Here is a 144,179-nt window from a genome sequence, read left to right on the forward strand (position 1 = left end):
CTGTACATGTATCTATACAGTGGTGCCTGTGTTGAAAGACGAATGCCATTTGGACCAGCCATGAATGATGGAACATTGTACGCGGGGTATCTTGACAGGCACGTTTTAGAAGAAATAATAATGAAAGTGACAATAAAAGGTGTTTCTTCCAAGCTAGGTGCGTGTCCGCAATCTGCATGACAAAATATAGCTCTAAATGTATCTACATCGCTCGATCTTTTCTCTTACGTATTTTGTGTGTGTGTGTGTGTGTGTTTGTGTGTGTGTGTGTTTTATGTGTGTGTGTGTGTGTGTGTGTGTGTGTGTGTGTGTGTGTGTGTGTGTCTGTGTGTCTGTGTGTCTGTGTGTGTGTGTGTGTAAGCACGCGCGCGTGCTGCGTCCGTTTCAGTGAGTGATTTCTCAAAAAAGTTTTATATTAATGAGCACACACAAAACTTGCCCCCCTCCCCCCCAAAAAAAAAAAAAAAACATTATAAAAAAAAAAAGCATATTTTACAAACTGAACAGAAAAAGCGCGCATGATTCATAAAAAAATTATAGCATTGGCGGGGGTCGAACCAGCGACTTCAGGAACTGCAACGCAGCGACATACCACTGACCTATGCGGATATCTGACGAAAAAGAAACATTCAGGAATGCCTATTTTGTGAGATGTAAAACACACGGCAAAGCTCACTGTGCAACCCGACTCAGTGAAATCCCTGTTGGCAGACTGTGTCGTGTGAATTAGGTCAGTTTGACCGTCCCTTACCCCGCCCCTTTGCACGAAAAGTTGGATGATATCTGCACGGTCTTCCTACCGCCGGCTCAGTTGTTTTTTGGGTTTTTTTTGTGCTGCAGTCACGTAGGCCATGTCCAGGTATAAATACGCTTTTGAACAAACCGTTATCATATGGCCCTTCGTGGTCGGCTGGGCGTTAAGCAAAAACAAACAAACACTAAAAATAGAATTAAACGAATTCGAATGCACCAGAGAAGAAACTGGAGTTTTATAATAAATAAAATAAATAAAATAGACACTATAATCCTATTCAGGAGGGTTAAAGGCACAGTAAGCCTCCCGTAAACAATCACAGATACTGTCAAGCTTTTACACACAGTACAAACACCCTTTCATTTAAACACTCACCGCTTGAGAACATCCAAGGTGCCCTCCCTAAAGAACGAGCAATTTTCAAAGAATTTATTTTTGCGTGGTTTATCTTACCCCTGAGCAATCGTGAACCCGTGTGATCCAGTTTCCCTTTTTCATAATGTTGTCGTCAGTTAGTAATTTGAATGCGACTCTATGTGAGCTTTTCTGCAATAGCACGTTATTATGTACCTCTGACTATGCACGAAACAAACGGCTGTGGTTCACAAGAACTCTAGCGATGGCTTTTGACTGTTCAGAGGAACTGGCGATAGGCATAAACCGTCGTCTGCTACGAGAACCACGACCTTGCGTGACCCTGCTTCCGGGCTTTTCTTTTTTCAAACTTTCAAAACTTCGAATTGTACTGATCTTGTGTTGATGAAAAAAGAACTCTTTTATGATTTAAGAATGTTCGGTGTAACAAGCTGTCACCTTAATATTTAGATTTTAAAAGGTAGGTCCAGCGCCAAAACGCACCACGGTCCGATTGTCTGAGAGACAATCCGCAAAATTAGTTCTTTACAAATTGCTCACTCTTTACGTAGGGCACCAAGGATGTTCCCGTTCGGTGAGTGTTTAAATGAAAGGGTGTTTGTACTGTGTGTAAAAGCCTGACAATATCTGTGATGGTTTACGGGAGGCTTACTGTGCCTTTAACTTCGTAAGTAAACGACTTCTGAGCCCAACTTCCCTGTGCTGTACATCAACTTCAACACGAGGCTGAGTTATATCCCTTAAATTGCTCATCAAACTTTCAATAAACCGTGTCTGCAGTCAGTCAGAATTAGCGGACATCGGTCAAGATGACATATTTGAAGCATGTTAACGACTGACCCTCACTGCAGGTCAATCTGTGGTCAATATTTAGGTAACATGTTGCTGTTTGTTGTTTGGGCAGGTGGTTAGCTTGTCCATTTATTCGCTTCTTACTTTCTTTTCTTTTTTCTTCTGTTTTTTCTTCCTTCCTTCCTTCCTTCCTTCCTTCCTTCCTTCCTTTCTTCCTTTCTTCCTTCCTTCCTTCCTTCCTTCCTCTCTTTCCGTTGTTTTCAATTCCTCAACACTCTTTGTTTCTGACAAAGAATAAAACCAATGTCACAGTGTCCATGTGACCTTCTGTATTCCAGGAAAAGTATATTATGGTTACATTCAAGTGACTCCTGCATGTACTCGATGGTTACTTCGAGGTAGCTTTATTAAAAAAATAGTTTCTGGGGGGGGGGGGGGAGATGGGGGTAATATTATGCATAATACAATGTACCACAAGCTGCTTTTTCAGATGTTCTGTCATAACCCTTAAAAATGTACTTCCATATATCTCTTTGTTTAAAGACCTGATTTTTTCACACATTTTTAACGGTGTTAGAAATTAAACAGACACATTCTCCACACATAAAGTACAGTAAACACAAGCTGCATTTCTCGTTCTGTGGCTATAAGCTCACAGCATGATCATATTTAATCCCAAATCTGCGGTTGACAAATCACATTTTCAATGGGGACAATTATGACAAGAAGCTTGATAGAAGTTGGAGGAATTGTTTTTCCACACTTCCGCCAATGTTTTTTTTTTCTCTCGGAGAAATCAATGTTTACCGCACTCGATATCGCGGAATGGTTTATATTTGCGAGAGCAGGGGGCCAGAATAGTGACGAAGGCGTCACAGGCATTCTTGCATTTGTACTCGAGGCACTTGAGGAAGGTATCCATCATGTTGATTTCTTTTTCCATCAGACATCTGAAGAAATTAATAAGAAATGTTACGCTGCTGGGCCGATCGGGAAGACTACTGTTTCATATAATGTCAGCTTTTGAGAACAACACCAACAAGTCGCGTAAGGCGAAATTACTACATTTAGTCAATCTGTCGAACTCACAGAATGAAACTGTACGCACTACATTTTTTCACCAAGACAACATAGCTCCGTCAATCCCCCGCGGCAAGGAAATCGCTGATACTTTGCACGTCAAAAAGGCACTGAAATTGACAAGCCAGTGAAGCGCAGTAGCGTTTGCGCTTAGCAGGAAAGGGCGCTTTTCTGTATTCTTTTGAACTTTCTGAGCTTGTTTTTAATTCAAAAATAACAGATCTATATGTTTCGGAATCACGGTGCAATACAGAATAAGAGCAAATCATTTTTTAATCGATTACTACAATTTTAATCTTAATTAGATTTTTGAGATTTTTAATGACCAACCTCATCATCTAATTTTGAAGCTTCGAAGTTGAATTCCATAGTCCAGGCTTCGTTGAAGATGGCTTGAACAAAATGTCAATTTTTTTTAAATGAGGGCGTGACAGTGCTGCCTCAACTTTCAGAAAAAACCGGATATGACGTCATCAAATATATTTATCCCCAAAAATTATAATAATTGTCTGGGGATAGGCTTATCATTCTCAGGAACTCTCATGTAAAACTTCATGAAGATCGGTCCAGTAGTTTTCTCTAAATCACTCCACACACACACACACACACTCACACACATGCACACACACCACGTCCCTAGTCTATATTCCCAGTCTATGTTAAAACAGTTAGTCAAAACTTAACTAAATGTAAAAAGGATAGAAATGTTACAATGCTTGGCTGGTGTAGTGCTCCATGCCCAGCATAATTATGAGATTAAGAAGAAGAAGGATAAGACATTTGACGGTGGTGGGCTGATGTAGTGTTGCGGCTTCATGACAGAATCTGCTTGGGACAAAAACAATAAAACAAAATGATAAACAATAAGTCGTGTGAAGCGATATAAAAACATTTAGTCAAGCTGTCAACATCAAAGTAAAAGATTAACACCAAAAAACAGTCATCGCCGAGACTATACTAAGATAGTCTCGAATAACCAAACCCAAAGACCTAGACGGGTCACGCTCGTCTCCATCCGTAGCTTGCGAACGCAGTACTTACTTAACCTATTTTCTGTAATTATTAGCACATTTTTAGAGTTAACATGACATATGTATTCGAGTTTAATGACAACTTTAATAAGCAAACTAATTAACTAACTAAATTGTTTATGCTGCCGATCATATATTCAATACCATAGCCCGGACTTCGTCGAAGATTACTTGACCAAAATTTCAATCGATTTGAAAAATGAGGGCGTGACAGTGCTGCCTCAAGTTTTACAAAAGCCGGATATGACGTCATCAAAGACATTTATCAAAAAAATGAACAAAATATCTGGGGATATCATACCCAGGAACTCTCATGAGAAGATCGGTCCAGTATTTTTCTCTGAATCGCTCACACACACACACACACACACACACACACACACACACACACACACACACACACACACACACATTACATACATACATACATACATACATACATACATACATACATACATACATACATACATACACACACACATATACACACACACACACACACACACACACACACACACACACACACACTCATACACAACCACCCTCGTCTCGACTCGATTCCCCGTCTATGTTAAAACATTTAGTCAAATGTAAAAAGGGTTCCTGTCTGAACGATGTTACATTTAGCAGGTCACCTGGAATTATAGTCCTGATTTGCCAAAAACTGAAATGGTAATAAAATCTGTATTAAATAAAAGATTATTACTTCATGATGCGGACGTTATAAAGAATACGGCAACAGAAGTTGACGGCAGCTTCACGGTCCATACAAGTCTGGAAAGTACTGATTGAATTCGTGCACCCGACATGGTAGTCTCCCCTGGAAAAATATCAAATAGAAGTTAACTAGCAACGTTCACGATCTCTGTGAGTGTGCACGATTGTACGGGTCAGAGTGTCTGTGTGTGTGTGTGTGTGTGTGTGTGTCTGTGTGTGTCTGTGTCTGTGTCTGTGTCTGTGTGAGAGTCTGTCAGTCTGCATGTGTATGTCAGTCTGCGTGTTTGTGTGTGTGTGTGTGTGTGTGAGTGTGTGTGTTCGAGCGCGCGTGTCAGTCGTGCCGTGCGCGCGCAAGTGCGTGCGTGCATGTGTGTACAGGGCTCCCTAAACTTTACGTTCCTGCGTCTAATACGCACTAAAACGATGCAGCAGAAAAACTTCACTGAATGGGTCCTACGACGCACGAGAGAGACTGAGAAGAGCGGTTCCCGTCACGCACTATACGTACGCGTGCCATCAGTACTGTTTTCACAAAATGTTCTTCAAGATCTGTATGGACGCAACTTTACGGAGTGAATCTGACCTGTGCATTCTTGTGAAGGTCTCAAAGAGTTTCAACAAGTCGCCATTGCTTTAAACCGGCGCTACAGGGTTCTTGTGTCGGAAAGGAATATGCCTTTCGAAAGCAAGAATAGGAACCTAGGAACGTGGCGTGGTGGCGGTCTGCTCTCTGCTCACTCAGTCTGGCTCCGAGTAGGGGGCATAGTAGGTAGTGGGCTGCGTCCGTTAGCTCGGGACAGACCCACTACTGAACACCGTCGAAGTGACTCAGCAGAAGTGCAGTGTCATCTTCCGAGGGTAGCCCACCGCAGCGACCCGACATCCCCCCTCCCCCGGAGCGTCTGTAAAAATAGACAAGTCTGGCAGTGGAACGAAATTCAGATGTGGATGGAGCAGTGAAGGTAGAGACGGGGCGGTGTGAGAGCACAACGGGACAAGGAACAGGTGTAAGGACGGGGAAAAAAAGAAAGAAAAAAAATAGGAACCTCCTTGTCTTCCTCTTTGGACCCTGTAAAGTTCCACTGTGACGGCTTAGACCCCCTACATTAAAAAAAAGTAGGACCGGAGGGGGGAGGGGGGGGGTCCAGGAACCCTCTATGTTGAGTATCCGTGGAGAACCCTGGTGTGTGTGTTGGTGTGTGCGTGAGTGTGTGCCTCTCTTTCAGTAAGCCTACTATATATATATGTCTATCTGGCTCTGTCCTCGTGTGTGTGAGGGGGGGTGTGCGTGTGTGTGTGTGTGCGCGCGTTCGTGCGTGTGTGTAACGTGCGCGTTCGTGCGTGTGTGTAACGTGCGCGTGTGTGTGTGTGTGTGTGTGTGTGTGTGTGTGCGTGAATGCTTGTGTGTGTGAGTGTGCGTGCGTGCGCGTGTGTGTGTGTGTGTACATGCTTGTGTAAGCGTGTGTCTGTGCTCACCGCGTCGACGCTGTCTGGTTAATGCCCAGAAGTAGCACATTATAGATGAAGGCGGCGTCGGTGTTCAGGAGTTTCCGTGCCTTTTTCAGTTCATCGAAGATTTCGGGGTTGTCATAAGGTGAGGCACACAGCGAGGGCAGCCCGCCCATTGTGGACGGGAACGTTGCGTTAGCTGGAGCCTGTGTAACGACAAGTCAAGGTTGACAGGATGGAAGCAACCATAAACTGGATCACACGGGTTCACGATAGCTCAGGGGTAAAATAAACCACACAAAAATAAATTCTTTGAAAATTGCTCGCTATTTACGGGCCAGGTCACATAGCGCTGCGTCCTTACCACGACCATCCCGATCATGCCGATCTGAAAAAGTTATCAAAATGGGGCATATCGCCGTCAAAATTCAGCACATGGCACTAATACCCTAGTCACATAATATAGACGCCACATCTGCTACGACGGAAAAGTGTCCGAGAGCGTGGCCAATCGTGGGCCAAACGTGGCAGGATCTCCATGAGCGTGGTTTGGTCGGGGTGGGATCTGCTTGGTCGGGAAGCTTGCACGCTCTCCCCACGCTTATGTTGAACTGCACAAAACAAGCGTAGTCGTGTACAGTCGTGATGTAGTTGTTTTTAATCGCCATGTGCTGGATTTTGACGGCGAGCCCCGACTTGATAACTTTTTCAGATCGGAGTGATCGGCATGGTCGTCGTAAAACCGTAGAGCTGTGTGACGGGGGCCACAAAAATAACTACATCACGACTGTACTGCGCCCAGACCCGGCTACGCTTGTTTTGTGCAGTTCAACATAAGTGTAGGGAGAGCGTGCAGCTTCGCGACCTAGCAGATCCCACCCCGACCAAACCACGCTCATGGAGATCCTCTCACGTTTGGCCCACGATTGGCCACGCTCTCCGACAATTTTACAACGGAGTAGAAGCGGCGTCTCTGTGTGACTGGGGTATACGGAGGGCACCTGGGATGTTCTCAAGCGGTGAGTGTTTGAAAGGGTGTTTGTACTGTGTGTAAAAGCCTGACAGTGTCTGTGATGGTTTACCGGAGGCTGACTGTGCCTTTAAAAAGTGCCTGTACAGTTGTACAGTACCCGACGAAAGAAACACAACTAATTCGCGCCCACCGTTGCAAGTGTTTTTTCATCATTTTTAAATTGTCGTAAAATATGAACCAGATAAGGTACATAAAAAAGGAAGACAGAATCGTGGAGGATATCTTACTGGCTGTACGTAGTGCATATAATTTAATCGTTTTCTTTTTTTTACCTTTTTACTATACAGGGTAGGGGTCAAGCGAGTCGTGATTGCAGGCGAACATGTCACTTCGACACGCTACAAAAATCGTAAAAATGCATATTTTTCAACCAGGTAAAGACAGTTGTGGAGGAAATTCATCTCTCAACATGATCATCATTTAATTAGAATTATTCGCCAAAGCATAACATAATTACAAAAATGAACATAAATCACTTAGACGGTGTCATAAAGCTCATTCGCACGGAATCGATGTTATGATTTGTTTTAAAATCAGATGCTTTTTTTGACCAAGTGTCTGTTCTACACGAACATGCTGTAATTAGAGAAAAAAAATCCTGCGCTTTTTTTAATCTTTTTTAACCAATGACCTGTTAGCGTTGTGATTTTTGAGAAAGTACTATGAAGCCAAGCGCATACGTCCCCCCTCCCTTAACACATACATACACACTCATAAACACAAATACACAAACACAGACACATCGTCATCGATACACACTCACACATAAATAAACAGACAAACGAACAAAGAAAGTCCCTAAGATGTGCAGGTCCGCTTCGCAGTGCTGAAATAGACGTGACGCTCACTGCCACTTTGAAGATCGTTGTCCCAATCTGCAATAATGTAACGCTTTGGCGAATAATTCTAATGAAATGATCATATTAAGAAATGAATTTCCTCCACATTTGTCTTCATCTGGTTGAAAAAATATGCATTTTTACGAATTTTGTAGCGTGCCAAAGTTATTATTATTTTATTAAATTTTTTTTTATTACCTGTATGGCTATGCCAGGCTTGAACTTCTGCACAGGGTCGTCCATGGAGAAGTTGTAGGGTCTGAACTTGATGGCAGCACCACACCCGTCAAGAACCGCGAAGTTGTCGATGGGGTCGTAATAGTGGAAGAGGTCGAGCCCGTTCCAATTCTCCGTCATCCCCTTACCCCACGGCGAATCTTGGCTGTGGTCGCCAAACATGATGAACTGAAAAGAAAAATGTGGACCTAACACTTAGTAACGCTGATGGGGTCTATGTCGACCAAAAGAGTGGGATTCCCTATAGGTGGACTTTCTGTAGAGGGAATCCCACAAGGTGGAGTTCCTGTAGAGAAGTAGGGTACCGCTCGATCTCGTGCCAAGCGCGTAACTGCCGTAAACGGATTTGAGTTACCTTAGCGTTACTTCCCCTTCCACAATGGCGGTTCCACAGGAAAATCTGTTCGAATTCTTTAATTCGCGTGCAGTATGTCGTTATTACGAGTAATTTATATAAGCTGCGTTTTCTTTCATTTAGTTATCGATTTAAACTTTTCTCAAATCAAAATTGCAAACCATACTCGATTTTTTTAAGAATAACAAAAAAGAACGAAAAACATCAAATCATGCTCTATCGATGTCGCTAAGCATCACGCGACTTTCAGCGAGATTGGCGAAACGCTTACAGGAACTCCCACATGGGATTCCCCCTACAGGAAGTCCACCTAGAGGGAATCCCACTCTTTTGGTCGACATAGACCCCATCAGCCTTAGTAACTTTATAACTTGAACACTTTATTTAACTTTAACTTTCTCAACAGCAGTCACATGTAATTAACAAGGGCCGCAATCAAATAACCAAAGGGAAGTCAGCGCTCTGTTTGCATTCGACATGTGTAATGGCCGAGTAAGCGAGAGTTCTACGGAACCAATCTCCTGGCACCTGGGAGAAGAACACGCATTGAAATGAACAAGCAATTTTCATCCTCAATTAACAAGGGCATGAAAACTAAGTTCAGCGTGAAATGTGTGGGGTTTGTCTTGCTTCACAGGCTGGCTGACTGGCTGACTGGCTGGCTACGTACCTACCTGTCTGCGTGTCTAATTGTGTTCATATCAAGGAATTGTTTATGCTTGCTTCATGGAGAAGAAAACCCTCATCAAGGCAGCGTTTGGGCCCTAGAAACGGAAGGACGATTATCATCTCCTCACGCGACATGAACAAGTCGTGCTGGTGCGACTTCGCACTGGGCATAAACGCCTAAATGCACACATGTCCCAAAAGATGAAGCTGGTCCCCTCCCCTACGTGCAGCTGTGGACTAGAGGACCAGACTACTGAACACATCCTTCAGCGATGCACCATCCTTGAGAGTCTGAGAAAAACCGTGTGGCCAACTGCAGTCTCCCTCCACTGCAAGCTGTACGGAGGAAAGGAAGACATGGAGAAGACGGCATCATTCGTCTCGCTGTCCGGGCTGACAGTATAGCTGGTGTGATCGACAAGAAGAAGAAGAAGAAGATGCTTGCTTCCACCCCCAACACCCCAACACACCCCCCCCCCAACCACCACACCCCCCCCCCCTCCCCCCAGGTGCCTGTCGTTTCACTGTCGGTGTGTGTAAGCCCCAAAATTGCGAGTTTCTGGACATTTCTATCTATGTGTCACTTAGTGTTAGTCTTTTTGTGGTGTACGTATCTGTCTGAACTGGTCTTATTTCTTCTTCTTTTTGTATTTCATTGTTTTAAGACATGGAATTTTGAAATCTTCCCTTTCACTAAACTTACTAATTGTGAGCAAAAACCGCGGTTTATATCTACTTCCTGGTGTTAATTTTGACCTATGTAAAAAACAAAATATGGATAAACTGTTTACATCTACTTCCAGTCCTGTTTTCACTTGTTTTTTTAAACGCAAATAGTTGTTACCAAGGCTTTGAAATTAACGTTTCATCGGTAAATTTACATACAAAAAAATGTTATGCCTGAATGTAAAAAGATTATGGGTAACTTACCCTGACGATATCATCGTCGACGACCTTCAGTTTCTTGACGTCCAGCGAGACAATCTCATCCTGCTTGTTGAAGTTCCCGATGGCAATGTTGACATCCACGCCTTTCTGGTAGTACGCACCGTAGACTGTCACTGAAGTCTGTGCAAATACCTGTACGCGAAGCACGACCGTCAATACTTGAAATGTTAAAAAAAATATTGTTGGCATCCTATGAGTTTCCATCATTCTCTAGTGTGCCGTTCGAATGGCAGAGTTTCAACCAACTTTTCACCAACTTTTGTTGGTTTGAAATTGCTCCCGAGTTGTTGAGGTCAAGTCGAACAAAATTCTGCCATGTGAACGGCCCTAACGATTTGGGACATATTTGGCCGCGACTTGAAAACTCAGTTGAGCGCTGTTCGGCTGGGCCGTGACATGGTGCAGATTTTGCGCAGACTTTCCTCACAGCGCTTGGTTAGCTTTAACCAAACTGCTCTTCTCGCATTATGAGGTATAGCTCCAATAGCTGAACTGGCCTTCAAGTCTGCCGAGAATCGCTGCTTAAAACTAGTTTGAGGTTTTGCGCAGTTCACATCGGCAGCGGTTTTGATTTGACTTGGCGCGGAACAAAATGGCTAGAAAGTTGGGGGAAAGTTGGTATAAAGTCTGCCATGTGAACATCACTTAAAGCCGCTTCTAAAAGGCACAGTCTTTTACGTAAAGACAGATCTAATCACTATTTCAGATCTGCCCAGGCTTCTACGTTGGATAAGAATATCACTCCACTTGGACACATACCAAGAATCAACACCCTGACTTCTTCCCGTGACCGGCATGGTTGGCCTAGTGGTATGGCGTCCGCCCCGTGATCGGGAGGTCGTGGGTTCGAACTTTGGCCGGGTCATACCTAAGACTTTAAAATTGGCAATCTAGTGGCTGCTCCGCCTGGCGTCTGGCATTATGGGGTTAGTGCTAGGACTGGTTGGTCCGGTGTCAGAATAATGTGACTGGGTGAGACACGAAGCCTGTGCTGCGACTTTTTGTCTTGTGTGTGGCGCACGTTATATGTCAAAGCAGCACCGCCCTGATATGGCCCTTCGTGGTCGGCTGGGCGTTAAGCAAACAAACAAACAAACAAAATTTCTTCACGTGCAGACTGGGATGTGTGTGTGTGTGTGTGTGTTTATGTGTGTGTGTGTGTGTGTGTGTGTGTGTTTATGTGTGTGTGTGTGTGTGTGTGTGTGTGTGTGTGTGTGTGTGTGTGTGTGTTTATGCGTCCTTGTAAAATAATGTTCAGTGCAGTTCATTTCAGCTCGCTAAATTAGATTTCCTCGCGGCGAGAGTTTCCTAAAAAACGCTACTTCCTCGCCACACTCACCAAATCTAGCCGCTAAGAAACGGAGGACTGGCTGAACAAGAGCAGTACAAAACATCCTCTGCATGCTTCTGTGATTTAGGTCAGCACGTTCAGTTTTTGCGTGGAATTGCGTGGTATTACCACACACACGTAGGCAGTCTCTGGTTATACCATAAAGAACAGATCGTTATCATGTGTGTGTGTGTGTGTGTGTGTGTGTATGTATGTATGTGTGTGTATGTGTATGTATGTGTGCGTGTGTGCGTGTGTGTGTGTGTGTGTGTGTGTGTGTGTCAATTAATTTCACTCACAATTTGCCACTATAGTGTCCGTTGATAAACAAATGCCTTAAAAATGCCCCCTCTTCACAGACACTGAGAGCAGTGTTAGGCTGTTGAATGTGTGGTATGTGTGCAAGTGGATAGACCGTGACGTTTCTTTGTTCATTTGCGATTTTGTTGGTGTTTGTAAATTTTTATTTTTTTTTAACATTTTGGTGTTTTTGCTTATTCCTTTTAAGAAAAGTTTCTCTGCCTCATGGCTTTTTCCAAAAATGAGTGTCTATATATATACCATACCTCAATGGAGCAGAATTGGAAGTTTCCGTTGTCATAGGGCACGAAAAAGTTAGTCAAACGATAGCGGCAAGGCAGAGTAAGGATGGACTTCATTCCCCCGAAAGCGACGATGAAGGGATCCAGACTCGCTTCGCAAAGAAATTCATCTGAGAAGGGAAAAGAAAGATGCACTAAATTTGAATTCGTGTATATGGAACATAACGTGCGCCAGTTGGATCGAAAGCAATACAAAAAAATGTAAGGCCGTTCTCGTGATTATCTGGATCACCTTTCGGATTAAAGATTTCTTTTACAAGTATCACGTGACCGCCGCTCAAGTAAGGGTACCCTAAAAATCGACAAAAAAATCACAATAGTCAAACCTTTGCAACTTTTACATGCGAGATGAAAGCCAAATCAATTATCTACCAAAAAAAAAAATCGATTTTCAATTGGGCCCTTCCGTTTTTGTCCAGTCCATTTTGAGGGTACCCTTTTTTGAGCGGCGGTCACGTGATCCATGTAAAGAAATCTTTAATCCAAAAGGTGATCCAGATAGACAAGTGAACGGCCTTAACTGGCATATAAAGTTTGCATGAAATGACATGGGAATTATTGCTTTAGTTTGGGTGCGAAATTTGTCGCAATAATTGTTTGGCCAAGTTTAGTTAAGTGTCCCAAAAGCGAGGACATTTTAGGAAGTTGTCAAAAGGTACGACGAATAGAATCATTCCAGGAAGATCTTATGCAGGCATAATCGTGATTAAAAGCGGTCATTCTGACTTCAACATGTGATTCAACTGATCTGGAAAGCTTACTTACGCAAAATGGCTAACTGTTTACACAAAGAGTTCATTTTGGGAATTCAATGTGAATACTACCGCTTTGACTTCGACAAATACACGCACAAGACAATCTTTCTCGTATTACAGGAAAAAACGTTTGAAGTCGTTGTCCGTTCTTCGTGGAGAACACAACTTTCCAACAGAAATATATGTTATACTCATTTAAAATTTATCAAATAACACACACACACACACACACACACACACACACACACACACACACACACACACACACACACGCACGCACGCACGCCCGCACGCACGCGCGCACACACACAAACACACACACGCACATGCACGCACACACACACACACACGCACGCACACACACACACACACACACACACACACACGCAAACACACACACACACGCACACACACACACACACGCACACACACACACACACACACACACACACACACATAAACAAGGAAGACCTAAATATGGACAACAGGTCAGACAAGAAAATTGGTTGATTAAGGGGTGTTGCAGGTAGCTCTGTCTCCTCCTTGGGGATGAAGCTACCAGGGGAAGGGATTGTGTTGGAGGTGCGGGTAGAGGGGTAGCCCTCCCGGTGCTCCCCCTTGGACCTCCCTAGTCGAGGACCCTGGGTCTTCGCGAGGTGGCCTTTGTGGCGTAATCCCTCCGGACTAGCATAACGTTTCCCTATCCCAAGACCGACCGTGCGTGGTCTATGACCACATCCTCTACGAGGTGACCCTATCAACTAGGCAGCGCAAGCCCCTAGGCGAAACACGGCGGATCTAGAGGAGAGAACCTCGATAAAAAAAACCTGAGCTGCCATGAAGACGGAGCATGTTGGCTGAGGACAGCGGGCAGACCTCCTGTGCCGACACCCATCTACAGGAGAAAACCAGGCATGCACGCATCAAACCCAACATACCGGGAACGCAGAAGAAGAAAGAAGAAAAGGTTGATTAAAATCAACATGGCCGAAGCAATGTTTTCATAAAAGAAGCGGTATTGTGCGGGCACATGTTGAATTTGGGTTACATGCGTTGCAGAGTATTTGAAAATCCGTAGGCATAAAAACATGCAAAGAAGAGTGATAGGTCCCTGTTGTGAATATAATCAAGTGGATAAATTGACAATATCAATTGTTAATTATTGTTATTTATTTGAATAAAAAATTTTGAAAAAAATAAAAATAAAAAAAGTGGATAAATTGATTACTTATGTTTCATGAGAACGGCAAACAACAACACATGTTCACCGCCCTCAGCTAATTGAAGAAAGAGTGCGGCCATCAGTAAATAGTAGAGCATAGTGCAATTTCATGTTGGTATCTTCTCCACTGAAAGCTATAACCCAAAGACTGAAGACCAAAGTGCTTTACCCCACTTCTGACCCGAATCACCACCCTCCTGCTAGGTACACGTGCACTCAAGTTAACCTCTGCTTTGACCTGTGTGCCAGAAGTCGGATGGGAGAGAGAGAGAGAGCGAGAGCGAGAGAGACACACACACACATAAACAGAGACAGACATAGAAAGACAGAAGCGGAGACTACTCAGAGGGAGACACAGACAAAGACATACATACACTGATACAGAGAGAGAGAGAGAGAGAGAGAGAGAGAGAGAGAGAGAGAGAGAGAGAGAGAGAGAGAGAGAGAGAGAGAGACGGAGAGAGAGAGAGAAAAAAAACTGTAACTGATCTCGTGAGAACGGTAACAAAACGAGACATGTCAGATCTCCGAACCCATTGCAATAGATGACCGCTCCTGCGGCCATCAATAAACAAAGGGAAGTAAGCACTCTTACTGAATAATACATGTGTCATGTGTTAGAGTAAGTGAAAGTTGTTAGGAACCGTTCTGATGGCACCTGAGTGAATAATAAGCATTGAAATGAACAAACGACTTTCATCCTCAAAAAAAGGATGATCGCCGCAAGCTCATTTGTTCCTCATTCTTCAATGCACTCTAACTAACACTTACGTGTTATTTATTGTATTGTATTTGTCTTATCGACACCAGCAATCAGACAAAGTCTGAGTCAGTTTACGGAACCAGCCTCCTTCCCCCTGGTAGGATTTGGAGCACTCAAATAAACGAACGACTGTCATCTCCTCACTTTTTTTCACGCATGCGATGAGACCATTGCCCTTGTAATTCTCTGGACACACACACTGGCTGTCAACACAGTTGGCAGTCTTGATACAGTGCTTTCCCTCTGTCGTGCAATTATCGCCAAACACTGTGGAACATAGCGCAGTCAATGTCACGAAACACAATAACAATTAGGAAAGTAAAGCTCACAAAACTGAAAAGCACACAACACAATAATAATAATAATAATAATAATAATAATAATAATAATAATAATAATAATAATAATAATAATAATAATAATAATAATAATAATAAATGAGAATTTATATAGCGCAACATCATAACTTTACAACTATGCTCTTTGCACTTGACACATTTAAAATTAAAACACAGTTATACAAGCATTTACATCTACATTCATAGTCAGCAACGCTTAATCAAAAGCATACACCATCAAACATACATTACAACAGATTCTTCCACTAACTAAGTAATAAAAACATGAATAAAATAGGTAGTGAAAACAAGGAAATACAAGCTGAATACCCTTAATCAAACAGAACATGTTATCAACAATACTGAAAACAGCCCTAGATGTTTATATACATTATCACATTATCACTAAAACAACAAATACACTACATGTAGCCTACTGATGGACTGAGAAAACAAAATCAGGGGTTGTATTTCTTGAAGAGGTGCGTTTTAAGTGTTCGTTTGAATGCTTGGGGTGACAGATTGGCGGATGTGCAAGGGGAGAGAATTCCATTGTGTGGAGAAAGTAAAAGTGCGTTGTCCGTATGTTTTGGTTTTGGTGTGTGGAATGGTGAGGATGCGACAGTCAGAAGAGGCACGGAGTTGTCTTGCTGGAGAATAGACGGTGAGGAGTTCAGAGAAGTAAGCAGGAGACGAGCCAGAAAAGAAGTTAAAGCAGAGGGTGGACAGTTTGTAGTCAATGCGGGCTTGAATAGGTAACCAGTGCAGTGTGTGAAGAAGTGGTGTTGCGTGATCTCGTTTTCGTGCTTTCAGAATGAGGCGTGCTGCCGAGTTTTGGACTTTTTGTAGTTTATGCAGGAGGTACAGAGGACAGCCAGAGAGAAGAGAGTTGCAGTAGTCAAGTTTAGAAAGAACAAAGGCACAGACAAGAGTGTTAGTTGTTTGAGAGGAGAGTGTGTGGCGAATGGTGCTGATCTTACGAAGCTCAAAATAAGCTGCTCTACAGACTAAAGATATATGTTTGTTAAGGGTCATGTCAGATGAAAGGGTGAATCCAAGGTTTCTAGCTGATGGTGAGAAAAGAATGTCGGTGTTGCCTATTTGAACAGAAACAGGTTGGGGAGAGGGAAATGTAGTGTTCTTCTTTTTGCACAGTAAGACTTCAGTCTTATCATCATTCAGCTTAAGTTTGTTATCGACCATCCAAGATTTAACATCAGTGATGCATGTCTGAATGGTCTGGATGGCGGAATGTGTCTCTGCAGGGGGACTGGGTTTATACAGCTGGGTGTCATCAGCAAAAGACTGATTTAAAACAGAATGGTTTTGAATCAGTGTGGAGAGGGGCTTAGTGTACACGATGAAAAGGATGGGACCGAGTACTGAACCTTGAGGAACGCCGAAAGAAAGTGGGGCTAGAGCAGACATCTGGCCATCGACAAGCACAGCCTGAGTCCTGCCAATGAGATAGGACTCAAGCCATGCTAGCGGTGGACCGGAGATGCCGTACAGAGTCTGAAGTCTATGGAGAAGCGTGACATGATCAATCGTGTCGAACGCTGCAGAAAGGTCAAGTAGGGTAAGCACTGACACATCACCACCATCCAGAGCAGACAGAATGTCACTGATTACTTTAAGTAGGGCTGTTTCAGTACAGTGAGAAGGGCGATAAGCGGACTGAGAGTGCGAGATCAAATCATGGGTGTTCAAATATGACAACAGCTGCTTCAAAACTACCTTTTCAAAAACTTTGGACAAGACGAAAGAGCACACATCACAAAAATGAAGAGCACACAAAACAAAAATGAAGAACGAACAACTCAAAAATTGCGTGCCAGTGCACAAACCACAAAAAGGAACAGGGCACAACGCACACACAAAAAAGCACACATTACAAAAACGAAGAGCCCCCACCACAAAAACGAACACCACACCGCACAAAAATGGCGTGCGCACATCACAAAAATGAATAGCACATTACACAAATACGAAGATCACATGTACACCGCACAAAAAGGAACAGCGCACAGCACAACAAAGAATAGCACATAACATAAAAATGAAGAACAAACAACACAAAAGTAACACACAACGCCAAAAAAAGAACACAACACAAAAACGAAGAACACACAATACAAAAATAAGGAGCACACAATACAAACAAAAAAGCACACATCACAAAAATGAAGAACACCCAACACAAAACAAAGAGCACAAAATAATCACATAAGAACGTAGAGAACACAACACCAACATGAAGAATACACAACGCAAAAATAGAGAACACAACCCAAAAATGAAAAGTGTGTTTGCCCGCTCGCCTGTCTGCCTGTCTTTCTGCCTCTATGACTGTGTGTCTGTCTGTTTGTTTGTCTCTCTGGTTGGTCGGATGTCTGGTCAGAAGACACTCTGTCTGACTGCCTGTGTATCTATCTTTTTGTTTGGTCGAATACCTGCCTCTCTGTCTGTCTGTCTGTCTGTCTGTGCGTGTGTATACGTGCGTGCGTGCATGTGTGAGTTTGTGTGTGTGTGTGTGTGTGTGTGTGTGTGTGTGTGTGTGTGTGTGGTCGAATACCTGCCTCCCTGTCTGTCTGTCTGTCTGTCTGCCTGTCTGTCTGTCTGTCTGTCTTTCTGTCTGTCTGTCTGTCTGTCTGTCTGTCTGTCTGTATACGTGCGTGCGTGCGTGCATGTGTGATGTGTGTGTTTTGTGTGACAGTCTGTGTGTGTGTGTGTGTGTGTGTGTGTGTGTGTGTGTGTGTGGTCGAATACCTGCCTCCCTGTCTGTCTGCCTGTCTGTCTGTCTGTCTGTGTGTCTGTCTGTGTGTGAGTTTGTGTGTGTGTATGTGTGTGTGCGTTTATATTTTTGCGTGTGTGTGTTCGTGCGTGTGTGTGTTCGTGCGTGTGTGTGTTCGTGCGTGTGTGCATTAGTGCTTATTTGTCTCTTTGCCTGAATGCCTGCCGGCCTGTCTGCCTGTCTGCCTGTCTGCCTGTCTGCCTCCCTGTCTGCCTGCCTGCCTGAACGAACATCATTATCTGTCTGTCTGTCTGTCTGTCACTACCTCTTACCTGCTTCTGGCATGAAGACCTTATCCCCGTCTTCCTGTAGTGTCCGGGTGACCAGGACACAGAGTAACACCAGTGTAGCGCGCACGTGCATCACGCCTTTCTACTAAACAAATGAAGACGGTAAGATCAGATACAATTTGGTTCTTTTTTTTAGCGTAATGTAGTAAGCATACAAAAGTGTGTTTTTACATCCAGGGCCTCGTCCGATGAGGGACTACTCTACATTACACTGACATAGTGTCATGCATTATCTTCTTCTTCATTCATGGGCTGAAACTCCCACGTTCACTCATGTTTTTGCACGAAAGGGTTTTTACGTGTATGACCGTTTTGAGCCCGCAGTTCAGGCAGCCACACGCCGCTTTCGCGGGAAGCATGCTGGGTATTTTCGTGTTTCTGTAACCCACCGAATTCTGACATGGATTACAGGATCTGTTCCGTGGGCACTTGGTCTTGTGCTTGCGTGTACACACGAAGGAGGATAAGGCACTAGCAGATCTGCACATAAGTTGACCTGGGAGATCGGACAAATCTCCACCCTTAACCAACCAGGCAGGCGGCCGCGGCGGGGATTTGAACTCACGACCTTCCGATTAAGAGGCCGATGTCTTATCCACTATGCCACTGCGCCCGTCGGTAAGATCAGATACAATTATGTGTGTTATTTGTTTAGCGTAATGTAGTCAGCATACACAAGTGTGTTTTTACATCCAGGTCCTCGATGGGGGGCTTCTCTACATTACACATAGGGTCATACATTCCTGCAAACGCACACAGACAATGGGAAACCAGAAAAAGATCATACTGTAAACGGCAGTGTGAAACGAAACAAGTTATCATTTAGGAATCATTGTAAACTGATACGCAGCTACGTACTAATGTAGCCTACACATAGTGAGTTCACAACTTCAGCACTTTTTCGATTCTAGAAGCAATTTTAATTATCATTTAAAAGTAACAATATACTGTAATACATTAATACTGGTATCACTATATTCAGAAAATTGGAAGGACGTGATTACTATAATGGGATCAAATGTTGTGATGTTCGTCAAACATTGTTATGAAAAAAACACACGAATGATCCGTGAAAACTAAATTGCAACAAAGAAAGCTTACCTTAGCGTGAGAATGACAGACCCACAGACCCTCTGACAGAAACTTTTCTGTCGACAGCGCATCCTGACACACACTCACAAACCCGTCATTTCGCTCGTAAAAAATATGCACAGCAAGTTTAAAGATCTTCTCCTTCCAGTGTAAACGATCTTGTAAACCACATCAGATCTGTTCAGGCTTTTTACAAAAAAACGTGTTTCAAATGAAAGCCCAAAACACATAGACTGCAAACGTCCCAAAATCAAGAATAACTAACAAGTGTTGTTTTACTTTGTTTGTGTGTGTGTGTGTGTGTTGTTGTTGTTTTACTTTGTATTCTGTGTTTCAAATGAACTATTGAATTCGTAAGTTGTTAAAGAAATTTTCGTTTTAGTGTAAGGCCAAACAAAAACAAGAAATTCCTCCGAGGTAGGAAAAACACCCCCGTTTGTCAAAGGGAAATAACCATTCTCACTGCCACCAACTGAGAAGGTTATTTCCCTTTGACCATTAATATGTGCCTCTATAAGTCCTTGTAGAATCTTAATCCACCAAGAACTCCCTAACGGTGTGTTTGACTGGTCCCAAATTTTGCAAGGACCGTCTCAGGAATGTATAGAACCTGTTCACCAAGTTTGGTGACGATCGGTCCGTTCATTCTTGAGATCTATATGCGAACACAAACACACAAACAAACACATCGAGTGAATCCTATACACACCCCTATACCGGGGGTGTAAATATATGTTGGTGTAGGGTAACGTGACCAAAAAAGATAGGATCGGTAGGTCGGCTTTTTTTTAAATGTAGTCGATTTTAAAGCAGGTTACTTCCCTTAGTCTCAGTATGATTCGCACAATGTGCCAACAGTTTTTTGTTTTTTTGAGAAATGACCAAAAAAATGTAGGGTCGGCGGGAAAAAATAGGGTACCCTAAACCAACATATATTTTTGTTTGGCATAAACGATCGTGTAGTTCACCATTTATCCGTCCAGGCTTGATAGTTATACGTGGAGTATGAGCATCCTCTCGCTTACACACAGTCATGCCAAACATCTGCAGCCTGCAGGCTACTGTTTTGTGTGTAGAGCGGGCAATTTCTTGCTGATTTCATTTCATAATCACACCTATGTAAATCTGCCACACTAATTCAGCCCCCACCACACGGTGTTTTTTGTTGTTGTTATATTTAGTCAAGTTTTGACTGAATATTTTAACGTAGAAAGGGGAATCGAGACGAGGGTCGTGGTGTATGTGTGTGTGTGTGTCTGTCTGTCTGTGTGTGTGTGTAGAGCGATTCAGACTAAACTACTGGACCGATCTTTATGAAATTTGATATGAGAGTTCCTGGGTATGAAATCCCCATACATTTTTTTCATTTTTTTGATAAATGTCTTTGATGACGTCATATCCGGCTTTTCGTGAAAGTTGAGGCGGCACTGTCACACCCTCATTTTTCAACCAAATTGGTTGAAATTTTTGTCAAGTAATCTTCGACGAAGGCCGGGGTTTGGTATTGCATTTCAGCTTGGTGGCTTAAAAACTAATGAGTGAGTTTGGTCATTAAAAATCTGAAAATTGTAAAAAAAATATTTTTTTTATAAAACGATCCAAATTTACGTACATCTTATTCTTTATCATTTTCTGATTCCAAAAATATATAAATATGTTATATTTGGATTAAAAACAAGCTCTGAAAATTAAAAATATAAAAATTATTATCAAAATTAAATTGTCCAAATCAATTTAAAAACACCTTCATCTTATTCCTTGTCGGTTCCTGATTCCAAAAACATATAGATATGATATGTTTGGATTAAAAACACGCTCAGAAAGTTAAAACGAAGAGAGGTACAGAAAAGCGTGCTATCCTTCTCAGCGCAAGTACTACCCCGCTCTTCTTGTCAATTTCACTGCCTTTGCCGTGCGCGGTGGACTGACGATGCTACGAGTATACGGTCTTGCTGCGTTGCGTTGCGTTCACTTTCATTCTGTGAGTTCGACAGCTACTTGACTAAATGTTGTATTTTCGCCTTACGCGACTTGTTTTCTTTTTCTTTCAACCCGTTGTTAGGTTATCAACAAGGCTGTTGATTTCAAAAATCTAAGAATTTGATTGATAAAAAAATTAAATTAAATTAAAATTCTAAAAAAGTCCCTTACCCCCCCCCCCCCCCCCCCCCCAAATCTACACAGAAAGCAGACAGGTCGTTAATTGTTGGTATGTGTCTAACTGGAAGGATGCCCTAGCTCTCGCAATACCTCATGCATAAGCCTGGACAGATATAATTATGTGCTGTACGTTCTACAAAATCGTTAACACGGGAAGGAGGGTTAATTAGTGTCTTACATTAAGCTTTTGCCCGGCAAACTCTTTTCGATTCCATGATCAAAAGTTTTTGCCTAAATATCCGTTAATTTTTCTCTATCTTCAATATCGCTTTTGCGTCGACGAACAGACACCTTACTAAACTGAATTGTTACACATTTTTACCTTCAGCAAAGGAATACATGCGCATTTTTGAGTTTGCTTTTTTTCTGAGCCACGGTAGACTTTCAGTCTCTATTTGTCTTTATTATTCTTATTATTGTTCTTGATTTATATGTTTCACATAAAGTAGGCAAAGACTTTGTTGGGGATTCACCTGTGTACTTGTGCCCAATGGCAACAATAGTAACATCAATCAATCAATCAATCAATATGAGGCTTATATCGCGCGTATTCCGTGGGTACAGTTCTAAGCGCAGGGATTTATTTTTTTATTTTTTTATTTTTATTTTATGCAATTTATATCGAGCACATATTTAAGGCGCAGGGATTTATTTATGTCGTGTGAGATGGAATTTTTTACACAATACATCACGCATTCACATCGGCCAGCAGATCGCAGCCATTTCGGCGCATATCCTACTTTTCACGGCCTATTATTCCAAGTCACACGGGTATTTTGGTGGACATTTTTATCTATGCCTGCATAACATGACTGTCTGAAGCCGTGCTCTTTAACCTGCTTTGGTTTCTTACTTCTACAAATCACTGTAGATTGGTTCCTGTTGCCATTCTTGCACATTCATAGTTTCAGTTGCATTTGATATTTTGATATAGGCTATCTTAAGCAGCGTTGTGCCTCTCTAAGCGAGGATTGGTCACGGATCGAAAAACATATTTGATGTGTATTCCATTTCTCTCACACAAACATATCCAACCTCCCTCCTTGTATGGCTCAACGACTGCCATAATTTGTTCTTCGGGTTTATTTTTGTCAGTTCCACCATCATGAAGATTTGTATTGTTCACGTAACATAAGCTTTTTGCTTGCGTTCGTGTCGCGCTTGCGTTGTTTCATGTCTTGTATATTGAATGCAAAGTGTTTTAAACCAATGACTGGTGACGCGGAATGTTGGGTCTGACTGACTAGGGTTTAACGTCCTCTTAGACCAACTGGTCTATATTGGGACAGGTATTGGTAATACGTTAAAGATATGGTGTGATACTTTGATTCGAACAAGCCCGCTGTGGCTGTCTTCTTCGACACACCAGCGAAATACGATCGTGATAATCGGAGACGAGAGATGATGCATGCGTGTCTTCGTGTTTTCCAAGCCCTGAGACTTTCGCTGTGAACGTGGGATCTTTTTCGTGCGCATGTGTGCACACGGGGGTGTTCGGACACCGAAGGGAGTCTGCACAAAGTTGACTCCGAGAAATAAATCTCTCGCCGAACGTGGGGATCAAACCCACGCTGATAGCGACCAACTGGCTACAAAGCCAGCGCGCTACCAACTGAGCTACGTCCCCGCCCCGAATGTTTGGTGGGTGTATGGTCTTTGTTACTGCTAAGAGGCTCCGCTCACATTATATATATGTAACTTCAGCAGGAACGACGACGCACTGCAGATTATCCTAGCCCGCTACACGTTGCATCGGAAAGGAAAACAGGCCAAGCACTCGTCATAATCCCTATCGCGGCATAAATAATAGGCAGTGCGTCGTCTGTGCCGCTGAAACTGCGCAGGTATATTCTGCCCTAAAGCACAAGCGTTTACGTTTGTGTTTGACAAACAATCAAAACCAACACAGCCAGGTAGCAACAGCAGAATTACACAGCAATGAAGAAAGCATCGGTGGTACAGTGGAACTCCCTTTTTAAGACATGAACAAAAACTGAGAAAATCAGGTCTTCAAAAAAGGAGGGAGTCTTAAAATGGGGGTACTTTACACAGGTTATGAACAGAAAATCTAAGAAAACACGGTCTTAAGAGGGAGGGAGTTTTTAATCGGGGGGTCTTAAAATGGGGGGTTCATGGTAGCTTCATGGGCTTGTTTCAACTTGTCGATTCTGAGTGACATCGCTTAACGGAGACCGTCAACATCTGCTGTTACCTTTTTTTACTGCTGATCCGCGACGTAAATTATTCCAAATCTGACAGATTATTGAAACACTGTGCAATGTCCTGAAATGTGAACAGTTGGGAAAAACAGATACGATAAAACTGTTGATGCTGTTGAGTTTGTACTTCAAATACTGACAAAGAGAGAGAGAGAGAGAGAGAGAGAGAGAGAGAGAGAGAGAGAGAGAGAGAGAGAGTGAGGTGGGGGAGGGGGCGAGGGGGAGAGGGAAGGGGCGAGGGAGGGTTGGGAGAGAGGAAGAGAGAGAGAGAGAGAGCTAGAGGGAAGGAGAGAATGGATTGGATTGTTTTTATCATACTGGTCATTGTCCCTTATAATGGTAGCGAACATACATGTATACAAAAACATTTTAAGAGCGAGAGAGCATGAGCTAGAGAGAGAGAGAGAGAGAGAGAGAGAGAGAGAGAGAGAGAGAGAGAGAGAGAGACACACACACACACACACACACACACAGACAGATAGAGATAGAGAGACAGAGAACAGTTTCATTTAAATTACAGATGTTTTATTTGGACATACGTGAAGAATGTTTTCAATGTAGGAGGTAAAGAGAAGTAACTGCTCATTGTTTGTGATGATCACATCAAAGATATATATACACAACTGTTCTGTGATGTGTGATAATGTTGTCTTTTTCACCTCTGGGGACAGAGACGAAGAATGAGTTGAAAAAAAAGAAACAGAGTGAGAGAGAAGTAAATGTATAAATTTCTTTCTTTTCTTTATTTGGTGTTTAACGTCGTTTTCACCCGTTCAAGGTTATATCGCGACGGAGGGAAGGGGGGTGATGGGATAGAGCCACTTGTCAATTGTTTCTTGTTCACAAAAGCACTAATCAAAAATTTGCTCCAGGGGCTTGCAACGTAGTACAATATATGACCTTACTGGGAGAATGCAAGTTTCCAGTACAAAGGACTTAACATTTCTCACAAACTGCTTGACTAAAATCTTTACAAACATTGACTATATTCTATACAAGAAACACTTAACAAGGGTAAAAGGAGAAACAGAATCCGTTAGTCGCCTCTTACGACATGCTGGGGAGCATCGGGTAAATTCTTTCTCGTCCCAACCAATATGGGACTCCCCCTAACCCGGCAGACGAAGAATGAGTTGAAAAAAAACCCAGAGTTAGAGACAAGTAAATGTAGCTTTCAAACTACATGCTATAGCATCAATAGCAACAGTCCAGCGCACTCTCTCGGCCAGCACCCTCACGCTCCCTTCCACCCAACCGGACCAAAAAGCCTGGGAAGACTAGTTAAGATGGAAGAAACCGGGCTACACTGGTTAATGATGCAGTCTGTCCAGATATTGACAACTTTGCCTCTGATTTCAAACAAGTTTTACATACAAAGTCACAGAAAACTATTTATTAATGTAAAGTTCATGAAGTGCCCTATTTGAAAACCATGTTTGATATGTGAATGATCTCCCCTTGGCTTTGCCCTGCGTCAGTTATCGCCCTTGGTTGCCCAAAAAAGGGTTTACTGACAGAAATTTGTGATTTTTGACAAATTCAGATGAAGCAATTATAAAATAAAAGGTCACAATTACAGCTACAGCTGCCATAATTCTTTCATGCATCCACCATCTTCAAAAGAAAGAAGAAAAAAACACACACACAAAAGTGCAAAAGACTAAAGTTTTATTAAGACAGATTCAACAAATTATCACTCAAAAGAGTCAAATAAGATATCCTTTCCCATGTATCACAAGATATAATTATGCAAATTGTGTCAGGTAACTACTGACAGTTTTAAGTATCCATGTATTAGTCGCAATCAATTGTAAAAGTGTTCAATAAATCAAACCACAAACATATCTCTATTTAGTAATCTCTACCATTAAACAAGAAGAGCAAACGCTCGATCGAGTCACTTTCGCAGTTCTGAATATTATATGAGGCATCAGATGGACAGGAAGAAATTGCTATTCACAACACAATGAGTCACGTTCACATAAAATTTGAGCCCGGTCACTTTTATAGTTTCCGAGAAAAGCCCAACGTTAAGTTGTGTGTTGCCGAACAGAAAAGGCTAGTTATCTCCCTTGTTTTTCTGATAACGTTCGTAAAAGGCTACAGATGTAAATACTTTGATGTAAAGAATAATCCTACAAAGTTTCAATCACATCCGATGAACTTTGTCAAAGATATAAAATGTCTAATTTTTCCTTTGACGCTGACCTGTGACCTTGAAAAAGGTCAAAGGTCAACGAAACCATCGTTAAAGTGTAGAGGTCATTGGAGGTCACGACTAAACAAAATATGAGCCCGATCGCTTTGATAGTTTCCGAGAAAAGTCCAACGTTAAGGTGGTGTCTACGGACGGCCGGCCGGCCGGACGGCCGGCCGGACAGACTAACACTGACCGATTACATAGAGTCACTTTTTCTCAAGTGACTCAAAAAATTATACCCGAAATTAGATATCTTCCTTTCCTATGCTAAAATACACACATAAAAGTTATGTTTGTTGTATTTTCTATCCCAATAATGACACTTTTAACTGTGGCTCACTATATACCCAAGCTTCCATTTTCAAATCAGATAATAATTAAATCCAGATATACCCTATGTATGTTCTGTCATGATTAACAGTATTTAGATAATTCTAATAACAAGCATAGGCTCTACTATCTACATACCATTCAAGGAATCAAAGTCAAGTTTAAAAAAGGTACCAACAAAAACAAGGTCATTAATTACGTATCTACTTAAATATGGCCATTGTACTACAAAACAATATTTCTCAAACAGAGGTCCTTATCATTTTATTCCAGGTAGCACTACCATACCATGTGAGAAAGATATATCAAAACAGCTGTAATTAGATACATTACAAGTGTATACAATATGGGTTATTGAATAAATAATAACACAACTGTACATAATATACACAGGCCAGCAAAACAAGTCCACATCATTAACACAGGGGAGGCAAAAATCAGGCTGCCAAATTAAAAAATATTGCAAACTTGAACCCTGGGAAGGTTGTACAATCAGTAAGAGAAACTGCCACAAGATACAAACACAATCACGTGAAAGTAAACACATTTCAATCTCTACATTCAAATTATTTTGCATTTTATGAAGTCAAAAACAAAGTTCCGAAGACAAGACTCAATGTCTGATCAAGTCCTCAATGGCTTCACACTTCCATACAAATGTTAACATCTCACCTCCAGTGGTACCTGTGATATGAGGCCCCTCTGATGGGTGTACACCTCCAGTGGTACCTGTGATATGAGGCCCCTCTGATGGGTGTACACCTCCAGTGGTACCTGTGATATGAGGCCCCTCTGATGGGTGTACACCTCCAGTGGTACCTGTGATATGAGGCCCCTCTGATGGGTGTACACCTCCAGTGAAAGGACACTTCCTCGAGACCCTTTGTCTATTATCTTCACCAAAATCTACCTGTCATGACAGGCCACCTGCAATGTAGGGACACGTTTACCTGGTCCCAAGGGCGTCCTTTCATCGCAGGTACCACTGTACTGAGTTGAAAAGCTTTACAAGTTCTTTACAGAGTTTTGTGTGGGTTTTTTTCAAAACACCCAAGAACACAAAAAGGACCAACTGAACAGTTAAATGTAAATTATCACTTGAGTAAAACGCTGAGCTTGATTATCAGAATGTGATGCTGAACACTTGTGCTTTTGACTTTAGCCGAATCAAGCATGATTATGTCATCAAACAACAACAGTGAGACACTATTAGGAAGCTACTGTGATTTTAACAAACAAATTATGTCCTTCCAACTACTTTACTTACCTAACAATCACATTCATAATTCTCTGTTCAATATTGTCAAATTATTACTCTGCAAGAAGAAGCTAGCATTGTATGACATGCAGGATTTGGGGGGGGGGGTGAGGGAGGAGAGAGATTGAAGTACGAATGACATTCCAAAACTAATTTCTAATTCATGTAATGGTTTAAAGAGAATTGAGTGTTATGCATCAAATTGAAAATAGGCATACAGTTGTAAAGTAACAGGCGCCTAGAATTGGTCTATCTTTGTCTTTTTCTTCTGGTAGAAAGGACATCAGAAGGTTAAGAGTACACATAAATAGTCAGCAGTTATCTTCATAATCAACATAGGTAACATTGTTTTGACACAAACATTTCACAGGCTCAAAACAAGAATTCAAATTCACCTGGAAACATTATGCCCCAGCATCATAAAGGTCAACACAGGTGTATACAAGAAAATGTCATCATCAGACATGTAACTATGTATAACTTTGTAAATAATTTTATTTCTACATCTAGACTTTAAAAGCCTTCAAATCAATACATTGTTTCAAACTTATTCTTGTCATTCAAGGAAATCATTAAAATAGTTTATAACTTTATTCAAATAATCATGGATCCAGATTATATTCAACATTTTCTTTTCTTTTTTCTTTTTCTTCTTTTCCAGCTAGCTATGTTGCATATAAAATCAAACAGATCTAAGATCTAGTACATCCAAAAATGTTGCAAAAAGTCATCTGCTTCTTGTTTTGGTCCTTGAGTATTTATGGCTTCTTCTAGTCTTTGCCATTCCCAAGCCTGCCCGCATATTGCTGTCAAAGTTCAGTCGTTAAGACACTGTGACTACTGATCAAATCACACATGAAAAAGCTGTCCTTTGACCTTTGATGATCAGCACAGCAAGTTTGCGTACTTGTATGAACGCTTTTCACCCTGAGTTCCACTGCTCAACGTCTTGTCACAAACCACATATGAGTTGTTTCACCCAACTTTGGAGTATCCACATTTTTTTTCTCCAGAACCGTTGTGACTATTTTTCTGTCTTAGAAGAAGTCTTTTAGACCGGTTTTGGCCGAGTTCTGAATAAAAAAAAAATCCACATTTTCACAAGGATTCACCTTGTCCATTGAGTACACAGTCACCACAACACGAAATTTCTGATGGCTTCTTCAGAAGTCCTTTCACAGAACCTAGCTGTGGTTCTTTTTGTTCAATATTAGTTCACTTTTTGCTGAATGCAATTTGTTTTTTTCAAGAGAACCAGATTGTGACTCGGTTAGAGTTCAAAGTTTGCACTGGCTGCTCACAGAGTTTCGGCTTTAGTCCATGGAGTTTGTCATTTTTATATTCTTGTCACTTTCTGTTGTCGCTGCTTGCAACTTGAGATAAAGAGGAGTTACAGTGTCCTGGGCACCCCTAAGGTCTCTCCACATCGCACAATTTATTGTTGTGTCCCATTTCACAGCATCAAGGCCTGTGGTTCCATCACATGTCCATTTTCACAAAATAGCACACACTTTTCTCTTTGTCTCCTGGTGTTTATAGATACACATATCTGTATCTGCACATGTGTCACAGTTTCATCGCCAAAACATAGCATAGCTTATACCCCAGCGCAGATCATTGTTCCATCACTCCTTGATGATGGTTATAAATAATCCACTGATCTTGTTTTGTGAATCTGCTGTAAGATACAGCTACTGGATCCCAAGCTGGGCCGAGGTGCACGAGACAGTGACCAACCGGGTGGGAGTCAGACGCAGTATTTGATTGGTTGAAATTGAGATTTGGTGTGATTTAAACGAATCAGAGCCTGAGGTTTGTTCTCACCCATTTGGGTGGCACCCACTATCGCTTCGTGCAGCTCAGCCCTGGTGTGCTGGATATTGGTCACTTGTCAGCTTGCTTGTTTGCCAAGTTGTCAATCCCTTCGTAAAAAGGGTGAAGCAGGGGAGACAAGCTGCAAGAATGTGCAGGGAAGGGACGCTAGTTGTTGTTCACGTTTCCCTCCTCGTACAGCTTGTACACCAACTGGAACAATACATGCTGATTTTACAAATAGGACTGGCAGACTCAAAACTGAAGAAATTATAATGAATTAACCTTAAACTTAACCAATTATGGAAACGTTTGTGACAAGGTGGAATAACAACTGCATTCAAGAAAATGGGAATTTAATTGGAGTCAACAAAACATGTGTTGTTACATGTTTGGCATATATCTACACATGCACGTACATGTGAAGGTACACACACACAGACACAGACACAGACATATACATACACAAACACACACATGCACGTGTGTTGTTACCTGTTTGGCTTGTCTGTGCATGCATGTGTATGTAAAGGTATACTGACACAGACATACACAAACACACACATGCACATGTGTTGTTACCTGTTTAGCTTGTCTGAGGATGCAAATGCATGTGAAAGTAAACACACACACACACACACACACACCCAACCCTCACCCCCCCCCCCCCAACACCCACACCCCTCCAAGATTAGGCCTCACAACCCCTAACACACAGCACACAATACTGACACTCTTGAACTTGGTGGCCAGGCCATCCAGGAACTGCTCGGGGTTCTTGCCGTGAGGAACCAGTGACTCCAGCGGCCGTCCAGCCTTCTCCCTGGTGTAGACACCCTCCAGGCCGCGTGGAACGTAGTCTGTGTTGATCTCCACCTGTGATGGCAAGCAACTTTTGATAGAACGATGAATGTGACTTTTTAATGCTTTTTATCTTAAAAGTACATCAAAATATAAAGTTGAAAAACAAAAGAATTCTGTACTCACCATTACAAGGACAGCACAATAATACGAATGTTCGCTTATAAAAGCTTCATCCGGTAACAAAAACAAAGAACAACAAAAAGCAAAAGCAACACTGACGGAACGAACACGAACAAGGTTGGAAAAGAAGATGGAGGGAAACACAAAAGGGAAGGAACTCTGGCAACGGAAAGAAAATAAAGGGGAGAGTAGTGGTTATAGGATGTCAAGGGCACACGCACACAAACTAAGGCTGATGGGGTCTATGTCGACCAAAAGAGTGGGATTCCCTGTAGGTGGAGTTCCTGGAGGGGCATTCCCTGTATACAGGGAATCCCACAGGGTGGAGTTTTTCAATAAAACTTGCAAACCATACTCGAATTTCTAAGAAATATCAAAAAAGATTGAAAAACATCAAATTCTACCGATGTCGCCAAGCATCACGTGACTTTCAGCGATATCAGCGACACGCTACAGGAAGTAAATCCTGTGGTATTCCCTGTATACAGGGAATCCCTCTCCAGGAACTCCACCTACAGGGAATCCCACTCTTTTGGTCGACATAGACCCCATCAGCCAAACTAAGTGGATTTGAAATATCAAACCATTGCAAAAACCGTGCAAACAGCCAGTTTTAATGTTTCATGCCACCTGTCCTCTTTGACACCCCTGGGATGGATATCTTCAAACGTGTGAGAATCAGCTCAAATATACACCTTTACCGCATAGAAAGTTTGAAAAAAGAACATACATGCACATTTTTTTGTTACGTTTGAAAAAATAGAACATCATTTTTGTTGTTGTTCATACCAGGTTTATGATACACTCAGGTTAACATTACAGGCATTGAAACGTGAAAGGCTGATCCCTTCATACACTAATTCCCTAGCAAATGAATTCCTTGGTAAAAATCAGAGCCAATTAAAACTGACCAGGCGGGAGTTGGGAGCATCGTAGATCAGCTCATCATCTCGTCTGGCATCACACAGTCGGCTGAAGACCGAAGCTCCTTCAATCAGCTTGATCTGTTCATCGCAACACAAACAAGACTCTTATTCAGATATTTTGTTTGTTTGCTTAATGCCCAGCCGACCACGAAGGGCCATATCAGGTAGGTGCTGCTTTGACATATTACGTGCGCCACACACAAGACAGAAGTCGCAGCACAGGCTTCATGTCTCACCCAGTCACATTATTCTGACACCGGACCAACCAGTCCTAGCACTAACCCCATAATGCCAGACGCCAGACGAAGCAGCCACTAGATTGCCAATTTTAAAGTCTTAGGTATGACCCGGCCGGGGTTCAAACCCACGACCTCCCGATCACGGGGCGGACGCCTTACCACTAGGCCAACCGTGCCGGTCATCATTCATTCAGACATTAGATAACTGCAAAAAAACACACACACACACACAAACCTAAAAGCAGGCACCCCCACTCCATCCCCCCACTCACCCTCCCCCACCCCTTCCCACCCTCTTCCCTGACACCCTCCCCTCACAGACCCCCCCCCCCCCCCCCCCCCCCCCCCGCCCGTTTTTTAAGGGTTTTAGTTCAGGACAAACTGACCAGAAATGTCCATGTTTTCATTTTAAACAATGTGCAACAGTGGGTGGACAGTGACGACGGTGGAAAGTAAGCTGCAATGTATGCTTGTTTGTTTGTTCGTTTTTGTTTGTTTTGTTGTTGTTTTGGTGAGGGGTGGGCAGGGGGAGGGCAAAGGAGGGAAGAGAGCAGTTGGAGGAGGGGGAGGGGCAGAGGGTAGGGGGACGGAAGAGTATACAAGGGTACAAAATGCAACTTGCCGAGCCACTGCGGATGTTACGCTCCATCCACTCCTTGCAGGGTTCGCGCGCCAGCTGCTTCAGCATCTGCTGTGACGGTCCACCGCTGAACAGCGGCAGCTGGAAGGTCGACGTGTAGGCGTACTTGTCCTTGAACACCTGCACTGCTGTCCACGCCTGACAAAGATGGAGGTTAAACAAATTCTGTGTCAATAACCAGGATAGACTCATGAAATTGGAATATAGTTGACACATCCATTTTGAATCAATCTGTAGAAAATATTCAATCAACTCTCTTCAGTTCCATCTTGTAGCCTTCACATGCTTGCGATCATTCAGACATCCTTATGATTCAAATCCTTATGTGACAGGGAGACTACTGCATCACCCTTCACAGCAGACTTTGCAGAGTTGTCTGCCGGCGAAGAGCGCGAGCTATTTATAGTAGATAGACGTTTCTTCTATGTCGCCAGCTAGATACCTATCAATGGTAGAGTTCTGTTTGTGATAGGGTGTGGCTGCTGCTGTCTCCTTGTATGCTCTTGGGAACCTTTGCATACCCATAGCACCAGCAGTTTTTGTAGGGCCAAAAGATTACCTGCAATGAAAGAACACCCTTGGGACTTCTTCTGCGTTTGTGGGCTGAAACTCCCACGTACACTCGTGTTTTTTGCACGAGTGGAATTTTACGTGTATGACCGTTTTTTACCCCGCCATTTAGGCAGCCATACGCCGTTTTCGGAGGAACACCCTTGGGACCATCCGAAAGTGTCCTTACATTGAAGGTGGCCTGTCATGACAGGTATATTTGGTAGAGATAAGATACTAAAGGACAACAGAAGATGTCCTTTCAAGGGAGGTGTCCTCTCATCAGAGGGTCCTTTCATCACAGGTACCACTGTAAGTTCAAAAAGAAAGCTTTTTTACCTGTTCCAGGAGGCCGTATTTGTAGTTGTCGCGAGTGGAGGTGACGAAGATTTCCTGCAGGTGGACGATGATGGTAAGGAAGCGATGGAACGACCGGCGAGGGAAGTGCTGAAATCACACACAATGACCAAAGGTAAGTTCACGTTCACGACTGAATTGTACACACGCGTACAATACAAAATGCAGACATTGAGAGTATATATCTGAATCTGCATCAGAAAACCTCAGTTGTCAATTGCAAGTAAGGTATGGTGTCCGACAAATTGTAGAAATAACTTTGAGAAATGGTGAAATTGAATTTTAAAACCAAGACAGCAGTCTTCTAAAATCTAAATGTCATAATCGAACCTCGGTCCCCACAACAACAAACAACCATCTCCCAAAGAGATAGCTTAAAGCTGTTATGAATGTTTAGTTGTCTTCATAACTAATTGTTCATTTGACCTTTATTGTGTTGGGGTTCTTCCTTTTTGAATGCAGTCTATATGTTTGGGATTTTTACACACTGTCAAGTTCTACAGCACGAATACCTGTTCAGAGCGTTCACCCTCTCATTGTGATTCAAAGTTATTGTCTAACCATTGGGAAATCATACCTTGTAGCCATCCCTCCAGGCAGGAGAGCTGTGTGTGCTTCGCGGGTCCAGCTTCTCTGTGAAGGTCAGCTTGTCGTACGTTGCATGAGGTGTGCCCTACAACAGTAACAAACAACAATGTTTAATTATATTCACAGACAGAGGACAAGGATCGAGGTCCATCACAGTTCAACTGCATACACTATGCTCACAGTGGGAATTTAATTTAATCACTCCAGTATCTCTTATTAGCTTTTAGCATTGAATCTAGTGTTTTACTTGTCAAATATATGAACTGAAAGAAAATTTGGAAAAGTCCTTGATGTTGCCAGCTTTTGCAAATGGCAAATGCCACATGGCTCTTCACTTTTATGTGCATAATTTTTCTTCTGCTTCCTTTGTTTTAATCTCTGACAAGGTCTGCATCTACACACACACACAGACACAGACACAGACACAGACACAGACACAGACACACACACACACACACACACACACACACACAACATTCTCACCATGTAGAAGGCTCCAGGAGGGTTGAGACAGATGTGTGCGTGTGTGAAGTTGGACCAGGGCAGATTGACAGCACTGTCCAGTGCAAACTGAAACACGAAATTATAACTTTAACAACCATGAAGTAACATCGTCAGTGTGTAGGCTTGTGTAAAAGACAGAACATTAAGAGAAATGAACAATAAATAAAATAAACCAATTACACATATAAAAATAATTAAATAAAAAGAAAACACACCAGTAACCAGGTTAGGTAAGTTTAAATCAATATTTCGGCATTTAACTGCCTTCTTCAGGATGGTATGGAAAGAATGGAATATATAAAAATAATGTAGAAAATACTTGTAAATAGGACTGCAAAGTTAGAAATCTTTCAAAAGAAGATAGAAGAAAAGATGCGACAAGTGGACGGCCTATGATGTCTTATCTTGTTTGTCTGTCACAAGTTCCCAGCAAATCTGCTTTAAATAGGCTAGAAAAAAGTGTGTAACAAATAACAGTCAAGCAAAGACTTGTTTTTTTCCATGCTTAGCATTCCATACATAACATGTACTGCGCTAACTTTCATAGACCATATACTTTCGGAAATCTTTTTTTTGTGTCTACAGTTACCATAACCACCAGACCTGGGACCCCCTGTTTTGCACTTGGAGTATTCTCAAACAAACTTGGTGTATTTTCAGAAAATTGAGCGTACTCCACATTGCATTTGAACATCCATGATATAAACATGCTTCACACGTGACTGTCGCAACGTAAATGAAGTTTACCAATACATTTAAAACAAACACTTCTTTCAATGTTGTCAGACAAAAACTGTTATGTGTCAAAGTACTGGATCGGCTTCGGGTTGCGCTTGTGAAGAAAAGTAGTCTAGGAATTTTTCTCGTCATATTTTTTTCTCAAACTGATCGTATTGTAGACAATCGAAAATTTTTATCTAAATTTTGATTTGATTAATATACTTACCCGAATCACATAATTTGCATTGACCCACTTCGATGCTTAGGTTATGATAAAAGCTACCCCGTCTAGGTATAAGGGGAGCAACCCCAACTAAAAAAGTGACTGCACCAGCATGACTGACACCCTGGGTTACGTCCCATGTAGCCTACTACGTCATCAATGGTGCTGGTCACGTGATACCCCTTCAATCGACTAATAGCATACTAAAAATATCGAGCGGGGCAGGCGGGAGGGAATTACTTATGTGATTCGGGTAAGTATATTAATCAAATCAAAATTTAGATAAAAATTTTCGATTATAATTACATATTCTTACGCCGAATCACATAATTTGCAGATAACTCCAACCAGGCGGTGGGTAAGATCAAAAAAGTTCAAACTCACCATCAATTTCTGGAAATGCACTGGCCCGCTGCCGCCAAGGCAGGCAGGGACCTAGATCCATCGTTACAGAGCGAAGCGATGTCTCTCAGAAAAAAGCTGATGAATACATCGTCTGATCGCCAATAAGCTGTATTCAAAACTTCGCTCATTCTGTGGGACCGCAAGACGGCCAAGGAAGAGGCCCAAGGCAGCAATGTCTCCCTATTAAACTGATAAAGACAAAAGCCGAGCACCAGCAAGCTGTGTGCAGGACATCATCCAACCTCCCAGACCGTAAAACGGCCGAGGAGGAGGCCCAGGCCCTGGAAAAAGAGCTCGGGCTGAGCCTAGGGGAAAGATAGCCGATAGCTACGCCAAGGCGGAGGGAAAGAGAATCCCTCGCCAAAAAACTGGCCCACTGCCAAAAATCAGGAAAAGAGCCGGTGAGAAAGAAAACATCTAGCTCACTCTAAAACCCTTGCCAGGAACTGGCCCACTGCCAAATGACAGAACGAGGACCGAGAACCAACCTAAAAGACAGTCGCAATGCCGCTCATGCAAAAAATGCGAAAGACAGCATCAGAGAGCCCGTAAGCTGTGCTCAGCACTTCTTCCCATCTCCTGAACCATAAAAAACAGCCCAGAAAGGGGCTCAAGCCTTGAATAACCCGAGCCGAGTAGAGGGACAGACAAGCTGCCCCCCCCCCCCCCCCTTACTATTGGAAGGAAATGCCAAAAACCCTGGAAACGCCTAAGCGTAAGGTTGACCGATCATAAATGAAAAGCACCAACCTTCCCCAGGACCGTAAGACGATCATGCCAAAGTTTAAAGCCTTGGCATGGAGAGAGGCCCGAAAGGCCGGAGAGATAACGGTCAGCTCCAGAGAGGAGTGACCTGTTTCCGAGAAAGAGAGAGAGACGTCTGAGTACAAAAAACCAGAGTCAAACTCAAAGAAAAATCTCAGAAGAGACGGTCACCAGAAGTCCACTACCAGTCCATGCAGAAGCATAGAGGGAGGTAAACAGAGGAAGAAGCGGCCTACGAAAAGTGTAAGCCGCCAGCAGAGCGGAGAACGCGGTGGCCAAAGCCTGATGTGACCGGAGACTCTAACCGAAATGACTAAAGTCAGAGTGATCACAAAGCAGTCTGCTTGTAGGTAAATGAAAGAAAATCCAAAAACCCAAAACAGAAACGAGACTGGAAAGGAAAACAGAAAACTGTGAAGCTAACCAGCCTTAAGACTCCCTGAACGAGAGTCCTCAAGAAGAAGGGCCCGAAGTAAATTTCGCGGCCGACCGAGCCCAGAAAATTCCTGAGTCTGGCTGAAAAACCAAACACGTCTGATACCTCAGAACCGAGAATCAGACACGGAACACAACAGGCAAGAGTCCGTAATAGATGCAAGTGGTAGAAGGGTGACCTTAACAGGCAACCCACCCCACCGGAAGTCGACCCGACTCGCCTCATGGCAGGATGAGGGAGAAGAGGAAGACACAAATTCTAGAGACACGGAGACCGTAGTCGCTCATGCCAGGCAGGAGACTATTACACGAGCTAAGGCTGAGAGCCGAAACGCCCGTAGACCTGCCATCAAAGATGCTGGGCTGAAAGCCCGCACCAAGAAACCAGGAAATTAACTAGACCTCCACCGAAAGGGGAGGGTTAGCCAATAAAGCTGAGAAAAGTGATAGGCCACAAGAATGACCCCTCACCATGCATTGCTAAAACCAATGCAAACTCAGTAAAATCTGAATGTAACTTCCGAGGCCAACTCAAGTAAACCTTGAGTTTGGACGAAACACCAGAACCAGTCCGATCGCTAGAAAGACAGAGTCTAAATCGGCGAAAGACCCACAAGGACCGAGTTCAAAAGAGCAAACAACAACCACCACCACCAACGGAAGAAATGGCTGTTGTACCAGCCGAGGCTAAAAAACCCGGATGCCCTAATGCCGGCTGATGTTCCCAAAAAACACAGACTAAGACGTCTGTGAAAGGAAGAACCTCTCCGGATAAACCTGAGCTGAGGACTAGCCTGAAAAAGCTGAGTCCGCTTAGGTAGAGCCCGTTTTGCTGCTTCGAAGCTTGAAGAGCAAAAGAAGAGACCTGAAGGTCCCTACAAATCTTTATCTCCTTGGAGGCCAGGAGGCCAGGGAGGCCTTGGAAGCCAGGAGACCTTAGAGGCCAGGAGGCCTTAGAGGCCCGGAGGCCTTGGAGGCCATGGAGGCCTTGGAGACCAGGTGGCCTTAGAGGCCAGGAGGCCTTGGAAGCCAGGAGACCTTAGAGGCCAGGAGGCCTAAGAGGCCAGGAGGCCTTGGAGGCCAGGAGGCCATGGAGGCCTTGGAGGCCCTGGAGACCAGGCGGCCTTAGAGGCCAGGAGGCCTTGGAAGCCAGGAGACCCTAGAGGCCAGGAGGCCTTGGAGGCCTTGGAGGCCAGGAGGCCTTAGAGGCCAGGAGGCCTTGGGGGCCAGGAGGCCTAAGAGACCAGGAGGCTTCAGAGACCAGGAGGACTTGAAGGCCAGGAGGCCTTAGAGGCCAGGAGGCCGAAGAGAGACCCATCCACCAAGGGTGAAGAACTAAGGGTGTCTCTCATGATTCCTCACAAACTAGGAATGGGCGAGGAACAAATCCCGTCTGTACATGACCGTATGGGCATTGTGCAGAGAGGAAGGCCTTCTCCGTTCTAAATTCGCCCTAGCAAAGGTGGAGAAAGCATCCCCTGCGTCCTGCTCTTTACTGAGTGTAAAGGGCGCCAAGGACTCCGTAAAGGAGTGTCTCCGAAATGGAAGCAAGTCCCAAAAGCTGTCTGCCCACTTCCTCAGAGGGGAAGAGAGTCTGCTCAGAGAGCAGGGGACTCGAAACGTTCCCCAAAGAAGAAGTTCCGGCGTGACCGGCAAAGGTGCACGCAGAGGGGCAAAAGACGACAGCAAATTCCGGGACATCTTGGGCAAAGGCAACTTCCTCTGAGCCGCTAATGTCCCGAAGCTGGGAAGGCCGGAGCCTGAAGCCCCTTTCCTGCAAGTCAACGGCCAAACTTCACCCCTGACTAAGAGGAGGATGAGAGGCGTCGAAGACCAAAGGCACAGGAAGTGAGGGGAACGGCAGAACCCACTACCGAAGTGTGTGGTAGCTGCTAATCCGCCTGAGGCAGGGAGCCTGCAAGCCCAAAGGGCACTGCTGACGAAAAAACCAGACTCAAACCAGATGGGACCATAGCAGGTCCACTATCCAGTGAGCCCCCACTTCCGGCCGGAGCCAGAAGCGCAGAGGTCGCGTACGATCGCCGACATAAGGCAAGGTTCAAACCGAACGTGACCGTAGTCTGTGCACTAACCAGTGAACCTACGCTTCCAGCCGGAACCAGAAGCAAAGCTGTCGCGGACGACTGCTGAAGTAGGGCAAGCTCGAACCAGAAGTGACAGCAGCCTGTGCACTAACCGGTGAGCTCACACTTCCGTCCGCAGCCAGAAGAGCAGAGGTCGCGTACGACCGCCGCCGTAAGGCAAGGTTCAAACTGAACGTGCCAGTAGCCTGTGCACTAACCAGTGAACCGATACTTCCAGCCGGAACTGGAAGCACAGCCGTCGCGTACGACTGCTGCCGTAGGGCAAGGCTCGAAACCGGACGTGACAGCAGTCTGTACACTAACCAGTGAACCTACGCTTCCGGCCGTAACCGGAAGCGGCGCTGTCGCGGACGACTGCTGAAGTAGGTAAAGGCTCGAACCAGAAGTGACAGCAGCCTGAGCACTAACCAGTGAACCTACACTTCCGGCCGGAACCGGAAGCCCAGCTGACGCTGACGACTGCTGACGTAGGGTAAGGCCCAAACCGGACGTGACAGCAGCCTGTGCACTACCGGTGAACCTACACTTCCGGCCGGAACCGGAAGCGCAGCTGCCGCGGACGACTGCTGACGTAAGGCAAGGCTCAAACCGGACGTGAACGTAGTCCGAACACTAGCCAGTGAGCCTTTTACTTCCGGCCTGAGCCGGAAGCAGCTGTCGCGGACGACTGCTGACGTAAGGCGGGGTTCGGCCCGGACGTGAACACCGTCTGCTCACTAGACGGTGAACCCCTACTTCCTGCAACAGCAGGAAGCCCAGCTGTCGGAACCGACTGCTGGAGTACGGAGAGGTTCAGACCTGACGTGAACACCGTCTGCTCACTAGCAGGAGAACATCCGATTCCGGAAACCGGAAGTGCAGCTGCCGTAAACGGCTGCTGCAGACACCAACCTTGTTGTGGCCGGATCCCCGGAGGGACATGCACTGTTGCGCTACCGCAAGCGGAAGGCAACAAATGCCGGCCAGGAAGAGGAGAAGAAGATCCCCAAGGGACCGTCCAGAAACATCACGGTGGACAGCAGCCTGGTCCGGAGAAGACCCAGAGTCTGAAGGAGAGAACGTCGCCTAACCCCCAGGCGGGGGGCAGAGCTGGCGACGAAGTCCGCCGCGGCAAACCTCGCGAACGAGGGAATCTATTTCTGGAAATAAGCAAAAGATAAGTGCAGACCCCAGAGCCCTAGACTCTGGAGCCGAAACAGACGTAAAACGACAGCCCTAGAGGCCAAAACGGACGGCTGAGAGCCAGACGGCCAATCGTCCGTAACAGAAAAAACGGCACAGAACAACGTAAAAAATTGCCTAAAATTGTGCCAACATGAACAACAACGGAGTTCTTCAAAAGAAGAGGCTGCTGAGGGATAGAGCTTAGCAGGGCCCAAGCCCTACCCTCGGCCTTAGCTCCCTCTAATTCTCATTAACGGCCATGTAAGCACCGAGAGAAAAATAAACAAACAACTGAAACTAGCAAAGTCCGAACGGACGCCAACCTTTCAGAAGCCAGCAAAGAGGGCAGCTAAAACCAGTTTAGGAGCTACCAAAGGCAGCTAAACAACTAGCTATACGAAGAGTTAAGCGTCCGAGTACGGACGAAAAATCAACATAACAACAACATGCTAGCTAAAAATGGCGACCAAAGAGGAAGCCACAAGTCTGAAAATAATAAAGTCCGTACAGACACAAACATTTCAGAAGCAAGCACGCAAATAGATAAGCACATACGTAACAGCTACCGACGGCAGCTACAAAGCAAGCTACAACAGCGTTAATAGCCGAACACGGCTAAAACAACAGAAGCCAGACAACGTGCTAATGCAAATGGCGACCATGAGGAAGCCAAACAACTGCTGAGAACTTCAGAGTCCAACAGACATGCGAAATTCACAGCAGAAGCAATAAAATATACAAGAAAATATGAACGATCTCACCAGCTGCAAGCCAGCAAGAAGTAGACGGGGGCCGAGGCCGGAGGGTGCCGTAGACACAAAACCAGCCAGAGCAAAAGCGTACACAACCGTCACCCTTGAGTGATAGTAGTCGATTGAAGGGGTATCACGTGACCAGCACCATTGATGACGTAGTAGGCTACATGGGACGTAACCCAGGGTGTCAGTCATGCTGGTGCAGTCACTTTTTTAGTTGGGGTTGCTCCCCTTATACCTAGACGGGGTAGCTTTTATCATAACCTAAGCATCGAAGTGGGTCAATGCAAATTATGTGATTCGGCGTAAGAATATGTAATTATAATCATGCATACAAAATACAGCAAAATTGTATTGATTTTGAGGTCTGAACCACCATGCACAACAAAATACTCGTCATGTGAAATTGACAGTGAATGAATGGGAGTGACAGACATGGCAATTAAGGACAACTGACCTTGATGCCATGTTTGGGGGAGAACTGTGCGATGAGGTTCAGATCTTGGTCCAACGGTCTGCTGTCCATTGACTTGGTCAGTTGATTCTGTACAAAAACAATATTGAATATTTTTAAAAAAACAACAAAAAAACCAAGAAAAACAAGTTCATGGAACGTTCAATTATATAAACAACCCGAAACACTCACAAGTTTGTTGACCTAGAGTTCTTTGTAGTTGACAGACATGCAAATAATAAGACAATCAAAGGTGAGGAAAAAAGAAAAATTTAGCTCAGTATGACTAGTGTCATACAAAAAATAATATGAGTTGAAATATTAAAATCAAAATACAGTAAAAAAAAAAGAAGTAAAAAAAAGGTTTCACATAAATACAGGTTAAAGAGTTTAACTTTTTCTCATATGCTGTAACCTATAGATAATTTTACAGGTAAGTTCATTTCATTTCATTTACTTTATCACTTCATTATTATCCCAATGCTTGGAAATTAGGGTCGCTTCCTCCCAGCGGAAAGCTAGAAGCAACGATTTTGCTGGGAATTTAAACATTGAGACTACCTAAACCACTTCTCGTGAGACAAATTTATTTTGTCAGCACTTGTTTTCAAGGTGCTTAGAACTATGCTAGGATTTGCTCCATATAATTACCCTTATTATTATCATTTTATTAAGAAAGAAAAGGAATAACATCTAATAATTTTTCTAATGTTTTTGGGAACAATTTTTCTTTGCTCAATCCAGTCTCCTCACTGACCCTGATATACTGCTCCATGTTTTTGTCACTGCGAAGGAAGCTGTCTTTGGCCTTGGCATTCATGGCGACGGACTCGCGCACAGTGATGGGGCGACGGCGGATCATGTAGTGAAACATCTTGGTCTCCCCTCGCAGCGGCGTGCACTTGTCGGAGATGTAGATACGGTCTGAGTACTTGGGACGAGGGTGCCACAGTCCAAGTCGGGCCCAGTCCGCTTGGGAGACTTTGCACGACTGAAAATAAGATGATGATTTTTTTTTTATATAAAGTACTGTTTCAGTTGCCAGGACGTTGGTTCTGCATAACTCTTCTGGTTGTGCACTGTGCACAGGGGTGTTCGGGCACCAAGGAGATTCTGCAGAAAGTTGATGCTGAGAAATAAATCCCTCGCCGAACTTCGGGGGGCCAATTGCGACAACTGGTTTCAAGCTAGAGCCGCTACCGACTGAGCTATCTTCCCATAACCATAACTTTTGGATCTGTTTTTACATGTATATGAAAATACAGCAAATGAGAAATAGTCAACTGTCAGTCCGGAGTGTTTTCATTGCATCTGATAGTGTTGTTTTTTTAGATCAAAACAAAGCTGTTGCTATTTTTAATTGTTTGCTGTAATAAAATGACAGTATTTTTATCAGATGTATTTATAAGTAAGACCGATTTATAAAACGGCTCGCGTGATCAATGCGTGATGTGTGTGAAAGTTTGTAAAGTGGTGGATGATAAAGGCTTCATGTCATACAGGATAAAGAGCTAATTTTGATTATACGCTACAGGCAGGGGAGGCAAAGCACCAAGCTACAGGAAGTTTTTGTTTGTTTGTTTGTTTGCTTAACACCCAGCCGACCACGAAGGGCCATATCAGGGCGGTGCTGCTTTGACATATAACGTGCGCCACACACAAGACAGAAGTCGCAGCACAGGCTTCATGTCTCACCCAGTCACATTATTCTGACACCGGACCAACCAGTCCTAGCACTAACCCCATAATGCCAGACGCCAGGCGGAGCAGCCACTAGATTGCCAATTTTAAAGTCTTAGGTATGACCCGGCCGGGGTTCGAACCCACGACCTCCCGATCACGGGGCGGACACCTTACCACTAGGCCAACCGTGCCGGTTACACGAAGGTGATGGGGCTGGGTATTTGCTACAGGTAAAGCCTGTCCTTTATTGGATGTAGTCGACTTCGCATAGCTCACTTCGTCAAGCTTCCGGATGAGAATTCATCCCTTAATTGAACTACTTTCAGCATATCTTCACGAAGTCCAAGGGAATGCACTCTGCTCTTTCGAGTGTTATTTTTACGTCCATCTTGATTCAAAAAGCACTCTTCTGACAAAAAGAACAACTTCGTCGCAGAGCTACGGCGTAGCTTCGAATGTTAAAACTTGCGAAGCCAAGTAGGGTACCAAGTACTTCGCCGTAGCTGCGGGTTTTCAGAATAAAGACTTCGCAAAGCTTCGCCAAGTCGACTTCGTGCTCAATTAAGGACGGGGTTAAAGTGGTGTCAACTGTATGAAAGCCAAATCCAGCCTGATCTCACCTCCAGTGGCTTTCCCTTGGGTCCACGGGGCACCTTGTAGAGACGAACCAGCAGGGAGGCGCAGGGGATGATTCTCACGTTGCCGTCACGCAGACACGCCTCGGTGAAGGGGTCCACACCATTGGGTCCCTGGTTGAACAGCCGCAGCTGGTGGCAGCCTTCGTTCAGCGAAACCTGTGGGGAGATTGAAAATCCACAAGTGCATTCTATTGTTGTTGTTGTTTGCCAGTTATTCATTACTTGTAACACACTCGTCCTCCTTCCCAGAAGGCTCAATAGACGATTTTCGGAAATAAGTCTGTCGTCTTTGTATTCGTTGTGGAAGAATGACCTTTTCTTGCAAAACCTCGTACAAACATTCCAGTGGCCAAACACTAGCGAGGGGTGAGTTGGAAACACGTGCATGTTTTCACGTGCATGTTTCTGATACACCCCTCGCTAGAGTGGCCCCTCCAATGTTTGGATGAGGTTTTGCCAAGAGAAGCTCACTCCATCTCCCACAACCCATACAACCCCGACAATGTTATTATTTTTAGGAATTCGTCTCTTGTGTGCAGCTGTAAATGATGGCTTTCTGGCATAGATCAGTTGAAAACTTAACTCAATGGTGACCTCTCAGTGCTAACAGAACTTATGACAACTGGAGTCAATATCTTGTATGACATCCTGAACTGTTATCCCCTCATACATTATAGCTAGTGCACTGCAAAAAAGCACCTACCATAACATGCCTCACAGAAACACATTCATTACATCAGTACAGTATTTTTGCATGCCTTTGTTCTTCATACTTATTATTTATTTTACTTTTAAAAAAGGATAACCAGGTTATCAGATCTCTAAAACAGCGTTCTGCCTCAATTCGTTTAAGATTTTTTTTTTTTTAAAGGAGACAAACTTTTCAATATTTAAGAATCAGAGACAAAGATTTACGGTCAGTCAAATTTGGTAAACACAGATATTACAGTGGAACCCCCATTTTAAGACCCCCCAATTTAAGACTCCCTCCTTTTTAAGACCCTGATTTCTCAGACCTTCTGTTCATAACATCTGTAAATTTACCCCCATTTTAAGACTTCCTACTTTTTATGTGAAATCAGTGGAGAAAAGACGAAGAATAAGTCAAAAGTAGAGACAGAGCAAAAATGATGTTGTCTGTAGGTAGACAAAGAAGAGAGTGACCGAACGAGGTCAAGGGGAAAGCATCCACGCTAAGCTGGCTGGCACAATCTCTGGCATTACCCAGCGATTGGTCCATGTGCTACTCATTAATATTCATGAGGTTACAGCAGAGGAATTCCGAATTCCCATAAATGTCCTTGTTACCCACAAGACTTTTTAAGACCCGATTTTTCCAGATTTTGAGAGGTCTTAAAAGGGGGGTTCCACTGTAGACAGTTTTGCCTCGATCAAAGTTTGACAGAACAGAATATTTAGACGTGACACACAAAAGCAGCAAGTGAAGGAAAGAGAGAGAACACAAGCACACCTGTAGTCCCCCCTTGTCCACACTGGGCTGTTTCTCTGTGCCCGTCTCCACAAACACGTTCAGCGTTGCGTAGCCTACAACTGTCAAGTTGCGGTAGTGGTTGTCAATGGTGTACACCTGTAAACAGAACAACGTTTCTTTTTAATTTACTCTGGTATATTAAATCATGGATAAGGATAAGGATAAGATGAGATTTTATATAGACCTGTGAGGTTACCTTTGTGGAAATTCGGGCTGCTTTCTCTCTGGGGAAAGCAAGCTGCCATATAAACTTTGCAAACAAATGATTGCACCCATTTTTTTACCCCAATTAAAACATTCATTCCCATGTCATATCATTCAAACTTTAAATGCCAGTAAAGGCCCTTCACTTGGCTATCTAACACATTTTTCGGATCAAAGAATTCTGTTATAGGTGTCACGTGACCGCTGCCGAAGTAAGGGTACCCCCAAAATCGACCTGACAATAGCAATTATATCTCCGCTTTAAGCAACGTAACACTATGTAATAAATGCAACACACACCTTGAGCAGCAGAGTAGCAGACGGGGGGATGGAGGGCTCTCTGAACTCCTCTTTGTGTTCGTACACCGGGTTGTAGATGTCGCTGTCCAGTTTCACACTGGACGACAGGTCTTTGCCATGCACTTCGTAGCGACGATCCAGAATACGACCAGCAACCTGTACAGATAATAATAATAATAATAAGGGTATTTATATGGCGCAAATCTTACTATAGTTCTAAGTGCCTTACAATTAATCTTCAATAAAATAATCTTCACTACAGCAACAATACACATTTAAAAAATCTTCACACAAAAACAACGTATTCATGGTACACAATGCACATTCAAATAAGTTGATATGCAGAAAAACATGCAAACAAGAAGGGCAAAGCCCATATGACTCACATGCTTGACCTTGACCTTTACATGACTCAAGGTCAAATAACTAAACCTAGCAATGACATCATACACTAAGAACTGCTTTACACATTTTTCCTACCAAAATACATGGGACCTTGACCCAAGGTCAAGGTCATCCAAGGTCATGCAACACAAAGCTGTTAATTCAAGACATAGGAAGTACAATGGTGCTTATTGGCTCTTTCTACCATGAGATATGGTCACTTTTAGTGGTTCACTACCTTATTTTGGTCACATTTCATAAGGGTCAAAGTGACCTTGACCTTGATCATATGTGACCAAATGTGTCTCATGATGAAAGCATAACATGTGCCCCACATAATTTTTAAGTTTGAAACAGTTATCTTCCATAGTTCAGGGTCAAGGTCACTTCAAAATATGTATACAATCCAACTTTGAAGAGCTCCTGTGACCTTGACCTTGAAGCAAGGTAAACCAAACTGGTATCAAAAGATGGGGCTTACTTTGCCCTATATATCATATATAGGTGAGGTATTAAATCTCAAAAACTTCAGAGAAAATGGGAAAAATGTGAAAAATAGCTGTTTTTTAGACAACATTTATGGCCCCTGCGACCTTGACCTTGAAGCAAGGTCAAGATGCTATGTATGTTTTTTGGGGCCTTGTCATCATACACCATCTTGCCAAATTTGGTACTGATAGACTGGATAGTGTCCAAGAAATATCCAACGTTAAAGTTTTCCGGACGGCCGGACGGGGGGGACGGACGGACGGGGGGGACGGACGGACGGACGGACGGATGACTCGGGTGAGTACATAGACTCACTTTTGCTTCGCATGTGAGTCAAAAAGGGGTGTTCCACTGTAGTTCAGTTGGTAGAGCACTGGACTTGTGATCCGCAGGGTCAGGGTGAAGGCAGGGACAAATTTATGTGATGGCTCAGAGACGGTACCAAAATCCCCCCCCCCCCCCCCCCCCCCCCGTCACTGCTCTGGCACGTAAAAGACCTAAATCATTCTGTAATGAAGTGCAGGGAGCTTATTTCACCCAAACACGCATGCAACTGGGTAGCGTGACTCTTGTTGCTGTAAATTCACCCCCATGGTAACGCACTTGCGCTCGGAAGCGAGAGGTTGCGAGTTCGACCCTGGGTCAGGGCGTTAGCAATTTTCTCCCCCCTTTCCTAACCTAGGTGGTGGGTTCAAGTGCTAGTCTTTCGGATGAGACGAAAAACCGAGGTCCCTTCGTGTACACTACATTGGGGTGTGCACGTTAAAGATCCCACGATTGACAAAAGGGTCTTTCCTGGCAAAATTGTATAGGCATAGATAAAAATGTCCACCAAAATACCTGTGTGACTTGGAATAATAGGCCGTGAAAAGTAGGATATGCGCCGAAATGGCTGCGATCTGCTGGCCGATGTGAATGCGTGATGTATTGTGTAAAAAAAAATTCCATCTCACACGGCATAAATAAATCCCTGCGCCTTGAATATGTGCGCGATATAAATTGCATAAAAAAAAAAAATTTTAAATTAAAAAAATCCCTGCGCTTAGAACTGTACCCACGGAATACGCGCGATATAAGCCTCATATTGATTGATTGATTGATTGATTTTAAGACTCCCTCTTTTTTAAGACCTGATTTTCTCAGATTTGTGGAGGTCTCAACAGGGAGTTTCCACTGTACCAGACCCCCTTCCCTCCGGCAGTTTTTCTGCTCTCACCCTGGAGAAAGTGACAGAATCGGGCAGGTAGCGACATCCATCTAGGTAGATGTCAAAGCCGTCGCCAGTCAGGAATGGCTCCATGGGGGGCTGGCGACGATCCATGGGCAGCCAGGCAAACTGACGACAAGGAGAAAGCACATTACAAATTCGTCACCAAAATACCATCTTCCATGAGATTAGACAAATCAAGTCTAAATGGCAATATGTAGCCATTTCTGCGACTTTGGGCATTGTTGATTGATTAGCCTCTGATTGCAGAACATGAGGTCAAAGTTGGACTGAAATGCAAGCAAACTTTATTGAGCTCACTGACTCACACTTCAAGCTGAATTTCTAAACTTTCAAGGAAGTATCAGTGAGAGCAGTCTTGGGATGCACATGAATAAATTTTGACCACAGTGACTGTTTTCGCAGAAATTGCCATATACAGCCCCTAACAAACACTCCACAAGAGGACCCTTAATCTTCCTAATTATTCCTTTCATAATACACAAAGCAAAACAAACCTAGATGCTTCCAATTTCTCCTTCCAATATCAACTTTCTCTGAATTCATCTATTCATACAACAGGTGTATCTGTCTGAACTCATTGGAAGATGTTTTCAACAGTATATTTACTCAGTTCTCCAAACACATTTCCAGTCAGCACTCACTAATGCTACCTCTGCATGTAGCTCTCTCGCTCTCTATCCTATACCCTCTTTTAAAATTAGACAGGTTAAGTTTTTACAACCAACTTCTCCATCTTCAAAAACACCCAATCTCTAGATGCAACCTAGGTCAATTCGGGTTCTCTCCCTTTCCACACCACCCACACTCGATAACTCACCTCTGGCAGAACTTCTTCGTTGTCATCAGACATTTCGCTGGGGGTCAGTGACCCAGGTCGAGGTTGGCCTTGGAAAATGTGGATTTTGAGAGTGGCTTTGCGGTAGCGACGCCAGTCGCGGTTAAAGTTGACGTCTTGCAGCGGGATGCGGGTAGGCTCGGGAACAGGAGGCTGGAAAAGCTTAAGGATTTTGGTACCTGTGTTCATCTTCATCATGCTGGGGTCAAAGTCTCGGCGACCACGGGCTGACAGTTCTGAACGGCGACAGATAAAAATGGTGATATGAGAGGATGTGTTCATTTCTTTGTTTCTTCGTCCTTCCAAAACCATCCCTTTACCAGCAAAGTTTAAAAAAACCAAGAACAACGACCATGGGCGCAACAGATACAAATGAGGATATGACAGGATGTGTTCATTTCTTTGTTTTTTAGTCCTTCCAAAACCATCCCTTTCCAGCAAGGTTCAAGAGACAAGAACATGACCAACTTCCCTATAATAGAGCACACAGCACAAGAGGCAGAGCATTCCATTTAAGGCCTAAAAAAAAAATAGGTGTGGTTACGGTAACCCGACCTACCCTATTTGTAGGGGCCGACCCTGTAACTTTTTATTACATTTGTCAAAAAAAAAGAGAAAAAAAAAAAAGAAAACGCGTGCAGAAAACGTAATGAAAGCGAAAGCGCCCGAGTCGCACACTTATTTCCCTGTCAAGTAGGTTTAATTTGTACACATTAGAAAAAAAGTTTAAAAAAAAACCAAAGTGATTGCCTACCTTCCTACCCTATTTTTTGGGGCTATGTTACTGTAACCACACATATTTTTTTTTTTGGCCTAAGCACACATAAAAAGTAGACAGACATTTCTACATCGACTCACCATTGTTGGCGCACAGCACAAGAGGCAGAGCGGTCCATGCAACGAGGGACTCCTCGTCGTAAAGCGATGCCTCTTGTGCTGATGGCTCCATGAACATGTCCTCCGCTGCGTCCTGCGGGCGTTTCTTGAGGTAGAAACGCGCAATGAGAAGCATGTCGCCTTGAAGCTGAACGTCGTGGAACAGAGCCTCTTGCTGACCAAAAACATGGTAGCCGAATTTGAAGTTGGCCTTAACAGCCGTGGTGCTACAAGTGACAGGACTCGTAGCGGATTGTACAACCTGAAATGTCAAAGGAAATAATGATGAATGAAAACTAAATGCGAGAATGCACAATGTTGTTCAACCAGCAATTCCAAAATACTGTTCATGCAACCATGATGATGAAATGATGAGGATGAAAGTCGCTTGTTCATTTCAATGCTTCTTATTCTCTCAGGTGCCAGGAGACTGGTTCCGAATAACTCTCACTTACTCTATATCACATGTCGTATGCATTTAGAGCGCTTACTTCCCTTTGTTTATCAGATCTCTAAACAGCGCTCTGCCTCATTTGTTCAAGATTTTCATGCAACCAGAGATTCAAAGACGGTTTATGATGGCTAAAAAGTGACAATAAAATTGCTGGCTAAAACATTGCAGCTAAATTACTTGGTTAAGCCCCAAAAAATAAAAATAGTCTGTTTACGGTAACATAGGCCCAAACAATAGGGTCGGTAGGTTGGGATTTTTTTTATTTATTTAAGTTATTTTACCAAAAAACAAAGACTTTTTTTTAAAGTTTTTTTTCCCCAAATGCAAAAAAAAAGTCTAGGGTCGTGCGAAAAAATAGGGTCGGTCGGGATACCGTAAACAGGCTATTTTTTGGGGGGGGGCCTAAAGGTACACTGAAGATGCTGAAGACAAGAATCAACGCTCTTTCCTTCTCCAAAAAATTATCTCTTCAATGCTACCTAAATATTCTGTTGAAGATTCCATACAAAACAATCCCATTGTATATTCAGATATTCTTAAAAAGTTCCTAAATCTTCAACTCTTACATTTTCTGCGGCATGAAGAAATGTGTCATTTCAATCTGATCTTTTAAAAACTGTATTGGTAGTATCTAGTAACATTATATACATCACAATTTTTAATCTCTCACCTCCCAATACAATGGAGTCCACTTTTTAGAACTCCCAATTTATGATGCTCACCTTTTTTTCATACCCTGCTTTCTCAGAATGTCACTTCACAATCTCTGTAAATCTAAATCCATTATATTAAGACTCCCTTCGGTTTTAAAAACTTGTTTTTCTTTATTTCTGGCAGCCTTATAAGGAGGGTTGCACCATACACTTGCACCAATAACAACGCTAAACAAGTCGCGTAAGGCGAAAATACAATATTTAGTCAAGTAGCTGTCGAACTCACAGAATGAAACTGAACGCAACGCAACGCAGCAAGACCGTATACTCGTAGCATCGTCACTCCACCGCCCGTGGCAAAGGCAGTGCACGTGGAATTGACAAGAAGAGCGGGGTATTCGTTGCGCTGAGAAGGATAGCACGCTTTTCTGTACCTCTCTTCGTTTTAACTTTCTGAGCGTGTTTTTAATCCAAACATATCATATCTATATATTTTTGGAATCAGGAACCGACAAGGAATAAGATGAAAGTGTTTTTAAATTGATTTTGAAAAAAAAATTTTGATAATAATTTTTATATATTTAATTTTCAGAGCTTGTTTTTAATCCGAATATAACATATTTATATGTTTTTGGAATCAGCAAATGATGGAGAATAAGATAAACGTAAATTTGGATCGTTTTATAAATTTTTATTTTTTTTTACAATTTTCCGATTTTTAATGACCAAAGTCATTAATTAATTTTTAAGCCACCAAGCTGAAATGCAATACCGAACCCCGGGCTTCGTCGAAGAGTACTTGACCAAAATTTCAACCAATTTGGTTGAAAAATGAGGGCGTGACAGTGCCGCCTCAACTTTCACGAAAAGCCGGATATGACGTCATCAAAGACATTTATCAAAAAAATGAAAAAAACGTTCGGGGATTTCATACCCAGGAACTCTCATGTCAAATTTCATAAAGATCGGTCCAGTAGTTTAGTCTGAATCGCTCTACACACACACACACACACACAGACACACACACGCACACACACACGCACATACACCACGACCCTCGTTTCGATTCCCCCTCGATGTTAAAATATTTAGTCAAAACTTGACTAAATATAAAAAAAAGAATATCTAACATCTGCATTACCTTCCCAGTAGATACATAGTAAGCAGTCAGCCTGACTTTTCCTTCCCCTAGTTCACTCTGTTTCACTCGGTCGACTTGGAATCCTATAATAGGCTCCGCCGAATTCATCGTCCCAATCCTCGGCAGGTTCGAAGTACGGCTGCAATAAAAAGCCATCATGTCAGACAACTTTGATCAATGGTGTCAAGGTTATACAGCATTGTCTGAGATAACAAAATGTCAGTTGGACCTGCATTGAAAATATGTATACTAAGTTCCTACATCTTCAGTTATAACAACATTTTCTTCGGCTTGAAGAAATGTGTCCTGGCTAAAAAATAAAAAAAATTGTTCTGTCAGAAGACTTCCTTCATGTCAAAACTATCGGATGGTCAACCAGCCAAAGGTCAGTACAATGCGTCAGATCAAAAAAGTATGCATCAGTCGCCGAAGACAGAGGCCTGAGAACAACACTGCGGTATGGACAAGAATGTCAAGGATGATCATTAAATCACCTGATCTTCACTCCGAAAAAAATAAAAAAATAAAAAGGAAGAAAAAACACAACTGCAAAATCAACAATAACAAGAAAAAGATAGAGAACAAACAAAAAAACGAAAAATGAAAAAACAAAAGAGGAATAAAAAAGAAATCATGCAGTCAATTATTTATTACCAGTACCCTGTTCCCTGGTTATAATTTCACAAAGAGAATGTGACTAAAGTTCAAGAGAACCTCACCCATAAGTCATTATAGCTAGTGCAACTTCCATAAATTCCTTATACATGCATGTGTGAAGAGTACAGTAAATATAGCATGCATCAGATACTTCAACTTGAAGTACACCCCATATGAAAAATACATTTTAAAAGAAAACTGATAATCAAATAAACATCAACATCAATAAAAAAATAAAAAAGAGATTACTTGAGAGACAAATAAAGGAAATAACACCTTCACCACTACAAACCAGCAGAAAGAGCATGTGAGAAAAAAGCCCAGCAACCATTAGAAATAAAGTCATTGCAAAGACAGTGCTACAGCAGATATTAATCATGCAGTTAGTCCGTTGACAACAGCCACCTGAACTCCAAAGTCCATGAGCACACCTGAAATTATTTTCTTGTGCAATATTTTACTGCAAGATGATTGTACAAGCTCAAGTAACGAAACCGAAAAGTTAGTCAAAAGATTAAATGTAAACTACAAAATGTTCAAGCAGTAAACACAGCAAGAAAATATTAGTAGACTATCATGCATAAAATGTTTACATCATTTGATTTTTCTTTCTGACTAAATGGCTGCCCAGTAAGTTGCGCTGAAAGTGTATGTATTTACTTCCGCGTGTATTAAAGTCTGCACCATTTTTACACTTACAAATTTACATCCACTGAAAAAGCAGTGTTACGAAATGTTTTAATTTTTCCATGTAAGATTTGTAACAATGCAACATGACTTCTATGATGTTGATTACTTTATTTTTACACCCAAAAAAACACCAACAAAACTTTCTCAATCAAAAGTACCAATGCACCTAACCTAGTTAAGTTGTAAAATAAAAATACTGCGCACAAAGTGTAAAAGAATGAACAAATGTCGTACATCAGAAAGTTGTATCTCCTGTACGAAATGAAAACAGGAGACACAGCTTTCTGACTCTGAAGACGGTCCTCAATTGAGCTGGAAGTCGACTTCGCCAAGACTTCACAAAGTCTTTTTACCGAAAACTCAGTGCTAAAGCTTTGTGCGGGCAGCTTCGCAAAGTATACTTGGCATAGTCGACTGCCCAGTTAAGAACAGGCTTTAACCCTCCTCTCTATACTTGTGCCTTGAAACAAGAATTCTAGATTATACCTGCGTCGTGACTGCGGGGAGAGAAACTCCCGTGGCGTGTCAGGGGGGGTGGTGGAAGGAGGGGGTGGTATCAGACGGGGAGAGAAGAACAGTGGCAACACCCCGTTCTGCAGACACACAAACACACCATTACAGTTAGTACACTTATTTTACTTCTTTTTACACTTTCTTTTCAAAAACAAAAAGTCGTTTGTCCATTCCAATGCTTGTTATTCATTCTCTCAGGTGCCAGGAGACTGGTTCCGAACAACTCTCACTTACTCTATTACACATGTCGTATGCGTTTTGAGCGCTTACTTCCCTTTGTTTATCAGATCTTTCTTTTTAAAGCTTCCCTTTTCACATTTCCCCTCTTTCATGAGCACATGAGCACCAACAATAATAATGAACCTTCCAAGACCCCATGTTTATCTCTACAGTGGCACCCTCCTTTTACCCTCCCATTACAAGAGTCTCTCCTTTTGAAGGCCTGATGTTCTCATATTTTTGGAGATCTTAAGTGTATCAGCATGCTCTTGACATACCAATGATGTTACCGATATCTTCCTTTTCCATCACAGTTGTTTCAAATTGTATTTTAGGGGGTTGAAAATGTCTGCATGTAGTTCATTATATGATGAATGTTGTTAGCCTCGTTATGTAACTCTTAAAGACTTTTCTGTGTATGCAGTTCTGTTAGCACTCTGGTTGTTGTGTCTGAATGTACTGATGTACTGAATGAACTTAAACCAAAATATATTCCTGTGTAAGGCACGTGGTTGAAATAAAATCTTATGTCTTATGTCTGACTGGGAAATATCAATACAAGAAGGTAATTTTATTACATGGGATGAGGGTACTCTGGTCTTACAAGAAGGTTTACTTGAGCTTTTTACTCCATCAAAGCTGAATTTTCAACTGAGAGTGAGCTACAACTGCATAGAAAATTCACTTTTATCTGTGTTAATCTATTACAGTGTACCAAATTCTGCTAATGAAATAAGTCTATATGCAAAAGCGTAAAAGTAGAGTATTTCCATTGTATATACTTGTGTGGCAAAACTTTTTAAGTTGATTTTAAGCCTGCATGGATTGAGCCAAACTCATAACAAAAGGCAGGTGCATCTGCACACATGTATACGCACACAGACACACACACACACACACAAACTTACCTACCTGCAGTCATTTTAGAGTCCAATTTATGAATATATGTACATATTTTGTATACCATACATATACATGTTTGCATATTTCTGTAAAGACAGAGCGTATGAAACCTATGCACAATGCAGCACAGACTTACCGGAGAAAAGCTTTCAAAGACAAATTGGGCACTAGCCTATATTATATTTCCTACTACTACAAACTACCTGTACACTATGCAAACAAAATGTATGGAACAGACTTCTCAGCTAATTTCTACAAACACAGGCATCAGTCTCTAGGCTAATGCAAGTCTATGAAAATGAAGTTATCAGTTCTAAACATACGGCAAAAAAACTAAACTACACACACAATTTTGCTACATTAGTGAGACAACTGCAAAAGACTAAAGAAGCTGAAATGTAGATGCAAGAATCTTTAAAGCATGCAACATGGAAAAATACTAACAAACAGTAAGTGTACTTCTGAATGGGCTTAATCCGCAAAAGCTAAAGGAGTAAGTACAACTTAATTAAAGCATAGGAAGACTGCATATCTGCGTTCCAAACAAGCGTAAAACAATCTGATCCAAAAATCCCATAGGTGCTGTTCTGAGTGATCGTTCTTGTAGTTCCAGTAAAGCCTATTTCAAATCTCAAGAAATAAAAATTTAAAGTTAAGGCACATGATTATGCACATATGAGTATTTATCACACGCAAACATTATTTCAAGATTCCCCTATTTGATGGGTGGGGATGGAGTGGCCACGGGGTGGGGGAGGGGGGGGGGGAAGAGATAAGAATGAAGTGAGTCCGAAGTGTGACAGGGAGACTACTGCGTCACCCTTCAAAGCAGACTCTGCAGTTGTCTGCCGGCGAAGAGCGCGAGCTATTTATAGCTCGACGTTTCTTATGGGGTCTGGCTGCTGCTGTCTCCCTGTATGATCTTGTAAACCTTTGCTTATCCATAGCAGTTTATGAAGGGCTAAGAAATTAGCTCTAAAATCTCAATCCTGTTTGAATGGCTTTGCCTCCAAAGGTAATTATTGTGCTTCGTGCACTTGGTTACACAAGGAGGGGATACAACAAGAATAGTCATCCAGAACGTCCTATCAAATTACAAAACATTCCTATACACTGCATACACTAAATACACATACATTGCCCTATAAAGTAGCTCCTTGCCTAATGAAGAGAAACAAGAAAGACCTGCAGAAAGAAGCATAGCATAAAAAAAAAAACTAGCAGAACTATTGGTCAACTTACGACAGGTGCAGGCTGGTACAGGTCGCAGTTGGCGGCCGAGATGGTTGCCAAGGACTGCAGACTGGCGTCGCGGTAGTGCACGATGCGGTAGTACACCTCTCCGTCACCATACTGAAAGACAATGAATACAATTTAACGGGGCAAAGACAATGGGGAAATTATATTTGTAGGAGAAAAAGAACAAATATTCATCAGAATAATCCACAGAATTCACCTGATGTTAACTACAAACATTAGACATATATACAACCCTGATGGTAAGAAAATTATCCAAAATTACTTCATTTAGAGAACTGTTTGATATGCGAGAGAGAGCAAAAATGTGTAGAAAGCGGGTAAGGATCTAGGAGAGTGGCTAAGATGTACCACAGAATGTGTAGAAAGCGGGTAAGGATCTAGGAGAGTGGCTAAGATGTACCACAGAATGTGTAGAAAGCGGGTAAGGATCTAGGAGAGTGGCTAAGATGTACCACAGAATGTGTAGAAAGCGGGTAAGGATCTAGGAGAGTGGCTAAGATGTACCACAGAATGTGTAGAAAGCGGGTAAGGATCTAGGAGAGTGGCTAAGATGTACCACAGACTGAAGATGGAGAGCAACAAAAACAAAACAGAAAAGATTGCTGATCCTCTTCTTCTTCTGCATTCATGGGTTGAAACTCCCACATTAACTTGTGTCTGTTGCACAAGTGGGTTTTTACGTGTATGACCGTTTTTACCCCGCCATTTAGGCAGCCATAAGCCGCCTTCAGGGGAATAAATGTTGATCCAACTACCCTTACCTGAGCGATGGTGTCCAGCTCCCCAAAGGGGATGTAGGGCTTGATGGGACTGCAGCGTAGCCTCAGCTTGAATCGGCCGGCCAGGAGACTTCCGTTGCCGTTGAACAGCGGTATCTTGGTCCAGGCGCGGGTGATGAGACGAGTGGGGTCGTGGTTCGAACCCGGAGCTCCTGCCGCTTGCAGCTCGGCCACAATACCCAGATCAGCCTGGGGTGGACACCTGAAAGAAAAAAAAGTGTTAAAATGATTGTACTGAATCAGAGCCTGGATCTTTGTTGGTGCAGTGGTACAGTAGAGGAAGATTCCGTGTGTGTGCGTGCGTGTGTGTGTGTGTGTTTGTGTGTGTGTCTGTGTGTGAGGGCGTATGTGCGTACATCCGTGCATGCGTGTGTGTATGTATTTTGTAAATATTATTATTACCTTTGTCTAAAGGGCTTTTAAAGCCTTTGACATTAAACCATCAAAGCAAAACCACAAAAAAAACAACTACCTGGGCACAGGCTGTCGCGCTCCAATGACAGCATTGCTGACGGTGTGTGCGTAGTTGGGGCTGGTTGCCGGCTCTGTATACACCATGGGAAGAACCGACGGCTCTCCCAACTTCTGCGCCATGTTGTGAAGACCCACAAGCAAACGTACCGCCGTGATACTGGGATCCAGATTCAGGATGAAGTCGTAGAAAATCACAAACCCAGCGCTGCAAAAGAGTAAATCAAGGTAAGGTTGGTTAGTTTGTAAATATTAGGGACTGTAACATTGTAGTGATGGTGATAATGCTGAAAAAGTAGCAGGATTTGTTACTTATCAATATAAAGCAAGAAGTGGATACAGGTGTACACACACAAGCACACAGACAAGCAGAAACAACCAGCACACAAGTTCACACACACACTTACACAGACACACATACACCCACATACACGCAAACTGTGACACACACATTATCAAGCATTTAATGTTAACAACACTCATTTTTGTTTATCTGACTGAGGCTGGCAGTATCACTTTTACCTTCTTTATTATGCTTTTTTTACATTCCTCCTGATATTGTACATGTACGTATGAACTAAATGAAAGCAAAAATATTCATGTGTGTGTGTGTGTGTGTGCGTGCGTGCATGTGTCAGTGGCAAATCTGTTCTGCTGGCGTACACCAATACCTTTTTTTGAATTTTATTTACAAACACCTCTACCCTCTTAAAATACATTTCTATTCAAGTAAGCTTTGATTTCCCCCTCTTAGGAAGGAAAGTTATGCATGGTGTTTGCAACTGAATTCAGTTGTCCCCCTTGATGCACAAGGTGAATTGCATAGTTGTCTCCCTTGATGCACAAAACGTTCTGCTTTTGTTAATAAGCAAATTGAAATATAAATATCTTTTTCACAAGAGAAACATTATTTCCACTGTGTGTGTGTGTGTGTGTGTGTGTGTGTGTGTGTGTGTGTGTGTGTGTGTGTGTGTGTGTGTGTGTGTGTGTGTGTGTGTGTGTGTGTGTGTGAATGTGTGTGTGTGTGTGTGTGTGTGTGTGTGTGTGTGTGTGTGTGTTTAGATTTTGATTGCCTTTCTTCTGTTCTGCATGAGTTTTATCTGAGGTGTCAAACACAATGATTCTCACGAAAACAAAACATCAAAAGTTTGAACACAGATATGCAAACATATCTTTAATTGAAAGGAAAAGACAATTATTATTGGATAGTTAACAACTACAGAGTTAGACCGAGAGTACAGATACACAGAAAATAATGAACTCAAACAAAGTTTCCATCACACATTCTAAAATTAAAAAATTGTGAAGGACAGAAAAACAGACATATAAAGGCATTCCTTTATAATTTTGAATAAAACGTAGCACTTAGCACCTTTTATGCCATTGTTTTATAAAATGGTCATTAACGTTTTTGCTGCAGAAAATGAAATAATTAAAAACGTTTAAATTCACAAAAATGCGGCTATAAAAAGGAAAACAGTACTTTCAAAAATGGCACATCTTCAGCTTAAATAGCAATTTCTGCCAGTAAATAATCCATTTTATATGAAAGGAAGTTAGGGCGGGGATGTAGCTCAGTCGGTAGCGCGCTGGATTTGTATCCAGTTGGCCGCTGTCAGCGTGAGTTCGTCCCCACGTTCGGCGAGAGATTTATTTCTGAGTCAACTTTGTGTGCAGACTCTCCTCGGTGTCCCAACACCCCCGTGTGTACACGCAAGCACAAGACCAAGTGCGCACGAAAAAGATCTTGTAATCCATGTCAGAGTTCGGTGGGTTATAGAAACACGAAAATACCCAGCATGCTTCCTCCAAAAGCGGCGTATGGCTGCCTAAATGGCGGGGTAAAAACGGTCATACACGTAAAATTCCACTCGTGCAAAAAACACGAATGTACGTGGGACTTTCAGCCCATGAACGCAGAAGAAGAAGAAGAAGATATGAAAGGAAGCTGCTAATGCAAAAAAATGGAGGAAGATTCACCATGACAGTGTCAGAAACCTACTCTAACACTGTACACATCAAAATGTGATACATGTATTGATTAAACCCTCAGATTAACTTGATAACGAAACAAGAAATTATCCTTGCTTAAAAAAAACTAAAAAACAATTGTTAAATACACTGGACAGTCTTATGTAACTAATGAAATATGTGACAGCTTTTTTGGGAAAAGATGACATAAAGTTGTACAGCACAATACAAAATAACATCAGCAAGGAAAGATGTATTGATTTGTAAGCTTTTGGGGACTCTTCAGGTTCAAACTAATCCATACACCAAATGGTTTTGGCAAATTTATAAAAGCTGAACAGGTAATTTAGTTTATAACTCTGTATCCGTGCACAGTTCCTGTAAATCTTGAACCTTAGTAATGAATTCCCCCAAACTTGGACATGTCTGAAGTGAATAAAATATAACTAATCTGTTGGGTGTGTGTGTGTGTGAGTGTGCTTGTGTGTGTGTGTTGGTGTGTGTGTCTGTGTGTGTTGGTGTGTGTGTGTGTGTGTGTGTGTGTGCTTGTGTGTGTGTGTTGGTGTGTGTGTCTGTGTGTGTCTGCTTGAGTGTGTGTGCTTGCGTGTGTGCATGTATGTGTGTGCATACATGCGTGCGTGCATGTGTTTGTTGTTTTTTTGGATGATACTCAGTGTGTCCTTTGTTCTAGCTCATGTCAATAACAACTCATTTTTTAAATTTTCATCATGTCATTTTTCTCATGCGCTGTCACATAAATTATATGAAAGATTAATAATGATTATTGGAAGAGTGCAGCAAATAACAGTCAGCAACTGCTGGTAATGGTGAAACAAACGGCTGTCTATCATGCGTCCAGTCCTGTCCTTGCATACGGTCAGTAGAGGCTACTTGTAGGGGTCAATCCGAGGCAGAGGACCTGAAAAAGAATAAAATGCATTCTCCAAGACAAAGTCAAACAGCATTCAAAATTTTAAGAACAAATGACTTTTACTCAGTGTTTTAACAAACTGTCTCCAACAACTTAGTACAACAAGATTTTGTGAACGAATTGCTTTCATTTAATGTTTATAAATAAACTGTCTCCAACAACTTTGCACAACAAGATTTTGTGGAAAAATGACGTTGACTTAGTGTTTAACAAAATTGTCTGCAACAACTTTGTACAGGTCTTGGTAAAGATTGCAATTAGTAGCATCAAAACTGACTTTCAACTTAAAAGGCAAGCTGTTGGAAAGTAATTGTGAAACCGTTAAAACAATTTACAGCTACATTCAGATTTCAAACACAGATGAAATTAAGGTTCTCTTATTTTTCAGTACATGTTCCTTTACCAAGCTGAATTATGGTACAGTGTTTTACTGTTAATTTTCATAATAATGAATGCCATTAAAAGACTGATATAAAACAGAAAAAAATACATGTAAGAATGGGAAAAAAAGCAGCAACAAGGGAAGTGCAGACATTTTTTGAGAAAAAAGAGGAACGGGTACGGATACTAAAAGAGAATAGGACAAACAGAGCATACTTCACAAAGCTCTCTATTGCAAAATACATTAAGCAAGAAGACCATAGATTATTTTCAAAATACAGAAGCTAATGGTGCAGTTTGGAAAACAAATACAACAATATCTGACAGTACCTATGAAAAGTATTTATTCCAAAATGGTTTAGGTAGTACATAAGTGCAGTGCGAAGAACAGGTTACTTACATGCGCTCAAACATGTGTAAAGTTACATACGGATGTGAAACTGAAACTACACTATTTCAATACAGAAGACATATATCTACAAACTGGAGTCCATGTATGTTCATCTTAGATTCTGAAGTTTGTATTTATCTGTTAACTCACTCATTTGTTTCTTTGCGGTTATTTATTTTATTCTTGTTCACAAATGAACACTTTCTTTCCTCTGTTTTTAACATGTTCTTTCTATAAATGTCCACAGCATTCATATATTTCAAGCTTTTTTTTGTTTTGTTTAGTTTTTTGTTTCACAAACTGTACTGAAATAACTGTTATCAAATTAGCACTTCTAACATAAAAAATAAATCAGAAGTTTATTTGTCTGTTTTAGGATTAAACATAAAAAAAGTAAATGTCCACTACGACATTGCAGAGAACTTATTTTCTCAAGTTCAAGTGTGAAAATAATTCCTGTGAGAATAAGAAAGGTGGAGCTAGGTATAAACTGAGGAATACAAAAAAAAAAAGGAGTAAAAAGAAGAAAAAAAGAAAAACAACAAGGAAGAATTAAACTCACTGAACATATTCAAGTTGTAGTAGCGTTCTCTGCCGTACAATTCCTTTCGCCACCCGTTATTCTCCACTTGAGGGTAGGAGCTGCAAAGAGTGGCTCCGTTTGCAAAATCAGACAACCGCCGGCCAATTGGAACACATCACAGGTCAAGCGGAAGATTCTTTAATTGTTTTAAGAAGTGGTCCAATATTGGGCGGAGGGGAAGTTTCTTATGTGTCATGTAAATTTGGTTGTCTTTGAAGCCAGCTCGGGCACTAAGTTGTGTGTGTGTGTGTGTGTGTGTGTGTGTGTGTGTGTGTGTGTGTGTGTGTGTGTGTGTGTGTGTGTGTGTGTGTGCGTGCGTGCGTGCGTGCGTGCGTGCGTGAGCGCGTGTTTGTGTGTGTGTGCGCGCACGCGCGTGCGTGCGTGCGTGCGTGTGTGTGTGTGTGTGTGTGTGTGTGTGTGTGTGTGTTTGTATCTGCATGTGTGTGCCTGTTTGTGCCTGGGAGCTCAATGTTCATATAAATATCTTCAGGGGCACGAGAGTGCGTGCCTATAACCCATGCATATCCGCATGCCCACTTTTACTGCATTTGAAATCTCTCTAGACATGTTTAGTTCTTCAAAACTGTGCTATTCAACTAGACCTGCCTGCAATGCATTCCAAATAGGCTGAATTTTGGGGTGGTTTTTTTTTTTTGAAAAAGTTTAGCCACTTAGGGTCTTTGTGAGCTTATGTACAAGGCAGTGCATGCATCAAGACAGAGCAAAAGACAGAAGGAGTGAGAGGAGGAGAGATATGTTTTATGCCTCAAAGTTCATAATACACAAGTGTTGTCTTAACATTAGGTCAGAGTTACCCTTCCACTCTTTCCTCAAAATGTAAACGTTCTCATAACAAAACACAAAAACATTCCGTTAAAATGTCTTCTTTAATAGTGATTGACATTCCATTAGTACAAAGAAGTAAACTAGGCAACTTACATTCTTAAAAAAATCTTAATAAAGGTAAAAAAAAGATTGCTCCTTTGCAAATGTAAGATAGCAGCACCACTTAGCAACCAACACATAAACAATTGCATGCTTACATCTAATTTATTAATTTAGTCAAAATTGCGTAGCTTTAAAGGAAATGCCAAAGCGTATTTAAAAGATATGCACCATAAAGAGCAAGAAGAATTTTGTTTTTAAAGCATGTTCACTCAAACAATTTTTTTTTTTTTAGAAAATGTTCTCTCAAATTTCAAAGAAACTGCGTCAAGTCTTAAATATTTGGTGAATTTAGATTTTAGAGACTTTACAGTTAAAATGTCAAAATTCATGAAAAGTTGATGTCCTGATATATCACAGATAAATAAAAAATATCACAGTGTAATAATGGAGTAAATACAATGATACATAGAAACAATCCTGGGAAACTTTTACCAGTGATGGCGCTGGTATTTTTTGAAACCGGTACACAAACTTTAATGATGCAAACTGTCCAGAAAAAAACGGTAGGCTGGTCATTGGAACCAGTAAGAGTCCAACTCAGAGTACTGGTTTTGTTGTTTTACCAGCAAAAAAAACACGGTAGTTCTAAAAATCAACCGGTAGGTCATACCGGCAGCCAATTTTTTTCTGGTATTTTCTCATTTCAACCGGTAAAATACCGGTAATTACCAGTGAACGCCAATACTGTTTTATTTAGTATTGTCTCAGGAAAGGACATAAAAAAAACTGCTAGAAGGTTGATTTTAAATTACTGTAGAAACAAAAAGCTGTATATTTGCCTTTAAGAAAAGAACAAAAAGAAAATTGCTAAAAGGCTAAGTTTTATAAAATACAAATAAAACGCTGTAATCAATATACAAAGACAGACGAACCCATGTACACCAGTTTCACCCATGAAAGTGTACAATTCAACAAAAACAATCATTATGGATCATTATGGCATCATTATCGTTGATGTCACATTATGTAGCAGGGTTGAAGATATTCTGTACCACATCATGCCATTCTCTCAGCTGCATTCAAGCACTCTGGAGTCATAACGGCTTGAAAAATCTTGTTGCTGGAGTGATCTGAAACGGAAGAAAATGCATTCTCCAACACAAGTCTAATACAGATGTTTAATTTAACACAGATGAAGAAGATGAATAATTTAATACAGATGAATAATTTAACATATTGTATAAACGTTCACTGGAGAAAATTATTGAAAACAAATTCTGCTTTGAAAACAAATTATTGGACTGTTTACACAAGGAGATAAAGGAAGAAGCACTGAAAGAACTTAGAAAAAGTGTTTATACAGGGTAAGCAGAGGTGATATAAACCGAGTCTTACAGATGCAGCAAAGGGACGTAAAGCAAGAAATAAAACAAGCGCAGCCCTTCGTATGTACGTGAAGGAGAGATGATCTACAGAGCTCAGTGAAAACAAAGTCACTAACTTCCCAAAGACATAAGTCACCCCTTCGTTCCTAATGTATGAAATTACCCGAAAAGTGTACTTAGCTTTATTGTTCAGTATAATCTAAAACATAACCAAAAGAAAAACTTTTACATCCTATCCCAAGCTGGAACTCCTGATATTTGATGTCCTCATATTTCACGGTACAAAATGTTTGTTTTTTTGTGCTGCTTTAATGTATCACAATAAATGAGAACATAATGACAGCCTACACAAGAAATACCTGAACTTGAACAGAATCATAAACTCTTGAATAATGTGTCACGGTGGAACCCTCCTTTTAATACAGTACCTCCGAAAAATCTATAAAAAAAATCAGGTCTGAAAAAGGGGTCTTAAAACGGGGGTAAATAGGCAGTCGATCTACTGGCCGATGTGAATGCGTGATAATTATATTGTGTAAAAAATTCCATCTCACACGGCATTAATAGGTAACATGCGCCTTGAGTCGCCTTGTGTGGTGAGATACGTGCGCGATATAAATCCTCGTAAATAAAGTAAATAAATAAATAAAATAAATTTACAGAGGTTATGCATGACTAGAAAGTACAACGAAAACAGGGTCTTAAAAGGGAGGAAGTCTTAAATTGGGTGGTCTGAAAAGGGGGGTTCCATTGTATTAACAGCCCGAGGGGTGCTCCAATGTAAATCAGTAACTGAATCGATAAGTACAATATATGCCAAGGGCAATAACTCACCGTCAAATATTGAGGTCATAGTCGGGGTCACTGGTCACATTTTGGCGGTGCTGGGTGTGCACCCAAGTGTGACCGTAAGGTTGTCGGCGACGCGGACTGTACTCTTCCACGTACTGAGGACTGTAACTGCAAAGACGGCTCTTTTGCAAACTCAGAAATCCGCCGCCCGAATGGGTGTACAATTCATCGCAGATTATCGAACTTTTGTTTTTTGTGTCTTTGGTTTTAGTTTTGTTGTTAAATTCTTTCATTTGTTTTGTTATTGTTACAATACTCAGGTTAAATCACAGGAAAGACGTTTTCGTATGTCAATACCTGGATTTGTTTGGTTGGTTGGTTGGTTGGTTGTTTGTTTGTTTGTGAGTTTGTTTGTGTGTGTGTGTTTGTTTCTTTGCAGGGGTCTTCAACCCGCTCTTTTCTTTTTTTCAAAATATTTTATTGTTTATAAACAAATGAGATCTAGCAGACTTTGTGAAACAGTCATGCCAGAAGCATGCAAGCTCAAAAGAAAACTTGGTTAGACAGCAAGAATTGTGGCGAAAGTTTGGTACGTATGACACACAAGTGATAATGAAATGGGATAAGACACAATGATAGCAACCTACCCATCCCAATGTCGTTCACAATATGATGGAGGGTGAATTTATTGTTAATCCACAGCCCAAAATTTGTGTGAAGGTGCAGGTAATAATTAAGTCAAAAACAGACTAGCCGCTACATATTGGTTTCGGCAGCTGTTTCACAGACCATCAAGGCACTTTTCTGTGTTTTGATCCCTTATTCGATGTTCTTGTTTCAAGGTAGTTTTGATCTGTGTTCCTGTTTCAATGCAGTATGTGTTGATCTGTAAGCATGTTTCTGTTTCAAGGCAGTGTTGATATGTAAGTACATGTTCTTGTTTCAAGGCAGTGTCAAGCTGTGTGGTATCAAATGATGACGAGAAAGAAACTCACTAACAAATGCACTATATCTGTGTGTTTTGATCTGTACGTGTTGGACTGTGAGGCATCCAATGACCATGAGCTTTTGACTACATGTACAAATACAGAATGAAAGAAACACACTAACAAATGCACGGTTCCATGTGTTTTGATCTCAAAGTAGTTTTAAACTGTGTACATGTAGTAGAAAGGGACTATGAGCTTTTGACTGAACAGACAGAAAGTACATACAGTACACTGAAATGTGAAACACACAAAGAAATGAAGAGACTAAAAGAACACTTACTATTGGTCGTAAGGAGCTGCGTCCATCATGTTGAGGTCCACATATGGTCCCTGAAAACAAACAAGTTTTTATTCATACTGGTTGGTTGGTCAGTGCGGTGGTTGGTTGGAAGAAGGAGGGGTGTGGGGTGAGAGAGTATGTGTGTGTGTGTGTGTGTGTGTGTGTGTGTGTGTGTGTATGTGTGTGTGTGCGTGTGCATGCGTGCGTGCGTGCATGGGTGCTTGCATGCGTGCATGCGTGTGTGTGTGTGTGTGGGGGGGTTACGTTTTGACTTCAATCCAGAACGCTACTTTATTCATCCCAGTGGCAGGCAGTTGCCTGTACATCAGGAACAACCATCACAAGCACACCAGTTGTCGCTATGTCGTTTTACTGGAAATAGGCCTGCTGAGAAAGGGGTGGGAGGACTTAACACTCTACTTCCGCCCTAACACAGCTAAAAACAAGTCGTGTGAAACGATACATGTCATCAAAGACATTTATCAAAAAAATGAGAGAGAAAAACGTCTGGTGCTATCACTTGGAAAAATGTGTATGTAAAGTTTCATGAAGATCGGTCCAGTAGTTTTCTCTGAATTTCTCTGCACCTATACACACACACATACACACACACACACACACACACAACACACACACACACACATACACCACCACCCTCGTCTCGATTCCCCGTCTTGGTTAAAACATTTAGTCAAAACTTGACTAAATGTAAAAAAGAACCTCACCCCAGCAGCAGGCACGGTTTGCAAACGTGGAGCAGGAGCGGCAGCATACTGTATTTGAGCCGGAGCCGGAGCCGGAGCCTGAGCGGGCACATGTATGATCTGAGGAGGGGGAGGCGCCTGGTGAACTTCCTGGGGCTGCTGCAAGATGATCTTGGTTGGATGCTGCTGCGCCTGCATTTCCAGTCGCATGCGTTCCACCAGCTGCTCCTGTCGCAGTCGCTCTATCTCACGCTGCAGCTCGTACATCTTGCGCAGGTGGTCGCGCTGCATGCGTTTGATCTCGTACTCAAGCTCATCTGTAGGCAAAGAGAGAGATAAGCCTCAGGCAAAGACAGAGGTAAGAGAAACAATAAGACAGAGCTAACCCTTGTTGCAGTCGTGATATCTCTCGCTGAAGCTTGTACACCTTGCGCAGCTGGTCTCACTGCATGTGTTTGATTTCATACTCAACCTCTTCTGTCAATAAGGAGCAGTGGAGAGGACGGTGGTTTGAAGAATGTGTGACATGATGGGTTATTATTTGGTGGGTCTTATTACTTCAGTATGTAAACCTCTTTTCTGCTCAATACGAAGAATTTTTAATTTAAATAAGACAATTGCTCCTTTCACAAAAATCTGACTGATACATCTTTATTTTACTTTGTCACTTCCTTTCTTTTTGAAGTATTGAAATTCAATAGATTCTTTCCAATGAAACATATTAATCAGATTACCTCCAGCCAAAAAAACAAAAAGTAAAAAATCGCAAGCAACAAAAAAAGCAACCAAGATGCAGATGATCAACCACAGCTCTCACAGAGAATGTACGTCACTCATGCCGCCATCACAACATAAGATGCAGATGATCAACCACAGCTCTCACAGAGAATGTACGTCACTCATGGCGCCATCACAACATAAGATGCAGATGATCAACCACAGCTCTCACAGAGAATGTACGTCACTCATGCCGCCATCACAACATAAGATGCAGATGATCAACCACAGCTCTCACAGAGAATGTACGTCACTCATGCCGCCATCACAACATAAGATGCAGATGATCAACCACAGCTCTCACAGAGAATGTCACTCATGCCGCCATCACAACATAAGATGCAGATGATCAACCACAGCTCTCACAGAGAATGTCACTCATGCCGCCATCACAACATAAGATGCAGATGATCAACCACAGCTCTCACAGAGAATGTCACTCATGCCGCCATCACAACATAAGATGCAGATGATCAACCACAGCTCTCACAGAGAATGTACGTCACTCATGCCGCCATCACAACATAAGATGCAGATGATCAACCACAGCTCTCACAGAGAATGTACGTCACTCATGCCGCCATCACAACATAAGATGCAGATGATCAACCACAGCTCTCACAGAGAATGTACGTCACTCATGCCGCCATCACAACATAAGATGCAGATGATCAACCACAGCTCTCACAGAGAATGTACGTCACTCATGCCGCCATCACAACATAAGATGCAGATGATCAACCACAGCTCTCACAGAGAATGTCACTCATGCCGCCATCACAACATAAGATGCAGATGATCAACCACAGCTCTCACAGAGAATGTCACTCATGCCGCCATCACAACATAAGATGCAGATGATCAACCACAGCTCTTACAGAGAATGTCACTCATGCCGCCATCACAACATAAGATGCAGATGATCAACCACAGCTCTCACAGAGAATGTCACTCATGCCGCCATCACAACATAAGATGCAGATGATCAACCACAGCTCTCACAGAGAATGTCACTCATGCCGCCATCACAACATAAGATGCAGATGATCAACCACAGCTCTCACAGAGAATGTACGTCACTCATGCCGCCATCACAACATAAGATGCAGATGATCAACCACAGCTCTCACAGAGAATGTACGTCACTCATGCCGCCATCACAACATAAGATGCAGATGATCAACCACAGCTCTCACAGAGAATGTACGTCACTCATGCCGCCATCACAACATAAGATGCAGATGATCAACCACAGCTCTCACAGAGAATGTACGTCACTCATGCCGCCATCACAACATAAGATGCAGATGATCAACCACAGCTCTCACAGAGAATGTACGTCACTCATGCCGCCATCACAACATAAGATGCAGATGATCAACCACAGCTCTCACAGAGAATGTACGTCACTCATGCCGCCATCACAACATAAGATGCAGATGATCAACCACAGCTCTCACAGAGAATGTACGTCACTCATGCCGCCATCACAACATAAGATGCAGATGATCAACCACAGCTCTCACAGAGAATGTACGTCACTCATGCCGCCATCACAACATAAGATGCAGATGATCAACCACAGCTCTCACAGAGAATGTCACTCATGCCGCCATCACAACATAAGATGCAGATGATCAACCACAGCTCTCACAGAGAATGTCACTCATGCCGCCATCACAACATAAGATGCAGATGATCAACCACAGCTCTCACAGAGAATGTCACTCATGCCGCCATCACAACATAAGATGCAGATGATCAACCACAGCTCTCACAGAGAATGTCACTCATGCCGCCATCACAACATAAGATGCAGATGATCAACCACAGCTCTCACAGAGAATGTCACTCATGCCGCCATCACAACATAAGATGCAGATGATCAACCACAGCTCTCACAGAGAATGTACGTCACTCATGCCGCCATCACAACATAAGATGCAGATGATCAACCACAGCTCTCACAGAGAATGTACGTCACTCATGCCGCCATCACAACATAAGATGCAGATGATCAACCACAGCTCTCACAGAGAATGTACGTCACTCATGCCGCCATCACAACATAAGATGCAGATGATCAACCACAGCTCTCACAGAGAATGTCACTCATGCCGCCATCACAACATAAGATGCAGATGATCAACCACAGCTCTCACAGAGAATGTCACTCATGCCGCCATCACAACATAAGATGCAGATGATCAACCACAGCTCTCACAGAGAATGTCACTCATGCCGCCATCACAACATAAGATGCAGATGATCAACCACAGCTCTCACAGAGAATGTCACTCATGCCGCCATCACAACATAAGATGCAGATGATCAACCACAGCTCTCACAGAGAATGTCACTCATGCCGCCATCACAACATAAGATGCAGATGATCAACCACAGCTCTCACAGAGAATGTCACTCATGCCGCCATCACAACATAAGATGCAGATGATCAACCACAGCTCTCACAGAGAATGTACGTCACTCATGCCGCCATCACAACATAAGATGCAGATGATCAACCACAGCTCTCACAGAGAATGTACGTCACTCATGCCGCCATCACAACATAAGATGCAGATGATCAACCACAGCTCTCACAGAGAATGTACGTCACTCATGCCGCCATCACAACATAAGATGCAGATGATCAACCACAGCTCTCACAGAGAATGTACGTCACTCATGCCGCCATCACAACATAAGATGCAGATGATCAACCACAGCTCTCACAGAGAATGCACGTCACTCATGCCGCCATCACAACATAAGATGCAGATGATCAACCACAGCTCTCACAGAGAATGTACGTCACTCATGCCGCCATCACAACATAAGATGCAGATGATCAACCACAGCTCTCACAGAGAATGTACGTCACTCATGCCGCCATCACAACATAAGATGCAGATGATCAACCACAGCTCTCACAGAGAATGTACGTCACTCATGCCGCCATCACAACATAAGTCAAAGGGATTTTTACAACACACACATCGGATGAACTAGAGTCCTGCACCCCTTAAGTCGCCTGGAATCCAGATCTGGGTAGGGATTGTCTGCAGCCATGTCCTTTGTACAGTACAACCTCCCTTTCAACACCTCCAACAAGTTGAGAGAATCATGTTTTAATCAGGGAGTCGGAAAAGGGAGGCAAATGTGCAGGCCCCATGAACATTTCTTTCTTTATTTGGTGTTTAACGTCGTTTTCAACCACGAAGGTTATATCGCGACGGGGGAAGGGGGGGGGGGGGGGGGGGGGGAGATGGGATAGAGCCACTTGTCAATTGTTTCTTGTTCACAAAAGCACTAATCAAAAATTTGCTCCAGGGGCTTGCAACGTAGTACAATGTATTACCTTACTGGGAGAATGCAAGTTTCCAGTACAAAGGACTTAACATTTCTTACATACTGCTTGACTAAAATCTTTACAAACATTGACTATATTCTATACAAGAAACACTTAACAAGGGTAAAAAGAGAAACAGAATCCGTTTGTCGCCTCTTACGACATGCTGGGGAGCATCGGGTAAATTCTTTCTCGTCCCAACCAATATGGGACTCCCCCTAACCCGCGGGGGGTGCCCCATGAACAGAAAATCTTAGAATAACAAGGTCTTTAAAGGAAAGAAATCTTAAAGGAGAAATAGAATTCGGGCCAGGACGGACACAGGTCAACTTTATGTGCAGACCCAGACAGAAGCCATGCCCCACCCCCGTGTCACCACAATGGCACGTAAAAGACCTCGGTCATTCTGCCATAAGTGCAGATGGTTGATGCCACCTAAACATGCATACGCTTGTGTATCTCGCCAAAAGCCATGAGGGCGTAAAACTCAAATCATATAACCCATATCTTGTCCTTAAGAGGCGAAATATTTAGCCTGTAGGACAATAAAGCATTCTCTTTCCTTTTTTTTCCAGGCGAGATCCACTGTAGTGCAGATACCTGCATCTTGGACAAATGCTTCTGTTGTCGTTTACCAACTGAATGTTTGCAGCTGATGTTTGTTGCCTTTGTTTTCTGGTCTTCTCCTTGGAAACGCTTTTCAGAACAGTGGAACCCCCCTTTTAAGACCCCCTTTTAAGACTCCCTCCTTTTTAAGACCTTGTTTTCTCAGACTTTCTGTTCATAACCTTTGTCAAATTACCCCCATTTTAAGACTCCCTCCTTTTTAAGACCTGATTTTCACAGATTTTTGGAGGTCTTAAAAGGGGGGTTCCACTGTATTCCGTAGTTAACGGTTTTCTGTACTTTTTCTGTCCTTTTTCTGAATGATGTTTTCTTTGTTTTTCTTTTCATGTATTACTTTGTTTATTATTTTGTCTTGTGCCTAGCATTACAAATGTTATATTCCACAAACAGTGAAAGAAAAAGGCATTTCTTATTGTTCATAACAATTTCTCAGGTCATTTTTTGTCTACATTAAAATGTGTATGAACTAAAACTGAACATCTGAGAAATGCCAGAGAGTGTGTTTGTGTGTGTGTGTGTGTGCATGAACATGTATTCACGCATTAACACACCCCTGCGCGAAGAATGTGTATCTCCAAAGGTACTGTGTGTGATATGGCATGTTCAAAAAAAAGATGTGTATGTATCCAAATATGCCTGTGTATATAACAGTTGTACATCTCTCTCTCCCTCTCTGTCTGTCTGTCTCTCTCTCACACACACACACACACACACACACACACACACACACACACACACACACACACACACACACACACACACACACACACACACACAATCTCCCTTTCCTGGGGTTTGATCAGCAGACATCAATTTCGTACCCAGAAAAAAATCTAAGCTTCTGAACGGAAAGTAGCCATTTTAAATAGGCAGTATTAGCAAGCTGGAGACAAACCACAATTTAAGGTTAAAAGAAATAATCAACTTGAGTTCAAAACTTATGTAGGAAAAAATGTCTGCTGAGCAAGCCCCATTTTGGAAAATAAACATGGACACAAAAACCATGTCAAGTTTTCTTTTCTTACTTTATTCTACGAAAACAAAGAAAAGGATAGACATCATTGCGTGTTCACAACAAAATGATGATGCATTCAACATCCTTCACTTATAGGTTTAATGCTGTGAGAATTCATGTACATGAACCAAGAATTAAATCACTCCTCGGCTAAGAAAAACAAATTGCGTTAAAATAGTTTAGCACACAATTAAAGTGATCATTTAAAACAAAGCTATGAAAAGTGCTTGCAGTATGGCAACTATTGCGTTCATTAACCAAAATGGCACATTGCTCAGCAGATAAAAAATTTCCAAAAATGGCATAACATAACACATAAAATAGCGCTAGCACACTTCCATCAAAAATTGCAGTGAACTTACTTCTTAGATGCCAAATATGATTTGTAAAAGTGTCAAAAATTCAGCATGCAAAACTATTGTTCTTTTAATGATTGAAGCATGAACAGTTATTTAAACCATTTCTTCTGTTTAAATTCATTTCTTCCATTCCTTTTTTCTCTCATGATTTTCACAAACTGATGGATGTAAAATTTCAATTGTCCCTAGATAAAATCCTTCTCCAATCAACGTTTGATGCACAGTCTATCTCTCAGGCACATTCATTAGCAGAAACCAGAAACATTCACAAGGACAATAATATTCCGGGGAAGGAAGGTGGGGAACAATTTGGGGGTAATAAAGAACAACTGAGAGCAATGAATGATTACATTCAACAAATTTATACAAACTTGGTTGCACTGAATTAATCAGTATATTTAATCCTGAGTTTCCTTGAGTAACAGCAGCTACAATTTGCTCCAATTTTCTATTGTTCTTCCCGAAGAAATTTGTTAAATCTCAAACCTTTTGTGAAATGTTTACAAGTGTTTATTTTTGTAACAATATATAGCATGTGCCACAGTTTTATTTTCCACTAATTTACTGAAATGTTTGGCACAGCTTTTTTCTTCATTATACTGAGTTACTTCTCTTGAACAATTTTTAACGTGAGTTTCCACAAATTAAAACACAAACAATCCTGAAAAAATTCTGAAAAATGTAACTCGTCTGTGTCTGAAAACTCCCTAAGGCTCACAATAAAAGCGTCAGGATACATTTCTGATCAAAAATGACAGAATGAATTAAATCAAATCTAAGAACAAAAGATGTCAATTGCCCCTGCACGTCCTCTAGCATAGTCCATTTACACAGCATGCGGAAAAACTGTACATATCACAAGTTCAGGAGTCCTCGTACGTGTATGCATGACTACACATAAATGATACTTCAGAGAGAAAGAAAAATGTGTACAAAAAAATATAAAGACAGTTGGTATTGTTGACAGCATGAATGTGACTTCAATCAAGCTCTACGGAGAGGGAGATGCTGCACGTATGCATCACATATGTGACAGAAACGCGATCCACCTGCAAAAAGTCCATCAAAGCGTCTATCAATCATTAGGCCTCGAGGTTCACACACAACTATCTGGACTATAGCGCTACTGAAAGCGTTCCAAGCTGGACGAGCGAAATGAGGTGGAAAGCAACGTTTCTGTCACAGGGGGGCGAGTAAGTAAACTTGTGAGCATGGTGCAAAAGAATATGAGATATAAAAAAGCAAAAGAAAGTACTACAAAATGGAAAAAAAAGACATTTTGTTTGAGAAGTGCTTTGTACTTTCTTTAGAAAGTCTGCTTTTTTTTCTCCGTAACTGTTGTATCTTTTTAACTAGCCTTGAAGTTGAAGAGTTGTATATTGTTCTATCATACTTTAAGTCTGTATTATCCAAATCTGCTTCTTAGCTGTTATCTTTTCAACAGTTATTCATTTTCAATCATAAATCAAATATCTGAGTCCTTTGGTTATTAAAATTAAATTAAATTTATCCACAGATGAATTGACTTGTTCAAATGGAACCTTTTGAACAGTTCGTTTGTTTTAGTTTGTCATGCATATTAAAGCTCTGATGATCAAGAACCTTTTTATTCAACACACTTGTTACTAATTGCATGAAGTTAATACTCATAAAAATTCTAGTTGGGTTAATTGAGTGTGCATGTGTTGTTTTTGTGTACGTGTACTTTAGCTGTTGTCTCTCTATTTGTTCTTTCTACTGTTCACTGTTGCTCCATGTTAAAAACATACACTGGGAGCGGCTTTGCCTCTTTTCGTCTGTTACCGTACATATATCTGTCTATGTATGATCTGTAAGTGTGGCAACCCCGACAGTGCCTACCTGCAAAAAGCAAAAGGAATAACATGTTCTTCATCATTAGACAACAGACTTGGAGATGAAGAGGAAACCCATCTTTGTTTCTCTGATTTGGGCACAACTATCCTACTGGCAGAGTTGCCACTCTAAGCACTGACTTGCTTCATGACTTTCGGGTATTTGTGCACTATCAGGCATGATAGTTTTTGACCAAAAAAAAAAAGAAGCAAATCTATAAGCTGTTGCAATCTGGGGATCTAAACAATGATTTCTGGAGCTTTGAAAATGCTGGAAATCTGCCAGTTGGCAGAAATAACCTCATGCATGACTAGTTCAGAGCATTTAACCTAAAAAGCATTCTCTGTTTAATACTAAGAAAGAAAAGTATGTCAAATAAAAGCATTCTCTAGTTAATTCTTAGAAAGAAAATTATGTTAATAAAGATTTCAGATTATTTTGCAGTTGTGAGTTGCAAAAATTAAATCAAAATGGGATGAATCACACAAATTTATTACGGCTTCCAAAGACTACTTAGTTAACTGCATTTTATACTCAGCCAAGTTTGGAAACAAACGCCACATATTTGTACAGACAGAATACAACTATACTGACCAAGCGTAACAAGAAGCACCAGACCATTGACAGATTCAGATCCCTTACAGAAACTCCTTTTGAAAGAATGTATTTGAGATCCAAACCAGTCAATTTACCCTTCAAACCCCCCAACACAAAAAGCACGAGATAAACATTTTAAAACTCAACGCAGTCCTAGTAACACAACTGAACAAGCGTAACAAACATAAAGTTCTGCCTGTGGATTTTTGTTTGTTTACCCACATAGCTGGATATGCACATATAGACCAAAAACGTTCACACTAAAAGCAAAACAAAACAAAAGCATGTATGGAACTATACCCTTTGATTAGACTTGTCCTGCGGTAAGAATATGAAGATTGAATCAAATCCAGTCATGTGGCAAAATCTAATGATGATGACAGCAAATATAATTTTAAAAAACATAACATAACATCTGGCAGATCACAGATAGAGGGCATGAAGCAAGCAGGTTTGGCAACTAAAAGGGCAGCACTACTTTTTCAGTTATAATACTACACACAGGGCATATACAGCAAACAATCTATGAAGCAATGGTTACATTTTTCTTTCCCTCTTTCTCTCAGATTCACTCTTTCTCTCCCTGGTATAGTACAGCTAAATATATATGTATACCAAACATTACTTGGTTTTTTTTTACTAAAGGCTTCTGCAACTTTTCAACCTTGTATAAAACTTTCATTCCATGCTCATTCTTTGCCTCTTTCTTCCTAAAATCATTTATAAGTCAACATTCAAAAAAATGTATCATATATTATGCATGTTAAAAGTCCAATATTCCATCCAGAACAAGAACAGAACTACTAATAGAAATAGCGTAGTCAACATTTTCATTTTAGACCACGACGTTGGAGCCCTCTGACCATGATTCAAATCTCAGCACTGTTATTTTTGTTAGCAGTGGCTTAACAAACACTGTATCTGTGACATCATTCACGTGACCGGGACGCAGGGGCTTGATTACAAAAACAAACAAAAAAGAGGGTACAGACTAAAAGTTTTGGAGAGGGGGGAGGGGGGAGGAGAGAGGAGAGAGGGGGGGGGGGGGCTTTCTAATGTTTTTACCATCATCTCAAGACTAAATCTTTTCCTAGTCTTCAGTGAACACCGGGACAGAAGATCTGTCCCCAGTAAAACCTCTATGTTCTGCTTTTGTTTTGCCTTATTTTCTGAAGCGTGCGAAGAAACCTTTTCCCTTCTCCTTTTCTTTGCCCTCTTCTTTGCTTATGTCATCAGCCTGCTCCTGTGCTGGGGCAGCCTGGCTTGGCGTTTGACCAGGGAAGGGGGACGGCCTCTGAGTGGGGGGAGGAGGTCTTCTTCTCTCAGTGGTTTGGCCTTGAGTTCTGTCTGTCATTTGACCTTGGGGTCCGTCTATCACTTGACCTTGTGGTCTTTGTGTCATCTGACCTTGGGGTCGCTGTGTCATTTGACCTTGGGGCCTACCTGTCATTTGACCTTGGGGTCTGTCTATTGTTTGTTGGGGTCGGTCTATTGTCTGTCCTTGTGTTCTGCCTATCGTTTGATCTCGTCTGTCAATCGTTTGGTCTTGGTAACTGTCTAACGGTTGGCTTCGAAACGTGTCTACCATCTGATCTTCATGTGGGTCTATGAGATCAGTCTGAGCTCCGGCGTGGGCCCTGCGAGAGTTAGCGGCAAATGTGTAACCTAGCTGCCCTAGCTGCAGTTGCAGATTGTCATCGTTGTCAAGGTCAAAGCCACTCCCCGACGGCCCAGCATGGCTCTGCTGATGCACAGCATTGTGAGCTTTCAGGTCATGAAGGGTGGGGGTCAGGTGGCGATGGCCATAGACGTGATATACGTGATCTTTCTCTCCCTCTAACCCTGCAGAGTTGCGCCTTCGTCTGCCATGCACTTTATAGTAGTAAGGGTCGCGTCGGAGGAGATCGTCAGACCTTTTGAACATGTCTTGCAGCAACAGCTCATACTCATGCACCCTGTTCCTATTGAGGCCTCTGGCAGGGATGTTCAAACTGTCATGGCCTCGGCCCCCTACACGGTTTGAACTGTCGTTAACAGAGTCATCTAGGCTGTGATATTTGCGCCTGGGCTGCCCCCTCCTTCTCCACCTGGCCAATTTCTCCAGGTATTTTTCATCCCAACCCTGCGACTTTTTCCATAACATCCATTTCTTCAAGGCTTCTTCATCCTCTTCTGGAATCAGGTTCCCGTTTTCATCCACAGGTCTGCCAAAATAGTCAGCCTTGCCGTAAAGCGGCTCTGTCTTTATGATGACAGCGCGTGCTCTGTTGGGGTAGGGCCCTATATGTCTTGGCTTGAACGGTGGGAAAAAAGGGTAGGGGGCTCTGCGGTTCGGCCTGCTGGGAATAGCACTCAGTTTGACATCAAGCGGCTCATTCGGATCTACGAAATCGACCCCAAGGTCGGCTTCCTTAACGGTCTCTCCCCTGCCAGGTTGTAAGGTCTCTATAGCGTCGGGATCGTCCCTCCTCCCCCCGCCCGGAGGTTGGGTCTGGGTGGTGTTATTGCTAGTGGCAAACGGTCGCTGCCTTGTGCCAGCCCTAGGGGGACCCCACTTACCCTCTAGCGTGTTCTTAGCGTTCTGCCGCTTGGTGTAATAATCTTCTTCATAGCGGCGGGGTAAGGCTGACACTTGAATCAGATCAGAGGGCACGGGGTTGGTCTGCATCCCCTTGGACACAGACCTGCCGGTCGTCGGCCCTTTCGGTGGCTGGGGGGAGAGGGCGGGAGGGGGCAGTAACCTAACTGTGGTAGGGGGAGGGGAGGGAGAGGCCTGCGGTATGGTCTGGGGCTCGGACGGAGGAGAGGCGGGCCGGTGAACGGAAGGGGCGCCCATACCTTCACGGTGAGTGTCATGGCGGCGGTTGGAGGCGATGATCTTCTGCTCCTGGAGGAGCTGCAGTTGCCGCACCAGACGCTCGTTCTCCAGCTCCAGGGAAGAGAAGTTGGCTGTGATGTTGGTGGTCGTTTTCTTGCCTGGCACAAACATACATCTTGTACAGATCATGTTCTTCTTCTGCCTTAGGGGCAGAAAAAAATAATACAATAAATTGTAAATACACAAGAACCCCCTTTTAAAACCCCTTAATTTGACTTCCCAATTTTCAAGACCTTGTATTTTCACATTTGCTATTTATAACCTCTTTTAATAGGAAGGTTTCCGCCAGTTATCTCTTTGAGGTTTTGGGTGCTAACAGAGTACCGTGCCCCTTGCGGGGGCATCAAACATCGAGCTCACAAGCAGGGTCAAGGGGAAGGTCGGCTGGGCGGACAAGAGACTACAATAGGAAGGTTTCCGCCAGTTATCTCTCTTTGAGGTTTTGGGTGCTTAGAGAGTACCGTGCCCCTTGCGGGGGCATCAAACATCGAGGTGACAAGCAGGGTCAAGGGGAAGGTCGGCTGGGCGGACAGGAGACTATTCACCTCCTTTTTGAGACTCCCTCCCTTCTGAGACCCGATTTCCCAGATTTTGGAAGTCTTAAAAGGGGGGTGATAATTTTGGTGTGTGGAAATTAAATTCTTCCAGCAGGCAAAATGAAAGCATATATATATGCAAAGAGAAATGAGGATTCCACTGTACACCTGTCTTGCATTTTCACCTTCCATAAATCTTACTTTGCCTCATAATATGTACAGGCCCTCATTTCCAAAGGAAATCCACCGCTTACCTCTGGGTTGCTTTTGCTGTGCGTTCCTCATTGCGTCTTCAATGGCCTGTGCTTCTGCCTGCATTTGTGCTAACTGCGCCAGGATGTCGGGGTCGTTGCCGCCATTTTGCATGTAGGCCTGTCGCACCGCTCTGAAACACCAACACCATGTCTTGTTTCATCTCCACCACGTCTGCTTAAGTTTCTTACACAATCAATGTGATCTGTAGCTTTTGTTATCAATTTGTAGGAGGTAAAAACATTCTAAAAAGATAACATCAAAAGTTTAAACAATAGGAATTATACTACTCCTCCTTTTCTTCATAAAACTGAACAAATAATAAGTCGCAAAGTATTATTGGCCAAGCTGAAAATGCCCAAAGCACCCAACATACCGTGACTCTAAAGATTAAGCCACCTCCCAATTCACTGTCTCCACTTTGACACAGTTAAATCCCTCTCCAGAACAGAAACCATTACAGTGGAAACTCCCCCCCCCCCCCCCTTTTAAGACCTTCAAAAATCTGAGAAAATCAGGTCTTAAAAGGGAGGCAGTCTTAAAAGGGGGGTTCCACTGTACTGTACGTGCAGTGAACTCCCGTTTTAATGGACAGCGATATTTACATACCCACTTGCACAGAAAACCGACACTGCTCTAAAGTACTTACACAATTTCTGCCACAAGAGAGTTGCCGTAGTAAAGTGGATAGATGAAGTTTTTCTTTGGGGGACTCTGTTGTCTGCCGGCCGTCATGTGTTCCTGAGTTCTTCTGCAATTCAGCGTTGAGATGAGGGCACACGTGTAAGCAGAGGCACACAGCAGGAGGAGTTAGGGATAAGAAAGAGTAAGAAAAGGATGAAGACATAAGACATAAGATTTTATTTCAACCATGTGCATTACACAGGAATATATCTTGGTTTGAGTTCATTCAATACATAGTACATTCAAACACAACCAAACAGTGCTATCAGAACTACATACACACTCACTTACACCCACACGCACACACTGACACACACACACTCTACATTATACCGCTGAAGAAATCTATTTGTAAACCTATTTTACAAACTACTTTTTGGCTTAGCGATTTGTCATAACAAATTTACTATCTAGTGTAAGGGAAGGAACTGTGCTTGTTCTTGACAAATGGAATGTCAGGATATTGCATCCCTTTTACTAGTCCAGAGTAAGTCTGGAATCAGTGTTTTTGAATTCTCAGGAACGTTGTGTCTTTTTGTAAAGTTAGAAAGGAATTAGGCCAAACAAAAAAATAGGTGTGGTTACGGTAACAGCCAAAAAAAATAGGGTAGGAAGGTAGGTAATCACTTTTTTTTTTTAAACTTTTTTTTCTAATGTGTACAAATTAAACCTACTTGACAGGGAAATAAGTGTGCGACTCGGGCGCTTTCGCTTTCATTGCGTTTTATGCACTCGTTTTCTTGTTTTTTGTGGGTTTTTTTTGACAAGTGTAATGTAAAAGTTATAGGGTCGGCCCCTAAAAATAGGGTAGGTCGGGTTACCGTAACCACACCTATTTTTTTTTTACATTTAGTCAAGTTTTGACTAAATGTTTTAACGTAGAGGGGGGAATCGAGACGAGGGTCGTGGTGTATGTGCGTGTGTGTGTGTGTGTGTCTGTCTGTGTGTGTGTGTAGAGCGATTCAAACTAAACTACTGGACCGATCTTTATGAAATTTGACATGAGAGTTCCTGGGTATGAAATCCCCATACGTTTTTTTCATTTTTTTGATAAATTTCTTTGATGACGTCATATCCGGCTTTTTGTGAAAGTTGAGGCGGCACTGTCACGCCCTCATTTTTCAACCAAATTGGTTGAAATTTTGGTCAAGTAATCTTCGACAAAGCCCGGACTTCGGTATTGCATTTCAGCTTGGTGGCTTAAAAATTAATTAATGACTTTGGTCATTAAAAATCTGAAAATTGTAAAAAATAAAATAAAATTATAAAACGATCCAAATTTACGTTCATCTTATTCTCCATCATATTCTGATTCCAAAAACATATAAATATGTTATATTTGGATTAAAAACAAGCTCTGAAAATTAAATATATAAAAATTATTATCAAAATTAAATTGTCGAAATCAATTTAAAAACACTTTCATCTTATTCCTTGTCGGTTCCTGATTCCAAAAACATATACTGATATAGATATGATATGTTTGGATTAAAAACACGCTCAGAAAGTTAAAACAAAGAGAGGTACAGAAAAGCGTGCTATCCTTCTTAGCGCAACTACTACCCCGCTCTTCTTGTCAATTTCACTGCCTTTGCCATGAGCGGTGGACTGACGATGCTACGAGTATACGGTCTTGCTGAAAAATGGCATTGCGTTCAGTTTCATTCTGTGAGTTCGACAGCTACTTGACTAAATGTTGTATTTTCGCCTTACGCGACTTGTTTAGGCCTTAGTGATAAAAGATTATTTGAAGTATGTGAATGTTATTTGTTTATTTCAATGATTTTGTAGGCCTCCCTCGGACAAATTTGCTGAAACAATAACTGTAAGTCATAGCAGGTTTACATAGTATTACTATAGCGTAATAAGGGATATGTATACAGTGGTACCTGCAATATGTGGCCCCTCTGATGAGAAGACACCTCCCTTAAAAGGTCACCTTCGGTTGTCCCTTTCTCTATTTATAATCTTTACTGAAATATAACTGTCATGACATGACAGGCCACCTGCAATGTAGGGACACTTCTGGCTGATCATGAGGGTGTCCTTTCATCGTAGGTTACCACTGTACTACAAAGCTTAAGTCTTCTTCTTCTGCGTTCGTGGGCTGAAACTCCCACGTACACTCGTGTTTTTTGCACGAGTGGAATTTTACGTGTATGACCGTTTTTTACCCCGCCATTTAGGCAGCCATACGCCGTTTTCGGAGGAAGCATGCTGGGTATTTTCGTGTTTCTATAACCCACCGAACTCTGACATGGATTACAGGATCTTTTTTGTGCGCACTTGGTCTTGTGCTTGCGTGTACACACGGGGGTGTTCGGACACCGAGGAGAGTCTGCACACAAAGTTGACTCTGAGAAATAAATCTCTCGCCAAACGTGGGGACGAACTCACGCTGACAGCGGCCAACTGGATACAAATCCAGCGCGCTACCGACTGAGCTACATCCCCGCCCAAAAGCATAAGTCAAATTGATGTTTTAGAAAATCACTTTACAGATCAACTGTTTTGCTTAGTTTCCCTTTCTTGTCCATTTGAATCGTTTCTATTTTTTGTGTGTGTAAATTGTGTTGGCCCTACATTGTTTAACCTTTACCGTGCTTCCTGGGTTGTGGACGACCCAGAGCCTAACAAAAGTGTTTGTATCTCTAAAACTATTGGGAGTTTTGGATTGAGACTTTCAAGGACAAAACAACCCACAGTTCTGAAGAATCAACAATTCGGTTGCCAAGTCCATATTTCAACCAATAAAGTAGGAAAAGATCTGTCCACCCCATTCCAGGGGTAAAAAAAGAAATAAGAACAAGAGGCGAAGCCTTCAAGGCTCACGTAAGAAATCGACAAACAGTAACACAAACTCATCACTCCGTCACAAACACACACACACAGTAAGCATAGGTGACACTGTGCAAGAAAGTGAGACACTAGATCTAGATCTGTCTGTCTGCATGTAGCCTACTTACAGGGACACGACTGCCAACTAGTCTCGGCCCGCTCAAAATAACAATGACTGAGACTTTCAGTAATTCCTTCGCGTGACGTCTAACCCTCTTACATCATAATGTGACGTCTTCAAATGACGAAATGTTAAAGTTTCTACCACAGACATACACACGCACAAACACACACACGCACACACACACGCACAAACGCACAGACAGACAAAGTTACGATCGCATAGGCTACACTTACGTGAGCCAAAAAGGAAAAAAGACATAAAGAAACTTACACAATGTTCATAGGACGGCGCGCTTCCATGAGTTGTCTCCGAAGTTCTTCTAGCAGACGCTGGTTCCTTTCTTCCTGTTCTCTCAGCTCCCGCAGCAACTCTTCATGAGAGTTGTCTTTCTTTTCAGGAGGTCGCCGACCCAGATCTTCCAGACGCCGTCTGATTTCTGAGGATGAAAAGAACACAAGACGTAAGACTTCAATCTAACCATGTGCAAGGTAATAGGACAATTTCTTAGCTCTCAACCACCAACTTGCATTCAATACATTCAAACAAAAACAAAAACTGAGCACTGAGAAGAATCCCTGCTTCAATCGAGTTAAATCATGACAGTGATGGCAAATCAGTGATTGCGCTAGTATTTGTTCAAACCGGTACTTTTATGATGCAAACAGTCCAGAAAAAGACGGTAGGCTGGTCATTGGAACCAGTCAGAGTCCAACTCAGAGTACTGGTTTTGTTGTTTTACCAGCGAAACAAACCCGGTAAATCTAAAAAGCAACCAGTAGGTCATACCGGCAGCCAGTTTTGTTCCGGTATTTTCTCGTTTCAACCAGTTAACGCCAATACTGTAAATTGCAGTAACTGAGAATGCCTTTCCATTAAGAGATACGTAACAGCACACCAAAAACCTAACCTTTCAGAACACACTTTTTAAACAAAGGCAAAAGAACCAGAAATGTCCCTCAGCTCTCTTTCAAAACTTGTTTATCTGACAGCCAGTTCACGTACCCACCCAAAAAATAAACCAACAACAAAGAGTAACACGTTTTCACATGACAAAACAGAATCAAGGCACATACAAAATATGACACCACCAATGAATTACTGACCTCTCCGAACAAATTTATTTAATTTCGTTGTTGTTGTTAAACTTTTGTACCAGTTCAATAATCAAATTCTAAAGCAAACAAAAGTTCAAGTGCTAGCTTTTGTTCCCTAGTGTTTGCTCAAAACCACAGTCTTCAACTTGACTGCATACTTTTTCTTTTATACCAGACAATTACTTAAATTCTAAAGCAAACTAAAGTTCCAACAGTAAAGCTTCTGTTCCCTGTTTGATCAAAACCAGTCTTCAACTGGACCGCAAGCTGTTTCTTCTATACCAGACAATTACTCAAATTCTAGAGCAACCAAAAGTTTGAGTGGTAGAATTTGGTTCCCTGCTTGCTGAAAACCACAGGGTCTTCAACTTGACTGCCTGCTTTTTCTTTTACACCAGACAATTACTCAAATTCTAAAGCAAACAGACGTTCCAGCGGTAGCTTTGGTTCCCTATTTGCTAAAAACCACAGAGTGTTCAAGTTGAAATCCACTGACCTTCTCTCTGTCGTTCCAGTTCCTTGTTCTTGCCGTGCAGAAACTCCATCTGTCGCCCATGGTTCTCCGCCAGCATCTGCACCTTGGGGTCATTGTGCGGGTTGTAACGTGGCGTGTCCGGCTGTAAACACAACGGAAATGTACACATTATTATTCAATCTATGACAAAGCCTGTACTGTTAATAAATATTGGCCTTGTTCTTCTTGTATTTTTTCTTGATAAAAAGAAAGAGTTGATCTTGACAAAAGGAAATATGCACTAGTCTACTCCTCTTTAAATATTTTGCTGAACTTGTTACCAACCTTTTTAAGTTTCATCTTCGCTCTTGCATCTTGAGATCGAAAAAAACAAACACCTGAGCTAAGTTCATAGTTTTTATCATTACATTATTATTTATTTGCCCGTCCTTATCAAAGACCAATTGGTCAATTTATTAGTGAATATTTTTTGTTTGTATATGATCAAACATTTGAATAACTAGCCTTTCTTGTTTTTTTATACGATGTACAAGCTATTCCTCAAATTATTAGCCATAACAGTCAAATTGCTCTAAAGGATGTGAACCAACTGTCTTTAAATATAATAACAAGCACAAACATGAACTTCAGACAATTAGTTTTGCCATTTCAGCTCTTGTGGAAATTAGACTTTCATAACGAAAACATGTAGTCCAAAATCAGTCATAAAACCAGTGAGTAAAGGATAGTATGAGTCAAGTGGATGTTATGTGTAAACAATAAAAGAACAAATTGAAAGGTACATGCGCGCACACACGCGCACACACACACACAATCTCTCACTTCTTCCCTCCCTTTCTCTTTAAACCACAAGTTCACCCATGCACATAAAATATGCCTGCACTTACAGGCACTCATGTTGTACACAAAATGAAAACCCCAAAAATAATTCACATGCAAATTTTTTGGGTAAAAAGCTCATTTTTACACATCAGATGTATAACAAAAAATCGAACAACCATACAGGTTCGCTTAAAACCCCAGAAAGAACAATGTTGTTTCCATGTTCACAACAAATTTCCAGGAGAGACAAATTTTCTCCAGCGCCTTGTAAAGGCAACTTCTAGCAACGATAAAGGGTTGAAATGGACCATTTCCACCAGTAATAGACTATGGGCGACGTAGAGCATCTCCCGCACATGAACAATGTCTAGGATCATTGTTTATCACTACTTTCCGACATTATTCAAAGCAACAATTAACTTCTGCATACTGAATTGCTTTTTTCTCTCTCTCTTTTTTCATCAAAATATGTCTATCATTTATGTGATCAATAAAAGCTAGCTTTGCCTGTTATGTACAGTGGTACCTGTGATGAAAGGACACCCTTGGGACCAGCCAAACGTGTCCCTATATTGCAGGTGGTCCGCAACAACCGGTATATTTCGGTGAAGATAAAAGACAAAGGGACTACAGAAAGTGTACGCCATTGGGAGGTCTCCTCTAATCTTTGGGGCATCTCATTACAGGTACTACTGTATCGATATCGCTACGTGTTGCTCTTTGCAGACATCACAGGTACCGCTGAATCGATATCGCTAAATATAAGATATAGATCGACTGACTGTGTGATGATATCTTCTGCTATTGGTCTGTTTCGACAATGATATCAAAATCGAGACCGGAGCGATTTTGATATCACTGTCTCAACAGACCATAGCAGAAGATATCATCACACAGTCCGTCAATATTGGGTAGTGTTGCTCTTTGCAGACATCACATTACAGGTACCGCTGTATTGATATCCCTAAGTGGTGCTCTTTGCAGACATTACATTACAGGTACCGCTGTATTGATATCACTAAGTGGTGCTCTTTGCAGACATCACATTACAGGTACCGCTGTATTGATATCACTAAGTGGTGCTCTTTGCAGACATTACATTACAGGTACCGCTCTTTGCAGACATCACATTACAGGTACCGCTGTATTGATATCACTAAGTGGTGCTCTTTGCAGAGCCGCCCACTAAGGATGGATGGGATCAAATTCAACCCCATCAGCAATACTGACTGCAGTCTGCTCGACACGCGCCATGGGACGGCGCACAGGTCCCGGTGGGTGAAACGGTCCTGGTGGCCGGGGTCTTCCTCTTCCCCTTCCTCTTCCCCTTCCTCTGCCTGCCCCTCTTCCTACCCCTCCTCCTCCCTCTCGTGCACGTTCGTACTGCAAAGGAAAAAAGCGACTGGTTTACAAATAATACAAAAAAACTACAAAGCTATATTTTGTTCTCTCCGCTATGAGAACGTGAGAAAATCTTCATGTACAGGTTTAATTCTCATTATTTGCAAACTTCAATGACTCTTGACCAGTTTCATGACACTAGCATAGATGTGAAACTGAAGACTGAATAAATCAGGTTCCTTCTCCTCTTTCCTTTGTTATTGTTGTGTTGGTGGCAGTGAAAGTTTACTTGCACCTATGTGGTGGCATTTAAAGTTTACACCTACCTGACTTTGAAAGTGTTCACAGAATATGAGTGCTCTTTTTTCTTACACTGTGTTTGTTTTTCCTCTCAATTTCTTTTGTGAATTTCTCTTCCATTTATTCACAATGCTCATATCGGCGAACGCAAGAAGAAGAAGACAATGCTCATATATTTATTTTGTCTTTATTCTTTCATTTGATTCCAAAATTTCTATCACTATCACCAATGCTTATCCTTGGAATCCGTTTGCCTTGTCGAGTATGCTTCAACTTAAGTACAAAGTAAACACTGAAACACAGCTCTCTGCAAGTACTCAAAGGGGTAAGAACTGTTTTTTCTGGGTCAAGAGGTTTTAACATAAATTCACCGTGCCAAGTACATTGAATGCTGCCTGCTGTAGTGTACATGTAGTTCATAAATAACATCCCAAGCGAAAGACCAAAAGTTTCTGAAGCCCAAGTAAAATACAACAGAACTTCCACATATCCAAACAGGAGTTGAACACCAATCAAGGCTTAAGTTTGCTAGCACAAATACAAAGCATTCAGAATGATCCATAATTATTACTATTGAATTGCTGTAAACCTACATGTCACATGATACATGCATGTACATTTCAATGTTATAGCTCACAGTACTAATTTGGAGACGGAAAAAACACCTTACAAATAAACATATTTCCGCTTAAATAAATCAAATGTGAAGAATAAGTTATCTGTTCAAAAATGTCAGAAGCTCTCCAACATTGCTGACAAAATTTCAACAGGCAAATAAATAAAATATGACAAATAAATACACTAAATATGAAAGTTCATCAATATCAATAATAACAAAATACCCACCTCTATCTGTAGCTGCCTGACGTCTCGGTCCTGAGCTAGCGGGAGACGATCGCGGTTTCCGGCAGCCATCTGCGGTCCTGGTCGGCGAGAACTTTGCCAATCAGCTTCCTGATCCAGGTAGATCCTCTGGTCTAAATTATTAATTTCTCGCTGTCTCCGCACCCGGTCTTTGTAAGCCTGCAGCTCACCGATTCTCTGCCGCGCGGCCATGGTGGGGAAAGGGGGATTTTAGCATGTGAAACTGATAGACTCTATTCAGCCACTTAGAAGATGCAGGGCGATATCACTGCAAAATGCATCCTGCCCTTTGCTGGGCATGGTGGATTTTGTTTTTCCACTTTCTTTCAGCTTTTGATTCTGCTGATCCGTTTGAAAGTTGTGGTCTACCGCCATTTTGATGGTACTAGGGCACAGAAGCCTCAAGCAATATTTCGAACTACCTTTCACAAAGAATTCTGAACTCAATCAAGAACACTTGCAGAAAATGATACTGAATTTTTCTCCGCCTAAAATCCTTTGATCAATCAATCCTGAATTTGTCAAGTTTCCTCTGTCTTTCTGAATTTTGGCCGACAATTGTAACCATCAGAATTTCTGTCATATAAAAACTGCCAAGTAAAAATGACAGGCAAAGTCTGAAAGATTGTAAGATAAGCCAGATGGGCCCTGTCAAGTCCGCACTCTCCAAAATCAACGCCACCTTGTTGGTACCTACGTCACCAACTGGTCGCCATGGACGCATCCAATCCCATTCCAAGCGAATCCAAACCTATCATCTACCACTAGGTATGCCACAACCTTTTCAGACCTCTGATCCACCAAAACTTATTCCAGTCTTTTCAACGACTAACAATACAGGCTTGGGAGGATCCTATTTTCTCCTGTTGCTGACAAGCACAACCGAACAGGGTCAGGTGACAAAAGTGTCACAGAATAAAATAACAGGCAAAGAAAATAGGGTTAAAAAAAAGTCAAGCGCACAAAGAGGGGTAGAAGGGAAAGGGGTGCGTCTTCATGTTTGGACAGGTTGCCAGGCTAGGGTGAAGTGTGTAGCTGTTCGAACCTTTTCAAAGCGATCACGGAGGGAAAAGATTACAATAGGCCCCCTTTATCAGCTCACTTTACCACTGTCAGTATGATCGGGGAGGAGTGAAAGGGTGTCCCCACTGAGATAGTGAAATGAAAACAAGCCCATTCAGTTTGGGAAGCCACCCATGTTACGCCCTCTGATAACAGTTGGCCATTAAAGGCGAAATACCGGCCCTGAATATGACAGGCGCACGGCAACCATAAGTCACTTCTGTCAGCGCAGGATCATTTTGATAAGACACTTACTTTATCTACCCATTTAAGGTTTCCAGAGACTAGCTTAAGTTGGTATTCAATAATTCTCTCCTTGACTGCTCACATACAATTTTGTGTAACAAACTTGTGTAACTGGATTTCTTTTCTTTTTTCATGCAAACAGTTAATAGTTTGTGCTATGGTGACTTTCCTGCAAACAGTTGACAGTTTGTGCTATGGTGACTTTCCTGCAAACAGTTGACAGTTTGTGCTATGGTGACTTTCCTTGTCCAATGTAAAGATGTAATAAAAATTTTTGACAACAGAGAATCTATTTCTTGAAAACTCAAAACAACTATTTTGTAGTCTGAACTAAGATCTTATTGATCATTCTGTTTCTGTCCCAGGTGGCTCTGTCACAGCCAGTATTTCTGTTGAGGAAAGAGGTGGAAAGAAGGGGGTGGGTTTTTCTGCATTATCTGCTTAGAAAGTTATAAAGCTTTTGATTTCAACTGCTATCTTTTTAACTTGTATCTACCCAAGTGTTACAGTGTGAGCTGCCATTAAAGGCATGTCACAGAAGTTTTTAACAAGACAGTCTAAAACAAATCTCTTCTAATTGAAGCAAAAATTAATGCTTGGTTTCTACAAACAATGGGGTTTTGTTCTGTTTTGTTTTCAGTGTGTTACTGAGAAATCACAACAAAAATAGCCTCGGGGAACAGGAAGACTAGTAAATAAATCCTGGAACGTAAAAGGTTTTTTCTGTCTTTTTTTCCGTTTTTGATCTCCATTTTCTACCCACACAAATTGACCTGCTTCAGCTGCCGCGCCCAGCAGTGCCGCCCCGACATCTTGAAGAAGACAGGCGTCCGCCTCCTCAGAAGCCGCAAACGTTAAAGTTCATTCGCTTAGAGTTAGAACTATTTTAGGATTTGCGCCCTATAAATACCCTTATTATCATTACTATTCTCTTTGGTACATACTTCGTAAGGCAAAAAAAAAAAAAATAGGTGTGGTTACGGTAACATAGCCAAAAAAAATAGGGTAGGAAGGTAGGCAATCACTTTTTTTTTTTAACTTTTTTTTGTAATGTGTACAAATTAAACCTACTTGACAGGGAAATAAGTGTGCGACTCGGGCGATTTCGCTTTCATTGCGTTTTCTGCACTCGTTTTCTTGTTTTTGTGTGTGTTTTTTTGACAAATGTAATAAAAAGTTATAGGGTCGGCCCCTAAAAATAGGGTAGGTCAGTAACCACACCTTTTTTTTTTTTAGGCCTAAACCCCATATTAAGACTAAAGCAAATAAAGCCAACCACACAAACTGGGAGAATTTAAGCCATGATGGTGAAGGAGGGATTATGACAAGCATAAAGCTAACGTACAAAGCAGGTCATCACAACAAATAAACAGGATCTGTTGTTTTATACCTTTATTCAACAAACCAGTAAATACACACAACATTTTAATATGCAAAAACAACTTACACTATCATAGCAAAAGCGTAACATCAAGTAAAGAACACATTTTGTTCCCCACAAAAGAAGCTATACGGCCCCAAAGAGGACTTGGAGAGGACAGCACGTTTTGCCCTGCAGTCCGGACTGACGATCTAACAGAGAACGACAAGAAGAAGAAGAAGAAGAAGTTCCCCATAATGAGCTACGGTGGACCCCTCTCCCCCCCCCCCCCTCCCACCTCTCAACTGAAGAATTTCCCCCTAAAAAAGACATTGCTTCTTCAGCTTTTCTTTTCAAATCCTCTGTAAATTATTTACCTGTATTTAAAAAAAAATTGCTTTTAAGACCTTATTTCCTTAGATTCATATAGGCCTTCTGTTGATTTTGGGTATATCAAAGTAGAAGATTGCACTTATCTCACATAAAAGCTTGGACAGAGCTGTTGTAATCTTCTTCTTCTGCGTTCGTGGGCTGAAACTCCCACGTACACTCGTGTTTTTTGCACGAGTGGAATTTTACGTGTATGACCGTTTTTTACCCCGCCATTTAGGCAGCCATACGCCGTTTTCGGAGGAAGCATGCTGGGTATTTTCGTGTTTCTATAACCCACCGAACTCTGACTTGGATTACAGGATCTTTTTCGTGCGCACTTGGTCTTGTGCTTGCGTGTACACACGGGGGTGTTCGGACACCGAGGAGAGTCTGCACACAAAGTTGACTCTGAGAAATAAATCTCTCGCCGAACGTGGGGACGAACTCACGCTGACAGCGGCCAACTGGATACAAATCCAGCGCGCTACCGACTGAGCTACATCCCCGCCCCAAGAGCTGTTGTAATGAACAAGACGCCGTTTACATAAGAAGGAAGGGACCTTTCACAACAAAGTTCACCATTTAAGTGTCGAAAGAGCCAAGAACAAGTTAAGAGATAATAACATTTTCTTATGGTAACAGACTTCAGTGAAAATTATATGTGCAAATTTATACACAAGTACAAGCGCATACTTTCATCATCTTCAAAACTTTAGATAATACAGTGGAACCTCCCCAAATGTGAGAAAATCACGTCTTAAAAAGGAGGGAGTCTTAAAAAATGGGGGTAAATTTACCGAGGCAATGAACAAAGTCTGAGAAAACAGGGTTTTAAAAGGGATGGAGTCTTAAATTGGGGGGTCTTAAAAGGGGGGTTCCACTGTATATCAAATTCATCATAATCACAACAAAAAATGTAAACGAATGAGACAAATAGCTGAACAGTACATGAAGTTCGGGGTACTCAGCTAGACAAATAAGCATACGACAAGCATGATCTATACCATACTTTTGGTGCCAAAATAAGAGATGAGCTTGTAAGAAAAATGAAAGAAGCTGGACACTTAATGGTACCATTTATATGACCCTCTATTTCCTCTCTTTAATGACTTCAAGTTCAATGAGTTGAACATTTTCTCTTCACAAATCGTCAAAATTTATCTTCAGGTCACAGCTTATTCCAGCACAAAAGGACACAATAATACACATTGTTTGTCTGCATGAGACAATTTCCATTTAGCAAACTTTTTGTGTTAGCGTAAAATAAAAACCACGGCAAAGTTAACATGACGGACACACCCACCTCCACACAAAAAAGAAGGAAGAAACACAAATCCAAACGGAAAAAATAAGTTGTGCAACACACTGGGGACACAAAATCCACATGTAACAAAACACTGTGCAACACTGTGGTAGTTAAGACAAAACACACTGACAACACGTCTTCATACCATCTTTACAACACGTCTTCATACCATCTTTACAACACGTCTTCATACCATCTTTACAACACGTCTTCATACCATCTTTACAACACGTCTTCATACCATCTTTACAACACGTCTTCATACCATCTTTACAACACCTTTGCTGCTTTTTTTCCCCTGAACACAGAAAGACAAGTAGCGCGCGGTCAGTGACATGCTGACTTATTCGCTCTCGTTTATTATCCAGCATCAGAAATTAAACAAAATTGTATGACAATTTATCCCAATCCCTGCATCCGCATTAGACGAAAAGTTGTTCTTCAAGCTCTCGATCTTCTTTGCACAAGCATCCTATCTAGACCACAAAAAAAAGTGACTGCTGTGACCCAATTTTTTTATTCAGTTTAAAGGGAAAACAAATTAAAATAATATAAACAACAGAGCAAACTAAACAAAAGCCATTAAAAACATATAGCCACATCATTTTTGGGAATGTCTAACACACACACTCTCTCTCTCTCTCTCGCTCTTGTGCTCTCAGGCTGGCGCGTACACACACACACAACCAACCCCCCTCTCACATACACACACACCTTTTTGTTTCGTTCATTGTCATTACTTTATAACTACAGTCCAATGACTTGGAAATTCGGGTTGCTTCCTCCCAGTGGAAAGCTAGCAGCAACAGAGTCGCGCTACCCAGGTGTGTGCATGTTTAAGGGTAATCAGCCACCTGCAATGATGGCAGAATGACCGAGGTCTTTCCCGTGCCACTGTGGTGACATGGGGTGGGACATGGATACAATTTCTGAGCCTGCACATAAAGTTGAACCGTGTCCTTCACGACCTGGATTCGAACCCCTGAGCCTGGGATCACAAGTCCAGTGCTCTACCCCCTGAGCCACCCAGGCCCCCATACACACACACAAGACCAGACTTTCAGATGACTCACCTCAGGTATTTCGGGAGGTGGCTTGGGCTCTGGTGTCTCATGGTCATACAGGCCTTTCCTCAGCAGCAGGAGGTCTGGATCCCCCAGTTGGCCCCCCACACAGAAGCGCCCCTTGTGTTTCTGCAGGAGGGAGGGGTTGCCAAAGCGCATGTTGCAGTCGTAGCACTTCCATGCCCCCGTACCTGGGTCTGCTGCCATAGCAACTACACTACGATGGCAGCAGACTTTAACTGTTCTTGGACTTTGGCAAACTTGTGGCGCTGGCTCTTCTTGTTCAGCTCAACACTGAAAAAAACCCACCCATTTTCAGACAATTCAATATGGAAAGAAGACAAAAACCCAAAGCCTGTCTCAACAGTTCTGACAAAAACTATTTGCGCCATGCCTGCGAGTGTCCGATGTCCGACGTGGATGTGAGCCCCTGATGCTTTAGCCTTTACTGGGTGATAAAATTAAACTTCTCATACCAAAAATACTATTAATTAGAAAAAAACACAGTAAACACCAAGTTTCAAAGACTTTCGGGCCACGCCCTTCTTCAGTGAAATGAATGAGAATGTAAAAAAAAAATACTCCAGAGTACATAAAACTATGGCACTGCCTAAACAACCGATGTCAAAACCAATCTTAACTTACTACTGTTTAACCCAAGTCACTAAAGCTAACATTAAAGACTCATAGCATGAAAAAAATACCCTATACATGTAATACAGATAATCAGAGAAAACAGAGTTCTGGCTTAGGCTCCAGTCTTCACAAGATTTAAGAGTCTCTCTGTTTGTTCATGTCTTAATTTCAAATGAAAGATGATAACAGACAAATAGGTATGCTCCTATCAATGTTGACATTAGGTCTGGAATTTTGCTCCTGATATACTCAATATCAGCGTGTGGAGTAATTTCGTTCTTGCCATGATACCAACAGCCATTATAGGAATACTATTCATCTGACCGTTTGGAGAGAGTATCTGGCAAAATGGTCGAATCTTGGAAACCAAGTACTTCTCCCAACTACCTACACCAATGTCTGATTTATAGCCATGAAAATCGATACAAGCAATTAACATAGCCTACACTTTGCTTAGCAAATAATGGCACCGAGGGCTCAAATAGTTAATACAACAATCAAAGTAATGTTGCCTTTGTGTCTTAACCCGAGGACACCCCCTCCCGACCCATTCCCCTCCTCCCTCCCTCCATCCGCACACACACTGACCTCGCTGGTAGTGGCACTAGCTGATTCTGACTAGACCGTTGACAGCTGGTAACTCCAAAATTTTTTTTTATAAAATCCATGCATAAGATAGAAAGATACAGTGTTACTGATAACACTCTTACAACTTTCATTACCAATTTTTGCTGTGATTTTTCTTCATTACGTTTAACGCTGACAGTTATGCTGTATTTTATAAACTTTGCAGTTCCTGATAAATTCCGTCGCCTGCCCTCAATAAATCGTTCATATCTACTATGCTTTAAAGTTGTCCACAGTGCTCAAAACCTTAAAACAAAACGGAAAATGGAAAAACATACCTGAAATTTATAATTCTGCAAAGTAAAGATGATAACAACGTCTTTCTTACGGGCTAAAAGCCCGTTTTTTCATGCGTTTCGATCACATTTTGGTGTTGATTCGACGCCATCTTGCCCCCAGCTGCGCGCGAAATGGTTGCATTGGCCAACGATTGGCTGTCGCTCTGGCGACGAGAAACAACACGCTTCCCGTGGTCTCGAGCTCTCCGACACTGCTCGAAAGAAAGGTGTTTGCTTGGTGTGATTTCTATCAAAGGAAGCCACCATTCTTTGATTCGTACTCGGGAGCGGTGCTATGTAAATGTTTCATACACATTTCATGTCGGAGTTCTGTCCTATTGGCACTTGAATACACATGAGTCATTGTGCAAAATGTTCGGAATATTTGTTCGGTCACTGTAGCAGACGACACGGATCAAGTGCGCACACGCCAGAAAACGGTGGCACTCTAAAGACCCCGATTTGTTCATAACTATTAGTCATTTCTGCTTTCATCAGCTACCTTAAAATATTATTTCAAAAGCCATAGGTGTCACGAGATGAAACACTTATATACCGGCTGGACACACAAACAAACACACACACACACACACACACACACACACACACACACACACACATACTCTCTCTCTCTCTCTCGATATTAAAGATTTTGTCTTGTCTTATCTTGTTTTGTCTCTCAAAGCAATCAATCAAGTACGGTTTCAACAAAGAGAGCCGCTAATTGTAATGGAGAATGATTGGGAATATACTGCACATGTACTTTAACAGTTGGCAATGTGGTGATGGTGCTATTTTAATGGTGGGTTTGTTATTTATGGGGGTGGTGGGATTTTTTTATTTGTGGGTGGGGGGGGGGGTGGCAGTTAAAAGCATGCTTTAGATAAAGTTAAAAGTGTGCATCGTGCCGTATTAAAGTAATAGTTGAGGCATGTGCAACAGGGATATATATTTATCCTACATACGTGAGAGAGACACCCGTGAGATAATAATCGTTCAAATCACACGTGTGTATATCATGTAAATGAGGTCATGTCAAGCAAGTTTGGCAGGGACCTGTTTTTCCACTGCTTATGATGCCAAAGTCACCGAGAAAAAACGTCATTGTAGAAACAAAAATTGCGCTCGCTAATTACCCTCGATGAATCTTTAGAACTAACACGTCACGCCACACTTTCAGAGTGACGTTTCTTTGCTTTGACGTAATAGATTGCACGAGGCTTTTGAAGAAATCGAGGTTCCAAAACAAGCGTCTTCAATTTAGCTGCCTCGTCTGCAAGACATTTTCAGTAAAATACACGTAAGTACTGTATGTAGGATAAACAGAATACTACATGGCTTTGCTGTGTCGTACCAGATTTACACTCGTTGCTTTTTCAAATAGTGAACAGCTCGCTTTCGCTCGCAGTTCAATATTTTAAAAAACAACTCGTGTAAATCTGGTACGACACAACAAGCCATGTAGTATTCTCTATATATTTAATTTTGTGTTACTGTTGGACAACTTTTACTATGAGACTTTCTTATACTCCTACCATTTAATTCCTTGATCCTATAAACTGATTTGCTTTGTCCTTATTAATGCTGAAGCTCATTCTAAGGTCCAATGAAACAGCACCTTCTACCCCCCCCCCCCCCCCCCCCCATTGTAAGGTTGCATGAAACAGCACCTCCTCCTCCCCCCTCCCCAACAAATGTTGCCACTAACAGCAGCAAAATATCACCTTTACAAAAAAAATAAAGTTCAGTGCAACAGTTTCAATGTTTATGCGTCATAACTGTCAATCTTGAAAGAAAAACTTCCAGGCCTACCTCTTGATCGGTTTGTAGGAGTTCCAACAGCGAAATGAAAAGGCTTTTTTATAAGCTTTGTAGCCACATCGATACCTGAAGGGAAGTTAAAGGGAGATTTATTGCCAGATTCGCCTTGGCGACAACACAGAGGTGTCACTGTTTGTTTGCTCAGTGAAAAAGGTATTGCACATTACTTGTGCTACAAGATCGGGTGTAGGAGTGTACTTTATGTAGTGCCCTTGAGAGAAAGTAGTGTGAACAGTGTGTTAATAGGGGGCAATGAAATTGCTCATTCAATTAAACATGAATTAAGCTGTTCCATTCTTCTTTTTCTGGAATTTGCAGGCGTCTACCCAGCTGCGTACTATTAGACTCTTAGATCTTCATTACAAGAAGATGCATTACTTTAGTTCAGCATCAGATGTGAAATAGCTTGGCAAAAATTGCAGGGCTAAAAGTTTATACATGTTAGGTCAGTCTGGTGCTCTGCCCAAAGTTAATAAATCTAAATCAAATACCACACTTTTACAAGTCTTAATTAACTAATGGTTACCCAAAGAATAAATGCCTGAAAATTTAATTTTTGATACATTCACCTGTTTGCTCTTGATATGTACATCAATCAATCAATCAATCAATATGAGGCTTATATCGCGCGTATTCCGTGGGTACAGTTCTAAGCGCAGGGATTTATTTTTTTATTTTTATTTTATGCAATTTATATCGCGCACATATTCAAGGCGCAGGGATTTATTTATGCCGTGTGAGATGGAATTTTTTTTACACAATACATCACGCATTCACATCGGCCAGCAGGTCGCAGCCATTTCGGCGCATATCCTACTTTTCACGGCCTATTATTCCAAGTCACACGGGTATATGTGTGTGGTGTGTGTGTGTGTTCTGCACATGTCAGTTTTTTAAAATTCTGTAATGCACATGAACTCTCCCTCCCCCGCTCTCTCTCTCACACACACACACACACACACACACACAACATTAAATTCAGTTCATTTTCATTTTTATATATATGTATAGTATGTACTAGTTTATTTTTCCATTGTTTGCATAAGAAAGTACAGTCTGCAAATAACTGTTCAAAATTCCTTTCATTCATTACAACAAAATTAAACAATGTGATTTACTCAGAAGTGACCACTGTATACACATTTTCACACAAAAATATCAATTTATCTCAACTTTGCTGCTGTGTGCACAGTCCTCAAAGGTGTGCCTGTCCTTAAATATGTCACAGGTGAGACTGGTACAAGTTCACTAAGCAAAAACTCAAAAATTTTAGTAGTAAATTTTCATTTGATTAATATACTTGCCCAACTCACATATAGCAATTAACTCTAGTTCAGTGCTGGTAACGCTGTATGCATTCCCCTTGGTAACAAGGAAAGCCACTCTAAAAAAGAGTGACCCATACCCGTAAGGCCATATTAACACATAGTTCCGACTTCCGTATGCGTGCGCATACGCCGCCATATGCATCATTCCAAACGAAGCCCAACTCACTCCCTTTTTTAGAAATCCACCCCCCACAGCGGGGAGGCGGGAGGGAATAAACGATGTGAGTTGGGTAAGTATATTAATCAAATGAAAATTTACTACTAAAATTTTTGATTAAATTACATATCTTACCCAACTCACATATAGCAGATTGCTACTATAGGTGGCGGGTACTCACCATCTCAAACACGAAGAACCTGCCCTGCAGCCACCATAGCCGGCAAAGCAGAGGAGCCGTCCTGACGACATGAGGCGATATCCCTCAGATAGTGGTTAATAAAGATGTCCTCAGAGCGCCAGTATGCCGCCGCAAGGACCTCTGAGAGGCGTCCCCAGCGGAGCACCGCCAAGGAAGACGACCAAGCTCTCGCCTCATGTGTTCTGGCTGAGGTCAGAGGCAAAATAGCCCTAGCATCACCAGACTGGCTCTGCCACCAAGTATAAGCTTGCCTGATATTCATTGATACCAATTTAGTCAGGGTAACTTTCGCAATGTCTCTACTTCTCACGGTATTGAGTGAAATAAAAAGCAGCTTTTGAGTTTCCGAACGAAGAGGAGAAGTTCTAGCCAAGTAACTGCTGAGGGCTCGGACCGGACAGTTAAAGCCATCAGGATCTCCTGGAGCGAGCACAGCGCTCAAGGGGGCGTGGAGGCCTGTTCTGGATCTTTCGCCATTGAACAGGTTTCTACGGGTCGTGAAGTTCACGATGGAAACACCTACCTCAGTGAGAGAAGCCCTTCGGCCGGGGGACTGGGTCACGTCAATCGACCTGACCGACGCATATTTTCATGTACTAATGCATGCGGCAGACACAAAATGGCTTCGTTTCCGCTGGGGAGAGAGGATCTTTCAGTTTCGGGCGCTCCCGTTCGGTCTGTCTCTCTCCCCTTAGATTTTCACGATGGTCGTGCGTCAACTTTGTGCCCTCGTGAGACAGGAGGGTGTGAGGCTGAGAGCCTATTTGGACGACTGGTTGATTCTGCATCAAGACCAGGCCCTTTGCAATTCGCACACTCAGAGGGTGCTCAGTCTAGCGTTTCAGCTCGGTTTCACAGTCAACCTCGGGAAGTCGGAGTTGGTGCCCTCCCAGCATTTTACGTATCTGGGAATGGAGTTCGATACTCTGGACTGGTCAGTACGCCCGTCTCGAAAGAGGGTGGACAAGTTACAGGAGTCTATCCGTGTTCTTTACGGAAAGAATCTGTCTACGGCCCGAGAGTTGACATCTCTTCTAGGGCAGATGGAATCCATGGCTTCTATTGTCCCTCTGGGCAGAGTCCACAAGAGACCCTTTCAAGCAGCGCTTCAAGCGCAGTGGGACCAATCGACTCAAGGCTGGAATTGTCTCATCGAGTTGGGATCATGGTTCAGTCGCACAACGAGTGTATGGCTTCTTCCCTGGGTGTCACAGGGCGTCCCCATTGTTCCCCCGGCACCGGAGAACAGTCTGTTCACGGATGCCTCTCTTTCGGGCTGGGGGGCTAATTTTGCAGACCAGACTGCGTCAGGGGTGTGGGACACCAGTCAGGGTTCTCTGCACATAAATGCTCTGGAGCTAGAGGCGGTTGCACTAGGCCTTCGGTCTTTTCTGCCTCTGCTGGCAAACAGTCATGTCCTGGTACACACGGACAACACAACCGTGGCTGCTTACATGGGTCGGGGCATATAGCTCAGTTGGTAGCGCGCTGGATTTGTATTCAGTTGGCCGCTGTCAGCGTGAGTTCGATCCCAGGTTCGGCGGAAATTTATTTCAGAGTCAACTTTGTGTGCAGACTCTCTTCGGTGTCCGAACTCCCCCCCGTGTACACTACATTGGGTGTGCACGTTAAAGATCCCACGATTGACAAAAGGGTCTCTCCTGGCAAAATTGCTTATGGACAGTTAATAATTGTCTACCTATACCCGTGTGACTTGGAATAATAGGCCGTGAAAGGTAAATATGCGCCGAAATGGCTGCAATTACTGGCCGTATAAAATTTCATCTCACACGGCATCACTGCAGAGCGCCTAGAACTGTACCCACGGAATATGCGCGATATAAGCCTCATTGATTGATTGATTGATTACATAAATCACCAAGGGGGTTCGCGCTCTCAGACTCTGTCGAACAGCGCGTGCCGATTACTGGTTTGGTGCAGCACTCAAAACATTCGGCTGTCAGCTGTCTATCTGAGGGGCTCTCTCAATGTACTGGCCGATGCCCTCAGCAGGGGGAGCAAAGTCTTGCACTCAGAATGGACTCTCTCCCATCAGACTCTGGAGCGTCTTTGGGCTCAAGTGAACAAGCCTCCAATCGATCTGTTTGCAACGAGATACTCGACTCGTCTCCCTCCGTTTGTCTCTCCGTTCCCGGACCCTCTAGCTTGGGCCGTCAACGCACTGGATCTGGATTGGTCAAATCTGCAGGCTTACGCCTTTCCACCATTTTGCCTTCTGGGCAAATTGGTAAGGAAAGCAGATCTCGAAAGACCAGTGTTGGTTCTGGTGGCGCCGCTTTGGCCCAGCCAGCATTGGTTTCCAGATCTTCTGCGCATGTCAGTTCGTCCTCCTGTTCCTCTGGGCGTTCGAAGGTGTGATCTTCTACAGCCCAGGTCGGGCATTCCGCACGAGGATCCTCAAGCGTTGCAGCTACACGCTTGGATTCTGTCAGAGACTCTCCGCTCCGTGCGGGTGCCACGAATTCAACTTTGAAGTTCGTTCAGCAGGCACATAGGGAGTCGACTAAGTCGGTGTATGCCTCTCACTGGTCGTCTTGGACGAGATGGTGTTCTGTAAACGGTGTTAACCCCCTCTCTCCGAGATCAATGCACATTGCCAATCATTTGTCCTGGTTGGCTGAGCAGGGGGTGTCTCCTTCTTCTTTTCGTGTGAGGAGATCGGCTATCTCCTCAACGCTTAGACAACTGGGCCACAAGATTACTTTAAGTGGCGTGATTGCGAGCGTGATAAAGGGCGCTTCCCTTGATACAGCTCGGTCCAAAATTCAGCTCCCTGCGTGGGACCTGTTTCTAGTCTTGCGTTTCTTGGCATCGGAGGAATTTGAGCCTCTACATTTAGCTAGTTTAGCTAACCTTACGAGGAAGACTTTGTTTCTCGTTCTACTCGCCACAGCTAGGCGGGGCAGTGAAGTGCATGCTTTGTCGGGGATGGCACGGGATATCTTTGGAGAAAGACAGATCTTTTTCTTTAAAATTCAGACCGGATTTTTTAGCTAAAAATCAAAAGCCCGGTCATTCTTCCCCGGTTATCCATATTCCCCCCTTGAGCGCGGTGCTTGCTCCAGGAGATCCTGATGGTCTTAACTGTCCGGTCCGAGCCCTCAGCAGTTACTTGGCTAGAACTTCTCTTCGCTCGGAAACTCAAAAGCTGCTTTTCATTTCACTCAATACCGTGAGAAGTAAAGACATTGCGAAAGTTACCCTGACTAAATGGGTATCAACGACTATCAGGCAAGCTTATACTTGGTGGCAGAGCCAGTCTGGTGATGCTAGAGCCATTTTGCCTCTTACCTCAGCCAGAACACACGAGGCTAGGGCTTGGTCGTCGTCCTTGGCAGTGCTCCGCTCGGGACGCCTCTCAGAGGTCCTTGCGGCGGCATACTGGCGCTCTGAGGACATCTTTATTAACCACTATCTGAGAGATATCGCCTCATGTCGTCAGGACGGCTCTTCTGCTTTGCCGGCTCTGGTGGCTGCAGGGCAGGTTCTTCGTGCTTGAGATGGTGAGTACCCGCCACCTATAGTAGCAATCTGCTATATGTGAGTTGGGTAAGATATGTAATTTAATCAAAAATTTTAGTAGTAAATTTTCATTTGATTAATATACTTACCCAACTCACATCGTTTATTCCCTCCCGCCTCCCCGCTGTGGGGGGTGGATTTCTAAAAAAGGGAGTGAGTTGGGCTTCGTTTGGAATGATGCAGATGGCGGCGTATGCGCACGCATACGGAAGTCGGAACTATGTGTTAATATGGCCTTATGGGTATGGGTCACTCTTTTTTAGAGTGGCTTCCCTTGTTACCAAGGGGAATGCGTACAGCGTTACCAGCACTGAACTAGAGTTAATTGCTATATGTGAGTTGGGTAAGATATGTAATTTAATGTAGCTTTTAAAATGTGCACATAGCTGTGTCGCTGGTTGGAAACAACCAGAAATCAAAGTATAAACTGAGTACATTGTATGGCGAGTATTAAAGATCATGTGACTACTGTCAGCATAATTCTTTGAAAGTTTCAGGCAGTTGAATGACACAAACCTAAATGGATGACAATTATCCTGTCATGTACTCATTACTGATCATTAAACTATACAAACAAAATAAATTCAACATGGAGACCAGCTGAGGGGGAAAAGTTTTGGAAGTTAACCGACCCTGGTGGTAATGAGCAATGTTAAAGACAATCTCCTGTCAGCTACAGTATACATAGAATGTAATTAGAGCATACGCAAAAATGTTGGTGAATTTTTACACCCCCGGTATAGGGGTGTGTATAGGTTTCACTCGTTACACCCCCGGTATAGGGGTGTGTATAGGTTTCACTCGATGTGTTTGTTTGTTTGTTTGTTTGTTTGGTTGTTTGTTTGTGTTCGCATATAGATCTCAAGAATGAACGGACCGATCGTCACCAAACTTGGTGAACAGGTTCTATACATTCCTGAGACGGTCCTTACTTCTGACTTCTGACTTCAGACTTCAGACTTCAGACTTCAGACTTCAGACTTCAGACTTCAGACTTTCAGACTTTCAGACTTCAGACTTCAGGCTTCAGGCTTCAGGCTTCAGACTTCTGACTGTCTCTCTGTTTCTCTGTCTCTCTCTCTCTCTCCGCATGTAATAAAGTTCTGAGTTCTCTGACGGGGGTGTTTTTCCTACCTCAGAGGAATTTCTTGTTTTTCTTGGATCCACTTTTTTTTCCCCTTTACGAAGACTTATAGCTATTACTTTCCTCAGAAAACCACATATTGGAAGACAGTTCTCTAACTTGATTTCAAAAGGTACAATGTAAAACACACTCCAAAACGGATCACACAAGAATTTCTTGAAGCATAACCAATAATCACTCCCATTCACATTTTTATTGGTATTAAATGCTGCATGACCATTTTTGAAAGAGTGCTGAATCATACAGTCTCTCCTGCAAAATGCATACTTCATTGTTGAACGAGTCTTCTTGCACCCAGCCTATTATAGATGAGCATGCAGACAAACAGTTATGCCAGCCTTCACATACTAACACTTCTAGACCCAATCTTTGGTGCAAGAATCTTGTTTCTTTGCAAGTTCGACATAAAGAAATAAAATAACAGAAAATATCTTCTCAAGCTCAGAAATATTCCATACACAAAGTATATCTCAAGAAATAATGCACAGAATTAAACACACACACACACACACACCACACCACACACACAGGCACAAGAAATGTCACCCTCACTTTTGTGTGATTAAAACTCTTCATTCTGAGTCAAAGCACCCACCATGTTATTCCAAAACCTGGAATGATGATAAAACAAGCAAAATTGCATATATTTCTTTATTCTGGATACGTAAGAGAGACCACCCATGTCTCAACTAAACCATATCTTCACACATGTGTATGTATGTGACAGAGTGGTGGAAAAGAGGTTCAAGAAGATGCATCTTCAGTTTGGACACTCCAGCCTCAGTGAAACAAGTTTGAGGTAGAAGGCATGCAAGCACAGAATGTAGGATAAACAGATGGCTTGCTGTGTGATACATGTACCAGCTTTACACTCATTTTTAAAAATGTTAATAAAGTCGCATTTGCTCACATTTCATTATTTTTCAAAACAAGGAGTATAAACCTGGTATCACACAGCAAGCCGTGGTGTATTGTCTATTTATTAAAAACCACTTGTTTTCTCAATGATTTTGTGCTTTGGGGGTGTTTCTTTTTTCAGGTGAAACATGAAATTATGACAAGAACTTCCTCTCACTTTTCACCACACCGAAATGCTGGATTTAATATTGACTTCAGTGCATGTGTAATCACAAAAACAAATTAAAACCAGAGATATCATCTAAGTTTGCCAGGCAGACAGACATACAGAGTGAACACTATACACCCCCATATAAGGGGGTGTAACAATCATGGAATTGCATAATTTTGGGAAATGGTTAGAGATGTAATGTACAGGGGAAAAACATTTAATATAAAAGTAAATGTACATGTTCTATAAAATATGATTGGCACAGATTTGCAGATATAGGTTATGAACACATTCGTGTGCTACAGCAGGCAGGTATCTGTGTATACATGTAAACTTTTATGAAATGTTTGTATATATAAACATATATACATCCAAACAGTAGGATGTCTTAACACACATACCTATGTAAATACACAATAGGATGTAATCTGTAACACAGCCACCATTCATTCACATCCATCAATTCCACATCCCTACAACTTGTAATCAGTTGATCTAACAGCAAAGCAGCAATCAAGATCAAAGTCACCAAATATTCCCTACGTTTGTTTCCCACTTTGCAAGCCACCGTCTCTAATCTACCTAAGGTATATTTTCCATGCACGAAACCAGAGCCAGATATTTTCAACACATTTTTCCTGTCATCCACATCAATTTCAAGAATTCTCACACTAAACACTCTGACATGTCTATGGCAAGATGTATTCACATCTGCCATATATCTTCCACACCTGAATACATACACACATCAGTTAATCATTTCCATTCACCATCTATATACACTCAACATCTTCTGTTTGTAGTTGCATTTAGGCATTTAAATCTAAGTTACATTGAAATCTGTCGTTTGTTTGTGTCCCACAGCTTATACCCATCATTATTTCAACATAATTTCACTCAAATCAACCCATTTACTCTTACAAAGCCATTCAGCTTAAACTTTTAATCCCCCATCTACCTATATGTGCTACACACTCATCATACCAATGATTTAGCTAAACATCAACACCAATCTGTAAATGCAATTTATCAACCCTAAGTGATCACAGGCAAAACTGCACGGTAATGCCCTTTTCAGATAAAACCATATTATGAGATCCCTTGGAAACAACTTATCAAACACAATACACGGATCTGCTCCCAGTCATCAATCACTCATCTCATCTACCCACAACCAATCACAAAATGCCTGAGTCTTACCCACAAACACCAATCAAAACATGTCTGGCATCTTACCCACAACCATCAATCAAAAATGACTTACCTCTGACCCACAACCACCAGTCATTCATTTATGCCGATTCCAATAATACACTCGCATCACCGGCAAACGTACCCCTCCCATCCCATCTCTTCCAACACCACAACCCCCCCCCCCTCCCCCCCCCCCCCCAACTGTTTCCATCCATTCCCCAACCCACCCTCACACTTCCATCACCCCCATCCCACAATTATATTCCTGTGAACCATCTACCATAGGACTCATTTTGAGGATGTGACTATTTGAACACTATATATACCAAGGCAAACCTGTGGTGATCCACGCACATCAATGATTGATCCAACCAATCCGCCTGCTTACAACTGCTCTTTATAGTTGATTCTTCAGATGAATATCACCACACACAAACCCCCTGATTGGCACCTCTTGAGTCTTAATTCTCCAAAGCTGCAGCAGTTTTTTTGCAAACCCTCATTCACTGGAAGAACCTTCTTTTGTTTCAAAATCAACTATCAGACATTGGAGAAACTTTCTTCTGAAATCACCACAAAGCCAAGCCTGGCTCTTCTGATTTTTCCTTGGACACATTGGATTCAGCCCTAGTTCACAATTTTCAAGATAGCTGGTACAAAGGTAGGCTTTCTTTATGAGATAGGTAAAAAGGCAGGCTTTCTCTCAGCCCCATAGGTCATGATTTTTGACATAGAGTACAAAGGCAGGCTTTCTCTAAGCCCTAGTTCACCATTTTCCATATAAAGTACAAAGGTAGGCTTTCTCTAAACCTTAGTGCACCATTTTCCAAATAAAGTACAAGTTGGGCAGGCTTTCTTCAAACCCTAGCTCACCATTTTCCAAATAAAGTACAAAGGCAGGTTTTCTCGAAACCCGAGTTCACCATTTTCCAAATCACGAACAAAGGAAGACTTTCTCTCAACCCTAGGTCACAATTTTTGACACAGGGTACAATTGCAGACCTTCCCTGAATTTGACCAAATCCTTGATGAACTGTGGCCCATCCGAGTCCTCTGCGATCAGTTTCAAGTAATTCTGATTGTCCCCGCGTGCAGCGGCAGAGGTGAGTGCAATCCCCTGATGCTCTGCAGTGCACTGTGCTTCCATGTCCATTTCTAGGTGCTTGCTACCTTCCACCTGAAAAAGAAGATGGAATGTGGCTACCTGAACAAATGTGTCATAATAAAAAACTGTCAGGGACCAAAAAAAATGTGGAAGATGAAACCCATATGATTTAAGAATCAAAACACAAGAATGGTATGTTATTGGAACGTTTAGTTTATGACAAAACAAAACGTTACAATCACTTATCTTTGAACCAGTGGACAGACAGACAAACACTTCATTCTGATGCAGATAATATACTCAACTGAGAAAATGTTCCAAGAAACTTGCTGGGAAGAAGCAAGCAAGGCAATCTTTTGACTGCTTTGCAAAAGATTGCCTCACCTGCGTCTTCCCAGCGAGTTTTCTGTACCGGACTTGAGTTATGTCTCGAGGTCATCAAACCCAAGAAATTTGCAAAGTTTCAAAGATCTAGCTTCAAAAAACATCTGTGAAAACCTCAACTGCTCATTACCCATACAAATTATTCTGGTGAGCCAAAAGTTCAACTAACAAACAAATAAACCAACAGAAGAAAATGAAGCATGTACAGTACACTTTACTTGCAACTGGCTTGCATACCTGAAAGCTGATATGGCGATGAGAAGACTCCAGGTACTTATTATAGTACCAGGTTTTCAGGTCATGGAATGTGATGCTTCTCAATGTGGAGATCTGAAAAACAATAATGACAGGGTTTGAAATTAAGTTTCATGCGAATTAAAGACGCACAAAAGCAAATAATTTCACTACAATTCTGCTGAATTTAAATCAGTGTCCATCCATCACAACTGTCTTCTTTATGTGTGTGGGTAAACACACCTCTTTTCCTGTTAACCAAAGAACATAGTGCCAGAAAGGCAAACACATTCTGTACAATTACTTCTGTTAATGTTATGTAAATGTTTGCATGTCTGCCTGTCTGTTAGTTTGTCTGATTTCAAGGACAAACGTACCTCTCTTTCCTGTCGATCAAAGACGTAGTACCTGTCCAGAATCTCCTGCCAGTAGCGACTGGTCTCGTCTCCCAGCTGTGTGTCCTCCACTTGTTTAGCTACAACACATGACCTCACCTGCACACACAGGGACAAGGCCATGCACACACCTGTAAGTAGCTAAAGCTATATGGTGCACTATCAACAATACCTTTCAAACATGATGGTCATGGTGACCTCTTCAGTATAATTTTGCGATTTTGGCATCAATCAAAATGTGTATGCATGGGCATTGTCTGGCATCGGCTGTCCAAACAAAGTTATGATGCTTGAAGTGATTAAAACGCCATCATGTTGACAGAGCTGCTAAGATTTTTCAGGTTAAGGGAAAGGAGATGCCAAGGACTGTCCTAAACTTCAGAAAATTGCTGAAACTGTCATTGCCTTTTTGGCAAATTAACTCAAGTAAATGAATCCTAGTAGCATTAATGGTATAAGAACTGTTTTTATCCCCATTGCTTGTACTCTTTGAAGGATGGAACATGCAGTGTTGTAAGTGTGTTCTGATAAAGTCAACCGCAGCCGGCTTCCTGCTACCAAAAAGAGAGTATGCAATCTTTAAAAGCGCAATGATCTGTGTTGTGTTGTGCATGTGAAGGTGGGACAAGTATCAACAAGTCAGGGCATGTCAATTTGACATGGATAAAGTTTTAATTTCTCTCCTGCCCTGCTATGACCAGTGATCCAACCCTGGAGCAGAAACACGGCAGAGTTGTGCCACTAAACCGCTGGATCCAGTTATCCAACCAGATACGCTGCAGGGTTATGCAGCGAGTAACCACTTAACCACTGGATCCAGTGATCCAGTCCCGGAGCAGAGACATTGCAGAGTTAGGCAGTAACCACTAAACCACTGGTTTCTGTAATCCAACCAGACACACTGCAGGGTTATGCAGTAACCACTTGATCCAGTAATCCAATCCTGGAGCAGAGACATTGCAGAGTTATGCAGTAACCATGAAGCCACTGGCTTGTGTCAATTGGTGACCTTTAGCTTTTGTCATGTTAAAATTTGAGTGAACTTACCAGATCCTGGAACTGGACTTTGTTCATTTTGTTCAGGGTTTTCTGGAAACGCATCATGAATCTATTCACGCGCTGGGCAACCTCTGACATCCTGAAACAAGGATAATTCACCTTTTTATGAGTGGACACATTTACATCTACATGATTGTTTGATCCTGAAACAAGGATAATTCACCTTTTTATGAGTGGACACATTTACATCTACATGATTGTTTGACTTTGGCAAGCATGCTTAACAAATAATGCAATCCACAAGTTCTTCAAAATGACTTAAGCTGAAGAAAACAGAGGACACATTACAATTACTAAGTCAACAACAGCACTGCTTTTGTGCCCTTTGGTGTTATACACAATTAGGCCACTGAGTGAAAATGTCTTTGTCATACCCAAACTTGTTGGCATGCGTCTCAACCGTGATAGAAAATCCCAGAATGCCATTGGAACAGAGTGGCTGACAGAAGACGCCGTAACCCAGCTGCTGTTTTGTGCGCAATTTGTTGAACAAGGGTTCTTTCATCTTCGCCTGAAAGTGGAAGAGCATACTATTACTACCTGAACATACTCTGTCATAGCCAAACAACACAGCTGCAACATTTCCCACGCAAAAGAATTTTCAAAAATGAATAAATAATGGAGAGGTCAGTCAGGTTAACATGCTTTTCACATCACAGCTGATAGCCTGTACGCATTTTAATTTTTTATCCATGTGGAGACAGTAGGCAAGAATAATTTCTTACACACTGTTGAGACATGTATTTAATATCATTCCTGCAAGCTATCAGCAAGGATGTAACCTTTACATAACATGAGCAAAACACAGATTTTTGTTGTGAACTAATAATAAAATTAAAGCTCGAGTTACTGACTTCAGTATTTTCTGGATTATTTCAAGGACAAGGTTACATGGGCCAAGAGTTTGTCCGTCTCAAGTCTCGTCAAAAAGAGACTACAATCTCCAGTTTGCATGTGTTTTTTGCACCCATGATGTATCTAAAGCATTCTTCAAGTACAACAAATATTTGCACACTAGAACAACAAAGACAAAGAAGTAGCTCATTGTATGTAAATGTTAATATGTTATAACACATATGTATGCTATTACATTACACTAATAAGAGGGAGCTATCATAAAGCTGAACTCATCACTCATGATGATGATGATGATGATAACGACAATGATGATGATGATGATGAGGATGACGATGATGATAATGAACATTATAGTGGTTCAATGAAACTAGACACCATCAAGAGTTTCGTTCACACTTTCACTAACACAATGTCATGGTCTTAGAGTGATTACCCTCGCCATAGTTACAAATCACTATTAACAAACAATCATGAAGATTGGCTTGCGCAGCATCTAAAAATACAGCAAATTACCAGCTTATGCCATCTCTGTTAAACACAACACAATTAATAATACTAAAATAATCATAAGTTTATATTCATGTGTCAGATCCAACAATAGTTCCAAGAGCTTAAGAAAATTGAATATAAATTATAATTAAATACATACACAAATAAACAGTTCTGATCAACTTCAGAAATTAAGTTTTTTCTTCTGCTACGATGCCCCTGTCTCTTTATCACTTTTAATTAACTCTCACCAACAGTGTTTTCAGTACAGAGGAACCCCCCCCCCCCTTTTAAAACAACCCAATTTAAGACTCCCTCCCTCAAGACCCTGTTTTTTTAGATTTTCTGTTCATAACCTCTGTACATTTACCTCCATTTTAAGACTCCCGCCTTTTTTTAGACCTCATTTTCTCAGATTTTTGGAGGTCTTAAAAGGGGGGTTCCACTGTACACAAATAAACAGTTCTGATCAACTTCATCAATTAAGTTTCTTCCTCTGCTATGATGCCCTGTCTCTTTATCATTTTTAATGAGCTCTCACCAACAGTGTTTCCAGTACTTACAGAGAGCAGCTCGTTCAAACAGGAGTCTCTGATGGTTCCAGGCCCCTGCTGGTAGTAGCTTGTGACACAGGAGTTGGTGTCAGTGGGATTGACGGCTCGAACACGGCAGTGCCAGTCTCCGGGGGGTATCCTCAGCAGACGCTTCTGTCATGACAACAGATAGAATGAAAACAAGAGCGACGAGGCGTGATAAACCATTCAGTCAAGCTATTTCACTGAAATACGCCTGATACTCTCTAACTTTTTTTTTATCAAACAAGACAAGCAAATGCTTACATGACTCTCCTTCGTCATTTCCCATTACAGTGGAACCCCTCTTTTTTTAGACCCCAACTCTTTCTCCCCCCAAATAAGATGTACTCCCTTCCCTTTAAGACCCCCCCCCCCCCTCCCCATCCGATAGACGACTCCCTCCCTTCTTACCCCTCCCCTCCCCCTACCATCCTACACAATAGCAGACTCCCTCCTTTTTAGCCACGTCCACCCCCCCCCCCCCCCCCCCCGATTAGCCCATTCAAGACCCAGTTTTCTTAGATTTTCTATTCATAAACTCTAAAAGTTTGAAGACATGATTTTAATTTTTATTTTTTTAGGTCTGAAAAGGAGGATTCCTCTGTGTGTTACCCCCCTCCCCCCCCCCCCCCCCAACCCGCCACTTAAAACAAAATTAATTAAAAACTGCTGTAACAGCTTCACAAAATAATGTTCAAGAGAACATTCCCTTCTGACTTATTGACACAAAATGGATCCCAATGTCACCAGTGTCAATCCATTCAGTAATCGAACCCTGAGAATACCCCACCTATACAAACTTGCAGCACTCTGACCCCCTTCGCACCACCACCACTAGCCTCATACTCAACAAGTGATTTTAATTTACAAGAAAAATAATTCTTTGACCAAATTAATTTTTGCTGGCCAAGACAAAACATACATGTGCACTCAGACACTTGAGTGACCTCATTTCTGACACTATGACATCATAACATGATGTCATCACCAAGAGTCTAGCCAAGACTGTGACCAAATCAAACAATAACATCATAGCTTGATGAGGTCAAGACTTATATCCTTGATTGGATTGGATTGGATTGGATAAGATTTACAGTCCAGTGAGGTTACCCTCATGGAAATTCGGGCTGCTTTCTCCCCGGGGAAAGCGAGCTGCCATACATACGGCGCTACCCATATTTTTTTTTTCCTGCATGCGTGTATTCATGTTTCCTGAGACTTAATGCCGTGTGAGATGGAATTTTTTTACTTTATTCCCAGTCCCACGGGTATTTGATGGACATTTTTATCTGTGCCAATACAATTTTGCAAGGAAAGACCCTTTTGTCAATCGTGGGATCTTTAACGTGCACACCCCAATGTAGTGTACACGAAGGGACCTCGGTTTTTCGTCTCATCCGAAAGACTAGCACTTGAACCCACCACCTAGGTTAGGAAAGGGGGGAGAAAATTGCGGCCTGACCCAGGCCTGAACACGCAACCTCTCGCTTCCGAGCGCAAGTGCGTTACCACTCGGCCACCCAGTCCTGATAGCTCAGTGGACATTTTTAGTGGTGAAAACCTTTTCCAGCAAACATTTTCATGCTGGGACTCGAAAATTTGATGAAAACAAGCCACATTTTGGTCATGCCTGCTAATTACCAACACCTACAATTGTTTTAAATTTTGAGGCTTTTGCTCCCAAAATAACTGAGAAAACCTCAATGTAAAGCATTTACAAACATGACCCCGCTGTGACCCCAAAATGTGACAAGGGTCAACCAAACTAGGGTCAAGTCAGTAGATTATCAAACCCTTGAAGTGTTAAAAGTTTGAAAGCTTTAGCTTCAAAAACGCCTGAGATAACCTCAACGTTCAGATTTTAGGAAACGAACATGACCCTGCTGTGACCCCAAAATTTGACATGGGTCAACCAAACTGCAATCACTTCCTGAGATCATCAAACCCTAAATGTGTGCACAGTTTCAGAGGTCTAGCTTTAAAAACTTCCGAGATAACCTAAATGTTTGGGGATTTTGTCCACAGAGATGAAAAAATTACTGCAATTATTGGGAAAATCAAAACTGGAAACAAAATTGGAAAATTCCAAATTCTATCATGAGGGTTGGCAACTATGGAGTAGTAATGTAAGATTATAACCCAAACTCACCATAGGTAGCTTTTTCGCCGGCACTGGCTTGCGACACAGCTTCTTCTGTACAAACTCTCCCACATTCACAGCATGCTGTAACAAATAAACACACATCATGTTTTAAACAAACACACACACACACACACACACACACACACACACACAAAAACAAACAGACCAAAAACATCTTACAACCTTTTGGTACCCATTAAACAAATACATTTACAGTAGTACCTGCGATGAAAGGACACCCTTGGGACCAGCCAAAAGTGTCCCTACATTGCAGGTGGCCTGTCACGGCAAGTATGCTTTAGTCAAGATAATAAACTCAGGGACAACATGAGGTGTCCTTTCAAGGGAGGTGTCCGCTCATCAGAAGGGCCTCACATCACAGGTACCACTGTACAAACTTAGAAATAGACAAATCTCTGAAATCACTATCAGGGTTTGGCTGTGGAAAAGTTGTATTCCTTGAAGGTGAGGCAAGCTAAGCTATATATATAGCCAAGTGGTAATTTAAAAAAAAAAAGAAACAAGTCGCGTAAGGCGAAAATACAATATTTAGTCAAGTAGCCGCCATTTTTCAGCAAGACCGTATACTCGTAGCATCGTCAGTCCACCGTTCATGGCAAAGGCAGTGAAATTGACAAGAAGAGCGGGGTAGTAGTTGCGCTAAGAAGGATAGCACGCTTTTCTGTACCTCTCTTTGTTTTAACTTTCTGAGCGTGTTTTTAATCCAAACATATCATATCTATATGTTTTTGGAATCAGGAACCGACAAGGAATAAGCTGAAAGTGTTTTTAAATTGATTTGGACAATTTAATTTTGATAATAATTTTTATATATTTAATTTTCAGAGCTTGTTTTTAATCCAAATATAACATATTTATATGTTTTTGGAATCAGCAAATGATGGAGAATAAGATAAACGTAAATTTGGATCGTTTTATAAATTTTTATTTTTTTTTACAATTTTCCGATTTTTAATGACCAAAGTCATTAATTAATTTTTAAGCCACCAAGCTGAAATGCAATACCAAACCCCGGGCTTCGTCGAAGATTACTTGACCAAAATTTGAACCAATTTGGTTGAAAAATGAGGGCGTGACAGTGCCGCCTCAACTTTCACGAAAAGCCGGATATGACGTCATCAAAGACATTTATCAAAAAAATGAAAAAAACGTTCGGGGATTTCATACCCAGGAACTCTCATGTCAAATTTCATAAAGATCGGTCCAGTAGTTTAGTCTGAATCGCTCTACACACACACACAGACAGACACACACACACACACACACACACACACACATACACCACGACCCTCGTTTCGATTCCCCCTCGATGTTAAAATATTTAGTCAAAACTTGACTAAATATAAAACAAGTCGCGTAAGGCGAAAATACAATATTTAGTCAAATAGCTGTCGAACTCACAGAATGAAACTGAACGCAATGCCATTTTTCAGCAAGACCGTATACTCGTAGCATCGTCAGTCCACCGCTCATGGCAAAGGCAGTGAAATTGACAAGAAGAGCGGGGTAGTAGTTGCGCTAAGAAGGATAGCACGCTTTTCTGTACCTCTCTTTGTTTTAACTTTCTGAGCGTGTTTTTAATCCAAACATATCATATCTATATGTTTTTGGAATCAGGAACCGACAAGGAATAAGATGAAAGTGTTTTTAAATTGATTTGGACAATTTAATTTTGATAATAATTTTTATATATTTAATTTTCAGAGCTTGTTTTTAATCCAAATATAACATATTTATATGTTTTTGAAATCAGCAAATGATGGAGAATAAGATAAACGTAAATTTGGATCGTTTTATAAATTTTTATTTTTTTTTACAATTTTCAGATTTTTAATGACCAAAGTCATTAATTAATTTTTAAGCCACCAAGCTGAAATGCAATACCGAAGTCCGGGCTTCGTCGAAGATTACTTGACCAAAATTTCAACCAATTTGGTTGAAAAATGAGGGCGTGACAGTGCCGCCTCAACTTTCACGAAAAGCCGGATATGACGTCATCAAAGACATTTATCAAAAAAATGAAGAAAACGTTCGGGAATTTCATACCCAGGAACTCTCATGTCAAATTTCATAAAGATCGGTCCAGTAGTTTAGTCTGAATCGCTCTACACACACACACAGACACACACACACACGCACATACACCACGACCCTCGTTTCGATTCCCCCTCGATGTTAAAATATTTAGTCAAAACTTGACTAAATATAAAAAAGACTGTTGGTGAGACAAATGCTAAGAAAACAAGAAGAGCAAACGCTCGATCGAGTCACTTTCGCAGTTCTGAATATTATATGAGGCATCAGATGGACAGGAAGAAATTGCTATTCACAACACAATGAGTCACGTTCACATAAAATTTGAGCCCGGTCACTTTTATAGTTTCCGAGAAAAGCCCAACGTTAAGTTGTGTGTTGCCGAACAGAAAAGGCTAGTTATCTCCCTTGTTTTTCTGATAACGTTCGTAAAAGGCTACAGATGTAAATACTTTGATGTAAAGAATAATCCTACAAAGTTTCAATCACATCCGATGAACTTTGTCAAAGATATAAAATGTCTAATTTTTCCTTTGACGCTGACCTGTGACCTTGAAAAAGGTCAAAGGTCAACGAAACCATCGTTAAAGTGTAGAGGTCATTGGAGGTCACGACTAAACAAAATATGAGCCCGATCGCTTTGATAGTTTCCGAGAAAAGTCCAACGTTAAGGTGGTGTCTACGGACGGCCGGCCGGACGGCCGGCCGGACGGCCGGCCGGACAGACTAACACTGACCGATTACATAGAGTCACTTTTTCTCAAGTGACTCAAAAACAAAAGAAATCTTTACTCAACAAGACACGGACAGTACAAAAACAGCGTCAAGGTTTTCATTTTGCTTTTTGGTTCACCTTTTACTTTAATATTGAAGAGAAGCCTCCAAGGCAAAATCTTTGACGATGTTTTTGTGCTGTCTTGATGAGTAAAGATTTATTTTTTGTTTTTTACATTGACCAGTGGAGACACGCCATCGGCGCTTCAGTGAATGAGCTCCAATCAGCATGGTTTTGACATAAATAGGCTAATTGTGCCAGACCCCAGATATAGACATCCACACAAACAGACACAAACACACAGATACACATGTATACAGACATGCACACAAGTGTGGACTGGGTGGCCGAGTGGTAACGCACTTGCGCTCGGAAGCGAGAGGTTGCGAGTTCGACCCTGGGTCAGGGCGTTAGCAATTTTCTCCTCCCTTTCCTAACCTAGGTGGTGGGTTCAAGTGCTAGTCTTTCGGATGAGACGAAAAACCGAGGTCCCTTCGTGTACACTACATTGGGGTGTGCACTTTAAAGATCCCACGATTGACAAAAGGGTCTTTCCTGGCAAAATTGTATAGGCATAGATAAAAATGTCTACCAAAATACCCGTGTGACTTGGAATAATAGGCCGTGAAAAGTAGGATATGCGCCGAAATGGCTGCGATCTGCTTGCCGATGTGAATGCGTGATGTATTGTGTAAAAAAATTCCATCTCACACGGCATAAATAAATCCCTGCGCCTTGAATATGTGCGCGATATAAATTGCATAAAATTAAAAAAATATTAAAAAAATAAATCCCTGCGCTTAGAACTGTACCCACGGAATACGCGCGATATAAGCCTCATATTGATATTGATTGACAAGCACCACCAACTCACTGACCCACCACACCCACACAAACACCGACCAATCCCCACACGTTCACACATTCACATACCTCCCACACACCCACCCACACAATCCCACCCCCCCACACACACACCAACCCCACACAATCCCACCCACACACACCAACACACAATCTCACACACAAACACCCACACAATCCCCCCCCCCCCCCCCCCCCCCCCCGAACACACAAACAATTTTCTCTCTCTAGAAAATTCCTCAGCTGTTAACCTGCGGAGAGAAGTTTCCGGTGACCAGACCCTCAACGTAGAGGCCGTCCATGATTTTTTGGTGGAACTCCAACAGCATGTCCAGTGTCAGGCTGCCTGTCACCTGGTAACGATCTGGTAAAGGGGGGTTGGACGGCTCCGTCAGCGCAAATCGCAACATCCTGAAGCAAACCAAAGATAAAATGACAGTACATGTAAAATAATTACAGTGAATGATCCCTGACAAACATTTATGATACAGATAATGATAAGGCCTCGCTTCCCTCGCTTGTGTCTTTTGATCAAGTTTCTTGGACAATTCCTCAGAAAAGTTTATTATCTGCATCGTAAGTGTTTGTCTGTCAGTGCACTGAAAAGACCGCCGGGTAGAACTAACGTGAATTTAACATTTTGTTTTGTCATACAATAAACGTTCCAAGAACATACCATTCTTACTTTTTGATTCTGAATTTTGGAACGTTGACAGTCTATCCGTTTTCAGATTTTGATGGGAAAGAACAATGACGGGGATTCTTTTGGGTATACGTTATGGGCAGGTAGCCGTTATCAAGAGCAGGTTTAACTTTACAAACACAAAAACATATCAACAACATTTTACAATACAACCTACTTGGCAAATTCGTATGTCTTGATCATTTCGTTGTAGTAGCATTTCTTCAGCTGGCACTTGACAGCGTTGAAGAGTTCCTGTGTCACTGTGAACTCTGACATGTGATTCACGATAAGTTCCAGAACTCGCTGTCAACAAAAGACAAATAGACAAACAAACATAATCATCATCATGACCTCATAAGACATGACATAAGATTGTTTTACAACCACGTGCAATACACTGGAATGTTGCTTTGCTTGAGTACATTTGCACATTCAAACACAACAAAGTACAGATTGCTCACCGAATTGCTTACACACAAACACTGATGCACGCACGCACACACACACACATATATACACACACTCAATAACAACACATTATCATCATTAACATCATCTTCACTAATGTTGAAACAAAGCAAAATGTGATGAAAAAGACTACATCTTCTTTTATTTCTTCCCTTTTCTCTCTTACTCCATTAACATCGATAATTCACTTCCTCAATTAGAAATGATCTTTCCATACATACTGCTCATAATTATTCATACAGCAATTCTTGTGAATAACAAACACATTGGAACAGCACGGAAACAGGAAGCACAGTCTCTCTCAAAGAATTCCATGGGTGGGACTGAAAAAAGTCATGAATCCTGAACTGAACCACACAACAACAACAACAACAACAACCACACAACAACAACAACAACAACAACAACAACCACACAACAAAAAAACATAAAAAGAGAAACAAAAAGAGGCCATAATCGAATCCGGATTTCCGGCCTAAATAGGAAGAATCCCACCCATAGAATTCTAAAAGTTAACAAAAGTGTTGACAAACCGGCAGTTTAGAGCTGAAGCCCTCCACATGAAAGACCATGCCAGTGGAAAGCACCTCCAATGAAAACCTGCACACTTAGATACTTTAACAAAGACAACAAGAAGGGCAAAGCCCATACGACTCACATGCTTTACACATTTTTCCTACCAAAATACATGTGACCTTGACCCAAGGTCAAGGTCATCCAAGGTCATGCAACACAAAGCTGTTAATTCAAGACATAGGAAGTACAATGGTGCTTATTGGCTCTTTCTACCATGAGATATGGTCACTTTTAGTGGTTCACTACCTTATTTTGGTCACATTTCATAAGGGTCAAAGTGACCTTGACCTTGATCATATGTGACCAAATGTGTCTCATGATGAAAGCATAACATGTGCCCCACATAATTTTTAAGTTTGAAACAGTTATCTTCTATAGTTCAGGGTCAAGGTCACTTCAAAATATGTATACAATCCAACTTTGAAGAGCTCCTGTGACCTTGACCTTGAAGCAAGGTAAACCAAACTGGTATCAAAAGATGGGGCTTACTTTGCCCTATATATCATATATAGGTGAGGTATTGAATCTCAAAAACTTCAGAGAAAATGGGAAAAATGTGAAAAATAGCTGTTTTTTAGGCAACATTTATGGCCCCTGCGACCTTGACCTTGAAGCAAGGTCAAGATGCTATGTATGTTTTTTGGGGCCTTGTCATCATACACCATCTTGCCAAATTTGGTACTGATAGACTGAATAGTGTCCAAGAAATATCCAACGTTAAAGTTTTCCGGACGGACGGACGACTCGGGTGAGTACATAGACTCACTTTTGCTTCGCATGTGAGTCAAAAATGGAGGCATCACAAGCTCGCAGCAGAAGCACACACAATGCTTCCCACTTACTCATCAATATTTTACCAGGACATGGCAGCTAAGTAAGCAGCAATACTATGTCTTCCACATTTTTCTTGCAGTGATTTTGGGCATTAGTCCTCCAAATAATTCACAAATGACATGGATGAGATTATCAGCTCTGGCAATGGTATTAATTGCCACTGTGCCAAAGGATTCCACTCTTTCTTTAGGGTAGCATCACAAGGTTATGCTGGAAATGCCAGAGTTGAAGCCCACAACAAGAAAAGAACAAGCAGCTACTCCCCCACCCTCCCCCTCACCCCTAAATCTTAAACCCTGCTCTCTCAGGCAATCCATTCAAAGAATGAGTTTCAACGAAACTAATAACGCTAGGGGGTCCAGGAGGCAGAAGCTGAAGCATTTTGGCCTTGTAAATAAGAATGTAACCCCGTCTGGTGAAAGATACATTGTGCATGTGAAGAAAACCACTCTTGTGTCCCTCTCCCCTGGGTTAAACTATAACACTCTTGTGTCCCTCTCACCTGGGTTACACTGTAACACTCTTGTGTCCCTCTCACCTGGGTTACACTGTAACACTCTTGTGTCCCTCTCACCTGGGTTACACTGTAACACTCTTGTGTCCCTCTCACCTGGGTTACACTGTAACACTCTTGTGTCCCTCTCACCTGGGTTAAACTGTATTGTAAAACATGTTAGGTGCAGGCACAGGTACAGTTCACAATTACAAATCGGGGAGATTTGGGTTGACTGGCTCCCCAACACACATTTACTTTCCCCACCTCACCCAAAGCGCAGGAAGCAGCCTGACAGAAAGAGGACTTACTCGTATCCAGTGAGAGTAGCGGCGTACAAGGACTCCAACAGTTGCTGCTGCAGAATGTTGATGTAGAGGTCAGAGAGCGTGGCGCTGTAACAGGCAGAGAAACTGCACGCGTCACCCATTAATTCCTGATGCAGTAAGTCTTAGAAGAGATTCCATCAGCCAATGGTACAATAGCAAATCATAAAATCATACTGTGGTCCCTCCATTTTAAAATAATCTGTCTGCAATTTTCATTTTGGATTTTGGAGGGGGTGGTGGTCACATTTATCTGATGGCTGGTCCGGTTCCACTGACATTGACATCTGTTCTCACACCTTTACTGCAGGTTAGAAGCTTCAGGTAACTAAGCAACCATCTAGCCATTTCTCCTCTGTGGACAGATGTTCATTCTTGCAATGCTGACACGCCTCATCTTCAGAAGAATCTTCGGGCTGATCTGATGTTTTGTGCATATCTTTCTGGTTATCTTTCTAATGTTTTGGTGTTTGTTAAAAAACCAAAGAGATGTTAAAAATGTGTCAAGCTTTCGCCTATAAAGGCTCCTTCGGGACCACATTCATAGGCAAAAGCCTGACACATTTATTTGTGCTGTCCTTGTCTTAGTGAGTTAAGATCTCTTTCAGTTTTTAATATATGTCTCACCAAGTCATTTTGTTTTTTTTTAGGTTTTGTGTCTTTCATTTAATTGATGTACAGCTATTTTAACTGCAGTCCCCCAAAACATGGCTTATTTGACATTTCTGCTTAATGTTTACGCTCATCCATCATATGATTTTGTAGCCTCAAATAGAGGCTGCTGTCAAGGCAAGATTTGACTGGCTTTTGAGGTCATGGCTCTAATTTTAAAATTTAAATAATTTCCGTGAGAAAAGATCACAAAGTGCATTCCATTTTCAGAAATCTGTTCATTGCTGTTCATTGCAGACACTGTCCAAAAGGACAGTTACCTGATACAATTAATAAAATGTACTTAATTAATTATCTGATTGATTCATTGATTGATTATTCAAATGACTTATTTTTGCAATTGAGTTCTTAATTCATTAACAAATAAATTAATCCATTAAAACTATTAAAATACCAACAACAGGCAAACCAATTAATCAATCAATTAATCAATCAATCAATCGAGCCATCCATCAATAAATCAATGAATCAATGCAGGTTCTGCAGTCTCAAAGAACCCTATGCAGTCCCCTCTATAAAAGACAGGTAGCAAACAAGAGGGGTGAGCGTCGGACTGAGAAAACTCACTTGGACACGCTGTTCGACACCATGGGAGTCATCAGATGCAGCATAATGAAGCCTGAAATCATCAATAACAGTTAGCAACATGCAACCAAAGAGTAAAAAGAAAAAGAAATTGGTAAAATCATTGTAATGTGAGAGAGAGAGAGAGAGAGAGAGAGAGAGAGAGAGAGAGAGAGAGAGAGAGAGAGAGAGAGAGAGAGAGAGAGAGAGAGAGAGAGCAGACAAACAGATTGTCCAGACATGCAGCCATCATAACTGTAGAACAATAAGGCTTTGCTTACTTACCTTTTGGCATTTTGAACTTTTTGTCTTTCTTGTACCACATACGACAAAACTCATTGTCCAGTACCTGAGTTGGGTACTGCAACACACACATTCACAAGACAATAGAAAGAGAGACCTTGTCATACTTCATTGTACAGAGGTTGAATCTCCCTGAAGATCAGGGAAATGTAATAAAGGCACAAAAAAGAAAGACACGCACACACATGCACGTGCACACACACTCACATGTAGTTCACGCTTGCAAACACACACTTCAAACAAACACACTTATGCACAGAACCAGGGACTCTTACCTCAGCTGCTCCTTCAACAAACAGTAAGTCCAAATTCGTAGCTGCAAATAGAAAAAGAAATATAGAGAATAAGACGCTACACAACCATCATCATAAATCGAAAATTTTATGAGTAAATTTTCATTTGATTAATATACTTACCCGAATCACATAAAGCATTGACGCAGTCTGAGATGCTAATGTCTGAAAAGGCTACCCGTCTTAAACAATTTTAAAGGGAAGCAACCCCACCACAAAAAGTGTAAACGTAGCAATGGGCACAACCCAGGGGAGTAATCTCCCATTGGTGTGTACTACGTCACTACCGCTACTCAACACGTGGTAAATATCATACGGCTTTTAAAAAAACCAGGCATGGTACTGAAGGAATGGCAATTTCAGCTGAAATAAAGCCGGGGGTCCAGGGGGCCGCTCAGGCCCCTTGGCGGGGTCAAGGGGCAGCGCCCCTTTGTGGGGGTCAGGGAGCAACGCCCCCTGAAGCTGACGACTTTTTACTAATTCAAATGTGTTTAGTGCCCTCTCCTTGAAGCTGAGAGGGATATAAGTGAAAGATAACAAGGCTTGAGTAAGAAAAAAGAATAATCTCAAGTCAATCAGCAGATTTTTTTTCTTTTTTTTTCCTTTTTTTTTTCCGGATTTTTCCGCCGATCGGCGGAAGAGTACCATGCCTGGAAAACTAAACAAGTCGCGTAAGGCGAAATTACTACATTTAGTCAAGCTGTGGAACTCACAGAATGAAATTGAACGTAGTCCGCCACTAGTGCAAAAGGCAGTGAAAGTGACGAGCCTGTTTGGCGCGGTAGCGGTTGCGCTGTGCTTCATAGCACGCTTTACTGTACCTCTCTTCGTTTTAACTTTCTGAGCGTGTTTTTAATCCAAACATATCATATCTATATGTTTTTGGAATCAGGAACCGACAAGGAATAAGATGAAAGTGTTTTTAAATTGATTTCGAAAATTTTAATTTCGATCATAATTTTTTTTTTTTTTAATTTTCAGAGCTTGTTTTTAATCCAAATATAACATATTTATATGTTTTTGGAATCAGAAAATGATGAAGAATAAGATGAACGTAAATTTGGATCGTTTTATAAAAAAAATATTTTTTTTACAATTTTCAGATTTTTAATGACCAAAGTCATTAATTAATTTTTAAGCCACCAAGCTGAAATGCAATACCGAAGTCCGGCCTTCGTCGAAGATTGCTTGGCCAAAATTTCAATCAATTTTATTAAAAAATGAGGGTGTGACAGTGCCGCCTCAACTTTTTACAAAAAGCCGGATATGACGTCATCAAAGACATTTATCGAAAAAATGAAAAAAACGTCCGGGGATATCATACCCAGGAACTCTCATGTCAAATTTCATAAAGATCGGTCCAGTAGTTTACTCTGAATCGCTCTACACATACACACGCACACACACACACACACAGAGACACACATACACCACGACCCTCGTCTCGATTCCCCCTCTACGTTAAAACATTTAGTCAAAACTTGACTAAATGTAAAAACCATAAGCGGGGTCGGCGGGAGGGCATAAACTATGTGATTCGGGTAAGTATATTAATCAAATGAAAAGTTACTCATAAAATGTTCGATTAAATTACATATTCTCACTCCGAATCACATAAAGCAGATAGCTTCAACAAGGCGGTGGGAAAGAAAATCTAACTCACTCTCAAATTCTTGCCAGGAACTGGCCCCCTGCAACTAAGGCAGGGAGGGCTCTAGAACCGTCCTGCCGGACAGCTGCGATGTCTCTGAGATAATAATTTATGAAGACATCATCAGACCTCCTCCAGCCTCCTCGACCGTAAAACGGCCAAAGAGGAGGCCCAAGCCCTGGTTTGGTGGACTCGGGCCGAGCCAAGGGGAAAAACAGGTTGCGTCCCCCCCTTGTCCAAACGGCTCCACTCGTAAGCTTGTCAAATGAGAGCAGACACCCACCGAGCCATAGTCGTCTTAGCAATGTCTTTTTGTCTCACCATATTAAGGGAGATAAATAAAAGCTTTTGAGATTTTGATCTAAGCGGCTGTGAACGGGCAAGGTAAATGCGAAGGGCTCGGACAGGACAATTAACCGAGTCTGGATCTCCGGGAGCCAAGATGTTGGTTAACGGTTTAATACAAACCAGCGGGGATGCTTGATCCGGAGCCTGATTCTTCGCCAGAAAATCTGGACAAAAACTCAAGGAAACTGAGCCATCGGGCTCATGAGAGATGTCCTCCGGACTTCCGGAGAGGGCATGTATCTCCCTGCGTCTGCGAGCAGACGCTAACAGCAAGAGAAACAGCGCTTTGCCTGTCAAGTTGGGAAAACTAGCATCTTGCAAAGGCTCGAAATCTGCCGAACGCAGAAATTCGAGAACCAAGAAGAGGTCCCATTTGGGCATGGGAGTGCGAGCCCTAATTTCCTTAAGGGCCGCACCCTTAATAACACCCGAAATGACGCCGCTGACATCAATAGAACGTCCTATCTGCCTTAAGGTCACGGAGATAGCAGATCTCCTCACCCTCAGAGAGGAAGCGGAAGCTCCCTGAGAAGACAGGTAGGAAAGATGGTTTGCAACATGCATAGAGCGTGGAGCCAACGCGTTCAAACCATGGGCCTGACACCAGGTTGCCCAGGCCTTCCAATGTGATGCATACACCGACGAAGTGGACGCTCTGTGAGAGCGTTGCACCAAGTCAAGTGTCTGTTCTGACGCTCCAGAACGCCTCAGCGAGGACCGTACAACCGCCACACGTGAAGTTTCAGCAGCTGGGGCTCTTCGTGTGGAACGCCGGTACGAGGCTTCACCAGTTCCCCCCTCACAAGTGAGAGAGGAATGGGAGGGCCGTGAGCGAGTCTCAGTAGGTCCGCAAACCATGCCTGAGAGGGCCAAAGGGGGGCGACCAGCAGCAGTGATGGCCCCTCCAGGTCCGCCTTCCGGATTACTCGGCCGAGCAATTGGAAGGGAGGAAAGGCGTCAGCCTCCAGCCCCGTCCAGGGAATGTCCAATGCGTTCGTGTGCTAAGCCTCCGGATCCGGAAATGGCGAGACGAAGATCGGAAGCCTCTTTGAGAATCTGGTGGCAAAGGGGTCCACCAGAGGCTTCGGGACGAGGGCCCAAAGACGAAGCAGCGCCCCGTGAGTGATCGTCCACTCTGATTGAAGCACTCTGTCGGAGCGACTGAGCGCATCCGCCAGAGTGTTCAAGCTCCCCGGAAGGTACCTGGCTGTGAGAGTGATCTTGTGTTGCCAGCACCAAACCAGAATCTCGCAGGTCCTGCTCGAGAGACGGGAACCGCGAACCTCCCTGCTTGTTCAAGTAAGCTGCCACAGTCGTGTTGTCTGTAAAAAGACGAACATGCTTGGCCTGAAGGGAGGGCTGAAACTCCGCCAGAGCCACAGCCTCTAGCTCCAGCAAGTTGATGTGCCACAGGCTCTGCTCTGCCGACCACAGACCCGACGCTGTCTGTCGGTCTGTGTGTGCCCCCCACCCCAGCAAAGACGCATCTGTGAAGAGGTCCGTGTCTGGGGGAGACAAGGCGATCGGCACACCTCTGCAGACCCACTCCGTGTCCAACCACGGAAGGGTCGCTGACTGAAACTATCCCTGGAGAGGGACGAGGGCGTTCCAGTCCACACAGGGAGAGTCCAAGTACGGTTTCAGCGCAAACTGAAAAGGCCGCTTGTGAACTCTGCCCAGGGGAACCAAGAGAGCCATAGACTCCATCTGCCCCAAGATGGAGGTCAGCTTCCGGAGGGAAGCCCGCAGAAGAGGCAAAGTGGAGCAAATGAGAGCTTGGAGCTTGTCCACCCGCCTCTGGGAGGTTGGACAGTCCAAGAAACCGTGTTGAAAGACATACCTAAGTAGGGGAATGTCTGAGACGGAATCAACTCCGACTTTGATCGGTTGATCGAAAAGCCCAACAAGTTGGCCTCTCGAAGAACCGACTGGGTATGACGTGAGCAACCTGTCTGGCTTTGGTTCAGAATGAGCCAATCGTCCAGATACGCCCGCAGTCAAATACCCTGCGACCTCACCAGTGCGCATAACTGTCTCACCACCATGGTAAAAACCCACGGTGCTAGAGACAGCCCGAAAGGGAGAGCGCGGAACTGGTAGATCTGAACGCCCCACCGGAAACGAAGCCATTTCCGGTCGGCCGGATGCACAAGTACAGCAGTCCCTGCAATGTACGGCCCCCGGCGTGAGCGGACACCTGACATGTACGGACACATTTGCTCGGCACGGAGTGTTTTCCTTCTATATTTGCCCCCCCTTAAACGGACACCTGCAAAACGTGGACGCGGACACTCATTTTCGGTCCCAACAGCAAGTCATACCTCCAATGTACCATCGTCAAATTTTCACCACAACAAAATCGATAACAGAGCAGTCCGGCTCTTGGTACAAAGATCACAGCCGCAATGGCGTGATGACAGTCACTGATAACTTGAGTGCACGTGTACCCATCAGAAGGGGGGGGTAGTTTTGGTCAGGAGTGGAGTACATGTATGCGAAGATGCCAACATGAAACTGCACTGTGCTCTTTATTCTTGTCTGTTGGACGTAATCAACAGAAACCACAGTCGATGAAGGTCCTGAGCGAAAGAGTGAAAACCCGGCCACAGTTCTCAGCATCGTGTGTCTGTGTGTAACCTCTTTCATTGACAAGATACTCTTGTTTCCCCTCAGCCTTGACCAGTGAATCGGTTGCCTAATCTGTGAACCCTTCAGTTGTCTTGCTTTGTCAAAAGTTAGACACAGTCAACTGGTTTTGCTCTGAGTGAACAGTGCAGCTGGTCTCTCTGGTCACAGCCCCAAACAGTACACGGCTGGAGGGAGTGAGAGAGGGGGGGGGGGGTGGAGGGGTAGCTGGCTAACCTCTGTGGGGTGTATGGTGTCACTACATGTCAGCAGGAAGAGCATTGGAGAAAAATAGAGAGGTGTACTCTTCCACACAATTTCCAAGCATCAGCTGTCACGGCTTGGAGTAGGCATTAGTGAGGGAGATCGAGTGGGAGCTGTGTTATGTACAGTGTATTTCCGACTGAAGAGTGAAAAGTCACTGCCATGCCACATGATCGGCATGCAGTCAATAAAGCCAGACAAGAAGAAAATAAATTTCATGATTATGACATGCAGCTCTATCTGCTGCTATTTATTCAAACTGGTTTTCAAGCTTATTCTTGCAAAGCATCTGCACACGCTCCTCTGTGCTGTGTTTGTGTGGCTGCTTTCGTATGTCAGTGCATGGTGAGTGTGTTCACTGCCTTGAGGATTTATTTGATCTCTTCTTTTCAACACTTTTCATACAAATCATTTTTACAGAACGTTTAAAGAAGTATTAGGAGTTTGTTGTTATTGTTTAGTAGCCACAAGAAGTGATTAGCATAGACTCAATCCTGTTGTTTGTGTGTCTCTGTGTGAGTGTATGGGGGAGGGGGTGGTGTGGTCACCCCTCCCGTGACCGGACACCTGCAATGTACGGACAGTTTTGCTATGGCCCAAGGGTGTCCGTTCATGAGAGGGACTGCTGTATGTGGAAATATGCATCCGTCAGATCTATGGAGGTCGCCCAGTCTCCTGGGCGGAGAGCGTCTCGGACCAAGGCTGGCATCTCCATCTTCAACCGTATCATTCTCAAGAAGGTATTGAGATGCGATAGATCCAGAACGGGACGCCACACTCCTGAGGCCTTGGGAACGGCGAAAAGCCCGTAGAACCTGAGGGAGCTGTGGTCTAAGACTCTCTCCACTGCGCCCTTCTGCAACAGCGAGGCAATTTCCGCCTAAAGAACGGACCTTGCATCCTGCGAGGAGGGGGACTTGAAGACCGGCGGCCGCCGGGACAGAGGTGCCTTCTCCTCCTGCCAGAGCAGGCGGAAGCCCGATCTCACCACGCCCACAATCCATTGGCTGTGTACAGAGACCAACCAATGAGAAAGTGCCCGGGAGGGGCCGCCTGCCATCACCAAAGTGGAGGGCGGAGGGGGAGTGAGACCGGGAGCACTTCTTTGGGGATGGGGCTTGCTGCTAGAGCCGCCCCGCCCCCTGCCCGACGCCGATCTTTTTCTCGAACCTCGAGAAGAAGATCGCGACTGCCTCTTGTCTGCCGGCTTGGGTTGGCCAGAGGCCTGCGCTGGCTTGGACTGAGAGGCCTTGGTCTCCTTCAAGCCCTGAAGAGAAAAGTCAGAGAACTGGATCTCCGTTCTTCTGGCATCAAAGACCAGATGGCCGAACAGAGAACCCTCTACCACGGGCGAAGCTCTCAGAGTGCCTCGCGTAGACTGCTCAGTAAACTGAGAGTGGGCGACGAACAAGTCCCTCCGGCACATAACGGAAGCCCCCACACCACCTTTGAAGCCGTGGAGATGACGGTCGCCACCACCACCACCCTCACCTTCCTGTGTATATATCGCCCTCCCCCTAACACCAAGAACAAGCTGAAGGATTCTACTTCGACGAGTTCTCCCAAGCCCTCGACCACTACAACGTGACGTCCCACAGCGCCATCGTCCTCGGTGACTTTAACATCCACTGGGACTGCCCTGCCAACGCTGACACCAAGCGGGCCCGTGCGCTGTTGGACAGCTACAGTGTGGACCAGGTCGTTCCTTTTCCCTCCCACTCCCGTGGCCACATCCTGGATTGGATTGTCACTCGACCCTCGGACAATCTGGTCTCCAGCCTCGTCGCCAACGACCATCTTGTCTCCGACCACACTGCCATCAACTTCGTCGTCAACATCACCAAGCCAGCACAGAAGCGGAAGATGGTCACACGTTGCAAGGTACGAGACATTGAGACAGATGCTTTTGGAGACCAAGCTGCCCTGCTGCTTGCCCAGCGAGACCCGTCCTCTGACCCCGCCCATTTCTTCAGCTTGACTCTGCGCCAGCTCCTCGACAAACACGCCCCGCCATCCCTAAGCGCAGTCTCTGAGCGACAGCCGGCTCCCTGGTTCTCTGAGGACATCACAGCCGCCAAGATCGAGAGACGGCGAGCGGAGCGTGCATGGCGACACTCTGGCCTGGAGGTTCACCGGAAAAAAGAAGCACGCAAGCCATCACTGCTGCCAAGGTCGAGCACTTCCACGACCGCATCGCCAACGCCTCATCATCCAGGGAGCTGTTCTCCATCATGTCCTCTCTCCTGGGCTCCTCCCCCGCTGTCCCCTTACCCACTGCTCACCCACTACAAGATATCCCGGAGTTATTCTCGGAGTTCTTCAAGGACAAGATTGACAAGCTTCGGAGAACACTCGATCAGCAGCCCTTCGTCCCGTCCCCACCCTCCCCCTCCTTCTCCGGCTCCCCCCTCACGTGCTTTCAGCCTGTCACTCAAAACCACGTCAAGCGACTCATCACGAAGACAGCCATCAAGACCTGCGAGCTAGGCTTCCTCTTCACAAGCTCCTGCCGTCTATCACAGATATCATCAACATCTCCCTCGCCACAGGCGTCATTCCCGACTGCTTCAAGTCTGCCGTTGTCCGCCCACTCATCAAGAAGCCCGGCCTTGACGTCAACGAGTTGAAGAACTACCGTCCTGTGTCCAACCTGCCCTTCCTCTCCAAGCTTCTGTATCATCCTGGAGCAGTTGAGCGCCCACCTGTCTCGGAACTCGCTGATGCCAAGTGTACCAGTCAGCGTACCGCCCTCACCACAGCACCGAGACGGCGCTCCTGCGAATCCCCACGGACCTCCTGAACGCAACAGATAGCGGTCTCGTCTCTGCCCTTGTGCTACTGGACCTTTCCGCGGCCTTCGACACGATCGACCACCAGCTACTCGTCGATCGCCTCAGTTCCACGTTTGGCATTCACGACACCGCCCTCTCTTGGTTCCGGAACTACCTCCAGAACCGCTCTCAGACTGTCACCACTGATTCGTTCTATTCTCAGCCTGTCCCTGTCCGCTTCGGCATCCCACAAGGGTCTGTCCTCGGCCCTGTCCTTTTCACCCAACCCCTCTCCCTGGTCATCGAACGCCACGGCTTGAACTACAACTCCTTTGCCGATGACACGCAGCTCCAGAACAGCGCCAAGCCGGAGGACGTTGACCATCTCCTGGGATCCATCTCCAGTTGTTTCACTGACATCAAGAACTGGATGACTGAGAACAAGTTGAAGCTGAACAGTGAGAAGACGGAGGCCCTTCTCGTTGGAACACGACAGAAGATTGCTTCCCTCACTGTGACCGACCTCCAGCTGGATGACGCGACTGTTCCAATCTCCCCTGCTGTCAAGAGCCTTGGCGTCTTTCTCGACTCCACTCTCTCCATGCAGACACACATCTCCTTCACCATCAAGACCTGCTTTTTCCACCTACGACGCATCGCCTCCATCCGTCGCTACCTCACCCACGACGCCTGTGTCAAGCTGGTTGTCTCCCTCATCTTCAGTCGTCTGGACTACTGCAACTCCCTTCTGGCTGGCCTCCCCGCCTCATCCATTCATGGCCTACAACGAGTCCAGAACGCTGCTGCCAGGCTGACGTTGAGGAAGACGAAGCGAGACCACATCACCCCCCTACTTCGCTCCTTGCACTGGCTCCCTGTCAACACCCGAATCTCCTACAAACTGTCCACTCTGGTCTACAAGTGTCTCAACGACTCTGCTCCCGAGTACCTTCAATCCTCCCTGGACCTGTACACCCAGCCCTCCGACCGTCCCCTTCGTTCTGCTGCTGACCCACTCCGCCTTCACATCCCTCGCTCGAAACTCGCATCTGCTGGTCAGCGTGCGGGCCCCTCCGTCTGGAACTCCCTGCCGCTTGAGCTTCGCCAGAGCCCCTCTCTTGACGTGTTCAAGAGTAGGTTGAAGACTCAGTTCTTCCCGTGGCTGGCTGCGACTTTCATGTTCGACGTGATGTGTTGTGCCCCAAAAGACATTCTTGTGCTGTGCTCTGTGAGAGGTGTTTTCTTTGTGCTTAATATTATTTTGTTTGGACCTAGCTATTGATGTGTACATTGTTGTTAAACAGTTGTTTGTTGTATGTTTATCAGGGTTTGCTAGTGTGTGATAGGGTTGTCCGTCTGTAGATGTTAGTTTCTTTGTTAGTCCTGTGTTGACAACTCTTCGACAAGCGCTTAGAACTGTACCCAAGGAATACGCGCTATATAAGCTTCATTTTGATTGATTGATTGATGAGCGTAATGCAGGGAGGACAGCCGCATCTGTTCCTCATTCACCCTAGCAAGGGTGGAGAGGAGCGTGGAAACGTCATCAGCATCCTGATCTGCACTGAGTGTGACAGATCCAGTGACTCACTGAGAGAACGGGAGAGAGCTCTGATGATCGTCTCCGAGATGGAGGCAAGCTCCAAAAGCTGACGACCAATCTCCTCTGAAGAGACCAGGGTTTGGTCTGGCAACACAACACCCGAGTCCTTCTTGAAAGGCTTTGCAAGCAGAGGAAGCATTTCCTGTGTCACCGACAACGGTGCACGCGGAAGCGCAAAGGAAGTCAACAAGTTCCGGCCAGGCTTCGGCAAGGTAAACTTCTTGTGACAAGAAGGAACGAAGGTAGAAGCCTGTGTAGCCGAAGCCAGCCAAGGCTGGGCCTGTTCCGGAACTGGACCGTGAGGAACGAGTAGCGGAACAGGAACGTTAGGGCAACCACTTCCGGCAGGGGATGGTCGAGCCAACACCTGCAAAAGCTGATACGCCACCGAAGGAGACTCTGCGAAATGGAAGCGGGAATCACCCTCCTTCGCGTAACGAAAATCCGACATCGCCGACGGAGCGGCGGAAACGGAAGAGGCCGAAGCCGATGCCCCCTCCGGGAAATACCTGGAAGTCACCTCCGCCGCAGCTTCAAGGGCAACCCGAAGCTGTGACGGAAATCCAGAACGTGTCTGTTCACTGACTACCGACTGTGTGTCAGAATAGTCAAGTGAAGCACACGGACCGAAGTCACAGGTACTGGTGGCAGGCTGGTGAACTGGATAGCCGGAAACCGGAAACCCATCCGACCGGAAACCATTCTGACTCATCCCCTGACTGGCAAGAAGGAAAGAGTAAGAGGAGGGAACATCCGGAGCCACCGGAACTGAATAGGCTGTCGACACAACACCGAGAGGGTGAAGGGAAGACTGCCCCGGCCGGGGCTGAAAGCCTGAATGCCCGTAGGGCGGACTAGTTCCTCACTCACTGACATCCGAGTAGGAGCAGCAGGAAGAGAAACAGCGTATCCGGACGGAGCCGGAAAAGCAACAGACGAAGCCGCACAATGCGGAAGCGAAGGTTGCGTTGACTGGGGCGGGAAGCCCGAATGCCAACTCCAGTCATGACCTCTGCCTGTACATGAGATGGAGGACCTTCGCTTCCGGGAAAACCCGGAAGCGCGACTACCAAAAACGGAAGCCGCCCTTGCTCTGAAACACCCGTGCACGCAATGTGAATTGGGGGAGTCAGAACAGAAGTTTGCCGGTTGTGATCCTGCACCAAAGAACTGTGTCCCAAAAGGGAGCGTCCGGTAGCCTCACGAGGTTCAACTTACCGTCCATGCCCCCCAAGGAGGCAGAAGATGAAGCGGAAGGACCCACATCCCGGGAAACCGTCGCCGCCTAAAACGTCAAGGATGCCAAAGAGCGAGCGTCACCCACTGCCGGCGGAAAAACAACGCTGGTAGACAGCGTGGAACGCTTCAATTCTTCCCGCACCATGCTGCGAATTTCTGGAACTAAACAACTAAGCAGTGTTGACACGAGAGCAACTTGCTCCAATGCCGAAACGGCGGGAGAGCAAGTAGGAGAAGCAAAAGAAGTGTTTGCAGACCTGTTTACCCTAAACCTGAGGCAAGAGTACTTTTTCAAAAAGTTGAGTGTATTTTTCAAAAAGTTGGTGTACTTTGCAAGCAAAGCCATATATGATATGGGATAGAGAAAACGTACGCGTGGGTGCAAACGTGTTTGTGTAAGAATAGCATGTCTTGTGAACATCTTCAGAATTTAACTCCTTCCAATACAACAGGAATAAAACAATTTTATTTACCTGTCAGTTTATAACATTATAACCAGTGTCTTCCAAGCAGATTGATAATGAAAAGATGAAATTCGTCAATAACATCTGCGGTTGACAGTGGCAAGTTCATTTTTACAATCATCTCAGAAAACATTGCTTCAGCACGGACTACAGCCTTTTCTTCTGGCAGGATTTGCTTTGCGGGAATGAACTTCATAATTCCTTGGCAGCTTTCAGCGGATATCTTTGCAGCAACCTTGTCCATGTGAGTTTTGGAACTGCAGTGTCGTTCGATGTCATATTTCCCAGCATGGGCATCGGAGAAATCTGATTTACAATACTTGCAGTGTGCATGACTTTTTCCCATAGTAGACTCCACAATTCCTGGCTCTTTCTTATATTTCTCCAAGAAAATCTGGTGCTTCTGCTGTTTAGACTTGGTACAGTCATCCGAAACTGGCACATTTTACCGCTTCATTTTCCCACGATTGTCCAGACGATCGCACGTGCCAACAACTGAACAAGGTTTCCACAGCTGAAGACTCGCTGTCATGGTTATCTCCCTTCGACCGAAACCGGTATCAGTTGTACCATCCCGTAATCAGCACACCAACACCGGAAAACGTATTCTAGACTTTTTCTTATGCGTATTTTGTGCGTGTGTCGCGTATTTGCGTACTGATAATAATTTGGCGTACAAAATACGCCCAAATCGTACTGGTAAACAGGTCTGTGTTTGACTGCCCCCCAACCGCAAGGTCATTTGGGGCAGAAATAGGTACGGACATGACGGTATTACGTGCCTCGTCCGAAATCACAACCAATACAGGCGGTTTGGAAGATGAAGTCGAAGATTTAGGTTTAATCCTGCCCTTGACATCAGCCTTTCCATGTTTTTTGTCGCCGTCAGCCATGCTGACCACTAAAAATGGCGGCCAAACAACAACGTTACTGAGAAAATTACAAGTCCAAAAGAGGACGAAAATTCAGCAACAACAATCCAAATTCCTGTCAACAATAATGACACAAAAGGAACGAGCTCACCCACTACGATGCGGCGGGCAAGAAAGACGGGTAGGTGGCCGGTGGGTGTCAAACAAACACCGAACAGAACAGCCACGCGAGCCAAAAAATCAACGACCTCCTCCTCAGAGCTGAAAAAGTCGTATGATATTTACCACGTGTTGAGTAGCGGTAGTGACGTAGTACACACCAATGGGAGGTTACTCCCCTGGGTTGTGCTCATTACCATGGCTATGTTTACACTTTTTGTGGTGGGGTTGCTTCCCTTTAAAATTGTTTTCAGACCTTAGCATCTCAGACTGCGTCAATGCTTTATGTGATTCGGAGTAAGAATATGTAAATTATTGCAAGCTGTGTATCAGGGTATGTGCAAATCAATGGACCAAACACAAAAATGGATTGATGTTTACATTGACATTGATTATCCATATTTTCTGGCATACAAGACGCATCTATTTCACTCTTATCTGACCCCTGCACCTAATCTGCCGCCAGCACCTTGTCTATTACTGAATTACTTTTCCTACCTGGATAACATCAGTTCCACATTGAATCTACTTACCTGAACTGAGAACTACCACACATGAACGTGAAAAAAGAAAGTATTCAAGTAGCCTTCAATGTAGAAATTGAACTGATTGGTCGAAAGAAGTGATGACAAGGATGCAGTTTGTTCACACCAAAGACTTGTGAGTCAAAGATCGGTGACCGTTTTGTATTGTGTAGTGAATAAAATATTCAAACAAAAGACCTTTTCTTGTTTTTCAATTCTAATTAAATAAATTGAGGACACACCTTAGTCACTAACTGGGCTGTATACAGTAACAGATCTACTGTTTCTTCCTTGCATAGTTTTGTTTTTCGTTCTGTTATTCAACCACAAAAGCCTGGGTGTCAAATACCTCTACCAGTCTCTTCTATCTGACATGTCGAGTAAGAATGTTGAAATACTTACGAATGAAGGGATTCTTTTCTGGCAGAAACAGCTCTGGGTTTGATGTCAGATCTGTTTAAACATCAAACAATCAGTCTACATCACGTGAGGTCACACCAATTCATCTAAACATGTAACGAACACATCTGTATTACAGTGGAACCCCCATTTTTTTTTCTTCTTCTTTCGTGGGCTGAAACTCCCACGTACACTCGTGTTTTTTGCACGAGTGGAATTTTACGTGTATGACCGTTTTTTACCCCGCCATTTAGGCAGCCATACGCCGTTTTCGGAGGAAGCATGCTGGGTATTTTCGTGTTTCTATAACCCACTGAACTCTGACATGGATTACAGGATCTTTTTCGTGCGCACTTGGTCTTGTGCTTGCGTGTACACAAGGGGGTGTTCGGACACCGAGGAGAGTCTGCACACAAAGTTGACTCTGAGAAATAAATCTCTCGCCGAACAAGGGGACGAACTCACGCTGACAGCGGCCAACTGGATACAAATCCAGCGCGCTACCGACTGAGCTACATCCCCGCCCTGAACCCCCCTTTTAAGACCCCCCAATTTAAGACTCTTTCCCTTTTGAGACCTTGTTTTCTCAGACTTTCTCTTCATAACCTCTGTAAATTTACAAAGATTTTAAGACTTCCTCCTTTTTAAGACCGGATTTTCTCAGATTTGGGGAGTTCTTAACAGGGAGGTTCCACTGTATTATCATGTCACAGCAACATACATTCACAGACACATGTCAATAACACATTCATAGCATACAAAACACAGCTGTCACCTCTTAGCAAAGTGTCTAACTAATGAAGACATGATCTTCCGATCTATCTGTGCAAAGTGTACCTCTCACTCACTCACTGTCTTCAAACACAACAGAAAGGTAAAACACACCTCTGCAAAACATACACACAAAACACAAATTCAGCCTTACCTCTCCATTCCAGCTTCCATTCATTTGGAATTTCTGAAACAAGACAATGGCATTTTCTTTATAGCCACTTTCCACACAAAAGGCAAAAGATACGAACATTTCCAAAGGGACAAGATGATTTACTGTCTGCAGTATGATCACAACAACTAAGTACTAATAGTTGGTTAGTTGTAACACCCTCATTAGCAAAAGTACCAATAAATTTGATCCAACAAGTAACAAGTCGCGTAAGGCGAAAATACAATATTTAGTCAAGTAGCTGTCGAACTCACAGAATGAAACTGAACGCAACGCAACGCAGCAAGACCGTATACTCGTAGCATCGTCACTCCACCGCCCGTGGCAAAGACAATGCACGTGGAATTGACAAGAAGAGCGGGGTAGTAGTTGCGCTAAGAAGGATAGCACGCTTTTCTGTACCTCTGTTTGTTTTAACTTTCTGAGCGTGTTTTTAATCCAAACATATCATATCTATATATTTTTGGAATAAGGAACCGACAAGGAATAAGATGAAAGTGTTTTTAAATTGATTTCGAAAAAAAAATTTTGATAATAATTTTTATATATTTAATTTTCAGAGCTTGGTTTTAATCCGAATATAACATATTTATATGTTTTTGGAATCAGAAAATGATGGAGAATAAGATAAACGTAAATTTGGATCATTTTATAAATTTTTATTTTTTTTTACAATTTTCCGATTTTTAATGACCAAAGTCATTAATTAATTTTTAAGCCACCAAGCTGAAATGCAATACCGAACCCCGGGCTTCGTCGAAGAGTACTTGACCAAAATTTCAACCAATTTGGTTGAAAAATGAGGGCGTGACAGTGCCGCCTCAACTTTCACGAAAAGCCGGATATGACGTCATAAAAGACATTTATCAAAAAACTGAAAAAAACGTTCGGGGATTTCATACCCAGGAACTCTCATGTCAAATTTCATAAAGATCGGTCCAGTAGTTTAGTCTGAATCGCTCTACACACACACACACACGCACGCACACACGCACACACGCACGCACATACACCACGACCCTCGTTTCGATTCCCCCTCGATGTTAAAATATTTAGTCAAAACTTGACTAAATATAAAAATGGACTTAAAATATTTCATCATCAGTTTTTTTTACAATAGACAAATTCTGAAAATAACTCTTGTCGGGTTTGTATGGGTTGTGAGAGAGTGAGTACCCTTGTTTTTCCTCAGACAAACTTACGTTTATGAGACACTCCCCCTCGCTATTGACTGGCCTGTAAGGTCACTGCAGAAAGTTTTCCCACCTGACATTATATCCCACATGACCTTACAGGCTAGTCACTAGTGAGGGGTGCGAGTCTCCTCCACGTATACATGAACCATGTGTGGTAAGTTTGTCCGAGAAAAAGCAAGGGTACTCTCTCTTTCACACTCCATACAATCCTGACAGAGTTATTTCCAGAATCGAGTCTGGAGTCTCATTTTGCACGGACCAACCTGAGAGAGAATAGCGTGTGTTGAACCAAGGCTCCACCTGGTTGCAGACACCTCGATTCTCGTAGGCCTTGGTCCACAGGGTCAGGCACGACTGGGCAGGGGCCAGGTAGCTCACACACTCACGGATCAGCTAGACAAGAACATCATCAAATGCGTCAACACTAACCACTACAGGACCACCAAAATTCTGAAAAAATCAGGAGGGAGTCTTAAAATGGGGGTAAATTTACAGAGGTTATGAACAAAAAGTCTGAGAAAACAGGGTCTTAAAAGGGAGGAAGTCTTAAATTAGGAGGTCTTAAAAGAGGGGTTCCACTGTACCTGCAATGAAAGAAAACTATTGCAACCAGCCTAAACTGTCCATACATCACACGTTTATTTTGGTTAAGATAATGGAGAGAACGGGTCAACAGAAGATTTCCTTTCATGGAAGGTGTCCTCTCATAGGAGGGGCCTCACATTACAGGTACCACTGCATCAATTTGATTTCAACCAACCTTGGCAAAGTCTAGCCTGTGAATCATGCAAGGAAACTCTGCTTCCTTTGATACGGAATGTAACAGAACAACATTATACTATGCCTAAGACCTACACAAATCTGAGAAAATCAGGTCTTATAAAGGAGGGATTCTTAAAATGGGAGTAAATTTACAGAGGTTATGAACCGACAGTCGGAAAAAACTGGGTCTTAGACAGGAGGGAGTCTTAAATTGACGGGTCTTAAGAGGGAGGTTCTATTGTACTACACCCATTTACGGCCAAACTTAAACACTTTGATTGGGAAGAAAAGAGACCGCTCTACCACCACCCCAGTCAAGAACCATACCTGCGGATCATAGGCGAGGATAAGGGAACGACCGGTCAGGTAGTGCTCCAGGGGATAGAGATGCATGTTCTCCGCAATCTGCTCCACATTGTCGATTGGGTCCAACTGTCAAAAAATAATTTCTTACTAAATGCCATCACTTCAAGTCAAGAGCATATATCAGTCAACATTAAATCCAAGCAGCCCACATTTCCATGGGGGTAACCTCACAGAACTATATGAAAGTCTTATATTTACTCATCTTATAAGACTCTTGGAACAATCGTCATTTCTTCTTCTTTGTTCATGGGCTGAAACTCCCATGTACACACATGTGTTTTTTTAGCACGAGTGGGTTTTACTTGCATGTCGGTTTTTACCCTGCCATTAGCTATATGCTGACTTTAGGGGATGCATACTTGGTATTTTAGTGTTTCTACATCCCGCCGAACTCTGACATGGATTACAGGATCTTTTTGGAGCGTACTTTGTGTTGTGCTTGCGTGACGCACGAAGGGGGGATAAGTCACGAGCAGGTCCGCACACAAGTTGACCTGGGAGATCGGACAAATCTCCACCCATTACCGACCAGGCCCGTCATGTCATTTGAGAACAGACATCTTGCCAGCCTCAAAATTATCAATAGTTCAGTAAATCTCCACTGTCTTAAGGATGATCTGCAAACACACAGTTTGAAACTAGTGGCAGTGAACTCATCAATAATTCAGTAAAACCCTTGCTGAATTAACGGTAATCTGCAAGCGACAAGTTCACTCTTGTGTACTGCATGCAATGCCTACCTCATCTCTGAAGCGGAACTTGATGTTCTCGATGTCTCTGAGCTCGGAATAGAACCAGGACTGGGGTCCACACTTCTGCAGCATGTGGATGTACTCAAACACTGTGCGTACCACCTGCAAGCAGAAGATCACACATTGACGCAAGTTTTGTGCTGATTTAGATTTTAGTGCTGCAAAGAAAGCATGAAAAACAGTTATGTTTGAGGTCTTTCTTTATTTGGTGTTTAACGTCGATTTCAACCATTCAAGGTTATATCGCGACGGGGAAAGGGGGGAGATGGGATAGAGCCACTTATCAATTGTTTCTTGTTCACAAAAGCACTAATCAAAAATTTGCTCCAGGAGCTTGCAACGTAGTACAATATATTACCTTACTGGGAGAATGCAAGTTTGCAGTATATGTTTGAGGTAGGAAATGTTCCCTTAACTGTCTTGACTTCCCTCCTTCAGTACTCTCTCTCTGTCTCTGTCCCTCTCACTCTGTTTGAAATGCTTTAATGTATACTTGAGCATAAAAGCGAGCTTGGAGGTTGGCCAAAAGTGTTCCCTGTCCAGAACGACCCTCTGTCTATTATGACCCTTTCAGCTGGTCCCTGGAGTGGTTGCTGTAGACAGGTTTGACTGGCAAGAGAGATGTTTCAAGGCTAGAGGGATGGACCTGAGTCGAAGACCCCCCCCAAAAAAAATCCCTATTGTGACTACAGTCGACTCCGGTTAATCGGCCACTTTTGGGACTGACTGAACTATGGCCGATTATCCGAAGTGGCCGATTAACCGAACATTTTAACACATAATTACGTATGAAGAAAAGATTCGGTCCCAGGGAAAATTGGCCGATTATCCGGAATTGGCCGATTATTCGGATGGCCGATTAACCAGAGTCGACTGTATATAACTGCATCTGGGCAGGACTGCAAGTAAGAAAGATGCCCTGATCTCATCTAAAAAGGGATCTTGTATCAGGCTTCATGAGAGGAAACAATCATTCTTACATACTGAACACCAGTGAATTTCAATGGTACTTTTCTTGTCAGACTCCCTCTCCTGCAGGTCTCAGATTTTTTTTTGCGGTCTAAAATGGAGTAGCAGTGTAGTGAACTCACATCAGAAACGTGCTCCATGCCCTCGTCAGTGAGGATGATGCTGACAAAGAAACCGCTCCACAGCTGGTTGTAGTCGAAGCCGCTCCCCATGTTGCCTCCTGACAGTGACAGAGCCCACGCTCTGCCAGGAATAAGTCAACAGTTCAAGTTTTTCAATCGTTTTGGATCCTTGTTTCCTGGCTACTTTGAACTTATGTAATGCTTCTGATTGTATACATGTCTGTTTTTAGAGGTGTGTGTGTATGTGTATGTGTGTGTGTGTGTGTGTGTGTGTGTATGTGTGTGTGTGTGTGTGTGTGTATGTGTGTGTGTGTATGTGTGTATGTGTGTGTGTGTGTATGTGTGAGTGTGTGTGTGATTTTGTGTGTGTGTGTGTGTGTGTCTATCTGGATTGCAGAGAAAATAAAACACAAGCCCTACTTTTTTCTGAGGTAGGAGAGGATACTGCCAGTTCCTTCATGCGTAATCAGCACTCCCAGGTAATCCAAGGGCTTGACTCTGTAATGAAAAAACGCAAAAGGCTGTGAATATAATATATTTTTAATTTTTTTTAATTTTTTTATTTATTTATGTCACTGATCTTTTCAAAGAAAAGGATGAAGTTCAGAGAGCAATCAAGCTCCAGAGAAAACAACCGTTGTCCTCAATGGCTACGGGAGTGGTATCAGTGAGAACTATGTACCCAAGTCCCTAAGGGTGGCTTGAAAGAAAGGGAGGCGAACTCCGGTGAAACCGGCAGTGTAACCCTCTAGGGAGCGAAGTACTGCTGATGTTGTGTTTGAGTAAACGACAGTACAATAGCTGAAGCCGGAAGTCCGCAGCATGAATGTTAAAGAGATTGTCTGCCGGGCCCGTGTTCCAAACGGTCACCCATCCCGGTAGTAACCGGGCCCGATGCTGGTTAACCTCGGTGGTCAGACAAGACCGTGTTGTTGCCTTTGGCTGTAAAACGAGAAAATCTATACCATGGCTGCAAAGAAGCGGGTATACTTTCCCTGTTGCAAAAGCAGGGGTGAAAAGTCGGGAGTATTGAAAACCTGATTGCCTGTCAGTTCTGTGTTAATCCAGCCAGCAATTGGGGAAGACACGTCTGGGTATCCGTAACCTGATCCGCTCTCAGACCATGCACCTATCAATTCCCGTCCCAAGGGAGGTGTGAGTGAGCGTCTTACGAGTTTTCATTTTCCCGATGACTGTATGGCTTGAGGCATTACGTGGAGCTAGTTCTGAAACCTTGAAAAATATCTTCAAGGGAAGAGAACTGGCTTTGGAATAGAAGTGGCTCTGTTAGAGGAGGCCGCTGTATAGCCAAGGTTCCATTAACTGGTACTTCAAGTGCTGGTAACCTGAAGTTCGATATCCCCGAGGGTAAAGGTAAGCTATACCTTCTTCTGCCTATGTGCGGAAGTGACTCAGACTATAATGTCGCTAGAAACCATGCAGAGGGATCTGAGTATGTATCCGAAGCTGACTCCCTGAAACTGGAGTTTCGTGATTCAGCCTTCGTTGGCTTAATCTAGAGGAAAAGAGTACTATTTTGCGATATAGGAGAGGACTCCTGGCGCAAAGCCAAGTTGTGCAAAATCCAGGGGCCACCGCTGGGAAGACTACAGTAAGAGTGTAGTTTGTTAACTCGCGGTAGAAAAGGCCCCTGAGGGGTGTAAAGCTGAAGTTGAATCACTGAACCAGAAAGTGTGTGTTTCTAACTGCTATTGCCAAACAAACGCGTTCACTATCTTTTGCGTCTGGGAAAAAGATCCCCAAATGCGAAAAGCTTTAGTGCCAAACATAAGGGTTGCCACATGATGGTGTCCTTAGTTCTGTTCGTAACACTTAATGTGAAAATTTGGCAGGTTTGAGAGTGCTTCATATTGTCCGGCAATAGTCGCTGATGTGCGACTGTGAAGCCGTTTATCCTTAAACAAAGAGGCTTGTCTGAAGCTAGTCATAAGCTGTCTGACGTAGAGTCCTAGATTGACATCACCCAGTCTCCTGGTCTGAGTGCGTCTCTGACTGACGCGGGTGTCTCCATTGTGAACTTGATTTGTCTCAGATATCTGTTCATAGGGGACAAGTCTAAAAACTGGGCGCCAGCCCCCTGAAGCCTTCGGCACCACAAAAATTCTCCCATAGAAACCTGGGGAGTTGTGGTCCGTTACTTCGGCGATCGCCTCTTTTTGTATCAGTGACAAGATTTCTGCTTGTACCGCTGTCTTTGCTTCCGTTTTGACCGGAAACTTGAACGGAGGTGGTACTCTGGTTAAGGGAGCCTTCCCCTCCTTCCAGAGCAGCCTGAACCCCGAACGCACTGTACCCACTATCCACTGACTGTTTACTTTTAGTAACCAATGTGTAAGGGCCCGTGAAGGGCCGCCTGCAACCAAAGGCGTGGTGGTTGCGTGGGCTAGTGGTTCGGGGACGCATCATTGGGGGTGTGGCTTGCGTCCTGACCCCCTAGAGTTGCCAAAAGACGGCTTCTTCTTAGGGTAAGGCGTGCCTCTTCCCCGTCCTCGTGAAGAAGAGCTGGCTTGTGCTGACCTGCCCCTGTTCGTCGAGGGGGCGGAAGGTTTAGGCGGTCCCAAGCTCTTGCTCTGAGCCTTAGGAAAACCGTGTTGAGCTAACTTGGCTATGGCTAAGTCCCGATTGTCTTGGGTTTTCTTCTGGAGCGCGTCGAGCGATGGCTGGCCGAGCAAGGAACCCTCAGTGAAAGGCGAAAGTTTGAAAACCTCAAGCGTGGCTTCATCCTGAATTCTAGATCCAGACAGAAACGCGGACCTGCGCGTGTGCACTGCATGTGCGAATAGATGAGCAGAAAGACGCATTTGCTCTGCTGAGACCTTAGCCAAAGTAGCTCGCGTCACGCCGAAACTCGAGTGGATCTAGTGACGTGGCGATAGAACGGGAGAGAGACCTGAGCAGTGTTTCCGACAGAGACGCTAAATCCAAGTTGTATCTCCCTGTTTCCTCCAAAGCTAAGAGAGAGGCTTCTGTATAAGGAACAGATCTGTCTTTGTTATAGCCGTCTTCTCTGAGCGTCGCCAACTCCGGTGTTACCGGGAGCGTCGCGCGTGGTAAAGAGTAGGAGTCGATGAGATTGTGTGGAATAGCGTTCAACGTAAACTTCTGTCCCGCATGCTGCGTGACGTAAGAAGCTCGTGCGTCAGCCAGCCACGGCTTGGCCGAATCGGGTGCCTGACCGTGCGCTACTAGAAGCGGCACTGAATCAGGCGACACATTCCCGTGAAACGCACGCTTAGCCAGAATCTTCGACATCTCAAAAGCCACTGATGGAGATTCACGAAACTTAAAAGTTTGTGTTTCTTCCTGTGTTGAGCGAAAATCCCCAATGGCTGAAGGTGGTGGTGCGGTCGAACTTGCCGCTGAAACCACTCCTTCCTCAAAGTACCGTGAAGCTACCTGTGCTGCCATTGCTACCGCATGGTGTAGCTTGGCTGGTAGCCGGAAATTGGTATCCTCCTCCATAGCGGAAGCCCCATATTCCGATTCTCCTTCCGGAAGTTTGCCACCATATTGACTTGCATCGTCATAGGCATTATCAACCGGAAGTGAGGGTGCTTGAGAGGTATGACCTCTGCCAGCATCCTCTCTTGAGAATACTTCCTGTCCCCCGGGCGGAAGTGTGGACTGCTGTGCCGATACTGTGTCCTGATTAGACCAGCCCGACATTTGCGTGTCTTCCGTTCTAAGCGCAGGCACCTGAGGGGTGATTCCCCAGCAGGATACCCTACTTTGTGACGGCTTCCTGCTCCTGTGGAGGAAGCTTGGACCGCTGTACAGACATTGAATCCTGATTAGACCAGACCGGCACTTGCGTGTCTCCCGTACGAAGAGCAAGCACCTGAGGGGTGAGTCCCCAACAAGATACCTGTCTATTGACGGCTTCCTGCCTGGCGCCGGGCGGAAGTTGGGAACGCTGTGCCAACACTGAATCCTGATTAGACCAGGCCGGCACTTGCGTATTTCCCTGTGGGACAGTTACGGTACCTTTAGTGAAACTGTCGATCCCGGAAGCAGATGCACGATGAGAGGACATACTTCCATCTTCACCAGAGGTATGCTCAGCGTGGACATCGGCGGACGTAACTGTGGCTGACGGGGTTGCCTTAACCCTCGCTCGCACGCGTGATTCTTCCGCTCCCGAATGGAGAGAGAGCAACTGTGCACTCGTTGACTGTAACTCCGCTGAAAACATGCATCGCATTTGTTCGCTAAACGATGCAAACATAGCTGACATATCTTCCTTCTCTGTCTTTGTGCTAGTCTTAACCGGCGCTGTCTTACATTCCTGTTTCAACGCCGGCATTACTGGACTCTTAGGATCATCAATTTCTACTGTGAACGAATTCTTAGAAACTGGTTCGAACACACTAACTGTGGTTTTGGAAACCTTTGCTTTCTTTGCCGCTTTCTTAGACAGGGACTCAGAGGTCACAACCTGTCTAGTGCTAGGTTTCTTCTTCCCACTGTCTGCCATACTGGCGTTAGTCTTGAACGTCGAAAGTAAACAAAGACTAACTTGAGGCAAACAAACGTAAATAATACAAGAGAACTAGAAAAATCTCACCCAATCTCAGCCGGAAAGCTAAGATACAAACGTGTGACCAGGGTAAGTACTGCCAAGAAGCAGTGGGCTAAAAAAAAGCCCGAGCGTAATCCAAAACACGTCCTCAGACGTCAGCGCTGAAAGATAGAATGACTAAAAGATGGCGGCGAGAGCATGGTGCGCAGTGCATGTAGGGAGGTAGCCTTGACCTGGCGGTGACACGTGACCGTCAAGGCCGTTCTATTTTTAGGGTTACTTCCCCCTTGCCAGGGTGAAGCGTAGTTCAGCGTTCCAGCACTAAACTGAAGTAAATTGCTATATGTGAATTGGGATAAGATATGTAATTTAATCTATATTATTGCTAGCAAATGCACCAGCTTAAATATCTAAACACCATGAACAATCTGTATTTTCAGTGTAAGATCATGGGTGTAAGATCATGCATGTAATAATCACATAAATGGTAGAAGCCAACTCATATATGGCCAGGAATCTGTCAGTGTGTCCAAAAAGTGTTACACAAACACCATTTTTTAGACTTGCTTTATCTTATTAATGTTGTTGTGGGTAAGAAAGGAGATGTGGTTTTTAGCAGAATAAAACTGTTTTTATTGGTATGGGCCACCTGGGGCACTTAAAAACCCGTTATAAACCGTTATTTTCTAATTTTTCACCGATCTTTATGAAATGTTGTGGTTAGGTTGGTTGTCCCTAACTGAATTTCAACAAGAATAAAAAGTTGATTTTTGGCAGTTAAAAAACCGTTAAATCCCGTTTTTTCACCAATCTTTATGAAATTTTGTGAGTAGGTCCG

General features: G+C 43.0%; 3 protein-coding genes and 1 long non-coding RNA gene across 10 annotated transcripts in view; all 4 read right to left on the minus strand.

Annotated features, from left to right (window-relative positions):
- Nucleotides 1-2,546: 2,546 nt before the first annotated feature.
- Nucleotides 2,547-19,639, minus strand: LOC138966473 (uncharacterized). 2 transcript variants are annotated; one of them, XM_070338731.1, is made up of 9 exons: nucleotides 19,475-19,639; nucleotides 18,356-18,455; nucleotides 15,096-15,218; nucleotides 12,176-12,321; nucleotides 10,262-10,411; nucleotides 8,269-8,475; nucleotides 6,226-6,404; nucleotides 4,739-4,852; nucleotides 2,547-2,871 (listed from the first exon to the last, which is right to left on the minus strand). In XM_070338731.1, exons 2-9 carry the CDS (start codon nucleotides 18,444-18,446, stop codon nucleotides 2,718-2,720), a joined length of 1,164 nt encoding a protein of 387 aa, XP_070194832.1. In that variant the 5' UTR covers nucleotides 18,447-18,455; nucleotides 19,475-19,639; the 3' UTR covers nucleotides 2,547-2,717. The 2 variants fall into 2 exon arrangements, with proteins under 2 accessions (XP_070194832.1, XP_070194831.1); XM_070338730.1 differs by having other exon boundaries at nucleotides 18,356-18,458; nucleotides 19,475-19,553.
- A 5,856-nt stretch (nucleotides 19,640-25,495) lies between these two features.
- On the minus strand, nucleotides 25,496-96,097 carry LOC138966476 (uncharacterized). Of its 4 annotated transcripts, XR_011455700.1 has the most exons (30): nucleotides 87,196-87,926; nucleotides 85,939-86,091; nucleotides 83,908-84,028; nucleotides 82,588-82,753; nucleotides 79,321-79,422; nucleotides 78,674-78,804; nucleotides 77,844-77,981; nucleotides 66,446-66,741; nucleotides 65,721-65,770; nucleotides 57,131-57,337; nucleotides 56,641-56,860; nucleotides 55,862-55,972; nucleotides 53,471-53,577; nucleotides 51,638-51,776; nucleotides 49,372-49,651; nucleotides 48,496-48,749; nucleotides 47,664-47,783; nucleotides 45,575-45,730; nucleotides 45,050-45,166; nucleotides 43,561-43,734; nucleotides 42,015-42,248; nucleotides 41,261-41,347; nucleotides 34,211-34,297; nucleotides 33,717-33,812; nucleotides 33,122-33,229; nucleotides 32,216-32,371; nucleotides 31,340-31,432; nucleotides 30,177-30,320; nucleotides 27,182-29,657; nucleotides 25,496-27,046 (listed from the first exon to the last, which is right to left on the minus strand). XR_011455700.1 is itself a non-coding variant. In XM_070338736.1 (29 exons), exons 2-29 carry the CDS (start codon nucleotides 92,828-92,830, stop codon nucleotides 29,613-29,615), a joined length of 4,137 nt encoding a protein of 1,378 aa, XP_070194837.1. In that variant the 5' UTR covers nucleotides 92,831-92,917; nucleotides 95,977-96,097; the 3' UTR covers nucleotides 25,496-29,612. The 4 variants fall into 4 exon arrangements, 3 of the variants coding, with proteins under 3 accessions (XP_070194837.1, XP_070194836.1, XP_070194835.1); XM_070338736.1 differs by lacking the exons at nucleotides 85,939-86,091; nucleotides 87,196-87,926 and adding exons at nucleotides 92,633-92,917; nucleotides 95,977-96,097 and having other exon boundaries at nucleotides 25,496-29,657; XM_070338735.1 differs by lacking the exons at nucleotides 85,939-86,091; nucleotides 87,196-87,926 and adding exons at nucleotides 92,633-92,917; nucleotides 94,165-94,364 and having other exon boundaries at nucleotides 25,496-29,657.
- Nucleotides 96,098-96,967: 870 nt separating this feature from the next.
- LOC138966474 (uncharacterized) lies at nucleotides 96,968-101,937 on the minus strand. Its single transcript, XR_011455699.1, has 2 exons — nucleotides 101,066-101,937; nucleotides 96,968-97,923 (listed from the first exon to the last, which is right to left on the minus strand). It is a non-coding gene; the product is annotated as an uncharacterized lncRNA (long non-coding RNA).
- Nucleotides 101,938-104,854: 2,917 nt separating this feature from the next.
- The window catches only part of LOC138966477 (nardilysin-like), a 76,561-nt gene continuing 37,236 nt past the window's right edge, over nucleotides 104,855-144,179 (minus strand). For all 3 annotated transcript variants that reach the window (XM_070338737.1, XM_070338738.1, XM_070338739.1), the window contains 21 exons: nucleotides 139,222-139,299; nucleotides 138,802-138,922; nucleotides 137,699-137,812; nucleotides 136,920-137,024; nucleotides 136,094-136,223; nucleotides 134,617-134,649; nucleotides 133,695-133,745; nucleotides 120,755-120,795; nucleotides 120,462-120,537; nucleotides 120,180-120,231; nucleotides 118,926-119,009; nucleotides 117,245-117,311; nucleotides 116,419-116,546; nucleotides 115,810-115,969; nucleotides 111,871-111,945; nucleotides 109,710-109,853; nucleotides 108,174-108,310; nucleotides 107,788-107,878; nucleotides 106,723-106,839; nucleotides 106,349-106,441; nucleotides 104,855-105,799 (listed from right to left, as the gene is read on the minus strand). In XM_070338737.1, coding sequence (XP_070194838.1) covers nucleotides 105,587-105,799; nucleotides 106,349-106,441; nucleotides 106,723-106,839; nucleotides 107,788-107,878; nucleotides 108,174-108,310; nucleotides 109,710-109,853; nucleotides 111,871-111,945; nucleotides 115,810-115,969; nucleotides 116,419-116,546; nucleotides 117,245-117,311; nucleotides 118,926-119,009; nucleotides 120,180-120,231; nucleotides 120,462-120,537; nucleotides 120,755-120,795; nucleotides 133,695-133,745; nucleotides 134,617-134,649; nucleotides 136,094-136,223; nucleotides 136,920-137,024; nucleotides 137,699-137,812; nucleotides 138,802-138,922; nucleotides 139,222-139,299 — 2,110 coding nt within the window. In that variant the 3' untranslated portion in view covers nucleotides 104,855-105,586. The remainder of the gene's footprint in view (nucleotides 105,800-106,348; nucleotides 106,442-106,722; nucleotides 106,840-107,787; nucleotides 107,879-108,173; nucleotides 108,311-109,709; nucleotides 109,854-111,870; nucleotides 111,946-115,809; nucleotides 115,970-116,418; nucleotides 116,547-117,244; nucleotides 117,312-118,925; nucleotides 119,010-120,179; nucleotides 120,232-120,461; nucleotides 120,538-120,754; nucleotides 120,796-133,694; nucleotides 133,746-134,616; nucleotides 134,650-136,093; nucleotides 136,224-136,919; nucleotides 137,025-137,698; nucleotides 137,813-138,801; nucleotides 138,923-139,221; nucleotides 139,300-144,179) is intronic.

Source organism: Littorina saxatilis, linkage group LG5, assembly GCF_037325665.1.
Source record: "Littorina saxatilis isolate snail1 linkage group LG5, US_GU_Lsax_2.0, whole genome shotgun sequence".
Taxonomy (NCBI): domain Eukaryota; kingdom Metazoa; phylum Mollusca; class Gastropoda; order Littorinimorpha; family Littorinidae; genus Littorina; species Littorina saxatilis.

What these genes read in the sequence shown, in the direction of transcription:
- LOC138966476 (XM_070338734.1), bottom strand. Translation starts at nt 87,405, where the DNA reads ATGGCCGCGCGGCAGAGAATCGGTGAGCTGCAGGCTTACAAAGACCGG. An exon ending in TCAGGCAGCTACAGATAGAG is followed by an intron (nt 86,092 to 87,195) that starts GTGGGTATTTTG and finishes TTTCCTTTGCAG; the next exon opens with TACGAACGTGCACGAGAGGG. An exon ending in AAACCGTGCCTGCTGCTGGG is followed by an intron (nt 65,771 to 66,445) that starts GTGAGGTTCTTT and finishes GTTTGTTTTCAG; the next exon opens with GGACCATATGTGGACCTCAA.
- LOC138966473 (XM_070338731.1), bottom strand. Translation starts at nt 18,446, where the DNA reads ATGCACGTGCGCGCTACACTGGTGTTACTCTGTGTCCTGGTCACCCGG. An exon ending in TCGACGATGATATCGTCAGG is followed by an intron (nt 8,476 to 10,261) that starts GTAAGTTACCCA and finishes TTTTCTTTTCAG; the next exon opens with TTCATCATGTTTGGCGACCA. An exon ending in AGCCTGGCATAGCCATACAG is followed by an intron (nt 6,405 to 8,268) that starts GTAATAAAAAAA and finishes GTCGTTACACAG; the next exon opens with GCTCCAGCTAACGCAACGTT.